This window comes from Crotalus tigris, unplaced genomic scaffold, assembly GCF_016545835.1.
Source record: "Crotalus tigris isolate CLP2741 ecotype Arizona unplaced genomic scaffold, ASM1654583v1 scf7180000024460.1087499, whole genome shotgun sequence".
In the NCBI taxonomy this organism is placed as follows: Eukaryota; Metazoa; Chordata; class Lepidosauria; order Squamata; family Viperidae; genus Crotalus; species Crotalus tigris.
Genome location: NW_024100630.1, coordinates 45,290 through 186,708, shown reverse-complemented (window position 1 = coordinate 186,708; position 141,419 = coordinate 45,290). Strand labels below are relative to the sequence as shown.

The following is a 141,419-nucleotide window of genomic DNA, read 5'->3' as shown; positions in this document are numbered from 1 at the left end:
TGGGAATGATGGGATACAAGGGAACAGGTGGCGCAGGAGGTTCAGCAGGGACCCCTCAGTTCAGGCCCTTGTTCCTTGAACCTTCTCATTTTGCTGCTTTAGACTCTTCTTACTATCCTGCAAATTGGAGATTGTTTGCTTCTTTTTCTCTACCTGTTGTGAGGCCTTTTTAAAATGACACTCCCTTCCCACCGATAATAAGTTTCCCACATCTGTTTGTTAAACTCATTCCTTAAATTTTTATTTTATTTAAAAAAATGACAGTAGGAAATTGTAACATTTTACTCTGTTTTATCATTTACAATTTACACTACCGTAAATTCAAAATAAGATTTACAAAGAGAAAACAAAACTAGTCGAAACATTTTTTTTTTTAAAGTCCATCAGATAAAGACAAAAGACAAAAACACATATACAGGCATTGTTCCTCCCCCCCCCCCAGTTGAAGGGCGTATTACCACAATAACAGATTCCTCCCTGTGAAAAACAGGGCCCCATATTTATTAGATGATTAACAGTTTCTCTTTTAAATAAGTGGTCTTTCTTAACGGAAATCTTCCTTCCTCAGGAAATTGGTTCTCTGCAGATCCTTTTGTCCAGTCACTCCATAAACAACTATATTTAGCCATATTTTTGTAGCATAAAAGCTCAGGGGCTGCCTGGGGAAAACTGGGAGTTCCTTTCCTGGAATGCAAGCCCAACAACCACATCTGATAGGTGGAAAGAAGAGTTTTATTTACAAAGAAGCAAGTTCCAAAATGGGACACCCCTGCTCCACGGTGGACCCTTTATGCAGTTTTGAAAAGCACACATTGCCACGTACCAGTCATGAGCCCACACATCACCATATGCCAATCATTAAGAACAATATCACAAATGCTGTACATCTTCTGTAGTCATAGTAACAGTCAAAGTTCAGCTAAAGCTTACAAGCGATGGAAGACTTTTCCCTGATCAGTAACATTCCTACACAGAAAGCATTCCCAGGCTTGGTACCTGCACTTTGTCCACCACCTTAATGGACAGGCATCCTTCAGCACGAAGGCTGATGGACTTTCATTTAGTGCAGGTCAACCAGTGGATCAAAACCAGATCAACCAATGGGTGACCTCGTCAGCAGATACAAGGTATCTTGCCCCTGTAATCTCTATGTGTTAAACAAGCAATAAATATATTATGAATTAGAGACAGTCTCTCAATATATAAATGAAAATATATTAAACTGGACTGTCCCAGGTCTACCAGTGGATAACCACACCAACAGATGCAATGGCCACATCAACCCCTTTGCGCTAAATAAGTAATAATAAGCTGCCTCCCTTCTCCACTTTTGCAATGTTGAAACAGAGCCTTTGATAGTCCTCTGCCCCCCACACACACACCAGGTGTTGTGCTGCAGAGCGAGAAAATGGAGGAAGTCGGCACCCTGCTTTATATGGGGAGGGCCTTTTCTCTCCTCTCTTTGGCTACATAGAGATAATTTCTCCCTGGAGAGAGGAATTCTTGGGGAGAGATCCTGACTTCTCCCCAGGGTTCCTTAAAATGAAATTCAATGGTGAAAAAAGCAAGGATCTACATTTAGGCAAGAAAAACCAAATGCACAAGTACAGCATAGGTGGCACCATGCTCAATAGTAGTAACTGTGAGAGGGACCTCGGAGTCCTAGTAGACAATCACTTAAATATGAGCCAGCAGTGTGCTGCAGCTGCCAAAAAGGCCAACACAGTGCTAGGCTGCATTAACAGAGGGATAGAATCAAGATCACGTGAAGTATTAATACCACTCTTCAATGCCTTGGTAAGGCCACACTTGGAATACTGCATCCAGTTTTGGTCACCACGATGTAAAAAAGATGTTGAGACTCTAGAAAGAGTACAGAGAAGAGCAACAAAGATGATTAGGGGACTGGAGGCTAAAACATATAAGGAACGGTTGCTAGAATTGGGTATGTCTAGTTTAACGAAGAGAAGGACAAAGGGGGACATGATAGCAGTATTCCAATATCTCAGGGGCTGCCATAAAGAAGAGGGAATCAAGCTATTCTCCAAAGCACCTGAAGGCAGGACAAGAAGCAACGGGTGGAAACTAATCAAGGAGAGAAGCAACCTAGAACTACAGAGAAACTTCCTGACAGTGAGAACAATTAACCAGTGGAACAACCTGCCTCCAGAAGCGGTGAATGCTCCAACACTGGAAGTTTTTAAGAAGAGACTGGACAGCCATTTGTCCGAAATGGTATAGGGTTTCCTGCCTGAGCAGGGGGTTGGACTTGATGACCTCCAAGGTCCCTTCCAACTTTACTACTACTACTACTACTACTACTACTACTACTACTACTACTACTACTACTATTATTATTATTATTATTATCCTCATCAAGGAACTTTTTTTCTGGACAGACCACCCCCCATTTTTCTCTAGCCCCCAATCTCTTTCTCTCCCTCCCTCCAGTCCTCCTTGGAGAGACATCCCTCATTTTCCCAGGGTGCCCAACAGTTTCTTCCATTTTCAGATTCTTCCCTCGGAGCTGGTGGGCCGGAGAGACTGAGCTGGGCTGGATGCTACCTGAAGAGCAGCTGATCAGAGGGTCCAAGGCAGGAGGGGCTGGGCTGCAAAGGAACCCCAGGCAGCCCATCGTCTCTCCATGGCTACCTTGGAAAGACTTAGACTGAGGGTGGATTCTCCCACCCCAAGAGGCCAGATAGTCTTGTCTCCCAGATGTTTTCCAAGCTCGGTGTTTAGTCTCTTAAACAGATTTCAGCAACAGTCAAGCTCACCTCAGGTTATTTTAGGATGGAGCATCGCCTACGATTGAATCTCATCTTCAAGGAAGGGGAGAAGGAAGCATTTCTAGAGAAACATGAGCAGGATAAGTTTCTCTTTCTGATGGTGTTTTTTTTCCTGCATCTCCAGCACCAGCCTGATAAATGGCAAAAAGAGCAGATGGCCAGTTTATTTCTGGGGCAGCATCTCCGGTCTGGGCTGGAGAAGCATTTATGCTAAAGATCTCAAAGGGCCTAGACTACAGGTCAGCAACCTGTGGCTCCTGAGCCGCATGCGGTCTTTGAGTCTTCCCCTGCGGCTCCCAGCTTCCTCTGCCATTTGCAGAGACAGAGACAGAGAGAGGTACTTGTGCTTCTCTCTCTCTCTCTCTCTCTCTGGCTTACTGGGCGGGGCTCCTGCCTTGGCTGTGTCTCTGCAGGAAGCAGGAAACAGAAAACAGGAAGGGCAGGAGAGACCTAGCTAGCCCAGCTATGCTGACTCAGGAATTCTGGGAGTTGAAGTCCATGAGTCATAAAAGAGTAGAGGTTGCCTACCCCTGAGCTTGTTGGAGAACAGCTTGAAGCCAGCTTGCCAGGTGAGCAGAAGATTGGAGAGAGGGAGAGGGGGGAGAAAGAGAGAGAGGGAAGGAGAGAAAGAGAGAAGGGGGAGAGAAACAGAGAGAGAGAAAAGAGAGAGAGGGAGGGAGAGAGGAAAGAGAGAGAGAGAGAGAAAGTAAAAATGGGGGAAGAGGATTGGCAGACCAAGGGCAGAAAGAGAGAGAGGGAGGGAGGGAGGGAGAGGGAGAGACAGACCTTTTTGACATCTAAAATTAAGATAATACTGCATATATCCTTTTTACCTTTATGATACACACACACACACACACACACACACACACACACACACACACACACACACCTATAAGGTAAAAAAGGATATATATGCAGTGTTATCTTCATTTTAGATATCAAAAGGGTTTTGAGGCTCCCAGTGTTTTGTTTTTGGTGGGAAACGGGTCCAAGTGGCTCTTTAAGTGTTTTTGGTTGCCTACCCATGGCCTAGATAGTACAATTACCTGGGTTTTAAACCCAGCATCTTGAAAAAAAAAATCCTTTCCTCTGTTTATTTCAGATGAAGTGTCAAGCTTCAAAGAAACTTTATTCTGCTTCAACCATTGTTGTTTCTTAGCATGCCTATAGACCCAGGGGGGAGGGTGGGTGATTGAAATGCTCATTGCAGGTGTAACAGTCCAGTGTGAGAACCAAGGTCATGAGAGAGCCAGTGGCTGGGAACTGGAGATTTTTCTCATAACTATTGTCTGACATCTAATTGGGGAATGTGTGCACTGTGGGGGGGGGGGGAGACAGATTATATACTTTTAATTTACTGTTCAGGGACCAATTTAGCCAGAGCTGGTTTTCTATTCATCAGTGCTGATAGCGTGTGCTCAATAAAGTTTTGCATTAGAAATTGGACTGTCTCAGCTGGGCTAACTTCATTGGGATCATCAGTCGGAACCTTGACATGAAAGGCAAAATTGTTGGCTGTCAAAAGCTGCTAACCAGTGAGGAAATGAAATGGAAGATTCCTGGAATGTCTTGAGAAAAAAAAATCAAGTTCAAAGTCTTCATGTTCCAATTACAGCTGCTATGAGACATCCCAGTCCTGTACTTTCCACCAGCTGCAGGTCAAAAATGGCTAGCAGGGTTTTTCCTAATAGTGCTAAATATTACTTGTGCTAAATCATCATGAATTACTTTTAAGCAACAAACGAGGAGGATTTTGTCATTTCCTTCTTCCTCATGTCTCGCTTGTTTAGCAGTTGGGGACTAAAATTGTGAGAGTCTATCCCTTGTCAGTTCTGCCATCTTCGGCTCCAAGCCTCTTAGGCATCGTGTCATCAATAGCTGGGGGCTGAGTGGGCAGGGGGAAGGAATTGAGGGACCAAATAGGCAATAAATGTGGATTAGTTTAGCGCTGGGAAATAGGAAGGGGAGAATGACAGTTGAGGAAGACCAGGGATGCTTTGAACCAGTTCATGCCAGTCTTTAAGGACACAAGAAGTTGTAGATGCTTGGGAAAGGAATGTCAATTGCTCCAAACACGGCACCATTCTCAAAACACCTAGACATCCGCTCATTGGCTGGAGATGAACCAGTAAAGTGTCAATGCTGCTAACATCAGACGTTTTTGCTTTGACAACATATGGAGATCCAACCATTTTCCTTCTTATGTTTTACTCTTAGAATTAGAGTTAGAATTAGATGATACTGGAGGGGGGAGGAATGTGCATGCGAGTTTAGTTAGACATACCAATATTGTAACTAATGTGAGAACCAAGGTTTTTGAAATAAGAGATGATAAGAATTGGCGGGTTGGAGAACTGGAGGGAGAGCCTGCATTTCAAACTAATTAGAGAATGTGATTTATGACTGTAAATTAGAGGAGGGAATTGTGCTTTGATACTATGTGCTCAGGAGAGGGGAATTCAGATTTTGGCTTTGGCTATGTAAGTGACGCTGCTATGCTTCTCGAATAAAGATTCCTTAAGGTAAACAATGCCTCGAAGTTCTTTGAAACGTTTCATCTGTCGGAACCATGACATTAAACCAAAATCTGGGCAACAGGTTCCTGTGGGATCCAGGGCAGAATTGTACGGAAATAGTTTGCATGCTTTTGCATGGAAAATTTAGTTCTAGCCTGACTTTACTGCTCCCAACATCTTTTAGTAAAAAAAGCCTATCACTTCATGTATAGTTTAATGAAGAGAAGGATGAGGGTGACATGATAGCAGTGTTCCAATATCTCAGGGGCTGCCACAAGAAAGAGGGAGTCAAGCTATTCTCAAAAGCATCTGAAGACAGGACAAGAAATAACGGATGAAAACTAATCAAAGAGAGAAGCAACCCAGAACTAAGGAGAAATTTCCTGGCAGTTAGAACAATTAATCAGTGGGACAACCTGCCTCCAGAAATTGTGAATGCTCCAAGACATGGAAGTTTTAAAGAAGAGATTGGACAGCAAGGGGTTGGACTAGAAGACTTCCAAGGTCCCTTCCAACTATTCTATTCTATTCTATTCTATTCTATTCTATTCTATTCTATTCTATTCTATTCTATTCTATTCTATTCCATTCTATTCCATTCTCTATTCCATTCCATCCTATTCTACTCTATTCTTCCATTCCATTCAAATCGAGTCGAGGGTCTTTCTTTCCTAAGGGATCAGACTGGGGCAGGTCTGACAATCCCGTCTGATTTTTTTATACTCCAAATCCCGATTCCAATCCAGCCAGATCTAAAGTCAACAAGGAGAGAAGCAACCTAGAACCAAGGAGAAATGTCCTGACTGTTAGATCAATCAGTGGAATAACTGATTGTTGTAAATGCTCCAACACTGGAAGTTTTAAAGAAGAGTTAAATTTAAATTTACCGACAAAGAATAAAAGGGAACTAATTAACCTTCCATCCCATATTTGGGTAGACCAGGCTGTTCTGACAGACCGGTCTCACCAGAAAACACTTTTAAAGACGAGATTGGACAACCATTTGTCTTTAATGGTATACGGTCTCTTGCCTGAGGTTGGACTAGAACAGTGGTTCTCAACCTGTGGGTTGGGACCCCATTTGAGGTCGAACGACCATTTCACGGGGAGACTTCTCGTCGGCTAGCTTTCCCTCTGCCGGCAGACCCTTATGCGGGTCCAAAGTCCCCTGGAGGTGCGACTTCTGTCGAGGAGGCTCTGCTCGGCTGCTGAGGAGCGGTGGCTCCCTCAGCTGTCTGAGCCATCTCTGAGGGCCAAAGGAAAAGAAGATCAGCCAGTAAAATGGCCGATCACCCTGCTGCTTCAAACCGCAAGTCAAAGAACATCTAAGCTGTAAGAACCCCCGTGGTGAATCCGGGTGAGACTTTTCTTTGTTTTGCTCTCTATTCTATTTTGTCTTTGCTACCTGAAAGAGCCTTTTTGGAATTACTTCCCTGGCTTGAAAAGGCAGCTTCTACATTTTTTTGGGGAAGAAAGGCGTTCTATAAAAACAGAACAAAATTTTAAAGACTATATTTACTTTTATATTTTTTGGGGTACAGAAATTTTTTTTTCTGTTCTTTTCCTTTTTCTAAGAACTGTACTAGCATCCTATGCTGGAAGATTATTTCTTTTTCACATTATACTTTAAAAGATAGAAAAAAGGAAATGGGTTTGGAAAATACCTTTTTTAACTTACTGAGGACATCTAGTGGCAAAAATTTAATATTGCAGCCTCTGGTTACTTGGTTTGAAGATAGCTGACCTTCAAAATACTTTTGAAGAGGAAAGATAAGCTGGGGAACTGTGGGGGTGGATATTGCCTAAATTATATTAAATATAGCCTCCACAAAAAAGAAAAAAGAGACTCTTTTTAATTACTATCAAAATGGAGAAACCTCAGTCACATTTAAACTGTACACTTATATTGGAAAAGATCTATGAGGCTACTGCAGAAATATGTGCTACAATGAAAAAGTTTACTACAGAACTAAGATCTAGGGATTTCACTTCAAATGTTCAAATGGACGTCCAGGCTATATCTGACTATGGTATAAATCAAAATATATTAGAAGAGGAATCAACAGAGATAAAAGAGGAAATTTTTCTATCTTACAAACCTCCCGTCAAGGAAGAGAGATACAGACGTCTAATGCAGAGGATGGGATTGCTATTATTTCAAAGGCTACTGCAAGCAACAAAGACAGATCTACTGGCTGAAAGGGAAGCATCCCTATGGACACGTGTTGGCACAGGAAAAAAGCCAGAATTAGACTGAAAAGAGAAATTTAAAATTGTGTAATGGATTTAAAGGCAATGTTTGATTTATGGTTTGTTTTAAGGATTATGATTTAGAGTTAGAAGCAAGAAAAAATATAAATAAATAAATGTGTGTGTGTGTGTGTGTGTGTGTGTGTTTTCTGAGGTTTTCGCGGGTATTTGTATGTAGGTCTTTGGTTATTCGGGTTTTCTCCCGCATCAAATTGGAAGTGTCTTGGCGACGTTTCGATGAAGTCTCATTCGTCATCTTCAGGCTGGTGCTTTCGGCTTCGTGCTTCCAGGAGCAATGTGTGATCGTGGCTGTTTCTTCCTTAATATCTCTTCCCATTCTGATTCAGTCAACCGGGGGAGATGTTTTGTTGGAATGTTAAACTCCTTCTAATTACTCTCACCTAATGAGAAGGAAGGACTCACTGGAGAAGAACCTAATGGTAGGAAAGATTGAGGGCAATAGAAGAAAGGGACGACAGAGAATGAGGTGGCTGGATGGAGTCACTGAAGCAGCAGGTATGAACTTAAGTGGACTCCAGAAGATGGCAGAGGACAGGAAAGCCTAGAGGAATACTGTCCATGGGGTCGCGATGAGTCGGACACGACTTTCGCAACTAACAACAACAAATTACTCTGTTTTAAGAAATTGATTATTAAACCCTTTGCAAGTAATATTTTAGTCCTACTAATTTCAACATAACCAGTGCAGTGATAACAAAGGTTGGGCATATTGTTCACTATAATCAATATCACTGAAAAAAATGGAAAAATAAACATCCACACTGAATCAATAATAATACATTACTTTAGTTCAGGGGTAGGCAACCTTGGATCTTTTATGACTCATGGACTTCAACTCCCAGAATTCTCATGCTGGCTCTGGGAGTTGAAGTCCATAAGTCATAAAAGAGCCAAGGTTGCCTACCCCTACTTTAGTTGAACGGATAACATTTATCATTTGACAACATACATTCTGTGCACTCAGTAGGATACACCCTACATTTTTAAAGGAGACAACGATGGCTTTCTTTTTGTTTTTCAGGGAACAACATGTGTTGCTTTCCTTAGCGTAAGGTAGCCCAAAACAACATCTGAAGGAAGCATTCTGATATAGGCAAACTCTTCTGTTGTACTAAATCTCAGTTTGCTCTGAGGATCGGTGTAGGCTGCCTGTAAGGGAAGCACAAACTGAAATGGATCAGACATGGCACATTTTTTAAAAACAGCAAAAATCAATACTGTATGGCAAACATGAAGTGGCCATTTAGTTTTCCTTCTTTGGTTCTATCCATCCGTGTTTTCCTAATAATAAAAGTTCAAATTTTAAAATCTGTCCTGAAATGGTTTTTCTATTTAACTAAGTTCCACCTGGTAATAATGGTTATTAATACAGTGCTAGGCTGCATTAACAGAGGGATAGAATCAAGATCACATGAAGTATTAATATCACTCTACAATGCCTTGGTAAGGCCACACTTGGAATACTGCATCCAGTTTTGGTCACCACGATGTGAAAAAGATGTTGAGATTCTGGAAAGAGTACAGAGAAGAGCAACAAAGATGATTAGGGGACTGGAGCTAAAACATATAAGGAACGGTTGCTAGAATTGGGTATGTCTAGTTTAACGAAGAGAAGGACGAGGGGGGACATGACAGCAGTATTCCAATATCTCAAGGGCTTCCATAAAGAAGAGGGAGTCAAGCTATTCTCCAAAGCGCCTGAAGACAGGACAAGAAGCAATGGGTGGAAACTAATCAAGGAGAGAAGCAACCTAGAACTAAGGAGAAACTTCCTGACAGTGAGAACAATTAATCAGTGGAACAGCCTGCCTCCAGAAGCAGTAAATGCTCCAACACTGGAAGTTTTTAAGAAGAGACTGGACAGCCATTTGTCCGAAATGCTGTAGGGTTTCCTGCCTGAGCAGGGGGTTGGACTAGATGACCTCCAAGGTCCCTTCCAACTTTATCATTATTATTATTATTATTATTATTATTATTATTATCATCATCATCATCATCATCATCATCATCATCATCATCATCATCATCATTATTATTACCTGAAAAGAGAGCATAGCAATAGGACAGTGATGGCGAACCTTTTAGAGACCGAGTGCCCAAACTGCAACCCAAAACTCACTTATGCATCATTGGGTGCCAGGTGGGTGTGGCCTATTGAGTGGGTGTGGCCCATTGGATAGGCATGACTACGGTGGTAACAGCAGACTGGGCAGGACTAAAATCAATCAATTCCAACTTTGCAAGATCTTTTTTGACTGACTGATTGAACCTTTTTTTTTTGTACATGGCGGCGGAGGCCTAAAGCAAAAAGGTTTTATAAAACCCAGTTCAAGGCCTAGGACTGGGCCGACGGCCCACGTGCCCACAGAGAGGGCTCTGAGTGCCACCTGTGGCACCCGTGCCATAGGTTCGCCACCACTGCAATAGGATAATAGTATAACTATGAGACTTGCCATAGAATCAGTAATATCTGAAGGAATCATGGAGGTCATTTAGTTCAGGGGTCGGCAACCTTTCTGGGGTGGCGGCCCAGTGGAAAAGGGAGGGACAGGCAACTTGAGTGCACACGCGCACGAAGGGGGCTGTGTGCGCATGCTTGCGAAGGCTGTGTGCGCATGCTTGCGAAGGGGGCCATAAGCATGCGCACGAGAGGGGCCATGAGCATGCACGCGAAGGGGGCCGTGAGTATGCACGCTCCGCAAATAGGGCTGCTAACGCAGGCGTGCGGCTCAACTAGCACCGGTGAGGCTCGCAGCTCAGCTAGTGCCAATGCAAGGGCAGGGGGTGAGCCACTGGCCAGCCACTCACGTGTCCCGGTGGCTAAGAGGCCACGGCCCGGTAGTGGGCTGTGGCTCGTAGGTTGGGGACCTCTGCGCTAAATCAGTTGAAAATGAAGCCTGCCATAGAAAATCCTGCCAAATGTTTGGTCTGTAAACATTACGCAGTGCGCGATGAATCACAGCTGCCGGAAAGTTTTTTCGCATACAGGAATCGTATCGCTGCACGCACTTCACATTGGTGGGATTTTCTATGGCAGGCTTCATTTTCAATTGATCTAGTGAACGAGTCAGCCACAACACAGCTTTCTCCTTCCACTCCTCACTGCCTACTGCATCGGCCCGGTGCCATAGGACAGGCGTCACTCTCCCCCCGCCTATTTCTCACACATGCTCAAACAAGAGGTTTATTTCCAAACTGCCCTTGTATGCAGCCTGTGATGCCACAGGAATTTCTGATGCTGCATCCTTCATCTTTATTGAGCTAACAGCACATCATCTATAACAGTAAAAATTATACAATCTCCAATTTTTAAAGCACTGATCAGCTCTGCTGGGTCTCACAAATGTTCTGCATAAATTAATAATACGCCCTTTCAGTCTCTCAACTATGCTATACAGTAGTGACCAAAATTGTGGAAACCTTTTGGGAAAAGTGTACAGTAGAAATGCCACCTTTGGTTAAGTTTCCACCAATTTTTCTTCTAATTTCTTTATAACTGTAGCCTTGTTCACTTAATAATTCTATTTTATATCGCTTTCTGGGTGACCAGTCAACTCTCTGCACTGTTACTTCACTTTTATTACATTTTACAAGCTCACTAAAAGAAAGAACACAAAAAAAAACCCCTCAACCAACTTGATAGCGATCACATAAAACACTGACAAATGTCCTCCTCTCAGCTTCAATGCATGACATCAATAACTGAATCCTACTGTAAACCGATTGGCTCATTGCCAAAAGAAGATGACACCCGATTGGCTCTCTAAACACTCCTGCTCATTGGCTACAACCAGATGAAGGCAAGCTACCTGAGATCAGCCTAAGCAAGTTGTGCTTCCTTTTTCTGGTTATTTGGCTATAACCTTTCATAGAATACAACACAGATAATTGAACAAACTTTGTTGCATTACATTCTTGATTAAATTATATTTCCATTAATATATAATTTTATGCTAGAAGAGATCAACCCCGACTGCTCTTTAGAAGGCCAGATCCTGAAGTTGAAACTCAAGTACTTTGGCCACCTAATGAGAAGGAAGGACTCACTGGAGAAGGGCCTAATGCAGGGAAAGATTGAGGGCAATAGAAGAAGGGGACAACAAAGAATGAGATGGCTGGATGGAGTCACTGAAGAAGTAGGTGTGAACTTAAATGGACTCCAGAAGATGGTAGAGGACAGGAAGACCTGGAGGAACGTTGTCCATGGGGTCGCGATGGGTCGGACACGACTTCGCAATTAATAACATAAAAATAATTTTGTAGTAATACTCCAAAAAAGTGGTGTTATTAGCCATCAAACCTCAAAAATACACTTTTCCCAAAAGATTTCCACAATTTTGGCCACTACTGTGCAATATGAAAGCAATAGACTGAGGTGATGGACAGGGCAGCTGTCTTTCAGAGGGGAGGTCTACTTTTTAAATCTATCATTAAGGAGTTTCCAACAAGTATTGAGAAGTTTCCCAGATAAAAGTGTAAGAAAAACTGTTGAACAATGCTAAACTGCTAAACAGCAGTGGAGGTATTAGAAATTAAATTCTAAAAATACTCACCGGAAGTCCTGAAATATCAGAATATTTTTTGACTGGTTTAAATGAAGGAAGAGCATCAATACTGAAGTCTGGGGAAAAAAGACATTAAAAAGAAATTAACAAACCTGGCTGGCCTCCAATTCTCAGTCCATATACACTGAAATTTTTAATCTAGTGCCATCACTTTTTCCAATCAGCACAAATATACAGATAGTATCCTGGCCAAGCGAGGACGCGTAATTAGATGCTAATGCTAAGTACCTCCTATTGAAATTTGAAAGTATTCATTTAAATTAAACTGTAAAGTACCAGTTAACTCAAATTACAATATGTTCAAATCATGGAATCTGATTCTTCTTAATAAGTCATTTCCATCCAGAGTATGCCTCTTCTGAAGATTACTCAGAATTACAAAAACTTCAACTAAAATACATACCTTATAAAATATAAGGCATCAATAGGCTGATTAATAAAGAGGATTTTAAAAAAAAACTAATACTACACACGCAAAAATGGTTCTTCCAAGAAATTAAAACCGTCCAAATGAGGAACACAAACACAAAAATGAACTTTGGCAAAAGGAACGCAAAGCACTTAGAAAAAGATAAAAAAGTAGTGTATTTCATGGACTGATGGGGGCCACTGCTTCAAAATCAAGTCTTCCATTCAAAAATATCACTGTAGCCAGATGAATATTGGCATTTTCTACTCCCTCTCTAAAATTGCATTATGATAATTGCTACTTTAATTGGTAATTATTATAATCTGAAGCAGATGATTCGGTAGTTTTCATAATCAGGCAGGGCCAATTTATTTCACTAAGAAATATCTATCACAATCTTTTCACAGAAAAGCAACAATTTCAGCAGTTTTGAGAAAGATGTGACGATTGTTTTTTTTGAAATGAGAAGAAAAGCAATTAAAGACCTTATCGGAACTCTTCTCCGGCAAAACGGATGGCAACAATTAAGTATAATCACAGGAATTTATTATGATAATACCCTTCAGGATAAAACGGGAATCTTATTTTTAGATAGGTCAGATTGTGTTGTTATTACAATTGTTAACAGCAGAGTTCCTTTGGTCCTAAACAAACAAAAACCAAACCCGCTAGTCCCTGCGGCCCCATTTGCACTTGCATGTGGGCTCAAATGGGGCCGCTAGTGCCAGGCAGGTGTGCGAGGCCCGTCTGCGCATCCGCGAATGGGGCCACTAGCACCAGATGGGTTGCGCGACCCATTTGTGCATGTGCGAATGGGGCTGCTAGCCGCCACGGGGGAGGCGCGCGGCTGTTTGTGCATGCACACGGCCCCAGCACGTGCCACACATGTGAGCAGGGCCACTAGTGCCGTACAAGTGCATGTGGTCCTGATTGCATATGTCCCTTCCAACATTATTATTCTATTATTATTGTTGTATTATTATTATTATTATTATTATTATTATTATTATTATTATTATTATGGATCATCGCATAGTCGGCCAGATGTTCAGACTGGATTTGGCATTTTTGTCTACGTATCGAGTCCTCCTCAAGGACCTGGGATAGGCAGATGTGGATGTTTGATGGTATTACAGATATCGTCGCAGGATGGAAGCAGTTCCTAGTAAGGTTGCCTTTTGCAATTGACCAATGGCGAATTTGTCAATGCCAATGGTGTTCAAGTGGTGCTCCAGTTGTTTTGGTATTATTATTATTATTATTATTGTTATACTGTAACCACAAAGGTCTCTGCACTTTTCTTCAGATGCATTTGATACCTTCTTTTTTACATTTAAAGCATTTCTAAGTTATTAGATATACTCCTTTAAAAAACAGTTATCTGTGGTACTGATAATTTTTATCTTTTGAAATGATGGCTGTAAGTGTTCTTCCATATTTCAATGTATTGTAATTGTCTTTTTTTTAGGATATGGACATTTATTTGCGAAGGCATAGCACGTACTCCATGTCGCTCTAATTATGTTTCTGTTCGTGCTGAGTAAATATGCCCCTGAATTTCCTTTGCTGAAATCTACTTGGTCAGAAATATATCTCACAACGTGAAAAGAGTTTTGAAGAATTTTATAAATACGTAGGGGGAAAAAAATCTAAAGAGCTTACAGCTTGGATCGTTTAATTGCCACGGCAGTGTTCTTTCTGAAGAAAGGATTTGCTTCAGATTCTTCCATGTTCTATTCTTCTTGCCAGCTGCTGCGCCTCCAGTTCCAGAATGCTGGAATGTTTAAAGAGCATATTTAACAAGGATACAGACACTCTTTAAATAGCTCTTGTTGCAGCACTTATTAAAACAGGTTAATCTAGGAGAGAAGCAACCTGGAATGAAGGAAAAACTTCCTAACAGTCAGGACAATTAACCAGTGGAACAGAAGTTGCCTTCTACATGGGGGGGAGGGGCAAACCCTTCATGTGTAGTATCAAAAGGGAACCGTTTTAGATAGGTCAGATTGTGTTAGGCCACATGGTGCTTCACGCCATTGCTGTTTCTTGCGGTAGGAAGCTGCGTGGCACTTCGGGCCGTTTCTGCTGCTCACGGAAAGAGGCTGCATGGTGGAAACAGCCCAAAGCACCGCACAGCTTCCTACCGCAAGAAACAGCAATGGCATGAAGCACCATGTGGCCTCCTGCCATGAGCTGCAGGAACAGCACCGCACAGCTCACTGCCACAAGCTGTTTCTCTCTGTCCCAGATCAAGAGAGGATTATTTTAAGCTTCTTTCTCTTTGTGTTTCCCCTATTTCTCCGTATTTTTATCAGCTACTTCATTCCTTTTTAATAGCTCTGCTGCATCTTCCCCAAAGGTCATTTTTGCACGATTCCTTTATAATGGTAGTTCATCTACAATTGTCAACAGCCAAGAAAAAAAATGGATTAAAGTCTATGGAGCTTTTGGTTTTTGATCCAGCTTCAATTTAAAGTTCTTCATATTCTAAATTACTTGGATCCAAGAACCCCATGCTCCCACACTAGTGCAGGTATTTGTTTCCAACATAACTCTACTGGGATCTACATTTAAATTCTTGTCCTCTTATATTCTTTTTTTAAATATAGTGTTGTTTTTAAATGTAGTATTGTTAATATTATTTTAATAACATTACTGATTTAAAGCTAGGCTGCATTAACAGAGGGACAGAATCAAGATCACGTGAAGTATTAATACCACTTTACAATGCCTTGTAAGGCCACACTTGGAATACTGCATCCAGTTTTGGTCACCACGATGTAAAAAAGATGTTGAGACTCTAGAAAGAGTACAGAGAAGAGCAACAAAGATGATCAGGGGACTGGAGGCTAAAGCATATAAGGAACGGTTGCTGGAATTGGGGATGTCTAGTTTAATGAAGAGAAGGAGAAGGAGGAGGGGGGACATGAGAACAGCATTCCAATATCTCAGGGGCTGCCACAAAGAAGAGGGAATCAAGCTATTTTCCAAAGCGCCTGAAGACAGGACAAGAAGCAACGGGTGGAAACTAATCAAGGAGAGAAGCAACCTAGAACTAAGGAGAAACTTCCTGACAGAACAATTAACCAGTGGAACAACCTGCCTCTAGAAGCGGTGAATGCTCCAACAATGGAAGTTTTTAAGAAGAGACTGGACAGCCATTTGTCTGAAATGGTATAGGGTTTCCTGCCTGAGCAGGGAGTTGGACTAGATGACCTCCAAGTTTCCTTCCAACTTTATTATTAGTATTATTATTAAATGGAGTTAATGGCCGTACTGTGCATATCAAGTATAAATCAGACAAGAAAGATAAATATTTAAATAAAGAGTAGGAAGAGGAAAGAAAGGTTAGAAAGAAAGCAATAGAAAGCATAGGGAAGGAAGAACAAAAGAGAAATACGGAATTACACAATGTGTCCCACATTCCAAAGTTAAACTGCTATAGATAAAGAAAAGGTTATTTGTCTCAAGAAAATGTAACACATCTGTGGAAAAAAATACATACAATAAAGCTTGGAGCTTTAAAAGGAAAATGCTTGATAGAAGTTTCTATTGGCCCTGTGCTTGTATTGATCGTCATGGCTTTGTTTTCATTCACTATTTCTGCATTGGTACTCTGGAAAAAAAATACATATATCAATCTGAGAGAGGAGGAAATGCAGTTTTATAAAACCCAACCCTTAATCCAAACTTATTTCAGAATTTTATTAAAATTATTGCATTGTTTTGCTCACTGTTAAACCAGTAATCCTAAACCATGTATGTGTAAAAACAGACTGGCTTCATACTATATCTACTAAATCATAAAATGGCTTATTTGGTTTTGGCTTAGGGTGCTGCACAAATCCAGTCAATGTAATTTGTAAAACATGACCCATGACTTCACTATGTGAGCCCAATCAACTGCCCAGGAATCTCTAATTAAACATCGTAACTTAGCACATTGTTCAAAATAAAGTGATTGCAGCATTATGCTGGCATAATTAAATATACTGAAACTACTGCACGGTGGCTTTTGAAAAGGTAGTTAACTGTTAGGGTTAATTTTAATAATGCTCTCTACTTCCCTCTGAAAATCAGAAAATCCTAATAGCAAATGCATGAGACAAACACATACACACACGTGCACACACACACACACACACACAATACTCCAAGATCCATTTTATAAGCATCAAGTTAGTTAGTCACCCATTTTGTCAGAGGTGTTTGAGAAATTGAAAAAAAAAACACATTTAAGACTCTATGTTGAGGACTGGATTCAACTAATATACAAAATGCTCCTTTGTAGAAAACATGTAACCTATAAAATACCAAAAAAATATACCCAGAAATAATATGTAGCATAAGCATACTATCCTTAAGATCAATATGTTAATTGTGCTGTAATCTTGAAGATGCGCCTATATTATTAGCTGCTTTGAAAAAAGGAAATAGACTATGAAAAATTGCCTTTAAAAAAGACCTCCAAGCTCCCTTACTATTATGACTATTACTATTACTACTTACTACTATTATTACTATTTATTATTATTAATATTATTATTGCTGCTGCTGCTGCTGCTGCTGCACACGCAAGGCTTACACCTTAATTTTCCGCAAGGGCGAAGTGCAGCAGACGCCGTTCTCTGTACACAAAAGCGAGCACAACTGAATGCTGCAACATCACTAAATCGATCTACGTTGTGTATCAATACTTCGAGCTACGCTTAAAAAACGTGGCTTACCATCAATCTGGGTTTGTCCGGAACAGGCCTGGTTTCCCTTCAATTTCCTTCCAGGCCGCGGGGGGGGAGAAAGGGGGGAGGGGGAATAACAATAATAATAATAATAATTAAAAACGAGAGGAGCGACGAAAGCCCAACGGAGACGCGTCGCCTTCGATGACGTCACTGAGGCGAAAACTGTCGGGAGGCGGTGTTTGTGAGCGGTAATTCCAAGCAGGGACGCTTCATCTCTCTCTCTCTCTCTCTCTCTCTCTCTCGATTGGTGCATAGGGAAAGGGGGCGGAGCCACCAAGCGTTCTTAGACGGAGTTTTGGCGCTGGGACGTCTCGCTCTCTGGTTATATCCAGAGCGCGAGTGAGGAGGAACCGGAGAACGCTGTTCAAGGTTTTCCTATTTTATACGGAGACCTGGGATTTAAATTTAAATAGCAGGCTTTCAAGTTCCTATGATCAAACCTCAGTTCAGTGTCTTGATATGGTAAGCCCTGTTTAAGGGAAAGGGGCTATTTCAGACGGCCAGTAGCGGTTCAATGGCCAGCAACCTGTGATTTCATATAGCAAATGTTTATTTAGCTAAGCCATTGTAATAATAATGATGATGATGATGATGTAATGATAATATAAAATAATATAATGATAATATAAAATAATATAATGATAGAACAATAATAGCAATTATTGCTATTGCTATTATTCTCATCATCACTATATTGTTATTGTTTTAATAGTAACAATTGTTATTGTTTTAATATAGAGAATAGCAATAAAAATAATAATTGCTATTAAAATAAAAATAATAGCAATTATTGCTGTATTGTATTGTATTATATTATATTATATGATCATATGATCATATCATATATTATTATATTATATTATATTGTATTGTATTATATTATATTATATTATATTATATTATATTATATTATATTATATTATATTATATTATTTATTATTATTTATATTGTTGGAAGGGACCTTGGAGGTCTTCTAGTCTGTACCGTTTCAGACAAATGGCTGTCCAGTCTCTTCTTAAAAACTTCCAGTGTTGGAGCATTCACAACTTTTGGAGGCATTTTGTTCCACTGGATAATTGTTCTAACTATCAGGAAGTTTCTCCTCAGTTCTGGGTTGCTTCTCTCCTTGATTAGTTTCCATCTGTTGCTTCTTGTCCTGCCTTCAGGTGCTTTCCTGACAGTTGGAACAATTAACCAGTGGCACAACTTGCATCTAGAAATTGTGGAAGCTTCAACACTGGAGGTTTTTAAGAGGAGATTGGATAGCCAACTCTGTTATTCTTTCTATTCTATTCTATTCCATTCCATTCCGTTCTAATCCATTCCATTCTACTTATTCCATTCCATCCCATTCTATTCCATTCCATTCCATTCTATTCTGTTCTAATCTATTCCATTCTAATCTATTCCATTCTATTCCATTCCATTCTATTCCGTTCTAATCTATTCCATTCTATTCTATTCCATTCCGTTCCGTTCTAATCTATTCCATTCCATTCTAATCTATTCCATTCCATTCCATTCTACTTATTCCATTCCATCCCATTCTATTCTATTCCATTCCATTCCATTTTATTCCGTTCTAATCTATCCCATTCTTATTCCATTCCATTCCATTCTATTCTATTCCATTCCATTCTATTCTTTTCTTTTCTATTCTATTCCACTCCATTCCATTCCATTGCATTCTATTCCGTTCTAATCTATTCCATTCCATTCTATTCTATTCTATAAGGATTACAAATCAAACAACGACATCTTTAAACGAGGTTCAGCGAAGCGGGAGGGAAGGAAGGCGTTTCTTTCGCGGAAAGGAGCTGGGGAGGGCGGGAGGAGAAAGATTCAACTAAGAACACTGATACCACCCCCTCCCACCCACCCACCCACCCACCCACCGCTTCCTCGCTCCCAGAAACTCACCGCAAAAGCCCCCCCCCCATCAGCCCCGCTGCGAGGGACAGGCGGGGTCCCGGGGTGCAGCGGCATCGCCCCACCTGCCCCTGCAACCGGAGCCGCCCCCCCCCAGGTTGCACCCAGCGACTGAAAGTATCGCCCAGGAGAAGCTTCCCCCCCCCACTCTCCCTCCGTCCCCTCCGAGCTCGCTTCGAAGTTCTCCGTCCGAGCCAAAATTGGCTAGAGAGAAAGAGGAAATCAGCGCGCTTCCTTTGCGCGCCTTCCAGGGCCCTGGAGGAAGAACGCCCGGGGCGAGACCGGGTCCCTCCCCGCCCCCCCCCCGATCCTCTGAGGAGGAGGGGGGAAAAAAAGAGTCCCGGCACCCCCCCCCAGCCTTTCCTTGGGAGGGAGGTAAATTGGGAGGGGGGAGGGAAATCACCCACTTTCTTTGCTTCAGTTTTCAGCCCCGTTGGGTTAATGAAGACGTCTTAATAATTAATTATTAATTATCTTGTATGTCAGTGTTTCCCAAACTTGACAATTTTAAGGCATGTGGACTTCAACTCCCAGAATTCCACAGCCAGCAATGCTGGCTGTGGAATTCTGGGAGTTGAAGTCCACATGCCTTAAAATTGTCAAGTTTGGGAAACACCCAAATTTACAACCCAAATGTTGGAGATGTGGTAATGTGGATGCGACATATTTTCAGGTTTGGTGGAATTGTAAAAAGGTAAAGGCTTTCTGGATTATGATTTGGTGGAACGTTCAAAAGATTTTTAAAAGGAAGATAAAGTTCCCCCCTCAGTTATTCCTATTGGGTATCTTTGTGGATTTAAATGACAAAGAAACTATTTTAATGTTGAATTTATTAACTGCAGCAAGGTTATTAGTAGGCTCCTATTGGAAGAAGGACTCGTTGCCTACTTTAGAAGAATGTATATTTAAAGTTTCTAACTTTGCAGAAATGGCAAAAATTTCTGCTTATTTGAAGGATCATACACAAGAAAGATATATTATTGTATGGAGAAGATGGATAGATTATATTCAGAAAAAATATGGGATTATAAAGTTTCATTTATTTTATGAGTAAATTTTATAGTAACTGTTGTAGAGATTTGTTTATATGACTTAATTTAAGGAGAGTTAAAGGTTAAGTATGATTTTTTTTCTCTTTTTTCTTATTGTTAACTTTCTTAATAATAACCCTGTATTCTGCTCTGGGAAGCGAGGGGGGGAGGGTTGAGGGTGGGTGGGTGGGTGAGTGGGTGAGTAATGATAATATAGATATGGTAAACGCTTGGGCGTTTCCCCTATGCTGCGTTCATGTGTGTGAGAGGGATGAGAGGGGAGGAAGGAGTAGGGAGGAAGTAGGATGGTTAGAGGAGAAGGGGAGGGGAAGAGAGTAGGAGGGGAGGAGAGAAAGAGGAGGGAAGTGGGGAAGGATAGAGAGGGTGGACGCAGCCTGGGGGGAATGGGCAGGCGGTACCAATGGTTAGGAATTTAATTGTATTTTGTATGAATAAATGGAAAATAAAAACCTTTTAATAAAAAAATTAATTATTATTATTAATAATTCGTAATAACTAATCATTGGTAATTAATAGTTAATAATTGGTAGTTAATAATTGGTAATTAGTGATCAATGATCAATAATCATAAAGTTGGAAGGGACCTTGGAGGTCATCTAGTCCAGTGGTTCGTAACCTTTTTGAACGAATCGCCCCCTTGAGCCAATGAGGAAGTTGTCATGGCCCCCCTCCCCCAACATAACCTCTCAATCATAGGAAATAATTCTTCAATTTATGCAAACCCTTTTTTTTTTGTTTTCTTTAAAATTGTCATCAGGACATATCGATGCAAATAATTTATTTCCAGTCTTTTTCCCATATCTCCCATATTCTGGCCAATGGCGTGCCACTGTATGGGTAGAGGCTGCTGCGCAAGGCGCATGAAGATAAGCGACGCGTATTCACATAGGTACAGCGTTCTGTACTGAAGCTAGCTGGAGGAACATTTGAAAACACAATTCAATCCACTAATAGCGAGCAATCTGATGTTTTTGTACGACAGATATACAGCGTTTCACTGTACGAAAAAGTCTCAAAAGTGTCCCCAAAACATCTTGCTCCATCACCCCCATATCGCCCCCTTTTCGTTCCTTCGCCCCCGTCGCCCCTTTTCATTCCATCGCCCCCCTGAAGAATGAAATCACCCCCTGGGGGGCAATATCGCCCAGGTTAAAAACCACTGATCTAGTCCAACCCCCTACTCAGGCAGGAAGCCCTGTACCATTTCAGACAAATGGCTGTCCAGAGGAAGGATTGAAGAAAGAGCGGGAAAGTGAAGGGATCCTGCGTGCTTCCCTCCCGCCAGGCGCGGCCAAAGGCTGCTGGTTCAAGAGGGAGCCGGACTCCTGCTTGATCAAGGATCTCCTGCTTGAGCAGGGGTGTCGGGCTGGACTAGAAGACCTCCAAGGTCCCTTCCAGCTCTATTCTGATTCCTGGCTGGCCACTCTCGCTCGCTGTGGCCAGGCCCCTTGCCTCATTTTCTCCGCCGCCCCGACCGCTGCTTCCCTTCTGGACTGCGCTGGGGACGTTCCGAGTCCAAAGTCAGACAGGAAGGACCGGGATTGGCCCTTTCAGTCCCCCCCTCTCCCCACGTCCCACTCCGCCTTTCGCGTCCCACCTCCTTTCCGGGACAGCAGCCTCCAGTTGTGCACACCGGAGCCTTCTGAAATGGGATAGGTTCTCCTGCTTGAGTCGGGGTGGGGGGGGGCTGGACTAGAAGACCTTCAAGGTCCCTTCTCACGCAAGAACTGAAGAAAGCTTCTCGGATGAGAAGTGAGACGTTTTTTAAGTTAAAAACAAAGCAAAACAAGGAAGTTCTTTTGAACACCCCTTTTTGGGATAAACTGATGACTTGCTTAACCCCACCTTCCAGCTCAGCTTGTTGGTCTCCTACAAAGAGCTTGGGCCAAGGTGGTCCAGAGGTCCCCTCAAAGGATAAGTAGGGGGCTCCTAACTCCTGGAAGAACCACCTCCCCAATTGGGTGCCCCCTCCCACCGTAGCCAAGTTCCACAAAGTTATTAAAGGTAGCTATTCTCAGAAGCTTGTTTCCGGAGATGAACACCTGGGCTGTCTCTCCATCCGTGGTTCTTTCTTTGTTCTTCCTTTGTTTTTCAGGGGTGTCTCTTGGTGGTTTCAGGCTCTGAGGTTGCTGCAGCACCAACAGATGCAAAACCGTGTTGATGTTTAAGTCGTGGGAAAAGAAATAGGGTGATACCAGACAGTACATGAAGCAAATTTGTCTGAAATGGTATAGGGTTTCCTGCCTGAGCAGGGGGTTGGGCTAGATGACCTCCAAGGTACCTTCCAACTTTATTATTGTTGTTGTTGTTGTTATTATTATTATTATTATTATTAATCCAGGGATCCAGATAATTTGCTTCACCCACAATGCTTTTTAATTTCTGGGCTAACCTTCTCTACAATCTTGCCCATAAAGAAAGGTTGGAGGTAGAACAATGATTATCAAGAACAGCCAGGTCAAGTAAACGCTTTTTCAGGATGGGACATATTAACAACTATTTTGAGACTGCAGCAGCATCACCCTTCTCAGAGAAGCTTTCATCGTTTTATTTATCCAACATTGTGTTACCAATTGTATTTAAACATCTGAAGACCGATCTTGATAAAAACTTAAGAGATGTATTTCACATAGGGTAATTTGTTCTCATTTGCAACTAGATAAAGTATCATTCTGGATTTCCCCCCCCCCCTTTTTTTTTTCTTTTTTCCCTTCTATGTCTTGCTGTATAGTTTATATGGGGTGAAAAAGTGAAAGATTGGCCAAAAGCAAAATTTTGTGAAGAGTAGATTTAGACCTAGATCTTCAGTCCTAGTGTAATAAAAAAAAAACCTTTATCTCATATTGATATGTGCCCCTTTTAAAAATTATACTCATAGAAATCTATTCCTTGGATAAAAATGACATTACTCTAGATTACTCTACTCATTTCAATTCAATTATATGTTTATGGGCTCCCTATAATGCAGTGGTTCTCAACCTGTGGGTCGGAACCCCATTTGGGGTCAAACGACCATTTCACGGGGGTCGCCAAACAATGCAGTCTGCCATTTCCCCTCCCCCCTTTTCCTTAGCTGTGCTACTCCCTTTTATTCTATTGGCTTTTGAAAGCCAACAGAATAGACTCTCTTGAATAGAGTCTAATTCTATTGGCTTTCAAAAGCCAATAGGAATTGTCCAGGCTGTCTCTGCCCTGCTGAGCCCGCCAAAAGTCCCATTCTGCAAACAGTGCTGCACCAGTTGAGTAGTCCTCGACTTAAGACCGGTTGAGTAGTCCTCAACTTACGACCGGTTGGGGGGGTCGCGGCATTAAAAAGTTTGAGAACCACTGCTATAATGCAAAGGACATGAGGATGCCCCCCACTTCCACACTCATTCCTGGGAAAATAAATCAACTGAAGAAAGAATTTGTCCTAGATTTTATTGTTCCTATTACCAAACAGCTTTCTTAAGCACAGATGCATTGGAAAGTTTTGATTCTAGAAAAGTGTTTAAAGAAAGTTTAGCATTAAAAAAAAAAGGGCAGGAGAAAGAGTATTTTTTCTAGTAAGGTCAAAGAATTTGAATTTGAAACTTTGTTAATAAAAATGGCGACAGTTTACAAAGGTTATTAGGTGCAAATAGAAATATGTACTATTTCCACAGCAAGGAAGGTAAAGGAATGGTTAAATTGGTTCTGTTCACAGTGAAGAATACATTGGAGTATTTTTTTTTTTAATTTGGATACCACTTTGGGATTTTGCGCTTGTGAGGAAAAAAAGATGAAATTTTGACTTTGGTTTTGTCGATTAGATAGACTTGTCGTTATAGAAATGGCTAGTTATATATTAATGTGTAAAAGCAAAAAGTTGAGGCTGGAGTGTTTTAATCTTGTACTGTGCTAAAAAGAGTCGGAAGTTGACACCTTTCCCCCTCTTTTTTTCCCTTCTCCTTTTCTTTCCCTTAATCTATTTCTATTTTTTCTTTGTATTTTATATATTAAATAAAATTTAATTAAAAAACCCCTCCATATACAGAGAGACAAGACACCTGAAGACTAGGGCAAAGCAAACTCCAGGACAGGCCCACACAAAGGGTCTTCTTTGGCTACTTTAAAGACTTATGGACTTCAACTCCCAGAATTCCTCAGCCAGCATGGAATTCGGGGAGTTGAAGTCCACAACTCTTAAAACTGCCAAGTTTGGAGACCCCCTGTCCTAACGAATCTCTTCCCAGAGGAAGAAAGCGCCAATGCCCTAGCTCAGGGGTAGGCAACCTTGGCTCTTTTATGACTTGTGGACTTCAACTCCCAGAATTCCTGAGCCAGGCTGGCTGAAGAATTCTGGGAGTTGAAGTTCATGAGTCATAAAAGAGCCAAGGTTGCCTACCCTTGCCCTAGCTCACAGGTTGGCAACCTGCGGCTCCGGAGCCGCATGCAGCTCTTTGAGCCTTCCCCTGTGGCTTCCAACCTCCTCTGCCATTTGCAGAGAGAGACAGAGTCAGAGAGAGGCACTTGCACTTCCCTGCTTCTCTCTCTCTCTCTCTCTCTCTCTCTCTCTCTCTCTCTCTCTCTCTGTGTGTGTGTGTGTGTGTGTGTAAAAGAGAGTAGACTCACAATGTTCTCCGACAAGCTGAAAAGCTTTTTGGGCGGGGCTCCTCCCTTTGCTGTGTCTCTGCAGGAAGCAGGAAGGGCAGGAGAGAGCTAGCTAGGCCAGTTATGCTGACTCCGGAATTCTGGGAGTTAAAGTCCTTGAGTCATAAAAGAGCCGAGGTTGCCTACCCCTGAGCTTGTTAGAGAACAGCTTGAAGCCAGCTTGCCAGGTGAGCAGAAGAGAGGGGGGGAGAGAAAGAGAGAGGGGGGGAGAGAAGGAAAGAGAGTGGGGGAAGAGGACTGGCAGACCAAGGGCAGAAAGAGAGGGAGGGAGACAGAGAGACCCATTTGACATCTAAATGAAGATAACACTGCATATATCCTCTTTTAATCTTTATGAAACCCCGCCCACCCCAAAGCCCAGCAAGTGTATTTCTCAACTCGGTCTACCTCACAGGATTGTTGTGGGGAAAAATCAGAAGGAATGCTTTTTACGATCTGGAGCCCCTGGAGGACCGGAGGCATTGCAAGGGGGCAGCTGGGGTGTGTGTGCAACAGACTGTTTGCGGGGGGGGGGGCGCAGGCCCCTAAGAAAAGGCTGTTGCTTTCTTTAACGTTCCCCTCAGAGCATGGAGCTTTGCAGAAAGTCTGGAGTCTGGACCATAAAGGCCTTTGGAAGGGAATCCCCCCTCCCAGGCTCAGAACCGGAACTGGAGGATTCCCGTGGCCTCATCCCCAGGGCCAGCTGGTCTCTGCCTTAGAGCTCCTCACTCTTTGCTGGTTTGCACACCTGCCATTTCTCCTGATTGCTTCCAGGAGAGTGGGGGCGGCAAAACAGGTCTTTCTAGGCACCTGGGAGTCGCGTCCTGCCTGAGGCATCCTGGGAGTTGAAGTCCACATGGCTGAACGTTGCCAAGGTTGAGGCCTGTAGAGGAGACAACCACTGGTTTTTCTTCTGGGGCTGCTGGGTTTTTTGTTTTGTTTTGTTTTGTTTTGTTTTGTGGTTTACTGATCTTCTGGAGGACTTTCGTGGTTTAGGTCTAGGGCTGGTCTTTGTTTGGCCCTAGCCTGGAGAGATTTGGTAATACATCCATCCCACGTTTTCGATTTGGAATGCCCCATTCTTTCTTGGCTGCACCCTGGCGACGCAATGGCTCCTGGGAAACTCCGAGTGCTTTGCAATCCGTAGGATGCCTTGTGGTTCAGAGAGAGAGAGAGAGAGAAAAAAAATGGAGGAAGTCAACACTCCCCTCCATCTGCATGGGGGGAACGTGTTTCTTCTCCCCCTCTGATTTCTTGTCCCCCCCCCCCACTGCACGCTTGACAGGCATGGGGAGAAGTAGTCAAAGAGGAAGGAAGGATTGCAACTCCTCCCTCTGGACAAAGAGCTGCTGGTGCCCCCCCCATTTCTCCCCCAGGGTTCCCCTGTGTCTCCAGCTCATCCTGGCCAAGGAGCCTTTTTTTCCTGCATAGCCCCAGCTGCCCTTTTCCTTCTCCCCCTCCCCTCCAGTCCTTCCTGGAGAGAAATCCCCCATTTCTCCAGGGTGCCCCAATTCCTGCTCTGGGCTCCTTCCCTGTTTCTCTCTCCTGTCTTGGAGCTGATGGGCCAGAGAGGCTGAGCTGAGCCGGATCTTCCCCTGCAGAGCAACCCATCAGAGGAAGCCCAGGATCCCCACATGATCTCCTTGGAAACACTTTGAGGATTAATTCCCCACCTCCAACGATCCGAAGCCCAGAGTATTGTGCCTTAAACAGCAGCAATAATCGGCAACAATCATACTCACCCCTGACGTTTGCGGCGACAACAGTGATTGCGTCTCGTCGTCTGTATCGTGCACGGGAGAAGAAGGAACGCTTTGTGAAGGAGTCGGATCATTGCAGGGTGCCACTTCCTCATAGAGATTATTTCCGTGTTTCTTACACCGGCCTGACAGATGGCAAAAAGAGAAGACAGTTTATTTGGGGGGGGGGAGCAGCTCCTGCTTGAGCTGGAGAAGGACACTTCCGTAGGAACCTGCATTGAACCGCCATCAATTACCTTACAACAATGATGCCAAACCTCTGGCAATCTAGCAGTTGGTATAGGAGAGATGGTGTTTCCCCCCATATTCTGCGCTCAGAAGTTCTTAATTCAACTGCCATAACTTTTGTGATCTAATCTTAAACTAGCCAGATCTAAGAACCAGCAAGTTTTGACTGATCTTGAAAGGCTAAACAGGGTCTGGCTGGGTTAGAGAATCACAAGCCAATCGGAAGAGGAGACCCGTCCTGGAAGAAGGAAGTAGCAAAGCACTTCCAAATCCTGGCTGAGAAAAGGAAGTGCTGAGATGCACATGGTGAAACTCAACTGAGGAGACACGTCCTGCCTCCTTCCACCCTCTTGTGTCTCTTGCTCTGAGGAGGAGCAGAAGCAGCAGCAGGAACTTCTCCCACCAGACCTTCCTCCCTGCTCCTGCCTGTCCCCAGGTGGGAGTGCAAGAAGGGGCAGAGGGCATGGGGCCCCTCCCTCCATGGACCTCCCCCTCCCGTCAGAGCGTCCCTTTGCTAGGAGACATGGCAAATAGATCTCCTCCAGGGACAGGATTATGGAATTTCCAGCACTTCCCAGATCATTTAAGGCAGGGGTCCCCAACCCCCAGTCTGTGGACTGGTACCCGTCTGCAGCATGCCAGCAAATGGGCCGCACAAACAAGCAAAGCTCCATCCTCGGGATGTCGGCAGTATTGGAAACCACACCCCCTCTGGTCCACGGAAAAACCTTTCTCCGTGGCAATGATCCCTGGGGCCCAAAATGTTGGGGACCTCTGATTTCAGGGGCTTTTCCTGGACTCCTGAGCTGCTGATATTTGCTCCTCTGAACAGGTCCATTGAGGCCATAGAGTTTTCCTCCCAGACAAGAGGAATGTACGGGATGTATTGAGATTTGCAGGAAGTGGAAAAATGACTGCGTATCTTCTTCCTTCCTTTCTGACCCCTGTTCAAAAGGCTGTTTGTGGAGGAGGGTCTTGTGGGGGCTCATGGCTGCAACTCTCAGAGAGGCTCTTTCCTATCAACACCAGCTCAGTTAATCCAGAAAGAGACAGGAGGGTGTTTCACTTACGGTTCAGGAAGAAAATTACAAGTCCCAAGACAAGCAAGACTACGGGAACCACAATTCCCACAATAATCTTCCACGCATCTGTTAAAGAAGGAGAAACATGGTTCCTATTAGATTAGACCCACGGTGGCGAACCTATGGCACGCATGCCACAGGTTGCATGCAGAGCCCTCTCTGTGGGCACACGCGCTGTCACCCCAGCCCTAGGCCTTCAGCTGGGTTTTATAAAACCTTTTTGCTTTAGGCCTCCGCTGCTGGGTGCAAAAAAAAAAAAAAGATTCAATCAATCGATCAATTTCAACTTCTCACGGGAAAAAAAAGATCGCGCAAAGTTGGAATTGATTGATTGAATGTTTTAATCCCACACAGTCTGCCATTACCACTGCAGCCACGCCCACCCAATGGGCCACACCCACCCAATGGGCCACACTCACCCGGCACCCAATGATACATAAGTAGGTTTTGTATTGCAGTTTAGGCACATGGTCTGTAAAAGGTTTGCCATCACTGGATTAGACAGTTCCTGGAAGTGGAGATGCTGAGCAATGGAAGCGTTTCCCAACCTGCATTCGCCTCCAGGAAGTGCCCCCACCTGAAGGAAGCCCCTCCCCTCCAAGGCTGCAGGGGGCAGAGCGAATGGCCTTGGAGGGCAGAAGGAAGAGCCACCACCTATCGTCTCCTCTATCACATCATCTATCATCATCTATCATATGTTCATGCCTGTTGCTATTGCATTACCACTTCCAGCTCCTGTGACGGAAAGCGTTTCCTAACATGGGATGTTGCAGAAGAAAATTACCCCACTACCATTTATTTTCAAACATTTGTGTAAAATCTAACTTCTAATGCCAGACCCTCCCAGCCTCTCACCTATTTCCTTCTGTTTAAATGCCAAGATCAGGGGCTCCTGCAGGCCCTTGTGCTCCAGGTGACACCGAAAATGGTCCCTCTCCTTGGGGTCGATCTCGATGCCGAGCCAGAGATAATAGGTCCCATCCGAGTTGGGGGCCACGTTCCTAGGGAGGGTCTTGTGTTCCCAGATCTCCCCATCCCTCGTCCAGTTGGCCTGGATCTCCTTGGGGTAGAAGCCAAAGGCCTGGCAGATGAGGATCTCCAGGCTGACATCAACCACCTTGCGAGTCACCTCCCCCACTGGGGGCTCTGCAAAAGCAACAACACCAGATTTTCAAGGATTTCAAGAGTATCTAGCAAGGTGATTTAAACAGCAAGACTTCATTTGATCATCCTCTCCCACCGCTCCCTCTCCTTGCCTCAACCTGTGCGAGCCCCTAAAATGGGGAATTGGAGTTCCTTAGATTAAGCTTTGAAAGGGATACATCGAATTTGGGGTAATGTTCTTACACTGGCCGATTTGGCGGATTGATTCAATTTTAAGCTCCCAAATTGAATTTATTTCCATCCGAACAAATTTGAACAAACAACAGACTGACCATTTCCTTCTGACCAAACACAAGACATTCATTTTCTTCTGCTTTGCAAGGCTTCCCCAGGAAAATAGAATGAGACCTTCGGCATGAATTTCTTGCTCAGTTTCCTTTTTTTTTTTTAAAAAAAAAGTACTTACTTTGTGGGGCACTGAAGATTATTTTCCTTCTGTATTGGGATGGGCCAGGGGTAGGCAACCTTGGCTCTTTTATGACACATGGACTCCCAGAATTCCTGAGGCAGCCATGCTGAGGGGAAAGGGAGAGGTTTCCAAATTGAGCCATGCTGGCTCAGGAATTCTGGGAGTTGAAGTCCACAAGTCATAAAGCGGCCTAGGCCTAGGCCAGAGGAGGCAACCTTGGCTCTTTTATGGCTCGTAGACTTCAACTCCCAGAATTCCTGAGCCAGCCATGCTGAGGGGAAAGGGAGAGGTTTCCAAGCTGAGCCATGCTGGCTCAGGAATTCTGGGAGTTGAAGTCCACAAGTCATAAAGCCGGCCTAGGCCAGAGATAGGTAACCTTGGCTCTTTTATGACTCGTGGACTTCAACTCCCAGAATTCCTGAGCCAGCATGGCTCAGCTTGGAAACCTCTCCCTTTCCCCTCAGCATGGCTGGCTCAGGAATTCTGGGAGTTGAAGTCCACGAGTCATAAAAGAGCCACGGTTGACAACCCCTGGGATGGGGGATTCTTCCTGACCTTTTTCTGTCAATATTTTAAAAGGTGGCTTGGCTGCTTAGGAGAGAAACAATATGGGGAGGGGGGAGCACACAGAAATATGCTCAACGGAGACCCCCTTTGCCACTCACCGATCCTCTGCAGAGTCTTGTTCCTGTAGGACAGGTATCTCTGCAGCCACTCAATGCAGGTCTCCTCCAGGAAGAATTTGTTTCTCTCAGACCATCCTGGGTCATCCTCCCACTTCCGCTTGAGCTTCCTGGCCTGGGGCTGAGCTGGCACCCATCTAAGGGTCTCCTTGTCGAAGCTGATGAAGTCCATCCCGTCGTAGCCATAGCGGAAAAACCCTCCTTTGCTCCCGTCGTCCATGAGCTCGCAGCCCAAAACCACCTGCCAGGTGTGAAGCCCTGAAGGAGAGGAGAGAGGGCGGGTGTGAATGAAAAGGGTCCAGGATTCCTCTCCCTAGACACCCTGAGAGTCTTCCTCCCTTCCCACCTGAGGAGAGAAATCAGATTTCTCCTTCCCTTCTTTATCACACAAGGAGAAACATCTTTTACTTCAATTAACCCTGTTTGGCTGGAATCAGGCCATGAAGAATTTCTAGGTGAGGGAGAATTCTAGGCCTGTGTGTGTGTGTGTGTGTGTGTGTGTGTGTGTGTGTGTGTGTGTGTTGTCTTTCCTTTGCAGGAAAGAAAATCTCACAATTACGTCCCCTGCAACCATCGGAGGCCAAGGATGGCACTGCCTCTGCTCACCTCCAGCACGGTGATCCCATTTTGATAACTTCGGATCGGTTCTGAACACCCACTCAGGGGACAGAAAGGCCTTCTTGTCCATCTCCTCCATCCAGAGCACCAGAGGCTCCATCTTCCTGGTGAGGTTGTCATAGCGAGCGATCGGCTGGTCATCCAAGTAGCTCCTAATGGAGAACTTGGGCAGCCCCTGGCTGGGCTCTGGCAGATGCAGGTAGAAGTAGCTCAGGGAGTGTGAGGGAGAGCCTGGAGAGAGAGGAGGGAGAAGAGAAGAATTGGGGGGAGGTCTGCTTTGCAGCTTCAGTTTCTCCACATTTGGTGATTCAGCAAACTCCACAACAATTGATCCACCTCTTTCTGCCCTGCGTTTGAAGGTCCATGCCTTTAAACCCGAAGAGGGAAACTCCAGCATCCCTTAGAATAGAATAGAGCTGGAAGGGACCTTGGAGGTCTTCTAGTCCAACCCTCTGCTCAAGCAGAAGAACCTATTCCATTTCGGACAAATGGCTGTCCAGTCTCGTCTTAAAAATGTCCAGTGTTGGAGCATTCACCGCTTCTGGAGGCAGGTTGTTCCACTGGTTAATTGTTCTAACTGTCAGGAAGTTTCTCCTTAATTCTAACTTGCTTCTCTCCTTGATTAGCTTCCATCCCTTGTCCTGCCTTCAGGTGCTTTAGAGAATAGCTTGATTCCCTCTTTTGGGGAGCAGCCCCTGAGATATTGGAATGCTGCTCTCATGTCCCCCCTCCTCCTTCTCCTTCTCTTCATTAAACTAGACATACTCAGTTCCAGCAACCGTTCCTTATATGTTTTAGCCTCCAGTCCCCTCATCATCTTTGTTGCTCTTCTCTGTACTCTTTCTAGAGTTTCAACATCTTTTTTACATCGTGGTGACCAAAACTGGATGCAGTATTCCAAGTGTGGCCTTACCAAGGCATTGTAAAGTGGTATTAATACTTTGCGTGATCTCGATTCTATCCCTCTGTTAATGCAGCCTAGCACTGTGTTGGCCTTTTGGGCAGGTGCAGCACACTGCTGGCTCATATTTAGGTGATTGTCCATTAGGACTCCGAGGTCCCTCTCACAGTTACTATTATTGAGCAAGGTACCCCCTATACTATATCTGTGCATTTGGTTTTTCTTGCCTAAATGTTGAACCTTGCTTCTTGCACCACTGAATTTCATTTTGTTAGATAGCGCCCAATGTTCAAGTGTGTCAAAATCCTCTGTATCTTAAGCCTATCTTCTGGAGCGTTGGCTATTCCTGCCACCTTGGTGTCATCTATAAATAGGAGCCAGGTAGCCCCTATACCAGGGGTAGGCAACCTTGGCTCTTTTATGACTCGTGGACTTCAGCTCCCAGAATTCCTGAGCTGCCTGGCTCAGCTTGGAAACCTCTCCCTTTCCCCTCAGCATGGCTGGCTCAGGAATTCTGGGAGTTGAAGTCCACGAGTCATAAAAGAGCCAAGGTTGCCTACCCCTGCCCTATACTGTTCCTGTGCGTGTCGTTTTTCTTGCCTAAATGTAGAAACTTATTTTTTTTTTTCACCACTGAATTTCATTCAGTGGCTGACCCTGGAAAACAGCTGGAAAGTCCACATTGGCCCTTCTCTGGGTTTCTGGCTTCCCAGTCAGCTGCTTGTGTGTGTAACCCTGATCGCAACCTCCTTGCTAATTCTGGAGTCAACGGAACCCAATTCACATGGACATTAACAAATGACTTTGAGAATTGGGTCTTCCTCAGAAAAGGGGGATCACCCTCTGAGTTTTTCAGGTGATCGACCGCATAGTTTGCTGACTGGGGTGAAGCAGTTATTGACACACAGCAGCCCCCCCTCCCCCAAACAACTGGATGGCCACATCTGGGTAAGATGCTCTTGTTGCTCCCCTGGGCCCCAGGGGTTCCTAGCCTGCTGTTTGGCAACACCCTCCCCCCCCCCCGTTGTCCACTTTGGGGAGTGTCAGGTAGACCCGAGTTTCGTGGAAGTTAACAATTGAGTTAAAGACATGATTGCTCTCCAGGGTGGAAATCTTTCCAAGCATGGATAAGGTTTTGTTTTTTTTTTAATTGCAATTTTTTTTTATTTTCAATTAAAATTATGATGTTAAAGTTTGAAGAGAGTTAAGGGTTAGTATGATTTTGGTTATTGTATAATTAGTAAATTTAAGTAGGTTATGTTTAATATGTTTGTATAACCCTGTACTTGGCTCTGGGAAGTCGGGGAGGGGGTTGGGGGGAGGGGAGTGGGGGGGAGGATGAGTTGGAGATTAAATAGCTCAGATAAGTAGGAACGGTTTTTATTGTATATAATATTTTTTTATATATATATAAATTTTTATTCATAATACAATTAAAACAACAATGGACAAACATGACATTCCAGAGTGAATTTTCCTATCAGTTCCTATCATAGTACAAAAGTTTAATACATTGTTCTTAACCTCTATATAAGCCTCATCTTCTATACAATACAATTATATGTACAGTTATGTATATTTTTTAATTCTACCATTAGCTTGAAGTCCGAGCAGTTCTTAATTCATACCAACGTATATAATATTGATGTTTCCATTTGCAGAGAGGAATTGCTCGGGCATTTCCAGGGGACAGCATCCGAAGTGGGAGATAGTAGGAAGGGTAGACGCAAGTAGGAAGGTGGAGGAGAAGGTGGAGGAGAGGAGGAGAGTAAGGAATAAGAGGGAGGAAGAGGGAAGTGAGAGAAGAGGGCAGAGGGTGGATGCGGTTTGGGGGGAGATGGGTGAGCAATTCCGAAAGCTGTGTGTATAAATTTATTTTATGCGTGGATAAGGTTTGCTGATCAGGGTGGAGATGGCTGGCTGGCGGGAGCTGGAGGCTAAGGACCTTGGCCCATTGCCCAGGCAGGAGTGGCGAAGGACAGGGAGAAGGACAGAAATTTCCCTTTTCACTTTCTCTAAATTCCTGGAGTCAAGGGTTTTTTTGGGGGGGGGGGAAATGGATGGGGCAGTCCCCACACCCTCCCTGCCCGTTTCCTCCCCCCTCCCCGAAGAAAATCCTTCAAGAAACTCACCGCAAAAGCCGCGCGGCGTAAAGGACCCCAGCACCGCTCCCAAGAGCAAGAGGGGCGCCCGGGGCAGCAGCATCGCCCTCCAACCACGCGCCCCCGGGCGCTTCCAACCTGACGTCCGCTAAGAACAAGTAGCTTCGGGGCTGCCCCTAGTTCGAGTCCCGTCCTGGTCCTCAAACAAAGCCCAACTCTGTCTCCGCGAAGGGGAGAGAAAAGAGCGCGGCTCCCTTGCAGTCTTCCGGGGCAGCCTGGAGGGAGGGAGGGAGGGAGGGGTCCCAGGCAGACGCTGCCCACAACCGGCAGGTTAACCTTCAAACGACCTGGTTACCCCGGTTGTGTGAACGCAGCCACCTCCTCGCCCATTCTCCTCGGGAGGCTCTCCAAGCGATCCTCCCCCTTCGCCCCAAAGGGTTTTAGGCAGGAGGTGGCGGTCGATGATCTGAAGGGGAGGGCCGCGTGTTTGGGCAGCCTCAGGCTGGGGACCCCGCTCCCTTCCGCCGGGAGCCCCGGCAGACGCGTCAAGGAGACGCGCTCTTTTCCTTGCGGGCTTTTCTCTCTCTCTCTCTCTCTCTCTCTCTCTCCCTCCCTCTCTCCCCCCTCCCTCTCCCTCCTTCTCTCCCTCTCTCCCCCCCTCTCCCTCCTTCTCTCTCTCTCTCCCTCCCTCTCTCCCCCCTCCCTCTCCCTCCTTCTCTCTCTCTCTCTCTCTCTCTCTCTCTCTCACACACACACACACACACACACACCCGCAGCCCCCCGCGCGAAGATCAGAAGGCTGCGCTCAGGTGCAAGGAGGGGCGGGGGCAAAGCGAGCCTTTGGGCCTTCGCTCCGCCAATGAAAGCGCCGCTCTCCACCCTCGGCCCACCCCTTCGACCCCTTGCCACGCCCCCTCCGAGCTCCTCTGTGATCCTCCGCCCGTCCGAGGTCTGCGGAAACTGCGCTGCACAATAAACTTTTATTGCCGTTTGTTTTGCATGTAATAAAAAAGAACAGGTGCAGTAGGGTAACCAGAGCTGTGTGTGTGTGTGTGTGTTTGTGTGTGCGTGCGCGTGTGCAGATTCCAATATCTCAGGGATTGCCACAAAGAAGATGACCTCCAAGGTCCCTTCCAACTTTATTATTAGTATTATTGGTATTAGTATTATTAGTACTAAGAGGGAGTCAAACTATTCTCCAAAGCACCAGAAGGCAGGACAAGAAGCAACGGATGGAAACTAATCTAGGAGAGAAGCAACCTAGAACTAAGGAGAAACTTCCTGACAGTTAGAACAATTAAACAGTGGAACAACCTGCCTCCAGAAGCTGTGAATGCTCCAACACTGGAAGTTTTTAAGAAGAGACTAGACAGCCACTTATCTGAAATGGTGTAGGGCAGGGGTAGGCAACCTTGGCTCTTTTATGACTCGTGGACTTCAACTCCCAGAATTCCTGAGCCAGCCAGTCCACGAGTCATAAAAGAGCCAAGGTTGCCTACCCCTGGTATAGGGTTTCCTGCCTGAGCAGGAGGTTGGACTAGATGACCTCCAAGGTTCCTTCCAATTCTCTTACTCTATTGTATTCTGTTCTGTTCTGCTCTGGTCTGGTCTACTCTAGAACAGACATGTGAAACACGAGGCCCGGGGGTAGATGCGGCCAAGAAGTGGTTTCATGTGGCCCACAAAGCCATCCTGGAAACAGTGAGGGAACAGCCCCCCACTGCCTTGGCCCTGGCTGCATTTCTTGCCTGTTTTTCTCCCTCCCTCATCTCAAACATTTTCCTACCACTCTGTACTTAGGAAGGAAGGAAAGAAGGAGAGGAAGGTCTGAGGGAAGTCCTGCCTTAGTCCTGCCCTGCTGCCCTTTCACCATCCCCCTTGCCCCCTCCTCCTGGCCTATCCTGGGGGTCTCCCATTCTATTGCTAAGGAAGCTTTGGATACAAAGCCGGGTCTCCTCCCATGGAGAGGGAATGGGCCTCCCTCTGACTTTGCCCTCGTACCCATCATGAGCAACCTGGCTAAGGAGAGCAAGCACAGCAGCAGCAGCCTTGAGGAGCAGGTAAGTGCAGCTGGGCGCCCCCTTGGGGAAGTGGGGCTGGGCTTGGTGCCGCTGGTGCTCGAGGGCCAGGCTGGGCATTTGACCTCTACTGCCCAGGGCTCCGGGCAGCCGGCACCACCATCCAGCCCCCCCACATGACCTGAGAGGAACGGTGAGGCTCCTCCAGTGGACCATGCCTTGGCCCTTGCCCTGGTCCCACCCCCTTCTGCCAGAGACCCTCAGATCTGTCCCACTCCTGCCCAGCCCTCCACAGGCCTCCTTGATGCAAACAATGTAGAGCTGGCCACGCCCACTCAATAGGCCACACCCACTCCACGCCCACCCAGTAGACCGCACCCACCCTGGCCACACACCGCCAGGGCAACCGCAATGCTGATGCGGCCCTCAATGAAATTGAGTTTGACACCCCTGCTCTAGAGGGCCGGGGAAAGCTCCACTTCTGGGCCTTTGCCCCCTCCCCTCGCTTTCCCCTCTGACAAGCCAGCCAGAGTCCCTTGGAGCAGGCATGTCAAACCCGCGATGTCATGTGATGTCACACGACGTATCAGAGCTTTTTCGCCATTGCCGGCAATGGGGTGGGCATGGCTCCAGTATGATGAAACCGGCCCGCAGGCCAGCAGTTTGACACCCCTGCCTTGGAAGGATGGCCCTGACGACGTTTCGACCCAGGCTCTCTAACTCCCAGCTGCTGTTTCGGCATAGTCTTCCAGGGGAGGTCTCACTCAACCAAGGGGCAGGTGGTATGTAGCAGCCAAATCTGGGCAAAAGGATCATTGGCCAGGATTTCAACCAGCCCCTCTCCCCCAGGAGGACTTCTGTGGCCCTCGATGCAGAGGTCTAAGCCCCTTCCCCAATTAGCCTACAGTCTCCCTGAAAATTTCATTCTTCTGTTATTTTTGCCTTTGTTGAAAACCTTTGTACAGCTGCCCCACCCTACAAACAACATTCTGGGAAGTTTATACAGAACACACAAGAGTATATAGGCCTAAAGGAAACATAATAAAAGCATAAAAGGGAATAAAAAAGAGATGACACCTGTTTCCTTTAGACCACAGTCTACCCAGTGCTTGGGAGACCAGGCAGGTCATGTGTGCCCTCTGGAAGATTAAAAAGGGGAGGGGGCTGCTGGATGTCCACATTGTTTATTAAATAGTTACAATTGTAAAATTGGAAATTAATAAAATATTTCCAAAAGAAATAATCTGTCAATAAAGATTATAAAATATATTAAGGCTGTGCAAGGTCAATCACATCAATATATTACAGGCTGTGCAAGATAATCACCTCAATAGATGCAAAATATACTTGCCCTCGGTGTCATTTTGTGATAAGTAAGAAGCAATACATCAATACATGAATGAAAATGCTTCATCATTATAGACCAATAGATGCAAATCTTGGTCCAAATAAAAAGCAATACATGAACAAAAATGGTTCATGAATATAAATACACACATAGATACAAAATGTACTCGCTGTCTTATATCTTCTATATAAGAAGCAATACATCAATACATATAATAAAATACATTGCACGGGTCTGACCCACTGCGTCACTGTGTCATATTGGAATTCAACATAATATGTACACAAGCAATAGAACAAAATCAAACTAGTTTCTTAGATTTTAAAAGAGCTGATTTCAACAAACTTAAAGAGAGCTTGGGAAAGATTTCACGGACGAAAATCTTCAAGGGGAAAATAAGAACCTTGGGAAACTCTGAACAATGTGATTATAAAAGCCCAGTCCAACATAACACCACTGAAAAAAGAGAGATTAGAAATAAGAAATTAAAGAAGCCCATATGGTTGCATAAAGAATTCTCTGATAAGCTGAAAGACAAAAACAAGGAAACTATTGGAGGATTGGAAAAGAGTTGAAGTGGTTCCCATTGTCAAAAAAGGGGAAAAAAACAGATCATGCCAAAAGAATCTTATTTCGTTCTTTGACAAAGCCACTAAATTAGTTGACCAGAGAAATGCTGTGGACATAGTATACTTAGACTTCAACAAGGCATTTGACAAAGTAGACCACAACCTACTTCTTGGTAAGCTAGAAAAATGTGGGATAGACAGATGTTGAGACTTTAGGAAAAGTACAGAGAAGAGCAACTAAGATGATTAAAGGCTTAGAGACTAAAACATATGAAGAACAGTTGCAATATTTGGGTTTGGCTAGTCTAGAGAAAAGAAGGAGTGGGGGGGGGGAGGGAACACGATAGCAGTATTCCAGTATTTGACAGGCTGCCACAAAGAGGAGAGGGTCAATTTATTTTCCAAAGCACCTGAAGGCAGGACAAGAATCAATGCATGGAAAATAATCAAGGAGAAAAGCAACCTAGAACTAAGGAAAAACTTCCTGACGGTGAGAACAATTAATCCACAGAACGGCTTGCCTTCAGAAATTGTGGGTGCTTCATCACTGGAGGCTCTTTAGAAGAGACTGGATGCCATTTGTTTGAAAAGGTAAAGCTTACAAGATATGGGAGACCTTGACCCTCATCAATAACATTCTTACACTTAAAAGCATTCCTGAGCTACTTGTTACCGGCATCTTGTCCTTCAGTATTGCTATCTCTATACGCTAAATAATAAACAATAACTATATCAATATATGAATTAAGATCATAAATTAAAATACATTGAGCTCAGCAGATTTTCGGTCCTGCGCATAGCACAGCAGTTGAGGGATTCGGGACTCCGTGCCCTCCAGCTGAGTTTCTTCCTGTTAGGGGACCCTAAAAGGACCAGAAGCTGCCCCGGAGAGGTGGCAATCAAGGAAGGAAGTCCCGGGGACCTCAGAGAGATGGCGGTCCACCCGATCAGTCCAGGAGAAGCTTCCAGAAACCAACAGGAGAAAGGCTAGCCTAACTTCACAGTCTAGCCCAAGCTGCAAGCAACCGAAGTCAAACAGTGTGCTTGAATCTGGATAAGAAAATCGATTTTCTCTATCCTACCTATCAATTTTCCTGAAGGGGAGAAAAAAATTCCCAAGGAAAAAAAACTCCAAAAATGAGAGGGGTTGCCCCACCCTTTTGCTAACAGAAGCTGCAAATTGAACCAGGAGGTCTAAAATTTGAAAAATGAACCAGTGCTGACACCTACTAGTGGATGAGGATTATGACAGCTATGGTAGAAAGCCACCTGAAGAGACTAGAAGCATTTGAAATGTGGATTTACAGGCGGCTATTACGTATAAGCTGGATTGACAAGATCAGAAATGAGATGATAAGCTGCCTGGGCAAGCCAAGGGAAATCATCAAAACAATTAAAAAACGGAAATTAGAATATTTCGGACATGTGATGCGACACCCAGAAAAATATGACATATTCCATTTAATCCTCCAGGGAAAAATTGATGGCAAACGAGATCCAGGCAGAAGAAGAACATCATGGCTTCAAAATCTTAGGGACTGGTTTGGACAAAACTCAGCAGCACTTTTTCATGCAGTTGCTGATAAAAACATGATCGCCAACATGATCGCCAACGTCCAATAACGGATATGGCACAAGAAGAAGAAGAATGGCTTGCATATAGAACTTGGAAAATCTGGGAAAAAATTAATCTCTACTTGTGACCTTCAAAGCTTTAACAACAGAGAACAGCTGTGACAAAAAAAGAAAATAATCTGGGCTGTAGATAAAGTTACAACTTTAGGGAACAAAAAAAGTTCTTTTTTGAACTCTCTGGATTACAAGTATATAGTCAACTTAGATATCAAAGCTATTTCCAGAGGGAAAAAAAATCTGGATTCTTGGTCATCATGGAAAATCAGAGATTTATAGAAAGAACCTATCAAGAAAAAATAAATACTTTTCAAGAGGAGACATATGATACGTTGCAACTAATTCAAATAACAATGACTTCGAACCACAAAGAAATCCAAAATAACTTTGAAAATATAAACCAACTCATCTTCAATTCAATTTTATATCCAAAAAAATCCCAGGAAAATATAACAGAGAAGGAACAGATAAAACAGACAACTGAGCATAAATTTGAGGATAGAGATTTAAAGATGGAACTCTACAAAACAAAGAAGTATGATTTAATCCAAGTGGGGAAAAAAATTACAAGAAATACTGGACTTGGAAAAGACAACCTATATTTCAACACTACAAAATAAACTTGAGGATAAGAAAAAAAGACTGGATAAAACAGACTGCAGGGATGCCAGGGAAAACACTAGAACTGGAGAGATAAAAAATAACAAGAGAAGCAGAGAGAAAAAGAGAAAAGATTCTCAATAAAAAATGAGTGGGCAAATGCCTCTAATAAAGATACTGTACTTAACTTGCTTTTTACATCTACAGTAACGTCTATAAGAATAAGGGTGTCCATCCCAAAATCTTCAGAGAAAAGCAAAGTAAGTCCGGTTGCCTCCTGGAAAAGCACTTGTGGGACAACCAGAACCTGGATGACTGAGAATCCCCCTGGACGTTCAGGGTCACCCACCTTCCAAACGGACCTAAAAGTTGGACTTGGAAAAAGCATCCACGAGGCCATAGAAAAGACGTCAGGGGGAGAAGGAATTAGGATGAGACCCAATCGCTAATAAATAAAATATAATCACAAAACTCTTCAGCGTCCTAAATGTAAACTAATAACAAGAATAATTCTGCACTCATCAACAACAGAAATATTCCACCTTCCGAGAGTCCAAGATACTGGAAGAGAGAGCCTCCCCATCCTCCTACAGTTTATCTGACCGTCCTCACTGCCTCCCCTGCTACTGGTTTGAGGGTGGACTGGAGAGACAGCTCCAACTGCCCGGATCATGTTTGCCATCTTTTCGGCATCCGTTGCTTCCATTCTCCGCTGGGCAAGTTTGAAACAAGGCCTCCAGGAGCCCTCTGGGGCCTCCCTCCTCCGTAGGATGTCTGGTGCTGCAGAGCAAGAAAATGGTGGACGTCAGCACCCTGGTCTGTATGGAGAGGCCTTTTGCCTCCTCTCCTTGACTCCCTCTTCCCCCCACAGCAACCCACAGGAAGCACGGGGGGGGGGAGAAGCCAAACGGGAGAAAGGCTTGCAATTCTCATCCACAGAGACCGCCCCTCTCTGGAGAAGGTAATTCTCGGGGGGGGGGAGTGTTCCTCACTTCTCCCCTTAGAGTTCCTTTCCCGTTATTCTTCCAGTTCATCCTCATCAAGCATTTTTTTTCCCCTGGATGTCCCCTCCTGTGTTTCTCCAGCCCCCAATCTCTTTCCCTCCCTCCCCGCCCGTCCTCCTTGGAGAGACATCCCCCGTTTTCCCAGGGTTCCCAATAGTTTCTTCCATTTTTCACATTCCGCCCTCAGAGCTGGTGGGTTGGAGAGGCTGAGCTGGCCTGGATGTTTCCTGGAGAGCAGCTGATCAGAGGGTTCCAGGCAGGAAGGGCTGAGCCCCATAGGAACCCCGGGTAGCCCATCGTCTCTCCAGGGCTACCTTGGAAAGACCTTTCCTCACCCAAGCAAGGCAGATAGTCTTGTCTCCCAGATATTTTCCAAGCCTGGGATTTAGTCTCTTAAATGGACATCAGGTGACCGAGGCTGGAGCATCAGCTGTGATTGAATCTCATCTTCTGTGCCATAAATCGGGGGAGAAGGAGCCATTTCTGGAGAAACATGATCAGGGGAAGTTGTCGCTGTTGGATGGAAAAGTTTCCAGCCTGAGAGAAGGCAAAAAGGAGAGAGAGCTAGTTTATTTCCTGCCTGGGATAGAGAAGGACTCAGGCTGAAGACCTCCAGGAAGCTCAGATGGTAATAACTATACCAGTGGTTCTCAACCTTTTTAATGCCGCGACCCCCAAACGGTCATAAGTCGAGGACTACTCAACCGGTCGTAAGTCAAGGACTACTCAACTGGTGCAGCACTGTTTGCAGAAGGGGACTTTTGGCGGGCTCAGCAGGGCAGAGACAGCCTGGACAATTCCTATTGGCTTTTGAAAGCCAATAGAATTTGACTCTATTCAAGAGAGTCTATTCTATTGGCTTTCAAAAGCCAATAGAATAAAAGGGAGTAGCACAGCTAAGGAAAAGGGGGAAAAAATGGCGGACTGCATTGTTTGGAGACCCCCATGAAATGGTCGTTCGACCCCAAATGGGGTCCCGACCCACAGGTTGAGAACCACTGAACTACACAGACACAAGAAGCAAGAGAGAGATAGAGAGAGGGAGGGAGAGGGAAAGAGAGAGGGAAAGAGAGTAAGAGTGAGTGAGAGTGAGAGAGAGAGGGAGAGGGAGGGAGGGAGAGAGAGAGGGAGGGAAGGAGAGGGAGAGAGGGAAAAAGAGGGAAAGAGTGAGAGTGAGAGAGTGAGAGAGAGAGAGAGAGAGAGAGAGAGAGAGAGAGAGAGAGAGAGAGAATGTTTCTCAAGAGGCTGAGTTAAAATCCAGCCAGTTATACCACCTGGGCTTCCCTACACACACACACACACACACACATCAATCCAGATATCCCTTCCTCTGTCCCCTTCCCAATTTCCCACATCCAGCCTCCTCCTCATCTCTCTTGTTCCGAGTGGCAACGGACCAAACAGGGGCTTCTTCCACCCCCTGGACCTTTGACCCCAGGTGTGATTCCAAGCAGGGACAGAGGACATGGCTCCCTCCCTCCACGGGCCCCACCTTCTCTCAAGAGCTTCCCTGAAGGTCCCTCTTGCCAAATGAAGTGATCCACACGGAGCTTCTTCAGGGCCGGGATGATGGATTTTCTAGTGCTTCCCAGATCATTTAAGCCAGGGACTTTTCTTGGACACCTGAGCCCTGAGTCTTGCCACTGTGCCCACTGAGGCGAAAGAAACTTCTTCCCAGACAAAAGGAAGGCGGAACATTTTGGGATTGGCAGGACATGGAAAGATGGCTGCATGTCTTCTTCCTTCCTTCCTGATCCATGTTCAAAATGCTGTTTGTGGGGGGCGGGGGCTCGTGTGGGTCACGGCTCAAACTCTCCAGGAGGCACTTGTGCTTAGGATGGGAGGGGGGGCCTCAGTGGATGTGTTTCACTTACCTCTCAAGAGGAGAATCCCAAGTCCCAAGATCAGGGCGGCCCCAATTCCCACTAGAATCTTCCACTGTCTTCTGGCTAAAGAAGGAGAAACGTGGTTTTGATTAGACCAGTGGTTCTCAACCTTTTTAATGCCGTGACCCCCCAACCGGTCATAAGTTGAGGACTACTCAACCGGTCGTAAGTCAAGGACTACTCAACTGGTGCAGCACCGTTTGCAGAATGAGACTTTTGGCGGGCTCAGCAGGGCAGAGACAGCCTGGGCAATTCCTATTGGCTTTTGAAAGCCAATAGAATTAGACTCTACTCAAGAGAGTCTATTCTATTGGCTTTCAAAAGCCAATAGAATAAAAGGGAGTAGCACAGCTAAGGAAAAGGGGGAAAAAATGGCGGACTGTGTTGTTTGGCAACCCCCGTGAAATGGTCGTTCGACCCCAAATGGGGTCCCGACCCACAGGTTGAGAACCACTGGATTAGACAGAGGCGGAGTTCCCGGAAGATGCTGAACAATGGAAGCCTTTCCCAACCTTCACTGGCTTCCAGGAAGTCCCCCCAGCTGAAGGAAGCCCCTCCCCTCCAAGGCTGCAGAGGGAGGAGCCAATGGCCTCGAAGGACACAACCAATTATGCATCATGTCACACCATCTCCTATATTATGTCTCATTTCTTCATACTTTTGCTGTAAAGTCACTACTTCTAACTCCCCTGATAGGAATCACTTCTCTTGTATCACTTAATGTAGGACTATATTCCCTGCTCTCCACCTGAAAACATGGTGCAGAAGAAAATTACTGCCCTTCCACATACTATTTCAAACATTGGTGAAAAATCTACTTCTCCATGTCACAATCCCATGAGCCTCTCACCTATTTCCTCCTCCAAAGCCAAGACCAGGGGCTCCTGAAAGCCCTGGTGCTCCAGGCGACACCGAAAACGGTCCCTCTCCTTCGGGTTGATCTCAATGCTGAGCCAGACATAATAGGTCCCATCCGAGTTGGGGGCCACGTTCCTAGGGAGGGTCTCGTACTGGCAGACCTCCCCGTCCCTGGTCCAGGTGGCCTGGATCTGCTTGGGGTAGAAGCCAAAGGCCTGGCAGATGAGGACCTCCAGGCGGTCATCCACCTTCTTGCGGGTCACCTTCCCCACTGGGGGCTCTGCAGAAACAGCAACAACACAATTCCCAGGATTTTGAGAGTTTCTGGTAAGGTGATTTACATAGCAAGACCTCCTTGGGCCATCCTCTCCCTCCGCTCCCTCTCCTTGCCTCAACCTGTGGGAGCCCCTAAAGTGGGGCATTGGGGTTCTTTAGATTAAGCTTTGAAAGGGATGCTTTGAATTTGGGGTAATGTTCTCACATTGGCCAAAGTATTCCCCAATTTGTTGGATTGATTCAATTTTAAGCCCCCAAATCGAATTTGTTCAAGTTGTTCAGATGGAAATCAGGAACAGGCTGATCATTTCCTCCCTTCAGCATGAATTTCTAGCTCAGGTTTTTTTAAGTACTTATTTTGGAGGGCACTGAAGATTATTTTTCTTCTGTAACGTGATATCGGATACTTCCTGACCTTTTCCCGTCAATATTTTAAAAGGTGCCTTGGCTGTTTAGGGGAGAAACAATACGGGGAAACGGAAACATGCTGAACAGAGACCCCCTTTGCCACTCACCGATCCTCTGCAGAGACTCAGTCCTGTAGGACAGGTATCTCTGCAGCCACTCAATGCAGGGCTCCTCCAGGAAGTCTTTATTGCTCTGGGACCATCCTGGGTCATCCTCCCACTTTTCCTTGAGCTTCTGGGCCTTGGGCTGAGCTGGCACCCAAGTGAGGGTCTCCTTGTCGAAGCTGATGAAGTCCATCCCGTCGTAGCCATAGCGGAAAAACCCTCCTTGGCTCCTGTCTTCCATGATTTCACAGCCCAAAACCACCTGCCAGGTGTGAAGCCCTGAAGGAGAGGCAGAGGGGGTGGGTGTGAATGAAAAGGGTCAAGGATTCCTCTCCCTAGACAGCCCGAGAGTCTTCCCCCCTTCCCACCTGGGGAGAGAAATCAGATTTCTCCTTCCCCTCTTTATCACACAAGGAGAAACATCTTTTACTTCAATTAACCCTGTTTGGCTGTTTGTCAGGCCATGAAGAATTTCTAGGTGAGGAAGAAAAACAGGTGTGTGTGTATTTCTGTGTGTGTGTTTTTGCAGGAAAGAAAATCTCAAGTCCCCTGCAACCATTGGAGGCCAAAGGTGGCCCTGCCCCTGCTCACCTCCAGCAGGGTGGTCCAGTTTTGTTAACTTCTCCAGGTCAGCCCTGAAGACCCACTCAGGGGACAGAAAGTTCTCCTTGTCCCCCTCCTCCATCCAGGGCACCAGAGGCTCCATCTTCCTGGTGAGGCTGTCAAAGCGAGCAGTGGATTGGTCATCCAAGTAGCTCCTAATGAAGAACTGGGACCGCCCCTGGTTGGGCTCTGGCAGATGCAGGTAGAAGTATCTCAGGGAGTGTGAGGGAGAGCCTGGAGAGGGAGGAGGGAGAGAAGAAGAATTGGGGGGGGGGTCTTCACTGCAACTTCATCCCCTCCAACATCTTATTGTCACACAGCCCCTCCCAACAAGGGGGTCACCCCATCTGGCTAAGATACTCCTGCACCTCCTCTGGGCCCTCCAGGTTCCCAGGCTGCTGTTTGTAGGCCCGACCTGCATGGCGACCCCAGACCATCCTTGGGAAGAGCCAGGGCGGCCCTGTTTGCATGGAAGTTGACAAGCAAGTCGAAGACCTTGAAAGCTCCCCATAGATCAGTGTTTCCCAAACTTGACAATTTTAAGGCATGAGGACTTCAACTCCCAGAATTCCACAGCCAGCAACGCTGGCTGTGGAATTCTGGGAGTTGAAGTCCACATGCCTTAAAATTGTCAAGTTCGGGAAACACTGCCATAGATAGGAGAAACCTTTCCAAGCAAGGACAAAGGCTGGAGCAGGAAGTGTGGAAGTTAAGCACGAAGCTAAAAAATAAGGCCGCGCGGAGGGCTGAACTCTTGAAACGACTTTCACTTTCACTCTCTGTTCCCTACAACGGGAGCTGATTACAGATCCGTCACTGAAGATTTGAAACGAGGCTGGCTGAGGCGCGAGAGAAGGAAGGTTTTTTTTTTTTCCTTCTGGGAAAAAGAGTTTGGGATTGGGGGGGGGGGGGATGAGGGAGAGAAAGACCCGGCCCAGGACAGGCGCCCCCTCCCCGTCGCACACTCACCGCACAAAGCCCCGAGCACGAGGGACCCCAACGCAACTCCCAGGAGCAAGAGGGGCGCCCGGGGCAGCGGCATCGGCCTCCAAGCAGGCGCCCCCCCCCCGTCCGCTCGGGAAAAAGTCGCCAAGGCGTCGTACACGGTCCGGATCCCGTCCTCACGCCGGAAGCTGAAGCCAGAAGCCTGGAGCCTGAAGTGAAAACAGAAACTCCCTTTTGTCCCCGCCCCTTTCCTCCCTCCCTCCCCTCCCTTCTCTTCCTCGCTCCCTTCCCTCCCCTTTCCTCCCTCCCTTTTCCTCCCTTTCTCCTTTCCTCCCCTCCCTGCCCCCCTTTCCTCCCTCCCTCCTTCCCTTCCGTCCCCTTCCCCCTTTCCTCCCTCCCTCCCTCCTCTTCCCCTTTCCTCCCTTCCTCCTTCCCTCCCCTCCCCTTCCCTTTCCTCCCTCCCTCCTTCCCTTCACTCCCCTTCCCCCTTTCCTCCCTCCCTCCCTCCCGTCCCCACCCCTTCCTCCCCTTCCCTTCCCTCCCCTTTCCTCCCTTCCTCCTTCCCTTCCCTCCCCTTCCCCCCTTTCCTCCCTCCCTCCCTCCTCTCCTGCTCCCCTTTCTCCCTTCCTCCTTCCCCTCCCCTCCCCCTTCCCTTCCTCCCTCGCCTCCTTCCCTTCACTTCCCTTCCCCCTTTCCTCCCTCCCTCCCTCCCGTCCCCACCCCTTCCCCCTTCCCTTCCCTCCCCTTTCCTCCTTTCCTCCGTCCCTTCCCTCCCCTTCCCCCCTTTCCTCCCTCCCTCCCTCCCGTCCCCACCCCTTCCTCCTTCCCTTCCCTCCCCTTTCCTCCCTTCTTCCTTCCCTTCCCTCCCCACTCCTTCCCTTCCCTCCCCTTCCCCCTTTCCTCCCTCCCTCCCTCCTTCTCTTCCCCTTTCCTCCCTTCCTCCTTCCCTCCCCTCCCCTTCCCTTTCCTCCCTTCCTCCTTCCCTTCCCTCCCCTTCCCCCCTTTCCTCCCTTCTTCCTTCCCTTCCCTCCCCTTCCCTCCCCTTCCCCCTTTCCTCCCTCCCCCCTCCTTCTCTTCCCCTTTCCTCCCTTCCTTCTTCCCTCCCCTCCCCTTCCCTTTCCCCCCTTCCTCCTTCCCTTCACTCCCTTTCCCCCCTTTCCTCCCTCCCTCCCTCCCGTCCCCACCCCTTCCTCCCCTCCCCTTCCCTCCCCTTTCCTCCCTTCTTCCTTCCCTTCCCTCCCCACCCCTTCCTCCTTCCCTTCCCTCCCCTTCCCCCCTTTCCTCCCTCCCTCCCTCCCGTCCCCACCCCTTCCTCCTTCCCTTCCCTCCCCTTTCCTCCCTTCTTCCTTCCCTTCCCTCCCCACTCCTTCCTCCTTCCCTTCCCTCCCCTTCCCCCTTTCCTCCCTCCCCCCCTCCTTCTCTTCCCCTTTCCTCCCTTCCTTCTTCCCTCCCCTCCCCTTCCCTTTCCTCCCCATTCCTCCTTCTTCCTCCCTCCCGCTTCCCCCCTTTCCTCCCTTCTTCCTCCCTTAGCCATCCCCACCCCTTTCCTCCTTCCCTTCCCTCCCCTTCACCCTTCCTCCCTCCCCCCCCTCCTTCTCTCCCCTTCCTCCCTTCTTCTTCCCTCCTCCTCCCCTTTTCCCTTCCCCCTTCCTCCTTCCCTTCCACTCCCTTTCCCCCCTTTCCTCCCTCCCGCCCTCCTGTCCCACCCCTTCCTCCCCTTCCCTTCCCTCCCCTTTCCTCCCTTCCTCCTTCCCTTCCCTCTCCTTCCCCCCTTTCCTCCCTCCCTCCCTTCTTCTCTTCCCTTCCCCTTTCCTCCCTTCCTCCTTCCCTTCCCTCCCCACTCCTTCCTCCTTCCCCTCCCCTTTCCTCCCTCCCTCCCTCCTTCTCTTCCCCTTTCCTCCCTTCCTCCTTCCCTTCCCTCCCCACTCCTTCCTCCTTCCCCTCCCCTTTCCTCCCTCCCTCCTTCCCTTCCCTTCCCCTTTCCTCCTTCCCTCCCCTCTCCTTCCCCTTCCCTTTCCTCCCTTCCTACTTCCCACCCCTCCCCTTCCCATCCCTCCCCTCCCTTTCCCCCTTCCCCATCCCCTTCCCCTCTTAGAGTCTTCTGTTCTTTCCTTTTCCTGTTTGGGACATTTATAAAGAGCCCGATGTTGGGAAAGATGGAAGGGCAAAGGAGAAGGGGAGGGATGAGATGGTTAGTTTCATTGATGCCATTCAAGTCATTGCACAACATGAATTTGGGAGAGAATGGAGGACGGGGGGAGGGAGCTGGCATGCTGTGGTCAGGTTTTATGGACTGAACAACATCCCAGCAGGGGAGGGAAAATGGATCTTAACCGCCCTCTTTCTTTCAATTGGCCTTTTTTGTGATCAGGGGCGATGGGATGGAGTATGGAGTATGGAATATGGAGTATAGAACAATTATTGGCCAAGTGTGAGTGGACACACAAGGAATTTGTCTTTGGGGCTAAAGCTCTCAGTGAACATCCAAACAAGAAAGTAGGATACCAATAGGAGAAGGTAATAGGAAAGATCTCATGAAGATCTTTCATGGAGGGGGGAAGGGTGTTTTCTTTTCTCTACACTTAAATAGGAGCCAACCGTGTGCTGCAGCTGCCAAAAAGGCCAACACAGTGCTAGGCTGCATTAACAGAGGGGTAGAATCAAGATCACATGAAGTGTTAATACCACTTTACAATGCCTTGGTAAGGCCACACTTGGAATACTGCATCCAGTTTTCATCACCACGATGTAAAGAAGATGTTGAGACTCTAGAAAGAGTACAGAGAAGAGCAAGAAAGATGATTAGGGGACTGGAAGCTAAAACATATAAGGAACGGTTGCTGGAATTGGGTATGTCTAATTTAATGAAGAGAAGAACAAGGGGGGACATGATAGCAATGTTCCAGTATCTCAGGGGCTGCCCCAAAGGAGAGGGAGTCAAGCTATTTTCCAAAGCACCTGAAGGCAGGACAAGAAGCAACGGATGGAAACTAACTAAAGAGAGAAGAACCTAGAACTAAGAAGAAATTTCCTGACAGTTAGAACAATTAACCAGTGGAACAACCTGCCTCCAGAAGCGGTGAATGCTCCAACACTGGAAGTTTTTAAGAAGAGACTGGACAGCCATTTGTCCAAAATGGTGTAGGGTTTCCTGCCTGAGCAGGGGGTTGGACTAGATGACCTCCAAGGTCCCTTCCAACTTTACTACTACTACTACTACTAATTATTATCCTCATCAAGGAACTTTTTTTCTGGAACCCCCCCCATTTTTCTCTAGCCCCCAATCTCGTGGGCGAATGCCGAGCCTCCACTTCTACCCCAGATCTTCCAAACTATGTGACGGGCAAGTAGAGACATGGTGGACCAGCCATGCTCTTCCCCCAGGGAATGCATCCAGGTGGAAGTGGGCAACGGGGGGGGGGGGAGCTGGGACAGAAGAGATGGGACTACTCAGTCCATCTCTCCTTCCTCAGGTGCTCAATCACGTTCTGACAACCATTTGCTTGAAACTATATAGGGTTTCCTGCTTGAGCAGGGGGTTGGGCTAGACCTCCAAGGTCTTTTCCAACTCTGTGATCCTATTCTGTTCTGTCCTTTGGCAGAAGCCAGGCTGGCAAAAAGGCCTGCACAGTCAGGTGCTGAGAAAGGTCGCTGTGTCCCCTCCAGGATCACCAAGGTGTCCTCCTTGACCTGAGGGCCAGAACCACCAAGGCAACATCAAAGTGGGCAGAGGTTGGTGACGCTTTGAAGCTGCCTTCGACTCCGGTGGTTTGCAGGCCCGGGTGCCAATTCCTCAGGTGCTGCCAGGACCCGGACAGTCTGGGCAACCCAGAGTGAACTCCCCCTCAGCCCAGGAATCACATTTCCCACCTCAGCCTAACACACAGGATTTTTGTGGGGAAAAATAAGAATAAATGCTTTCTACAACCGGAGACATTGCAGAGTGCTTGGGGGGGAAGGGGGCGCAGACCCCTAAGAAAAGGCTGCTGCTTTCTTTGATGCCCCCCTCAGAGCATGGAGCCTTGGGGAAAGTCAGGGGGCTGGGCCGGAAAGGGCTTTGGAAGGGAATCCCCCCTTCCCTGGCTCAGAACCAGGACTGGAGGACTCCTCCGCGGCCTTCATCCCCGGGGCTAGCTGGCCCCTGCCTGAGAGGTCCTCTCTTTCCACACTTGCTGGTTTGCAGAGCTGCCATTTCCCCTGGCTGTTTCCAGGAAAAGGTGGGGAGAGAATAAGTCAGTGGTGGTGAACCTATGGCACGTGTGCCAGAGGCGGCACTCAGACCCTCTCTGTGGGCACGCGTGCCGCTACCCCAGCCCCACCTCTCCCCGCAGCCACCTCCTCACCAGCAGCCCCCCTGGAGGAGAGTTGCCCCCAGGCTCAGCATGCGCGGAGTAGCACAGTCAAGAACATGGCAGTTAGGCAGCAGGGACAAGACTCCACCCTCATGCCCCTTCACCTGCAGATGCTGCTGAAGGGCACGGGTAGAGTGCGTGGCTGCCATGCGCTGCAGGGCTGCCTGAGGGATCTGCTGTAGTGGAGGTGGTGGGTGGCCCTGCGGGCCGGCGGGGTATGAGTGGAGCGGAGGGTGGCAGGGCATTTTTGGGGCGCTTGGCCTCTAAAAGGTTTGCCATCACTGGAATAGGTCTTTCTAGGCACCTGGGAGTCTCATCCTGGGGCATTCTGGGAGTTGACGTCCACACGACTGAATGTTGCCAAGGTTGAGAAGCAGGGCTCTAGGCCAGAGGTCCCCAACCGTTTGGGCACCAGGGACCGGTTCCGTGGAGAGAGGTTTTCCTGTGGATTGGAGGGGTCGTGGTTTCATGTGCTGCCTGCATCTTGCGGATGGGGCTTTGCTTGTTTGTTGCTGGCATCACGCTGCCCGGTACTGGTCCACAGACTGGAGCTTGGGGACCCCTGCTCTAGGCAGTCTCCCAGGGCAGCCCCAGGCACAATCAGCAGATTAAGCTTTGAGTGGATTTTCAAGCCCAAATCCTGTTTTCAAATTCCTTTTTTTCCAAGTCTCACGCTTGAATGATAAGCAACAATCCAGCGTGACATAAATAAATACATAATATTCAAAGGAAAGAAAAAAGAAACGGAATGTGCTTTAAAAAAAAAAGGCAAAATACAACAATGAAGACTATAATATCATTTTAGAAGTAAATATTTACAACTCTATACATAGTATCTGGTGGAATTATTACTCAAGTACATATACTGTATATTTCTAACACATTTATACAACTCTCAGTTTTTAGCCCTGTAGGAGGGCAATTCGGAAATAAACCTCCGTTTGGTTATCAGTGACAGACCGATACAGAACTTTTATTATACATATTAGAAAACTACATGACATTCCTTTTCGACATCATCGCCATTGAAATTGAGGCCTTTGTCATAACGTCTTACAAAGTTTGAAATTCCTTAGGAATCGTCACTTGGTGCCAAATCTGGGCTATGGGGGTGCTCAAAAACATCCCAACCGAACTGCTTCAAGGGTTCTTGGCTGTGTCTAGCGGTGTGCGGGTGAGCGTTGTGCGATAATGGCACACCGGAGGTCAGCAGGCCCCGATGCTTGTTATGGATGGCTCGTCTGAGTTTTCGTAATGTTTCACAGTAGACTTCTGAATTGATGGTCCAATCGCTCTCCATGAACCCAAGAACTTTTGAGGCTGTTCCGTTGGGATGTTTTTGATCACTGCCCCCCCATAGCCCAGATTTAACGCCAAGCGACAACTTCCTAAGGAATTTCAAACCTGTAAGACGTTATGACAAGGGCCTCATTTTGAATGGCGATGATGTTGAAAAGTCATGTCATGTTGTACGTTTCTAATATGTCTAAACAAAAGTTCTGTATCTGCGAGTGTCTGTCACTGATAACCAAATGGAGGTTTATTTCCGAATTGCCCTCGTATTTTGTAAAAATGAGTTCACATTTCATTATGTTTGTCCATACAAGTCAACCTGTGCAGGCAATCTGCTCATAGGTGGTCAGTCCAATCAGGCCCCCAATCCATCTTCTGTGCTTCTTGGATGAGAAGCTAAACATTTTCAAGCAAAAAAACAAACCAAGAAAGTCCAGTTGCCTTTTAAAAAAACCTTTTGGGACCACCTTGACCTGGATGATTGGGAATCTCCACAGACATCCTGGGTCAACATGCTCCTCAGGCCCTCAATGGGCTCTGGATGTCCTCCTTGTGGAAGGATGCTATGGGGAGGGAAAAGGGACATTGGCCAGGGTGGGACTTTCCTAACCTCTTGGAAGAAGTCCCTCATCTGGTGCCAGTGGTGGGATTCAAATAAGTGAACAACCAGTTCTCTGCATGGATGCCACTTCCAGAAGTCCATTCTGGGCCTGGGGAACAAAAAATTAGCTACCGGTTCTGCCAAAGTGGTGCGAACTGGCTGAATCCCACTACTGTCTGGTGCCCCTTTCCATTGCAGTTAACTTCTAGAAAGTTGCTAACCACGGCTCTTCTCAGAAGTTCTGGAGAGGAACACCTGCGCCGTCTCTCCGTCCGTTGCCCTTTCATCTCTATTTAGGAGCCTCTCTTGGCAGTTTCAGGCTTTGAGGTTGGTGCAGCACCAACAGATGTGAAATTGTGCCGGTGTGTAAGTCAGGGGGAAAGAATTACAATGACCCAGAGAGTGTATGAAGCAAAGGACATGAAGACGCCCCTCCGCCAGGTTTGGGAATGACAAAGCTAAAGAGAGCCATCCTTAATGGCTGAACTGAACTAGCTGTTGCCTCCCCAACCAACAGAACAGAACAGGTTGGGGTGACTGCCAAGGAAAATCACGGGGCAGTGGATGTGTTCCTTGTCTCAAAAGGAGGGGATTGGCAGATAATAATAATAATAGTAGTAAAGTTGGAAGGGATCTCGGAGGTCATCTAGTCCAACCCCCTGCTCAGACAGGAAACCCTACACCATTTCGGACAAGTGGCTGTCCAGTCTCTTCTTAAAAACTTCCAGTGTTGGAGCATTTACTGCTTCTGGAGGCAGGCTGTTCCACTGATTAATTGTTCTCACTGTCAGGAAGTTTCTCCTTAGTTCTAGTTTGCTTCTCTCCTTGATTAGTTTCCACCCATTGCTTCTTGTCCTGCCTTCAGGTGCTTTGGAGAATAGCTTAATTCCCTCTTCTTTATGGCAGCCCCTGAGATATTGGAACACTGCTATCATGTCCCCCCTTGTCCTTCTCTTCGTTAAACTAGACATACCCAATTCTAGCAACCGTTTCTTATATGTTTTAGCCTCCAGTCCCCTAATCATCTTTGTTGCTCTTCTCTGTACTCTTTCTAGAGTCTCAACATCTTTTTTACATCGTGGTGACCAAAACTGGATGCAGTATTCCAAGTGTGGCCTTACCCAGGCATTGAAGAGTGGTATTAATACTTCACGTGATCTTGATTCTATCCCTCTGTTAATGCAGCCTAGCACTGTGTTGGCCTTTTTGGCAGCTGCAGCACACTGCTGGCTCATATTTAAGTGATTGTCTACTAGGACTCCGAGGTCCCTCTCACAGCTACTACTATTGAGCATGGTGCCACCTATGCTTTACTTGTGCATTTGGTTTTTCTTGCCTAAATGTAGAACCTTGCTTTTTTCACCATTGAATTTCATTTTGTTAGTTAGTGCCCAGTGTTCAAGTCTGTCCAGATCCTTCTGTATCTGAAGCCTGTCTTCTGGAGTGTTGGCTATTCCTGCCAGCTTGGTGTCATCTGCAAATTTGATGAGTTCCCCATCTATCCCTTCATCCAAATCGTTGATGAAGATGTTGAAGAGTACTGAGCCCAGAACAGAGCCCTGGGGCACCCCACTACACACTTCCCTCCATATAGATGCAGTTCCATTGAGGACCACTCGCTGAGTACGGCCGGTCAGCCAGCTACGGATCCATCTGGTGGTGGTTCTGTCTACCCCACATTTTTCATGCAATATTAGAATTCAACATTATAGAAGCACAAGCAATAGAACACAGTCAAACTAGAGTCTTGGACTTCAAGAGAGCTAATTTCAATAAACTTAGAGAGGGCTTGGGAAGGATTCCATGGATGAGAATCCTCAAGGGGAAAACAAGTCAAGAAGCTTGGGAAATTTTGAAAAATGAGATAATAAAAGCACAGTCTAGCACAATACCAACAAAGAGGAAAAACAACAGCTCTCAAAAGAAACCAGCATGGCTACATAAAGAACTCTCTGACAAATTGACAAATTCTCCCCTCCTGCTGTGGGATCCTTGGTGTTCTCTGACTTGGTAGTTTTCTTGCAGATGTTTCAGTATCAAACTAGGTAACATCATCCGTGCTAGAAGAGAGAGGAACTTGCTCTCATTTTTATGTACTAGTGGTTTGCCCTGTCAGTGTTGGAGGGGGTGTTCTTGGAGGTCCCTGGATTGTTTACTGTTAGCTTGTCTGTACTGGTAATTGCTCGATTGGGAGGTTGTTTACCGGATTGTTGGTCTTGTGTTATTCTTGATGTTAATTTTTGCTCATATAGGTGTTGATTGCTAATTAAGAGACATTTTGATATTCTTGTTTCTTTTGGGGGTTTTGGACTGTAGATGTTGTTTATCTCTGTGTGCCTGTCGATGGCCACTTTGTCTAAGTGGCAGGCCTCCAGGAATTCTCTGGCAATTTTTGGATTTGGCTTGATCTAAGGATGCTCACAGATTCCCAGTGGAAGGTATGGTTGTGTCTATCCACTTAGTGTGAAATGAAGGGGTTTTCATCATGTCTTCTGACTGCTAGTTGGTGTTCATGGATGCATTTTGCTGGTTCCTTCCTGTTTATCCTACATAGTGCTGTAATAGTCCAGTGTGTGTTGTAGATAACTCCGTTTTTTTCTTCTGGAGCTGCTGGATGTTTTGGTTTTGGACAGCTTTTGATGGTTTAGAATTAGGGCTGGTCTTCGCCTGGAGTTGTCCCTCCCATTCACTTTTATATTTTTGAGGCAACTTTACTTCTCGCCTGCGCAATGACGACACAATGATTTCTGGATCACTTTGTGTCCTTTGCAATCCACAGGATGGCTTCTGCTTCAGGGAGAGAGAAAAAATGAAGGAAGTCAACACCTCCTTTTGCATGGTGTGTATGTGTTTCTTTTCTCCTCCCCTCAGCTCTCTCCTCCCCCCACTGGAAGCTCAGCAGGCATGAGGAGAAGCAGTCAAAGAGGAAGGAAGGACCCACCCCACTTTGCATCTTAAGAAGACAGAACTCTTGGAATAATTCTTCCAACAGGCATCCTTTATTAAGAGAAAATGGTTGCAGGTGTTCTAGACAGGATTTGGGGTCCAAGCTCTCCCATTCAAGGTTTTAAGGGGTTCCCCAGTAGCCCCACCCAATCACCCCCTTCTTCCAGCGATAGTCTCAGGCATTACGCTCCCACCCCCTTTTCCTTACTGCCGGCTGGATGGAGACTTCAGAGAGAACTACATGAAAGATAATAGCCTCATTCTTATGGTTAGTCCTTTTGGCGATATCCACATTCAGTCTCTTTGAAGTGTACTGAAGGAAGTGAGGGCCATAAAGCCCCTTTGTTCACCCCCTTCCCTTCACCGTATGGCAGAATCCAGGGAAGGCAGAAATGGAGTTTTCTATAGTTGATAACTAGAGATGAAATATAATTGGATTCTGACAAACGCATTCAGTCTTAGCTCCACAAGGCCGTCTAGAAACAGCGAGGAACCAGCCCCTGCCATGTCGGCCTCTCCCCCTGGGTGCATGCTGGGGAGGTGTCACCCTTTGTGAGGAATGAAGAAATGCACCATGCCTTGGTGCTTGCCCCGGTCCCACCCGCTTCTGCCAGAGACCCTCAGATCTGTCCCACTCCTGCCCAGGCCCCCATAGGCACCCTTGACGCAAAGGATGTAGAGCTGGCCATGCCCACCCAGTAGGCCACACGCATTCCATCCACTCCCACCCAGTAGGCCACACCCACCCTGGCTGCACCCACCTGTCCCCCCCCCCGAGCACAACCACAATGCTGATGCGGCCCTCAATGAAATTCAGTTGGACACCCCAGATGTAGCACAACGGGGTAACTGTGGCCATTGAATCTATTGGTGTGATTAGCCACTGGTTGACCTGGGACAGTCCAGTTTAATATATTTTAATTTATATATTGAGAGACCATCTCTAGTTAATATATCAAGATATTTATTGCTTATTTAATACATAGAGACTACAGTGGCAAGATACCTTGTATCTACTGATGAGGTCATCCATTGGTTGATTTGGGTTAGATCCACTGGTTGATCTGCTTTGGATCCACTGGTTGATCTGCAATAAATGAAAGTCAGACCATCGGCCTTCCTGCCCAAGCATGCCTGTCCATTAAGGTGACGGAGGAGATGCTGATACCTAAGTGGCTGAGGGATGCTTTCGGTGTAGGGATGCTATTGATCAGGATAAGGTTCCCCCATACCTTATAAGCTCTAGCTGAACTTTAGCTGTTACTATGACTACTGAAGACGTACAGTATTAATGATATTGTTCTTAATGATTGGCGTATGTGTGTGTTCATGACTGGTTCATGGCAAAGTATGTTTCTCCAACTTGTATTAAAAGTGGGGTCCACTGTGGAGCAGGGACGTCCCATTTTGGAATTTGCTTCTTTAGGAATAAAAGTTTTACACCTTTCCGCCTACCAAGTCTGGTTGTTGGGCTTGCACACCAGGGAAAGAAAGTCCCAGTTTTCCCAAGGTATCCCTGGAGCTTTTATGGTACAAAAATATGGCCAAAGATCTTTAAAAACAATTGTTTTTTTTTATTGAAAAGTTTTATAAAAATTACAGCATACACTCCAAAGCCCACCCACCCTAAACCCCCCCTCTCCCTCCCCCACTTCCCAGAACTGAGTACAGGGTTACAAATATAATAATCAAACTCTAACTAACATTAACCAACTATTTAAATAACCAAGTCCATAATGCGCTTTAACTCCCCTTTAACATAGGTATAAACAAATTAAAAATAAATATAATAATATAAACAAGGCGATATTATTAAACAATACAATATCCAAATTGTTAAACAATACTAATACTAAAAATAATAATAAAACTAATAAAAATTCTACTATAATAAACTATTAATAATAATAATACTCTAAAATTTACTCATAAAGTAGATGGAACTTTTTAGTCCCATATTTATTCTGAATATAATCTATCTATCTTCTCCAGACCGAAATGTATCTTTCTTGTGAATGATCCTTCAAGTAAGCAGAAATTTTCGCCATTTCTGCTAAATTTGACACTTTAAGTGTCCATTCTTTTATAATAGGCAAACAATCCTTCTTCCAATATTGCCCTACCAGTAACCTTGCAGCTGTTATCAAATTCAACATCAAGTTAATTTCTTTAGCATCACAATTTACAATAACACCCAATAAAAATAATTGTGGATTAAACTTTATCTTTCGCCTAAAAAATCTTTTGAATGTTCCACCAAATCTTAATAAAAACAATTGTTTAAGGAGCAATTGGAGAAAAGGATGTGCAGAGCACCAGTTTCCTGAGGAAGGAAGATTTCCGTTAAGAAAGACCACTTATTTAAAAGAGAAAATGTTAAAGAATCATCTAACAAACATCTAGACGTGTTTTGCACAGAGAGGAAACTGTTATGCTGTAATACACCTGTCAGTACTCAACTAGAGGGGACAATGCATATATTTGTGGCTTTGTTTTTGGTCTGTTTTTAATGCAGTTTTCTAAAAAAAATGCTTTGACTAGTTTTGTTCTCTTCCAAAATCTTTTAATAATAATAATAAATAATAATAATAATAATAATAAAGTTGGATGGGATCTTGGAGGTCATCTTGTCTAACCCCTTACTCAGGCAGGTAACCCTATACCATTTCGGACAAATGGCTGTCCAGTCTCTTCTTGAAAACTTCCAGTGTTGGAGCATTCACCACTTCTGGAGGCAGGTGGTTCCACTGGCTAATTGTTCTAACTGCCAGGAAGTTTCTCCTTAGTTCTAGGTTGCTTCTCTCTTTGGTTAGTTTCCACTTTTGAAGTTACTATTCTAATTTTGGGAAGGGGGGTGTCATTTCAAAGAGGCCCCCCCACAATAGCTGGAGAAGAAGAATGAAGTCATCTCCAACTGGCAGGAGAGCAGTGAGTGTCTCAGGCAGCAAAACGAGAAGTCCAAGGAACAAGGGGCTGAACTGAGGGTCCCTGCTGAACCCCCGTCCCCCGTCCCCCCTCCCACCATTCCCCAAGCCACTCCCTGCTATCCCAGGGAACTCCTAGACCCCTCAGAGGTCGTGGCCCCCTCCCATATCCTCCCCCCCCCATGTCAAGAAGAAAAAGAGCGTCCCGTAAGACAAGCTGCTCCTGCAGAGATTTCACAACTCTGGAAACTGCATCCCTTTTTTTGATGGTGGAGGGGGGGAAAGCTGACTGGAGGGGGGCGGGAAGCTGACGGGGGGGGGGCGGGAAGCTGACTGGAGAGGGGCTTAGTCTTTGCCCGGACAGGAATGGGCGTGGGGAGAGGAGAAGGAGGCGGGGCAGAGCTCTGAACGTTCTCCGCTCACTTTCACTTTCGCTCTTTGTTCCGAAATGCAAACGAGAAACTTAAAAGGAAGTTCGGGCGAAGCGCGAGGGGGAAGGAAGCCATTTTAATTGCCAACCAGGCTTTTTTTGGGGGGGGAGGCAGCCCCAGGAGGCAGCGCCCCCCCCACCTTCTCCCCCATTTACAAGCTTCCCCGAGCCTCCCCGGAGGGTCCCCGAGCCCGCGATGGGAAGGGCTGGCCCTGAAGGCATCGGCAGCGATCCAAAGCCCCAAAGCGCCAGGTTGAGGTTCCGTTTGGGATTCATTGCCCGCCGAGGGGAACTGCCGGACGAAAGAGCGTCGGAAGCCAGCCAAGCCGGGAGAAAAGAAGCGGGACGGCCTGGCAGAAGAGAAAAGAAAGGATTTTATTTTATTTAAAATTACCTGGATGTAAAGAACGGCCGATTCCAGACCGCCCTTATTCACCCAAGCAATCCAGCGCCTTTCTTCGGGAGTTCGAGGCAACTCCCATCATCCCCAGGCCGCAGGGGAGGATGGGGATTGTAGCCTCAGCCCCCCATCCCCCACCCCAAGGGCGGGTCTCCCTCTTGAGTAACCAGGGGCTTTGAGCTGACCCGCCTCCTCCATATAAGGCCGTTCCCAGGACGCCCGGCCCACTAACTAAGGGGTGGGACTAGAAGACCTCCGAGGCCCTTTTCAACCTTATTACAGTATATACTTACCGTGTGTTCCTCCGCGCTCTCGGGGCTGGGCTGGTTTTTGCCCCGAACCTCCTTTCGCTCCGGCTCTTTCCCTTTCCTGGCTCTCCAGGGGGTCTCCTTTCCTTCTCCCCAAAGGGAGCTTCGACACCCCTCCCCCCGCGGATGACCTCCGCGCCACTTTCCCTTTCCAGCGCTCAGCCCCTCCGGCGCCCTTCACAGACTTCCTCCTTCGCCGCCAGCTGATCGGGGCTGCCCATCTAGCGTCTGGATCCGGATGGGACTCCTGACGGCTCGGATGGAGCTTTTGTCCGCGGCGGCCCTCCTGTTGCTGGGGGCAGGATGTGCAGGTAAGTGGCCGGAGGGGGGAGGGCTAAGAAAATCTGAGACGGGCAGCCTGTTTTTCCTGTGGCAGGTCGTTCCGGAGGCTTTGCCCGGTTGGGGAGGGCAATCCTATCAGTCTGTTTTAATCTTGGTGTAGACTTTTGGCCTGATTTCATACTGCCTGCGGCAAAACTGAAAGTTACCAGAGGACATCTAGTCTCTCCTCTAAAGGAGAACATTTGTAGTTCAGGGTCGAAATGAGGGGTCCTGGGTGATGCTCTCTGAGCTTGCTTCTTTTCTTTGATTTTAAAGTTTTATTAATTTTTATCAAAACAAAAGATCCAAAGGAAAATGAAAAGTAACGTAAAACCCGGGGAAGGAGAAAGGGAAAATGTGGGCTGGGAAGGGAAAAAGAGAAAAAGGCACGGACTTCCAGCTCTCTTTGGCATAATAGATGATAACATTACAACTTCAACTTTTTATTTTCATGCAAGAGTACAGACGTATCAAATACAAGGCCTGCGGCCGGATCCAGCCTGTCATGTGGTTGCCTCTGGCCACGGAGATGCTCTGGAAACAGCAAAGGACCGGCCGCGGCACCTCGGCCCGGCGCAGGCTGACCGGTGCTGATCTGCAACCTGGTGCCAGCCACCAAAGCCAGAATGCGCTCAGCCTTAGAACCACGGGGCAGCCCTGGGCTGGCTAAGGAATTCTGGGAGTTGAAATCCACAAGCCTTAAAGTTGCCAAGTTTGAAGACCATTGCACTTGAACATAAACTGAGAGTACATTCCACTCCTTACTAGCATTGATGATGTTACCTAGTTTGGGTGATGTAACCTCTTCAAGAAGAGAACCAAAGTTAGAGAGCACCAAGGACCCCTCAGTGCCTCCTGTTTTGGGGCCAGGATGTCTTCCTTGATAAAACTCTGTACACCTCCATAATTTTAAAGTCGTGAGGCTTTGTCTATGAAGAGGGCTGGTTCCAAATTAAAAAAAAAAAGTTTGTTTTTTTAAAGTGTGCCTTTGGAGACCCCTCTCCCAAATCTCCTCCCTCCCCTCCCCCAATCTGCTCTTTTCAGGCTCCTCTTCCCATTCATTGGGCATTTTCTACACGCTGTTCATGGGCTCCAGCCAAGATGGGGTCCAGTACATTATGGTGGCGTATGTGGACGATCAGCTGGCTGCACGCTTTGACCCCCCCACCAGAAGAATGCTTCCCCAAGTGCCCTGGCTTCGTAATCTGAGTGAGGAAGACTCCCATCTCTGGGAATCCCTATCTTGGTTAGTGAACGCCACGGAGCGGGGGTTCAAGCATGAACTCACCATCCTGTACAACTATCACAACTCCAGCAAAGGTAAGGCACAGTAGGGTGCGGGGGGCTTTGAACCATGGATTTGGGACTGTTCTGCCCAGACAGAACTCGTGGCTCTGAATCCAATCTAAACAGTCAGATAACTCGATAGAAATGATTACAACAAACATTTATTGTCCAGGGATTCTAAGCAGAGACTTACTGTGCTGTAGATACATCTGGTTTTCCATATTTGTTCATTCCTATAGGTAATTTAATATTGAATTTTCCCCTCTTCTTCTGCTGAGAGTCACATGTTGGCAAAACACATGTGGCTGGATGAACAAAGGCTTCCATCTGGCTTGTGTCCAGGAAGTCTCCCAATGACCCTTTTGACTCCTCCCACTGACCCATCAACATACCCAGCATTTAACCCAATAACTGCCAGATATTCTAACATACTAACACATGCTCCTAGTTAGAGTTACGTAGGTCTATGCTAAGTCCAGAACAGGGGCCTCCCCAGGGACTCTTCCTCTCCAGGAGGAGTCTGGATGGGTAGGAAATAGTAGGAAAGAAAATGTGGCCGTGCACATCTGAGTCAAAATAAAATGTCCCTATTCTGCACATGAATGGGGAAGGCTGAATGAAGGGCTGCCACTTGCGCGGCGAAAGTCAAATGGCCAAAATACAGATTGTCCTCGGCTTATGACCACCGTTGAGCTCCAGATTAGTGAGAAATTTGTCACGGGAGTTTTGCCCCATTTTACGACTTTTCTCGCCACTGCTGTTAAGTGAATCACTGCAGTTGCTCAGTTTGTCATCCGGTTGTTGAGTGAATCCAGCTTCCCCGTGGACTTGGCTTGTCAGAAGATCGCAAAAGGGGATCCCATGACCCCAGGACACTGCGACCGTCATAAAGTAGTTGCCAAGCATCCGAATGCAAATCAGGCGACCGTGGGGATGCTGCAACGGTCGTAAGTCTGAAAAATGGCCGTAAGTCACTTTTTTCCAGTGCCGTTGTAACTTCAAACGGCCACTAACTGAACTGTTGTAAGTCAAGGACTGCATGTGAAGGACAACAATGAGCTATCGTTGTTTTTAAAAAAAGATCAATAAATCTACAGGTCAGCTTTCTGAAATAAAGGACTGTCCTTTATTATACGGCAGAGGTCTCCAACCTTTCTGGGCTTGTGGCCCAGAGGGAAGGAGAGCAGCTTCCAAATTGGTGCGTGTGCACGCACACAAACGGGGCCACGCACACTGGTGTGGCACTAGTGGCCGTATTTGTGCCTGTGGCATGCTCTGGCACCATGCGCATGTGCGAACGGCCGTTTGCTGGACTAGTGTGTAACCATCTGGCCAGACTGTATGTCTAACTTAGGAACTAAGAAGTGTGCTGTTAGAGCAAGTAGCATTTTAAGGGGTTAAATGCTGTCTCCTTAAGAGGTGGCTTCTGGGAAATGTAGTTTAGTTGTTGCATGGTTATATATATATATGTTCTAATTGGTCAGTTCTATGTCTTAACTAACCATTGGGAGGGACTTCTGTGTTTACGACAGGATTTCCTGGCTAAGTGTATGTATGAAAAGCTTTGTGTAGTACAGCTACATGGTTCCTTTGCTCCATACGAAAATGGGGTGAATCTACCTTTAATTTTTTTACACCACAAGAACGGACAGGTTATGATACGTGCCTCAGAAGAACTCTTGTTAACTGTAAGTTATTGTTTAGGGATTCCTGAAGAATAAATAATCTGAATATTAATCCGTCTTTGGAGTTAATCTGTCTGTGACAAACAGGAATAAAGCAAATCTCTTGTTTGGATCAGAACAGGCTGTGTACCCTACAGCGGCTAGCAGCCCTGTTCACGCATGCGCAAATGGTCCACAGGTGCTAGTGCGAGTGGGGGGCGAATACGCATGGCCTGCTGACCAAGGACCCACAGCTTAGGACCGGGCCACGGCCCATAGGTTGGGGACCCCTGTTATACGGTACAGGTGGTTACTCTGCCTATATCCCAACGTTTATCCTGATTTGAGCAGGGTGTCAAGCCCTCCCGGGCTCGACACACAAAAAAAGGGGGGAGAGCCTGGTGACAGAGGAGGAAACCCAGCATAAGATCTAAGCAGCTCACCGTTTTAGAAGAAGCCTCAGGGGTGGTTGAGGTTTCTCTAATTGCTGCCGGGTGCTGGTTGGGAGACGAGCGGGCAGGGTTGTAGGTTGTTAGGCGGAGGTGTGATGGGTTTGTGGCTGGGGATTAATTGGGGAAGGGTGGGGTAGTAATTACAAGAGGGTAGTAATTACAGGAGTGTATTTAAACAGAGCTGGGAGGCAGTTGCTCCCAGCGCAAACTTTGTAAAGCATAGAACCTGATTGCTAAGGTCTGTGTGAACGTCATCGCTTTACCTCAAGTAAACTGGAGTTTGTTGGACGAAGGTGTTCCTGTGTTTTCCTTTTTCCTGCAAGTGTCCGGTAGGAAAGCTGACACGGGGTTCCACAGTTGGCAGAACCTGATTCGCTGCGAGCTGAGCGACAAAGGCCACAAGGGGGGCGTTTATCAGTATGGCTATGATGGGAAGGACTTCATCAGCCTGGACCAGAAGACCCTCACCTGGATCGCATCGGATGTTCACGCTCAGGTGACCAAGAGGAGATGGGAAGGTGAGCGTTTGATCGCTCAGAGCAGGAATCACTGTTTGGAGAACAAATGCATAGAGCTGCTCCAGAAGTGCCTGACGTACGGAAAGGAATCCCTGCTGAGGAAAGGTGAGGAAGGAAGGAGGGAGCCAAGTTGGTGTTGATGATGTGTCAGGTCAGCGTTCAATCTGTGGGGCTACACAAGTGCAGTCTTAAAACATGCTGGGGTTGTGTTCTCTACAGAGGCCCCGGTGGCGAAAGTAACTCGCAGGATCCAGGACAAGGGCCAGGAGACCCTCGTCTGCCGAGTCTACGGCTTTTATCCCAAAGAAGCGAACGTCACCTGGAGGAAGGATGGAGAAGTCAGGGAGAATGGCACCTTCTGGAGTGGTGTTCTTCCAAACTCAGACGGGACCTACCATACCTGTCTGGGCATCAAGGTTAACCCTAGAGAGAGGGACCATTATCGCTGCTATGTGGTACACGCTGGACTAACAGAGCCTCTGATCGTGGCCTGGGAGGAACCTGGTGAGAGAACCGGGCAGGGGGGGAAACCAGCTGAACATGAGCAAAGTTGTCCCTAGGGTGTCTGTGGTCATACAACCTAATAAATGTAGTGAGGGGTTTCCTCGTTTAGCAGGTTCACCTATGCTGAGGACCTTAAATTGGCCAAGGGTTGAATTTGCTTAACACGTCAAGCTCCGAGAGGCCCTTACTTAAGTTCAGGTCCAGTGTGTTCGGCCAGCCAGGCCTTTCATGCAAACCTGAGCTGGTGGGTTAATTAAGGCATCTGAAAGAGGAGGAAGTTTAAAGCAGGGGTCCCCAACCTACGGGCTACAAACTGCTCCCGGTCCATGGCCTGTTGGGAACCGGGCTGTGCAAGCTGTAGCCGAGCACATGAAGCCTCATTTGCTCATGCACTGCAGCTAGGTTGAGTGTGCAAAACCATCCCCCCCTCCTCATTGCCTCTGCCATTACTGTTGCTGGTCCATGGAGCAAGAAAGATTGGGGACAGCTGGTTTAAAGTTTGGCATGTAAAGGTTGACTCCTGTGGGATGCCACAAGGAAGAAGATGTTTGTGGGGGAGGGAAGGCTTATAGTATGGAAAGTCAGCTGTATTTTTATAGCCTATCAAAATCCTAGAGCCAGAAGTGTCCCTTGAGGTCATCCAGTCCACCCTGTGCTCGGTGCAGGCATCTGACTTAAACCATCCCAGAAAGATGGCTCTTTAGCTCCTCCTTGGACAAATCCGTCCTCTCCCTGGATCAGAGGTTCTGCCCCTACTATTAAGGATTTTTTTAGTTAACTCAGTCTTGGCTGCCCTTTCACCATGGCTGGGGAATGCAAGGGAAGAGAAATCCCAGAGCTTCTCCAGTCATTTTGACCTTTCTCCAAAACAGTTGACGGGCTCGTGGCCAGAGTCGGGGTTGCGGTTGGAGGCATTGTGGTCCTCATTGCTGCCGCAGTGATTTGCTACATCGGTAAGTAACTCTTGGGTGGGCACCGGAGGCATCATTCACAAAACATGTGGGAGGTGCTGCCATACCCCTAAACCTGGCCTTTCCCATCTATCAAAGGCCGGGGGTGGGGGAGGAATTAAGGGACTCTTCAGCGGGAACCTCTAACTTCTTGATTCTGTCTTGCAGCCATATTTGTTGGAGGCGCAGGCGGAGAAATCGCGGGTGAGTGATCCTGAAATGTAATTTTGGTACAGGCTGCCTTTTGGGGTAGAAAGGGGAGTGGTCCAGTTTAGCCCAAATGAAGCTTGTAGCAGACTTATGAATTCTGGGCAATGGGAAATATGGGATCTTGCTACATAGAAGAAAGTTTGCCATGTGTCAGTTTATTTATTGATTTATTAGTTAGAATTTCTTAACTGCCCAGTAGCCAAATCTCTCTGGCAGTTCACAATAACAGAAACGCACACACAAAGAGAGAAAAACAGGGAGAGAAAGAGAAACAGAAAAGAGAGAGAGTGAGAGAGAAACGAGAAAGAAAGAGAGAGAAACAGGGAGAGGGGGAGAGAAAGAGAAAAACAACACAGAGAGAAAAACAGATACACAGAGAGAGAAAAAAACACAGAGAAACACACACAGAGAGAAACGGGGAGACACACACAGAAGTTGAGCTGAAACATATAGCAAAGTCAGGCTCCATTGATCAACCATGTGATGTGTCGCAACATATCACGACTTTTTTTCCATTGCCGGCAATGGGGTGGGCGTGGTTTCGGCATGACACCAGCCCAGGTGCTGGCAGTTTGACACCCCTGCTCTAGAGATAAGACAAGTGATAATAAATAAAACTAATTGTCAGGCTGTATATAACAATCCCCCTGAAACTTTCCATAAAGCCTCATTTGGGGAAAGCAATACTGGAGCAGGCTGACATCATGGGAGATGGGGTCAAGGTGAGCAAAAGGACAGTCCTGACAGATTTATTTTATTTTTATTTTATTATTTTATTTTATATTTTATTTTATTTTTTATTTTTGCTGGAGATCACCCTTAGTGATCCGAGTTATTTTCGTAAGCAATGACAAGGGCCATCAGTTTGGCTTTCTTGCTGTATCCTAGAAAAACTACTAAGAAAGCCTGGCTGCATTTGAACACATTTTGGAAAAAACCCTGTTTTAAATCAATGGTTCTCAACCTGTGGTTTGCGGATTCCTGGGGGGAGGTCCACAGTGTCGTCACAGGAGGTCCACGAAGGCTTGAAGAAATGTTATGATTTAAATTTTGAGTTCGTGGCCATGGTCTATGGCCACAAAAGGTACACAAAGGGGGTACGTGGTGAAGAAAAGGCCGAGAACCCCTGTTTTAGAGGATAGTGATGGTTGTGACTGATGGCAAAAGCAAACTGCCTTGAAGGGGAATACATGTGGGAGATGCCTAGGACTTTGTGTTGCTTATGATCCCTTCGATACATTGCCTGGCTAAAGGAGACTCTCCGCTTTGTCCTGAATCTTCATTTTGCTTATTTCTCTGTTACAGCCGCCAGACAGTATTTTGAAATGTGTCCCATGGTAAGTAGGGGATACAGGGCTGTAGGATCACATATCTTTTATCAGAGGGAACAAAATCTAATCTCTGGCACTGGAACAAAATGTTTTATTTCGGTATGTGTGTATGTATGTATGTATGAAATGTATTTAGCTGCCCATCTCAATGAAAGTGGTGCACAACAATCATGTTTTAGTGTTCTCCTACCTGTGTTGGAACGTAGTCTGGACTTCACAGAGGGAGGGGTTGCAATCCACCATGTCACCCCATCCAAGCGAGATTGCCTTCTGGGGATCCCTTGTCAGCCTGAATACAGGGTGTTGTACTGCTCTTCAGGACTTGCACTGGGAAAAACAAGGAAGTGGGTTCCATGGCTGAAGCAAGGTTGGAATTCGGGTCTTGTCTCTCCAGGACCTTTAGCATTACCTGCAATGACACCTGTGAAAAGTCTTAAGAGAAGGGAAGAAAAAAATGCTGCCTGGGGAAGGGTCAGATAAATGAGGCCTTAGCCACAGCTGCATAACGGGCAGGCTGAGAAGCTGAAAAGGGCCATAGCTTCTTAGGTTGTGGAAGACACCGCAGGAAATTTTTTACTTTCAGACTCGCAAGATTCTGTTAATGTAGCCTTACAATAATGTGGAATTAGTTTTATCTGATCGTGTTTCCTGTCTTGACTACCTGGGGGAAGCAATGTGGCCTTGGGAAGGGTCAGATAAGAGAGGGATTAGCCCGCAGCTGCATAACAGGAAGGGTGAGAAGCTCAGAAGGGATTTCCAGCCCTTCTGCTTCTCACGCTGTAAAAATGGCAGGAGATTTTTACTTTCAGACTTGCAAAACTCTTGTAATGTAGCCTTCCAATAATGTGGAATTAGCTTATCCGGTCATGATTCCTATCTAGTATACCGGGGAAATATGACTCTTGGGGACAACGCCTGAAGAAGCTCTTGGTTCGGCCTCATTCTGCTGTTTTCTGTTCCATTGTTAGGATAATTTTTATGATATGGTATTAGAATACTTTATTTGGGCATTTGTACTTTTATTAACGTATAGTCAAGGCCATTGTTTTCCCAGTTGCAATGTATGAATGTGAAAGTTGGACCATAAGAAAGGCTGAGCGCCAAAGAATTGAGGCCTTTGAACTATGGTGCTGGAGAAGACTCCTGCGAGTCCCTTGGACTGCAAGGCGTTCAAATCGGTCAGTCCTAGAAGAGATCAACCCTGACTGCTCTTTAGAAGGCCAGATCCTGAAGTTGAAACTCAAATACTTTGGCCACCTAATGAGAAGGAAGGACTCACTGGAAAAGGGCCTAATGATGGGAAAGATTGAGGGCAATAGAAGAAGGGGACGACAGAGAATGAGATGGCTGGATGGAGTCACTGAAGCAGGAGGTGTGAACTTAAATGGACTCCAGAAGATGGTAGAGGACAGGAAGACCTGGAGGAACGTTGTCCATGGGGTCGTGAGGGTCGGACACACGCAATTAACAACAACAACTTTTATTAAGTCTCAGAAACGATGTCTCCTGGTTCACTTTAAGATTTGTAAACCTTCTCAGTGTCCACAAACCTTCAAAAGTAGCTTACCCAGGAAACTGAGTTAAGGTACATCTTCTAAGGGTAGATAAGATATCCATTAGGATTCTTCTTAGATAATTATTCTCAGAAAACCTAAAGGCCCTGGCAAGGAAGGAAGTTCCTTACATCAGGAGTCTCCAACCTTGGCAACTTTAGGATTTGTGGAATTCAACTCCCAGAATTCCTCACCCAGAATTCTGGGAGTTGAAGTCCACAAGTCATAAATTTGTCAAAGTTGGGGGCCCCTGCCTTACATGGAATGATGTGAGGAAGGAAACGAGTGACTGAGTAAGGGGGGTGATCTTCTATAGGAGGGGCTGATTATAATGTAGATAACCTCTGCTGCAGGGGGGGCCTTTGCGGGGACCCCCACCCACCCTGCCTGGTGTTTTTTATCAACCTGGGTGAGGGCACACTGGGTAAGGTACAAATTCTCCAACAGTTTTGGATGGCTGAGTCCCAAAATAGTCATGCATTGGGCTATTTGCCCAAAGGGTAGTGTCTTTCTGGTGACTTGACCTGGAGGGATGTAAAGGCAATTTGGGTCTTGAGCCAAACAGTTGCATGAATTAAATCAGTCAGTCAGTCAATCAATCAATCAGAATAGAGCTGGAAGGGACCTTGGAGGTCTTCCAGTCCAACCCCCTGCCATTTGAAATGAAATGTCATCTCATTTCATGGTTTGTGAATACCCATGAAATTCTTTTGTGCTTTGTTGACTGTATTGTGAGTGATACTCTTTTCTGTTAAATTTGCCTATTGATCAAAGCTGTGTGTCAAACTGGATTCAGCCGCCCTCAGATCTCTGCCAGCTCTCATGGGTGACGACCAGAAAACCCTGAATTGCAAGGAGGACCAGTGAGATCCGCATTCTGCAATAGGGCTATGAAAGGTTGCATGACTGAACCATAACCAAGAAGTAGTGAGTGCGGGAGAGAAGGAGTATGTTTTCCTCTGACCTGAGATTCCCCCCCCCCCGGTTTTGATTATTGGAATATGTAGGGAAGCTAAGGGTCATCCATGTTGTTGCTATTGAACTGAATGAAAGAAATGTTTGCTGGGGGAATGGCTTGTGTGTACGTCTTGTTGGTGTAGTGTGGTGTTTAGTGTTGGGGAAAGTGTGTAAACTGACAGACTGCAAGGTTTTTCCTTTCACTCATTTTGGAAACTACTTTGCTAACTCGGATGTTTGGCTGAAAGGGGAGGGAAATGTATCCCATCAGGAACAAGTGGTTAGCTGACTGTTGCCTTTCTGAAAAGAGCAGCCATTTGTTCTGGGTGGTTGGCTTCAGTCGTTCTGCTGTTGTCTTCTCCTGCTTGCCTACCTTCCTCCTAAGCTCAAGACCCCCGTGGCCTCTGCAACGTTTTCTTGTTTTTTGCCTAATAGACACAAGACCCGGACCAGAGGCAGTGGAAGAAAAAGATGGAGGACGTTCAAAGAATTCCAGTGGAAGCTGGGCCATTAGCATCTTTATTGGATTCTTACTGACTACACCTTAAACTTTACTAAGTCCTATGGCTTGTTTGCAAGCCAAGATTTCATCGAGTTTCTATTTTTACACGTGTGCTATGAAATTACAGTTGTTCTTTGGTATCATCATTAAAATGTTCCGGGAGATGTGATGAGTCCCAAAAACAATGAATACCAAACAAAATTTTCCCATAAGGAATATTGTAGTGAGTCACAAGGTACTTAACACAGAAAAGTTTGTGTGTGTTGAGTATCAAACAAACAAAGAGAACTGGGACAAAATGTTCAGGTCAAAGTGTGTTGAGTACCAAATTCAATGAGTTTCAAAGCAGTTGAGTACCAAGTTACTGGTGTATCTTTAAGAGTGTCACGACTGCTTATAGATAGGGTCTGGAGTACATAACACCAGACACATCACCAGAAGACAAAATCATAAAACTGTATCTCATTTACTTTGGTCATGTCATGCTGGTGAATTCATTGGAGAAAGCAGTTATGTTTGGAAGAGTTAGCAGTAAAAGGAAACCAGGTTGCCAAAGAACACGGTGGCTGGACAGTGTCAAAGCTGACACCAGCCAGAGCATAGAACAACTCAAAGAATTAATGCAAGATCAGAAGATGTGGAAAGACCTGGCCCATAGAATCGCCAAGAGTCGGACGCGGCTGAATGGATAACATCTTCATAGACTGGTTTCCAGTGACTGCACTTGTGTTGCATGGACTAATTGGCTAGATTGTTATCCCAGTGGGTCATAGTTTGCTACTTGTTACAGGAGCTTTCCCCTCCCACTGACTGTCTCATTGATTGTTGGTCACCAAAGAATAGAAGTAAAAAATGAAAAACAAAAACTCTATGCCATATTTGCATTTTTGAATATTTACACTGATCTTTAATGTATTTTTGAATGTTTGCATGTACATGGGGCACTGAAAAAAGAACACACTGAACTGTAATTTTGATTGACTGATAAATTGACTTTTGAATTAAAACATTGATGAAAGATTATTTGAAGGGGGGAGGCAACATGGATATCACATACTTATCAAAAAATGACATGATGCCACATTCAATATTTCTCCTGAAGGACTTAGCCTGGAAAATCAAGGGCCACAAGAAGCAATACTTTAAGGCAAGATAAATACTTTCCAGGAGGAAATATATGTAATGTTAGGATAAATACAAATGACAATAGACTCAAAGCAGGATGAAATTCAAAACAACTTTGATGATTTAAATAAGCATATTTCCAATCTAAATCTACAATTAAAAAACACCCAGGAAATAACAACAAAGGAACAAACAAATCAGACAGAATACAAATTAGAAGAGTATGATCAAATTGATAAAATAACAAAGGAAAAGAATTACAATTTGACACACAGGAAAAAATCTACAATGTTCTGATACAACAAGAAAAATGGAACGGACTATAGAATTATCAGGAGAACCATCAAAGTTTGGGAGACAGAAAGTATTCCCAACAACATTTGTAAAAATACAGGAACTGCTGGGTAAGCGGATTACATCAACTTGGAAAATTACCCAGCAAAAGAAGAAGATCAGACATAAATATGAAAGATTTGACTCGCCCTACCAGATGGACGTGAATAAACATTTGTTTGAATATGACTAAAAGAACAGAGAATTTTGAACATAAAGGGCCCTTATAACGAAGGATAAGAATCTTAAGTAATGTACTATGTTCTATAATATATGAAATGTTAAAATAGCAGGTTGATGTAACTTTTATTAATATGTGAAATATCAACTGATTAAAAAGGATGTTATATCTAGATACTATAAGATAGATAAAAATTGTAGTATTTTTATAATGCATAACTTAAAATATTGGGATGATGTATGTAAATGGGAAAATTTGGACAGTTAGATGATGCTTGCGTGGGGCGAGTGTCTGCAGCCCATTTGCGCAGGCACAAAGAAGGCTGCTAGCCCAGGTGGGTTGTGCGGCCTGTTTGTGCATGCTAAAAAAGCTAATACAATCCTGGGTTGTATAAACAGGCATAGAATCAAGATCATGTAAAGTATTAGTGCTGCTTTATAAAACCCTAATAAGACCACACCTGGAATACTGCAGCCAATTTTGTTCACCGTATCACAAAAAAGATATTGAGAGTTTGGAAAAAATTCAGAGAAGAGCAACTAAGATGATCAAAGGCCTGGAGACTAAAATATACGAAGAACGGCTGCGGGATTTGGGTTTGGGTAGTCTAAAGAAAAGAAGAAATAGGGGAGACATGATAGCAGTATTCCAGCATCTGAGAGGCTGCCACAAAGAAGATGGAGTCACGTTATTCACCAAAGCACCAGAGGGAAGGACAGAAAAACTGGTTGGAAATTGATCAAAGAGAGGAGCAATCTAGAATTAAGGAGAAACTTCCTGACAGGACAATTAACCAGTGGAACAGCTTGCCTCCAGAAATCGTAGGCGCTCCATCACTGGAGATTCTTAAGAAGAGGCTACACAGTCACTTATCTGAGGTGGTATAGATTATCCTGCTTGAGCAGGGGGCTGGACTAGAAGACCTCCAAGGTCCCTTCCAGCTGTATTTTATATATATTTTATATATATAACATAAAAATGATTTTCACTAGGGCACAGGTTCTTTTTCACTTTGTCAGATATATATATATATATATATATAGAGAGAGAGAGAGAGAGATGACACACTCCGGCTCCTGGAGTGTGTCATCGGCACCAGCTGATCGAATTGAGTCCCAAGCACACTCCCCACACCAGCACCTATCCTCTTTCCATTGCTAATTTGCATTCTGTCATACGTTACTCTGTTAGCTGTAACACGCTCCAGGAGTCGGAAACAGGCATTAAACAACTGTATATAAGACTTCCCCCGGCGTTTGACTTTTAACCCTGACGATGTCAAATGTATTTGACGAAAGTTTGGTGGATTAAATTCTATTTTTGGATAAATATTCTCTTGGTGATCATTATTTTGACAATATGTATGTATGTATGTATGTATGTATGTATGTGTATGTGTATGTATGTGTGTGTGTGTGTGTGTGTGTGTGTGTGTATGTATATATGTAGGTCTTTGGTTGTTCGGGTTTTCTCCCGCGTAAAATTGGAAGTGTCTTGGCGACATTTCGACGAAGTCCCATTCGTCATCTTCAGCTGGTGTTTTCAGCTTCGTGCTTCGGCTTCGTGCTGCTCGAAGCACAAAGCTGAAAACACCAGCCTGAAGATGACGAATGGGACTTCGTCGAAACGTCGCCAAGACACTTCCAATTTTACGCGGGAGAAAACCCGAACAACCAAAGACCTACATACAAACACCCGCGAAAACCTCAGAAAACATATATATATATATATATATATGTTTGTTTTCTGAGGTTTTCGTGGGTGTTTGTATGTAAGTCTTTGGTTATTCGGGTTTTCTCCCGCGTAAAATTGGAAGTGTCTTGGCGACGTTTCGATGAAGTCTCATTCGTCATCTTCAGGCTGGTGAAGATGACGAATGAGACTTCGTCGAAACATCGCCAAGACACTTCCAATTTTACGGGGGAGAAAACCCGAATAACCAAAGACCTACATATATGTATGTATGTATGTATGTAATAACATATATAATGTTGCATTCACTACCAAACCCTCACTCTCCTCTCCCGTACATATAAAATGTTTAAAATACAAATGAAGACAAATATACAAATATACATGTCCCAGTATACACCGAGACTAGATATCTATTCTTCAGACTCGTACTGGAGCCCATTTTTAGAGAATTTCTCTCTACAGGATTATGTGCTATTCTACGCAAGGTATTTATGGGGTGCCTGGTTGTGTGTGATTTTTTTATTGGTTGGTTGGGGTGTTGATGGCAGGCTATTAAGTTGTTGGCTGTTGTTTTCTTGTGCCACCAAGTCCTCAGCTCCTAAATATCTGATCAGCTGGTAATCACATTCCTGTTGAGTGACAAAGGGGCCCATTTCCCTGGCCGTCTTTGTACTGTTGAAAGTACTACTATAAGAAAACTTTCACAAAAGGAATTGACCCTGAGTGGTGACAGAGAGAAGAGTCAGGCAAAAAGAATAAATACATACTATGTTAGTAAAACAAACTGTTTATAAGCAAAAAGTTGTGGGTTTTTCAGGGCCATATAAAGAGGTGCCCAATGCGAGGTTGTTTATCATGTTTTAACACAACAATGGAAGAACATTTATTTTTTCTGTCATAGAGAAATCTTGATAGACTATTTGGAACAATTTAAGGTCTGCCTGATATAACAAGGATAAGATATCATAGGGCCGTGGTGGCGAGCCTATGTCACGTGTGCCACAGGTGGCACGCAGAGCTCTCTCTGTGGGCATGCACGCCATTGCCCCAATCCTAGGCCTTCAGCTGGGTTTTATAAAACCTTCTTGCTTTAGGCCTCCGCCGCCATGTACAAAAAAAAAGGTTCAATCAATCAATCAATTTCAACTTCTCGCAGAAAAAAAAAAGATCTCGCAAAGTTGGAATTGATTGATTGAACTTTTTAGTCCACCCAGTCTGCCGTTACCACTGAAGCCACGCCCACCCAATGGGCCATGCCCACCCAGCACCCAACGATACATAAGTAGGTTTTGGGTTGCAGTTTCGGCACTCGGTCTCTAAAAGGTTCGCCATCACTGCCATAGGGGATATCTGTTAGGGGAGTAAACAGGTGGTCAAGGTGACCACACAGAGAGCCATGTCCACTTCCTCAAGAGTCACCAGCTCAAGTTCATCCAGATCACACCAACAGACAGTGCCACAGGCACCTTGGCCCGTCCTATTCAGTCATAGTCAAGGTCGCATTAAGTGTCTGAGCAACTTTATTAACCAAAGAGGCGGAGTGATCTTCACACTCACCCATCAGATGTTCCGAGGGATCCTTCCTAACCAGAAGGGACCAGGTCTCCCTAAGTAGACCTACTGGATGGCTATCGGCATATGCAACTAAGTGGGAATGGGAAGAAAATGAACTTTCTCTGCAGAGTGAATGCAAAGCGGGGTGTCCTTGTGTCTTTTGCTTCAAGCACTCGGTGCTTTGGGCCCCCTTCTTTCCTTTTCCCAGCGGCTCTTGGTGGTTCAGCAACCCCAGATGGTGAAACCACCAAGTGAGGCTCCTGAACAGCAACAAAAGGTGCACCAGACGGAGAGAAACTGCAGATGTTCACCTCCAGAGCTTCCAAGAATAGCAACTGTACGTTTGAACAACTTCTTGGAAAATGTCTGGGGGGGACCAGATCTTGGGGGGACTTTGTCAGAGGGTTGGGGAAAACCACCACTTCTGGTATATTCATCAGGGATATGATTTAGTTCATACCTGAGTGGCCTAGTGTTTTTCCCTACTTTCTTCCATTTAAGCCTAAATTTTGCAACGAGAAGCTGATGATCTGAGCCACAGTCAGCTCCTGGTGTTGTTTTTACTAACTGTATAGAGTAGTGATAGCGAACCTTTTAGAGACCGAGTGCCCAAACTGCAACCCAAAACCCACTTATGTATGGTCGGATGCCGGGTGGGTGTGGTCAATTGAGTGGGTGTGGCCCATTGGCTGGGCATGGCCCATTGGCTAGGCGTGGCCCATTGGCTGGGCATGGCTGCGCTGGTAATGGCAGACTGGGTGAGATTAAAAGTTCAATCAATCAATTCCAACTTTGCAAGATCTCCCCCCCCCCCGTGAGAAATTGATTGATTGATTGAACCCTTTTTTTTTTTTTTTGCACACGGCAGTGGAGGCCTAAAGTGAAAAGGTTTTATAAAACCCAGTTGAAGGCTTGGGGCTGGGGTGACAGTGCGTGTGCCCACAGAGAACGAAATAAGATTTTTTTGGCATGATCTGTTTTTTCCCTTTTTTTGATAGTTGCAAGTCTTAGTTCATTCTAAGCCTCAGCTTTCCTGGATTCATGTTCACAGATTCTGGCTATATGCTGGTATTCTGCCTTAATTATGCTTGCTCTTTCCTTTTTATTCTTATTGTTTTTGTCTTTCAGCTTATCAGAGAATTCTTTATGCAACCATATGGCCTTCTTCTTTAATTTCTTATTTCTAATTTCTCTTTTTTTCAGTGGTGTTATGTTGACCTGGGCTTTTATAATCACATTTTTCAGAGTTTCCCAAGGTTCTTATTTTTCCCTTTAAGATTTTCATCCATGGAATCTTTCCCAAGCTCTTAAGTTTGTTGAAATCAGCTCTTTTAAAATCTAGTTTGATTTTGTTCTATTGCTTGTGTACATATTATGTTGAATTTCAATATACACAGTGGGTCTGACCTGTGCAATGTATTTTATTATATGTACTGATGTATTGCTTCTTACTTAGAACAAGATGGCCCTGAGGGTGAGTATGTCTTGTATCTATGTGTATGTATATATTGATGAATCGTTTTTGTTCATGTATTTATGTATTGCTTTTTATTTAGACCAAGATGGTCCTGAGTATATTTTGCATCTCTTGGTCTGTATGTATAATAATGAAGCGTTTTCATCCATGTATTTATGTATTGCTTCTTATTTAGAACAAAATGACCCTGAGGGTGAGTATATTTTGCATCTATTCATGTGATTATCTTGCACAGCCTGTAATCTATTGATATGATTGACCTTGCATAGCCAGTAACATATTTTATTATATGTATTGACAGACTGTTTTTTGGGGGGAGGAATATTTTATTAATTTCTAGTTTTACACTTGTAAATACTTAATAAACAATGAGGTGTGAGAGTTCCTTTGTCATTCAGTGATACATACTAACTTTCACTCAAAATACCAATACTACACCATCCAATATTTCTCTGGTTCTCTTTTCTTCCAATAATAATCATTTTTCCACCAGGTACTGATGGGTTAACAGCAATTTATTATAAGATGCTATCTGAAGAAATGATAGAACCATTAAAGGAACTTTTTAATGATATCTTATCCGGAGCAGAGTTACCTCTATCTTGGAGAACGGCCTTCATATCATTGATTCCAAAGGAAGACCAGGATTTGTCCCAACCTAGAAATTACAGGCCTATATCTCTTTCAAATACAGATTACAAGATTTTTGCAAAGATATTGGCAAATAGATTAATGCAGGTTTTGAAACAATTGATTCATACTGACCAATCTGGATTTATAATGGGAAGATATATGAAAAATAATGTAAGACAAATTGTTAATTTAATAGAGTGTTTGGATAAGAGCAACTAAATCCCTGCTGCTTTAATATTTATAGATGCTGAGAAAGCTTTTGATCAATTAGATTGGAAATCTTTATTGAAAGTCGTAGAGGAAATGAATTTTGGAGATAATTTTTTGTATGCTCTCAAGGCCATATACCAGCAACAATCGGCACAATTGGGATTAACAGACGTATTTAAAATAGGAAAAGGTACAAAACAGGGTTGTCCTTTATCCGCCTTGTTGTTTGTATTAACAATGGAGATTTTACTTATTAAAATTTGAGATTCATCTAGATTAAAAGGAATAAAAATAAGTAAGATTGATTACAGGCTGAGAGCTTTTGCTGATGATTTGGTTGTGACGTTATCCCATCCAACAGATTCGGTCAAAGATTTGGTTGAAATTTTAGCACAGTATGGACAGGTCTCTGGTTTTAAGGTGAATAAGAATAAAACTAAAATATTATTGAAAAATATGTCTATGAAGGGAAAAGATTTTATAGCTGAAGCAACAGGTTATGAAGTAGTTAATAAGGTTAAGTATTTAGGAGTATATATTACAACATCTAATGGGAAATTGTATAAGAACAATTATGAATGCTTATGGGTTAAAGTACAAAAAGACTTAAATGATTGGCAAAAACTGCAACTATCGTTACTGGGGAGAATTTCAGTAGTAAAGATGAATGTTCTACCAAAGTTTCTTTTTTTGTTTCAGATGATACCTATTTTAAAGAAGGATGCTAATTTGGATGAGTGGCAGAAGGGTATCAATAAATTTATTTGGGGTGGGAAGAAATCAAGGGTAAAGTTTAAGATTTTACAAGATGCTTGAGAAAGAGGTGGATTTAAAGCACCTAATTTGAAATTATTAGTAAGTGACTGGCTTAATTTAACAAATAAAAATATTCTTGTTCTTGAAGGGTGGGATTTATTATATGGTTGGCATGCATACTTAATTTTTGATAAGAAAGTAGTTTGGGTCTTTAAGTCACACATTTTAAGAAATGCTCTACTTCGAGTTTGGAAGAAATATTATTATAAGTTAAATTATAAAATACCTATTTGGGGGATTCCTGGAGAAGCAATTCAGGGGGTTTCTAAGAGGATGAATTTTGATAATATTTTGTACAAAGAGTTACTTATTTGATCGGGTACTGATTGGCAACTAAAGTCTTCAGATGTGTTAAGGCAAGAAAATATTTTACAATCGTGGTTTCAATATTTGCAAATAGTGCAGAGGTGGACTTTAGATAAGAAAGTGGGAATTACTTTAGTAGATGAACATTTGGTAATTCAGATTAAGGATCAGAAATATGCCCATATCAAAAGAATTTACAATGAGTTAATAAAACTGGACTCGGAAACAGAGTTAGTAAAAGATTGTATGATTAAATGGGCCCAGAATATTCAGGAACCGATTTCATTGGATTTATGGGAGGTAATTTGGCTTAGAAATGTTAAATTTACACAGGCTCAAAACTTGAGGGAAAATTTTTATAAAATGTTTTATAGATGGCATCTGGATTCTAAAAAGTTGTCTTGTATGTACCCGAACCTGCAACCTAAATGTTGGAGATGTGGTTGCTTGGATGCAACCTATTTTCATGTTTGGTGGACTTGTAAAAATATTAAAGCCTTCTGGATTATGATTTGGTGGAACATTCAAAAGGTTTTTAAAAGGAAGATTAAGTTTACTCCCCAGTTGTTTCTTTTGGGTATTTTTGTGGATTTTGATGCTAAAGAAACTATCTTAATGTTGAATTTAATAATAGCAGCAAGATTATTGGTGGGTCAATATTGGAAGAAGGATTCTCTGCCTTCTTTAGAAGAATGGGTACCGTATATGCCGCTGTATTAGGCGACCTGGCGTATAAGACGACCCCCGTCTTTATAGCCAGGCCGCATTCCTAGAACGTCGTCTTATACGCCAGAAACTACCAGTATTTCCGGCGTATAAGACGACTCGGCGTATAAGACGACCCCCGTCTTTGGTGCCGATTTCAGCGCTCGCGGAAGTCGTCTTATACGCCGGCAGTTACGGTATTTAAGGTTTCTAATTTAGCAGAAATGGCTAAAATTTCTGCTTATTTAAAGGACCATTCACAAGAGAGATATTTTAATGTATGGAGAAGATGGATAGAATATGTTCAGAAGAAGTATGGAACTATAAAGTTTCACTTATTTTATGAGTAATGAATTTGTTTATAAACTTATGATGTTAAAGTTTGAAGAGAGTTAAGGGTTAGTATGATTTTGGTTATTGTATAATTAGTAAACTTAAATAGATTATGTTTAATATGTTTGTACAACCCTGTACTTGGCTCTGGAAGTCGGGGGGGAGGGGGGTGGGGGGAAGATGGGTTCAAGTTTAAGTAGCTCAGATAAGTAGAAATAGTTTTATTGTATATAATATTGATGTTTTAATCTGGAGAGAGGAATTGCTCGGGCATTTCCCCTGAACCGCATCTGGAGCGAGAAGATAGGAAGAAGGGGAGAAGCAAGTAGGAAGGGTGAGGAGGAGGAGGAGAAGGGGAGAGTGAGGAAGAGAAAGAAGAGGGAAAGAGAGAAGTAGGTTAGAGGGTGGATGCGGTTTGGGGGGAAATGGGTGAGCAATACCGAAGGTTGTGTGTATCAATTTGCTTTATTCTTTATCTGAAGTATTTTTATGAATGTAATGTATTGTAAAACTGAAAATAAATTTTTTTTTTACAAAAAAAATATCATTTTTCCACACTAGGCAAATACAATTCTTACTACTATTAATACCCATGCCATTAAATATAAACATCTTCATCCCATTTTCCTAATATTATACATAATATCAATTTATAATATCTTCTCTTAGCCAAAACATATCTCAGATGTATTTGCAATCAAAGTTCCCTTATTCAATATGTATCCTGTTTTTTTTTCTTCTTGTTCTATTTTAATTTCCCTTCAATATTCAAAATAATGTTATCGATTATCATTTTTCTCATAGTTAATTACATTTGGGTAACTAAAAGTTTCCTTCATACCGACCCACTTAGTATTTTCATATTTCCCATCTTATAAAAAATTATGTTGTCCTCGTTACAAATCACATCCTTCTAGTTTGTAGTGGTCTTTTTATCTCTATCAATTGTCTATTTTTTTATTCATATTCAAATCCCTTAGATAGTATCATACCTCATCCAATTAGTCAGGACCTCTATTTTCTTCAGTCTTACTCTAGCTTTCTTCCTTTGCCAAATAACTTTCCAAGTCAGTATATTTAGATCACCAAGTGTTTCTTCCTCTGTTTCTCTATGTATTATTTGGAATTTAAAAAAAGACAATTTAATTAAAGTAAAAACACTTAATTCCTTTATATTCAGACAGACTATTTTTATTCATAAAACATAGAACACAGAATAACAGAGTTGGAAGGGACCTTGGAGGTTATCTAGTCCATCCCCTTGCTCAGGCAGGAAATCCTACACCATTTCGGACAAATGGCTGTCCAGTCTCTTCTTAAAAACTTCCAGGGTTGGAGCATTCACCGCTTCTGGAGGCAGGTTGTTCCACTGGTTAACTGTTCTGTCAGGAAGTTTCTCTTTAGTTCTAGGTTGCTTCTCTCCTTGATTAGTTTCCATCCATTGTTTCTTGTCCTGCCCTCAGGGGCTTTGGAAAAGAGGTTGATCCCGTCTTCTTTGCGACAGCCCCTCAAATACTGGGACACTGGCTTGGGTTTCCATCCTGCTTCACCCCTTGGGTTTAGCCCCTCATGGAAAGCCACCCCTTACCCACCACACCCTCTTCCCCCGCTCCCTGCAGACAATGATCAGGTGACAGGATTCATTGGTTCAGCCAGGAGATTGGCTGCTTTCTTTCTCTCTGGCAGATATTCTCCAGGACCCCCAAGAAGGATGTTCTCCATGGTGCTGCCCTGAGATTTTGCCACCATCCAGGAATAGATCTCTCTGCCCCTCCCCCCCAGCAATCCCTGTATTTGGAGGTTGAAAGAGCCCCAAGAAATGTAAAGGTCCTAGTATCAGGAACCATAATTTTTTTGTCTTTAGTTAATTTACTTTCCCAGGAATGGGGAGGGGTTGGGGGTGCCATCTTCATGTCCTTTGCTTCATGCGCTGTCTGGGGCACTGTACTTCTTTGCTCCTTGACTTACACACCTGCGCAATTTCACATCTGTTGCTGCTGCACCAACCTCAGAGCCTGAAACCGCCAAGGGAGGCTCTTAAAGAGAAATGAGAGGGCAACAGATGGAGAGAGACGGCACAGGTGTTCCTCACCAAAGCTGAGAACAGCCATGGTTAGCAGCTTCATGGAGGTTAACTAGAGTGGGGAGGGGCACAAGAGGAGGGGCTTCTTCCAGGGGGTTAGGAAAGTCCCACCCTGGGCCTCTCTCCTCCCCATAGCATCCTTCCATAAGCAGGACATCCAGAGTTTATTGAGGGTTCCTGTAGACCAGGTTGATCCAGGATAAGATAAGATGAAGCTCCGCTTCATTTGGAACACGGAGCTGTGCTGTGAAGGGCTTTGGAAGGCAATCACACACACACACACACACACACACACACACACACACACACTCAAAACCACACTTGGAGGACTTTTCCTTCCCTCTGCCTTAAGATCTCCCCCCTTCTGGGCTTGCTGGTTTGTACACCTGCCATTCCCCCCCCCCCCAATGCTTCCAGGAAGGTAGGGGGACAAGCCTTTTTGGGCACCTGATACCTCTAGAGCAGTGTTTCCCAAACTTGACAATGTTAAGGCATGAGGACTTCAACTCCCAGAATTCCACAGCCAGCAACGCTGGCTGTGGAATTCTGGGAGTTGAAGTCCACATGCCTTAACATTGTCAAGTTTGGGAAACACTGCTCTAGACAGTCTCCAGGGGCAGCCCCAGGAACAACCCTGCCTGGCAGTCTAAGCTTCTGGGGATTTTCCAGCCCAAGAACCTTTTTTCCAGCTTCTCTTTCTCAAAAGTCTCACCTCTGCACAATAAGCCACAATTATTGGTGGGATGGTTTACCTTTTTTGTTGTGCACAGCACTTAAAGGATTACATCCACACCAATATTCTTTGACTCTCACTCTCTCCCGCTCCCTGAGTGTTTGGTCACAGTATCTATTAGATAGATACTGCATTATAGAGAGGATCTGCAATGCAAGGAGAAGCAGCTAAACCTCGTGGGGGGCTAAGCCCCCCTCCCCTCCCCCCAAGACCTTAAGGGGATTTGCCCCAGGTGAGCCCCTCCCCTCCCCCCAAGACCTTAAGGGGATTTGCCCCAGGTGAGCCTTTCCTAGAGATTGTGGCTTTGCGACCATAAATCTCCCAAAGAGGAAAAGGAAAGAACAGAAGACTCCAAGAGGGGAAGCAGAAGGGGACAGGAGGGATGGAAAGGAGGAAGGGAGGAAAGGGGAAGAGGAAGGGGAGGGGAAGAGGAAGAGGAAGAGAGGAAAGGGAAAGGGGAAGGGGAGAAGGAAGGGGTAGGGAAGGAGGAAGGGAGGAAAGGGAAGGGGAGGGAAGGAGAAGGAAGGGAGAAAGGGGAAGGGAAGGAGGAGGGGAGGGAAGGAGGGAGGGAGGAAAGGGAAATGGAGGGAAGGGAAGCGGAAGGGAACGAGGAAGGGAGGAAAGGGAAGGGGGAAAAGGGAAGGGAAGGAGAAGGGAGGGAGGAAAGGGGAGGGGAGGAGGAGGGAAGGGAAGGGGGGAGGAAAGGAAAGGGGAAGGGAAAGGGAAGGGGAAGAGGAAGGGAGGAAAGGGGAAGGGGAGAAGGAAGGGGTAGGGAAGGAAGGGAAGGAGGAAAGGGAAGGGGAGGAAAGGAGAAGGAAGGGAGAAAGGGGAAGGGAAGGAGGAGGGGAGGGGAGGGGAGGGAAGGAGGGAGGGAAGAAAAGGAAGGAGGGAAGGGAAGCGGAAGGGAACGAGGAAGGGAGGAAAGGGAAGGAGAAGGGAGGGAGGAAAGGGGGGAAAGGGAAGGGAAGGAGGAAGGGAGGAAAGGGAAGGGGAGGGGAGGAGGAGGGGAGGGAAGGGAAGGAGGAAGGGGGGAAAGGGAAGGGGGAAAGGGAAGGGAAGGAGAAGGGAGGGAGGGAGGAAAGGGGAGGGGAGAAGGAGGGGAGGGAAGGAGGGAGGAAAGGAAAGGGGAAGGGGAAGGGGAGGGGAAGAGGAAGGGAGGGAAGGAGAAGGGAGGGAGGAAAGGGGAGGGAGGGGAGAGGAGGAGGGAAGGGGAGGGAAGGGAAGAAGGGAGGAAAGGGGAAGGGAAGGGAAAGGGAAAGGGAGGAAAGGGAAGAGGAAGAGGAAGGGAAGGAGGAAGGGAGGGAAGGGAAGGGAAGGGAAGGAGGAAGGGGGGAAAGGGAAGGGGGAAAGGGAAGGGAAGGAGAAGGGAGGGAGGGAGGAAAGGGGAGGGGAGAAGGAGGGGAGGGAAGGAGGGAGGAAAGGAAAGGGGAAGGGGAAGGGGAGGGGAAGAGGAAGGGAGGGAAGGAGAAGGGAGGGAGGAAAGGGGAGGGAGGGGAGAGGAGGAGGGAAGGGGAGGGAAGGGAAGAAGGGAGGAAAGGGGAAGGGAAGGGAAAGGGAAAGGGAGGAAAGGGAAGAGGAAGAGGAAGGGAAGGAGGAAGGGAGGGAAGGGAAGGGGGAAAAGGGAAGGAAAGGGGAGGGGAAGGGAGGGAGGAAACGGAAGCCAAGGGAGAGTCCCCTGGAGCTCTTGCCGAAAGTCTTATCCAACAAACGAACACGGGATTCTCCTATTTCTAATCACAAAATGCCCGTTCACGGAACACGCGTCCCCAGCTCGTCTGCCTGCTAACCTTGGCTGCTGGTCATCCTCTAGTCCAGAGCGGATCGCCGCGCATGGAGGGGCCGCCTCCGGCTAGGACCCCCCCCCTTCCTGGGGGTGGAGAAAGAGAGAGAAAGAGAGCGGCGGAGTTTCGCGGACACGCAGACTTTGCACCGGGGGGGGGGGGGAGGAGAATCTCGGGTGTTTCTCCTCCTCCTCCTCCGGGATCTGACTCGTGAAGCAAGGGACAAGCCCAGCCTACCTCACAGAGTTCTTGTGGGCACCAATGGGGAGAAATGCTTTGGTGATCTTTGGAAAAAAAGGGGCGGGGACAAAAGGTGCCAGGCGTGAGTGAGGCCATCAGGACGGGACCCGGACCGGCGCGGCGCCTGAGCGGCTTTTTCCCCGAGCGGACGGGGGGGGGCGCCTGGTTGGAGGCCGATGCCGCTGCCCCGGGCGCCCCTCTTGCTCCTGGGAGTTGCGTTGGGGTCCTTCGTGCTCGGGGCTTTGTGCGGTGAGTGTGCGACGGGGAGGAGGCGCCTGTCCTGGGCCGGGTCTTTCTCTCCCCCATTCCCCCCCCCCTCAATCCCAAACTCTTTTTCCCAGAAGGGAAAAAAACGTCTTCCATCTCTCGCGCTTCAGCCAGCCTCGTTTCCAACCTTTAGTAACTGATTTGTAAACGGCTCCCGTTGTGGAGAATAGGGAATAAAAGTGAAGAGAGAAATTTCAGACTTTAGTAAGGTGACCAACTTTTTTACAGCAAAAAGGAGGACACGAATAAATTTAAGAAAAAAATATCGTAAATAAAAGAAACATTGTATTTATTGCAACAATAATACAGAATACACTATATGCATAACAAAAAACATTTGTAACAATAACATTTTATATTGTAATTATGCTTACATGCCTATTAATTATTTAAATGAGTACTTTTTCCATTGAATGAATATTTTTTGTCAATGTATCATCTTCTAACAATATATTGGAAATATCTGAACAAGAAATATCCTTCATATTGAATTTTACGGCAAGCGCTGCAGCTAGATTATCAATATTCAATCTCGATTGCTCACTTGTCCAAAAATCTACATGGCTGGACTGCACGGGGGTGGGCGGCGGAGGCAGGTGTTGTGAGCCAGGCGCTCCAGGATGGCCATGTAGATGCGCAGGGTGAGGTGGTGGCAGTGCAGGTCAGCACTGCGTAGACCACCAGCTGGCGCAGCCCATGGAAGGTCAACTGGCCGCTGCGCCCCCACCCACAGCCGCCCCGCCAACACTGCTACCCTGCCGTGGAGAGCCGGCCCTACGGCTCGCAAAGCACCAGCCGCGCCAGCTCCGGCCCTGCAGCTGCCCCCCAGCACCATCGCCCCCCCTGCACATCCCCGTAGAGCAGCGGTTCTCAACCTATGGGTCGCGACCCCATTTGGAGTCAAACGACCATTTTAGGGGGGTCGCGAAACAACGCGATCTGCCATTTTCCCCCTCGGGGGCGTGGCCGCGCATGTGCGCCGCACATGGGGGCGTGCCACACATGGGGGTGGTGCCATGCATGCGCGCTGCACATGGGGCAGTGCCATGCATGCGCGCTGCACATAGGGCGGTGCCGCACATGCGCGCTGCACATAGGGGCGGTGCCGCGCATGCGTGGCGTGCATAGGGGTGGCGTCGCACATGGGGGCGGTGCCACGCATGCGCACCGCGCATGGGGCGGTGCCACACATGCGCACCGTGCATGTGGGCAGTGCCGCGCATGCGCGCAGTGCATGGGGGCAGTGCCGCACATGCACGCCGCGCATGGGGGTGCCGCCGTGCATGTGCGTCGCCCCCGCGCATGCGCGGCGCAGCCATGTGACGGGGTCGCCGTCACAAGAAGATTGAGAACCGCTGCCGTAGAGCCAGCCCCACAGCTTGCAAAGCACCAGCCGCGCCGGCTCTGGACCTGCAGCCGCCCCCTAGCTGCTGCAGATTAGTCGTCAAAAAGAGGACATTTAGGAGGACATTTTCGAGAGAGGACAGAACTCACAAAAGGAGGACTGTCCTCCCAAAAGGAGGACGGTATATGGAAAAGGAGGACATTTAGGAGGACACTTTTCAAGGGAGGACAGAACCCAAAAAAATCACCTAACTTTAGCCCTCCATGAGCTCTTCCTTCCTTTCTGCTCCTGACTGGGCAATGGGCCAGGTCCTGCCATCCACTCCACTCTGATCAGCAACCTTTGTCCTTGCTTGGAAAGGCTTCCTCTCTGGGGAACGTTCAGGTCTTTGACTTCTTGTCAACTTCCATGCAAACAGGGCCTCCCTGGTTCTTCCCAAGTGTGGTCTGGGGTCGCTATGGAGGTCGGGCCTACAGTCTGGGAACCTGGAGGGCCCAGAGGGGGTGCAGGAATATCTAAGCCAGATGGGGAGACCCACTTGTTGGGAGGGCTGCTGTGTGACAATAAGATGTTGGAGGGGATGAAATTGCAGTGAAACCCCCCCCCCCAATTCTTCTCCTCTCCCTCCTCCCTCTCCAGGCTCTCCCTCACACTCCCTGAGATACTTCTACCTGCATCTGCCAGAGCCCAGCCAGGGGCTGCCTCAGTTCTCCATTAGGAGCTACCTGGATGACCAGCCCATCGCTCACTATAACAGCCACACCAGGAAGATGGAGCCTCTGGTGCCCTGGATGGAGGAGGGGGACAAGGAGAACTTTCTGGCCCCTGAGAGGGTCTTCAGGGCTGACCTGGAGAAGTTATCAAAACTGGACCACCGTGCTGGAGGTGAGCAGGGGCAGGGCCACCTTTGGCCTCCAATGGTTGCAGAGGACTTGAGATTTTCTTTCCTGCAAAGGAAACACACACAGAGAGACACAAACACACACCTGGTTTTCTCCCTCACCTAGAAATTCTTTTTTTTTTTAACAAATATTTTATTAAGTTTTATCAGGGTAAAAGAGGAATAAGTTCAAGAAAGTTATAACAAAGGAAAACATACAGAAAGGTTACACCAAAGAAAGGGCTAAGTACAATAGTGGAGTTATTCCCCACAATACATCATCACTTCAGCAAGTAGACCCATCCAGGTATACATATTAAATCTTAATAATTAATCTAATGTTAAACAGCTTACAATAACTAATTTTATCTATAATCATATAAATCACAAGTTAGTCAATACCTCTCATTCGTTTTACTAAATAACAATGCTTAATATAATATTGCTAACATATTACTAATTAGTTGTAGTAACTTTAAAATATTACTATATTACTTATTAGTTATAATTTACTTATTATTAATATCACAAATAAGAAAAGGAAGAAAAATTCCTAGGAATAAACATGAAATATAAGTACAAATTATCAATTATCCCTTTGAGTTTCATAACGTTTTCTCATTCTATCACGTTGCTAACCCTTGGTAAAATTTTTCCCATGTTTTAAAGTAAATTGTATCTTCTTTCTCTTTCATTTCTAAAGTTAATCTATCCATTTCTGCCCATTCAAGTTTTTTTGTCATTATAATCTAATCAGATGGTAGGTTTTCATTTTTCCAAAATTGAGCAAATACTATTCTCGCAGCTGTTAACACATGTAATATTAGATACTCATTCTCTTTTACATAATTCAGACCTAATATTCCTAGCAAACACAATTCTGATTTAAATTCTACCTGTATTTTAATCATCTTTTCTATCCACGTATGAATCTTAAACCAAAATTTCTTAGCATTAGGTCATATCCACCAGAGATGGTAATAAGTGCCTGGTTTTTGTTTACATTTTCAACACATATTTGATACATTTTAAAACATTTTCTCTAAGCTAACTGGTGTCATATGCCATCTATAAAACATTTTATATAAGTTTTCCTTATATGCAGCTGCTTTAGTAAATTTAATATTTTTGCCAATCTTCTAAGTCTATAGAGTGACCAAAGTTCCTTGCCCAACACTATCATTGTTTCTTTCACTTGTTGTTCTTCCATCTTCCAATTTAACAAAAATTTATAAAGTTTCTTAATCAAATTTTCATCTGTTTTCAAGAGTATTTTATCTAATGGTGTCTGTTCTTTGTAGAATCCCATTAATTTTGCATCTTTTTCGTATCTTGTTTGAATTTGCAGATATGACCACCATGTTAAATCGATACCATGTTCTCGAAAAGCTTGTCTAATAAGTTTTCCTTCTTTATCTAAAATGTCTTTATACACAACAAGTTTATCATAATTAAATTCGGATACGCAAATGCTTCCATTGTTAAAAGCCACACAGGTATTTTCATATAGATTTTATTTTTAATTCTCTCCCACTCTGAGAGTAATATGTTCCTTATAGCATGAGTTTGAAAGTATTTATGTACTTTATTTTTCTCATACCATAAGAAAGCATGCCAACCCAGTTGCAAATCATGTCCCTCTAAATAAAGAAGTTGTTTATTTCTCAGTGTAATCAGTGTAATCCATTCTTTAAGCCAAAGCAAAATAGCAGCTTGATAGGGAGCCCAAAGCTCCCTCTGTCTTTTGATTCTTGTAACAGTTTAATTTTAATTCTTGCTTTTTTTCCTTGCCATATAAATCTTGTTATTGTTGCATTTAAATCATCCAAAAATTTCTGGCTTAATTTGACAGGAACCGTCTGAAATAAAAATAGTAGTTTAGGTAAAATATTCATCTTAACAGTCGTTATCCTTCCTAACAGTGATAGTTGAAAGTTTTTCCACTTTTCCAAATCTAGTTTTATTTGTTTCAATAGTCTTTCATAGTTGTCTTCTTTTACTGCGGTATATTTTGATGTTAAGTAAATACCTATTTTTTTATATTTTTTTAGCTATCTGGAGATTTGTTTTTTTAACAAGTTGAACTTTCTGTTTTTCTGTTAGATTTCTTGTAAGTACTTTAGTCTTTTCCCTATTTATTTTCAGCCGAGCCACTTCTCCAAATTCCTCTATTTTCTGCAACAGTTTAGTGGCTGTTTAGACCAAATCATCTGCAAAAGCCTGTAGTTTATATTTCTGATCTTTTATCTCCAGCCCTTTAATCTCCACATCTTGTCTAATATTCCTGGACAATAAGAGAATAAATAGCAAGGGAAACAGTGGGCATCCCTGTCTTGTACCTTTTTTTAATATTGAAGTTATCTGTATAGTCTCCGTTTAGTCTCTCTTTGCAGACTGTTTATTGTAAATTGCTTCGATTGCATTTATAAAATTTTCACCAAAGTCCATCACTCGCAGCTGTTGAAACAAAAATTGCCAATTAAGATTATCAAAAGCTTTTTGCGCATCCAAAAATATAAGTGCCATTTGTTTCCCCAGATGCTTTTCATAATATTCCAGCACATTTAAAATAATCCATAAATTATTCTTTATCTGTCTTTTAGGAAAAAAACCATTTTGGTCTGAATGGATAAATTCATTCAAAAATTTCTTCATTCTTTCCACTATTATTGCTGTAAATATTTTATAGTCTACATTTAATAGTGATATTGGCCTGTAATTTTTAATTTCTTTGAGATCAGTATCGTCTTTGAGTATAAGGGAAATATTAGCTTCTGTCCAGGAATTTGGTATTTTCATCACCGAAAAGGTTTCATTACAAAGATCTTTCAGTATCGGGCTTATTATGTCTTATAAGGCTACATAGAATTCCACTGGGAGACCATCAGGTCCTGGAGTTTTATCTTTTTTTCCCCCTTTTTATTGCCTCTGTAATTTCCATCATTGTTATTTTCTCGTGCAGCATATGTTGCATGTTCTCTGATATCTTTGGGAGGTTCGCTTTTCTTAAATACTCCTGTATTGCCTCCTTAGAAACCACCTCCGCCTTGTAAAGTGTCTCATAATAAGCTTTAGCAATTTTTTCCAGTGCATCGTTATGACAGTGTATTTCACCTTTTGAATCTTGTAGTTTACTTACAATATCATTTTTTTCTCTTTCTTTTTTCAGTCTATATGCAAGCCATCTTCCTGGTTTATTGGCATTTTCAAAGAAATTCTGTTTTGAATGTTTTATCTGTTGTGCCCTTGTCTCCATCTCCAATAAATTTAATTTATGTTTTATTAATTCCATTTGTGTCTTCAGCTTCTTCTTTTGTGGATCATTTTGTAACTCAAATTCTAAATTTCTAAATTGTTCTTTCAACTTAAGCTGTGTTTGTCTCTTTTCTTTATTCTTTTTAGCAAGGTAAGTTATAGCCAAATCTCTAAAATAAACTTTTGCAGTGTCCCAAACATTTTGAACAGAGGTTTCTTCTTTCTTATTTAAAAGAGATTTCCATTTCTTTCGTTGCAAATTCTTTTTCTTTCAGTATAGATTTATTCAATGACCATCTTAGTTTTTTCCTAGCTCCTTTCAGAGTCACTTTAATTGGATTATGATCAGCCCAAATATTAGGTTCAATTTCCACCTCTTGTATCATAGTCTTTAAATCATATGAAGTCCCTATCATATCAATTCTTGATCAGGATTTATGCCTATTTGAATAAAATGTATATTGTGCTTTCTCTGGATTCATTTCTCTCCATATGTCTTGTATACACGATTCATCTTTCATCTTTAAAAAAGACTTAGGTAAAGTATTTCCCCCTTTTTTCCTTTGTTTGTGGCTTTTATAATCCCATATTGTGTTGACTATTACATTAAAATCACTGAGTATGCAAAGATTTTTGTAATTTAATTCCACTAGTTTATCATATAATTGCTGAAAAAACTGATCCTGCTTCTTGTTGGGAGCATATATCGCAACCATCAAAATTTGTTTTTGATCCCATGTAATTTCCACCATTAATATTCTCTCTTCTTCATCAACATAAATTTGTTTTGGGTTCATCTTTTCTTTTATATAAAATGCTATTCCTCTTTTCTTTTGCTGTGCTATCTTTGGTTGTTCTAAAATTCTGGAGTGTTGTCTTTTAATATGTGTCTCCTGAAGACAAATTATGTCCATTTTCAATTTTTGTAATCTGTTAAGTATTTTACACCTTTTTGATGGGGAGTTAAGACCATTTATATTTATTGAAAAAAAATCCAATCTCTTTCATAATTTCAATTGTATCTAGACCTCAGTCTTCTGGGGGAGCTTATCTGTCTCAGGTCTTTCAGTCTTACATCTTCCTCTGATTGCATCTGTTTTGATTCCCCCTCCTCCAATTGTTTTGGTACTCCTGCACCCATCGTCTCTTCTGGTTTCTTGGGTTCAAAGTCGCCTTTTTCTAAAAAGGCTCTGTGATTGTTAAAAAATTCCTCTGCTTGGAATGGAGTATCTATTCTGTATCTTTTCAAGTCCCAGAAGATTAATAATCCTTCTGGGACCAGCCATCTAAAATTCACTCCCTTATTAAAGAGTTTCCTCATTAAAAATTGATATTCTCTTCACGCTTCTCTTATCCTTGTGGGAATCTGTTTAAGAACTACAAGTTATTTATCTTTATATTTCAGTGGCTGATCTCTTATTGCTCTCAAGGTCTCATCACGTGTAAATCTTTTGAGAAATCTTACATGGACCTCCCTAGGAACTCTGTTTCTTCTTACATAGCTTGAATTGATTCTGAAAACCTGATCTAGTTCTCTTTTCATTTGATCCATTTCCATTGCAAGCAATTCTGCTAATAATTCACTCATCAATTCCAACAAGTTCTCATCTTTCTCTTCTACAATATTTTGAAATCTTAAAAAGTGTGATGCATTATCCATCTCCATCACTGCCATGCTGCCTCCAGTCCCACGTTAGTTTGTGCCAATCTCTGATTTTCCTGTTGCAACACTTCAATTTTCTGATCGACCACCACTGACTTATCTTCTATTTTTTGCATTCTTTGTTGAGTATCTGCCATCACCTGTTGAAAGGTTTCCATTTTTTTGATCCATTTTAAGATCATTTTTCAAATCTCCATAATTTTTTTCCAAATCTTTTTTCATTTCCATTTTCAGATCATCAATATTTTTGGTTTGAGCTAAAATTGCTTGGAGTATTGCTTGGGTGTCTTTCTGTTGAGATTCTTGTTGTAGAAAAGTAGTGATTGATTTCTGAGGAGCTGGACTCACCGAGGTTGAAGCGGGGGCCGAAGCCCTTCCTCGCCCCTTTAGCTAAATTTGAAGCACTCATCTTCTGATTGTTGTACTTATTTATAATTCACCAAGGAGCCTGGTGGCTAATTATAATCCACCAGGTAGCCCGATGGCCAATTATAATCCAATGCCCTCCTATTACCAGGAGACAAGCGTAGTTTAAGCAAAAAATTAGAACAAATCCTTTAGGGGAATAAAAAAAAATCCTGCATAACCATCCAAAAAAGGAGCAGGAATAAAAAAAAATTGGAAAAAGTGAACAACCAAAAAAAAAAAAATCTCAAAAAAGAAATAGTAAGAGATTTATCTCTAAAAGGCAAGATAAAAAAATCTAACCCTCAAGAAAAGAAAAAAGAGGAGACTTCAAATAAACAGCCAAAAAATAAAATAAAATAAAATAAAAATAAAAGTTGTCAAGAGAAGAGGAATAATATCCAAGTTATAGTCCAATTAAACTTTATCTGTAGCCAGAATAGAAAAAAAGCCAAAAGAAAAAAATTCCCTTCTTCTTTTGTATTTTCCCTTGCTATGGGGAATGAACAGCTAACTAAGAAGTCAGATAAAGAGCTGAACAATCTCTCTCAGTAACTTTTAAAGAGAGATAAAAATGTCTGGGCATGCAGCCAAATGTCTGGGCATTGAGCCAAGTTCCATAGCTGAATACACAAAGTTAGCCACAGAGAACAAAGAGAAGAGGGGGAAAAAGTGCTACAATATAACCACCAGGGGAACTCTGATTCTTTCCCAGGCATTTTTTTAAAAGTATTCAGAGTGAAAACAGTTTTAAAGTTTTTAAAAAAGGAAAAATAATTAGGATGGCTTTCCAAATAAATTATCCTTTATTTTTTAGATTTCTGCAACCAAAGACAAACTTTAAAATAGTCCCAATTAAATTTCTTCCTTAGCAATGGAGTCGCTTAGAACGCTGCCTGTGCGGGAGGGAGGAGAGGCAAAAACCCTCCTCCTTCCTCCTCCAAGCTTCCAGCTTTCCATTAAAGATAGGCTATTTCCACCCAAAAATCCACTTTCCACCAAGAACAGAAAATAGTCTCACCAGACCAGCTGCTTGCTGTCAAAATCAGCTGTTTTCTGTTCCCACGATCAGCTGTTGGTAGCGGCTCACATAAATGTGATCTGCCTTTCTCTTGCTGGTTCCAGGGCAGCCACCCCTCCAGGGTGGCTTTTAGCCCAAATGGGCTCGCCAGCAAAGGAATTTCGGACCCGGGGAACAGATGATCACTCCCCAGAGTCTATATCCAGTGATGACACCGGAAACACTCCCTCACCTAGAAATTCTTCATGGTCTGACGTCAGCCAAACAGGGTTAATTGAAGTAAAAGATCTTTCTCCTTGTGTGATAAAGAGGGGAAGGAGAAATCTGATTTCTCTCCCCAGGTGGGAAGGGGGGAAGACTCTAAGGGTGTCTAGGGAGAAGAATCCTGGACCCTTTTCATTCCCACCCACCCCCTCTGCCTCTCCTTCAGGGCTTCACACCTGGCAGGTGATGTTGGGCTGCGAGCTCATGGAAGATAGGGGCAAAGGAGGGTTTTTCCGCTACAGCTATGACAGGATGGACTTCATCAGCTTCGACAAGGAGGCCCTCACTTGGGTGCCGGCTCAGCCCCAGGCCAGGAAGCTCAAGCGGAAGTGGGAGGATGACCCAGGATGGTCTGAGAGAAACAAATTCTTCCTGGAGGAGACCTGCATTGAGTGGCTGCAGAGATACCTGTCCTGCAAGAATAAGACTCTGCAGAGGATCGGTGAGTGGCAAAGGGGGGTCTCCATTGAGCATGTTTCTGTGTGCTCCCCCCTCCCCATATTGTTTCTCTCCTAAACAGCCAAGGCACCTTTTAAAATATTGACAGAAAAAGGTCATGAAGAATCTCCCATCACATTACAGAAGGAAAATAATCTTCAGTGCCCCGCCCCAAAAAATAAGTACTTTAGAAAAAAGGAAAGTGAGCAAGAAATTCATGCTGAAGGTCTCATTCTATTTCTTCTAAAGCAGAAGAAACAAATGTTTAATCAGAAGGAAATGATCGGTGTATTGTTTATTTCCATCCGAACAAATTTGAACAAATTCAATTTGGGGTCTTAAAATTCAATCAATCCAACAAATTGGGGAATACGTTGGCCAATGTGAGAACGTTACCCCAAATTCTTTGTATCCCTTTCAAAGCTTAATCTAACAAACCCCAATGCCCCATTTTAGGGGCTCCCACAGGTTGAGGCAAGGAGATGGCCCAAGGAGGTCTTGCTATTTAAATCACCTTGCCAGAAACTCTCAAAATCCTTATTTACAAATCCAAACAAGATATGAGAAAGATCTAAAGACAATGGGATTCTACAAAGAACAGATAGAATGACCAAATACTCTTGAAAACAGATGAAAATTTGATTAAGAAATTTTATAGATTTCTGCTAAATTGGACGATGGAAGAAAAACAAGTAAAAGACACAATGATAGTTTGGGCAAAAAAAATTTGGATATTCTATAGACTTAGAAGTTTGGCAAAAGTTATGGGATGGAAATATAAAGCAGCTTCATATAAAGAAAACGTATATAAAATGTTTTATAGTTGGCACATGACAGCAGTAAGGCTAGCAAAAATGTTTAAAAATGTTTCAAATAATTGTTAGAAATGTAAACAAAAGCCAGGTACCTATTACCATATCTGGTGCATATGTCCTAGTGCAAATAAATTTTGGTCTAAGATTCATATTTGGCTGGAAAATATGACTAAAATACAGATAGAATTTAAGCCAGAATTGTTTCTGTTAGGAATACTATGATCTAACTATGGGAAAGACAATGAGTATTTAATATTACGTATATTGACAATTGAGAGAATAGCATTTGCCCAATACTGGAAAAATGAAAATGTACCGCCTGAAGAGATCATAATTAGGAAAATTCTAGAATGTGCAGAAATGGACAGACTAATCCTAGAGATTAAAGAGAAAGAAGACTCAGTTTATTTTAAAACATGGGAAAACTTTTACCAATGGTTAGCAAAACGAATTAGCAAGAAATGATTGTGAAATTTGTTAAGATGATTTATATTTATTGATTAATCGACATGCTTTATAATTATTGCTATTTTTGTTGACTACAGCTACTTATTATTATATTAAGTATCCTCATTGAATATTTGTATCCGGACAATAGTTTGTTCATTAAAGCTTGGAATGTTATTGGGGGCAACCCCATGTTGTACCCACCCCCATCCCAACCCTATCCCTGAACCCCACTCTGAATCCCACTACCCATATCGGTCCTGTTCTTCCCCTACCTTTATAAAACTTAATAAAATATTGTCAAAATTCAAAATCCTGGGAATTGTGTTGTTGCTGTTTCTGCAGAGCCCCCAGTGGGGAAGGTGACTCGCAAGGAGATGGATAACCACCGGGAGGTCCTCATCTGCCAGGCCTTTGGCTTCTACCCCAGGGAGATCCAGGCCACCTGGACCAGGGATGGACAGGTCTGTGACTATGAGACCCTCCCTAGGAACGTGGCCCCCAACTCAGACGGCACCTATTATGTCTGCCTCAGCATTGAGATCGACCCGAAGGAGAGGGACCGTTTTCGGTGTCGCCTGGAGCACCAGGGCTTGCAGGAGCCCCTGATCTTGGCCTGGAAGGAGGAAACAGGTGAGAGGCTCATGGGATTGTGACATGGAGAAGTAGATTTTTCACCAACGTTTGAAACAGTGGGGGGAGGAGGGCAGTAAATATAGTCCTACATTTAGCAATACAGGAGAAGTGATTCCTATCAGGGGAGTTGCAAGTAGTCACTTTAGAGCAGCGGTTCTCAACGTTTGTGTGACGGCGACCCCCGCCACACAAACATTATGCGCATGCGCGGCACGGCGCGCATGGGGGCGGGCCCCCGCGCGCAGTGCGCATGCGCGGCACCACCCCCCGCGCGGCACGCATGGGGGCGGGCCCCCCGCACGCGGCGTGCGCACGCGCGGCGCCGCGCGCACGCGGCGTGCGCACGCGCGGCGCCGCCCCCGGAGGTGCGGCGCCGCCCCATGCGCGGTGCACATGCGTGGCACCGCCCCCCGGAGGCGCGCCGCCCCATGCGCGGCGCGCATGCGTGGCGCCGTCCCCCGGAGGCGCACCACCGCCCCCACGCGCGGCGCGCGTGCGCGGCACCGCCCCCCGGAGGCGCAGCGCGCCCCCGGAGGCGACAAAATGGCGGATCGCCGCGTTTGGCGACCGCACAAAAGAGGTCGATCGACCCCAAATGGGGTCGCGACCCATAGGTTGAGAACCGCTGCTTTAGAGCAAAAGTATGATGAAACAACACACGATAATATAGCAGATGATGAGATATGATGCATAATTGATTGTGCCCTTCCAGGCCATTGGCTCTTCCCTCTGCAGCCTTGGAGGGGAGGGGCTTCCTTCAGGTGGGAGCACTTCCTGGAGGCCAATGCAGATTGGGAAAGGCTTCCATTGTTCAGCATCTCCACTTCAGGGAACTCAACATCTGTCTAATTGAAACCATGTTTCTCCTTCTTTAACCACAGGGTGGCAGACGTTTGTGGGAATTGTGGTAGTCTTGTTGGTCTTAATCTTGGGACTTGGAATTTTCTTCCTGAGTAAGTGAAACACCCCCCTGTCTCTTTCTGGGTTGACTGAGCTGGTATGGATGGGAGAGAGCCTCCCTGAGAATTGCAGACAGGACCCTCACAAGACCCTCCCTCACAAACAGCATTTTGAACATGGATTAGGAAGGAAGAAGAAGATATGTAGCCATTTTTCCATTTCCTGCAAATCTCAATACATCCCCCACATTCTTGTGTGGGAGGAAAACTCTATGGCCTCGATGGACTTGCTTCAGAGGAGCAAATATCAGCAGCTCAGGAGTCCAGGAAAAGTCCCTGAAATGATCTGGGAAGTGCTGGAAATTCCATAATCCTGTCCCTGAAGGAGATCTATTTGCCATGTCTCCTGGCAAAGGGAAGCTCCGATGGGAGGTCCGTGGAGGGAGGGGCCCCATGCCCTCTGCCCCTGCTTGCAATCCCACCTGGGGACAGGCAAGAGCAGGGAGGAAGGTCCAGCGGGGGAAGCTCCCGCTGCTTCTTCTGCTCCTATTCAGAGCAAGAGACACAAGAGGGTGGAAGGAGGCAGGACGTGTCTCCTCAGTTGAGTTTCACCATGTGCATCTCAGCACTTCCTTGTCATTTTTTCAGCCAGGATTTGGAAGTGCTTTGCCACTTCCTTCTTCCAGAACTGGTCTCCTCCTCCGATTGGCTTGCGATTCTCTAACCCAGCCAAACCAAGATCAGCCCAAAGTTGCTGGTTCTTAGATCTGGCTAGCTTAAGATTAGGTCACAAAAGTTGAATCAAGAACCTCTGAGCCCAGAGTATATGGGGAAACACCATCGTGCCCACAAAAAGATTCCAAGAGGTTTAGCATCATTGATGGCGCTCCAGTGCAGGTCCCTGTGGAGGTCTTCAGAATAAATCCTACTCCACCTGAGGCAGGAGTTGCTGCCCCCCCCCCCAAATAAACAAATGGTCTTCTCTTTTTGCCATCCGTCAGGTCGGTGGAAGAGACGCAGAAATGATCTCTATAAGGAAGTGACAACCTGCCATAATCTGATTCCTTCACAAAGCGTTCCTTCTTTCCCCATGCACCCTACAGAAGATGAGACGCAATCAGTGTTGTCACCTGCAAACATCAGGGGTGAGTGTGATTGTTGCCAATTATTGCTGTTATTTAAGGCACAATACCTGAGAATCAAGACCAGAAGGATTGTTGGAGGTGGGGAATTAATCCTCAAAGTGTTTCCAAGGTGGTTGTGTGGGGATCCTCGGCTTCCTCTGATGGGATGCTCTGCAGGGGATGATCCGGCTCAGCTCAGCCTCTCTGGCCCATCAGTTCCGAGGCAGGAGAGAGAAATGGGGAAGGAGCCCAGAGCAGGAATTGGGGCACGCTGGAGAAATGGGGGATTTCTCTCCAGGAAGGACTGGAGGGGAGGGGGAGAAGGAAAAGGGCAGCTGGGGCTATCCAGGAAAAAAAGGCTCCTTGGCCAGGATGAGCTGGAGACACAAGGGAACCCTGGGGGAGAAGTGGGGGGGGCACCAGCAGCTCTTTGTGCAGTGGGGACATTACAATCCTTCCTTCCTCTTTGACTGCTTCTCCCCATGCCTGCTGAGCTTCCAGTGGGTGCAGGAGAGAGCCGAGGGGAGGAGAGAAGAAACACGCCCCCCCCCATGCAAAAGGAAGTGTTGACTTCCTTCCTTTTTTCTCTCTCCCTGAAGCAGAAGCCATCCTGTGGACTGCAAAGGACACAAATTGATCCAGAAATCACTGTGTCATCATTGCGCAGACAAGAAGTAAAGCCGCTCCAGAATCAAAAAATGGAGTTATCTACTGTAGCAGCACTACAGAGGAGAAACAGGAAGAAAACGCATCCATGAACACCAACTAGTAGTCAGAAGACATGATGAAAACTTCTTCATTTCACAATACCTGGATAGACTCAACCATACCTTCAACTGGGAAACTGTGAGCATCCTTAGATCAAGCCAAATCCCAAAAATGCCAGGGAATTCCTGGAGGCCTGCCGCTCGGACAAAGTGGCCATCAACAGGCACATTGAGATAAACACCTACAATCCGAAAACCCAAAAGGAAATAATACCAAAAGGTCTCTTCAGCAGCAATCAATACCTATATGAGCAAAAATTAACATCCGGAATAACACAAGACCAACAATCCAGTAAACAACCTCCCAATCGAGGAATTACCAATACAAACAAGCTAACAGGAACCAGTCCCTGCTGTGTCGGCCACGCCCCCTGGGTGCATGCTGGGGAGGTGTCACCCTTTGTGAGGAATGAAGAAATGCACCATGCCTTGGCGCTTGCCCCGGTCCCACCCCCTTCTGCCAGAGACCCTCAGATCTGTCCCACTCCTGTGCCCAGGCCCCCACAGGCACCCTTGATGCAAACGATGTAGAGCTGGCCATGCCCACCCAGTAGGCCACACGCATTCCATCCACTCCCACCCAGTAGGCCACACCCACCCTGGCTGACCCACATGCCCCCCCCGGAGCATGCTGATGCGGCCCTCAATGAAATTGAGTTGGACACCCCAGATGTAGCACAACGGGGTAACTGTGGCCATTGAATCTATTGGTGTGATTAGCCACTGGTTGACTTGGGACAGTCCAGTTTAATATATTTTAATTTATATATTGAGAGACCATCTCTAGTTAATATATCAAGATATTTATTGCTTATTTAACACATAGAGACTACAGTGGCAAGACACCTTGTATCTACTGATGAGGTCATCCATTGGTTGATCTGGGTTAGATCCACTGGTTGATCTGCTTTGGATCCACTGGTTGATCTGCAATAAATGAAAGTCAGACCATTGGCCTTCCTGCCCAAGCATGCCTGTCCATTAAGGTGGCGGAGCAGATGCTGGTACCCAAGTGGCTGAGGGATGCTTTTGGTGTAGGGATGCTATTGATCAGGACAAGGTCCCCCCATACTCTAGCTGAACTTTAGCTGTTACTATGACTACTGAAGACGTACAGTATTAATGATATTGTTCTTAATGATTGGCATATGTGTGTGTTCATGACTGGTTCATGGCAATGTATGTTTCTCCAACTTGTATTAAAAGGGGGGTCCACTGTGGAGCAGAGACGTCCCATTTTTGAATTTGCTTCCTTAGGAATAAAAGTCTTACACTTTTCCACCTATCAGGTGTGGTTGTTGGGCTTGCACACCAAGGAAAGAAAGTCCCAGTTTTCCCCAGGTATCCTTGGAGCTTTTATGGTACAAAAATATGGCCAAAGATTTTTAAAAACAATTGTTTATGGAGCGATTGGAGAAAAGGATGTGCAGAGCACCAGTTTCCTGAAGAAGGAAGATTTCTGTTAACAAAACTGTGTATTAAAAACAGACAAAAAACAAAGCCACCAGCCATAACAGTTTTTTCATTCTGCAAAACAGGCCCACGTCTTTTAAATAAGTGGGCCTGTTTTGCAGAATGAAAAAACTGTTATGGCTGGTGGCTTTGTTTTTTGTCTGTTTTTAATGCACAGTTTTCTAAAAAAAATGCTTTGATTAGTTTTGTTCTCTTCCAAAATCTTTTTTATTATAATAATAATAATAATTATAATAATAATTATTATTATTATAGTAATAAAAAAGTTGAAAAGGACATTTGAGGTCATCTAGTCCAACCCCCTGCTCAGGCAGGAAACCCTACACCATTTCGGACAAATGGCTGTCCAGTCTCTTCTTAAAAACTTCCAGTGTTGGAACATTTACTGCTTCTGGAGGCAGGTTGTTCCACTGGCTAATTATTCTAACTGTCAGGAAGTTTCTCCTTAGTTCTGGGTTGCTTCTCTCTTTGGTTAGTTTCCACTTTGGAAGTTACTATTCTAATTTTGGGAAGGGGGGTGTCATTTCAAAGAGGCCCCCCCACAATAGCTGGAGAAGAAGAATGAAGTCATCTCCAACTGGCAGGAGAGCAGTGAGTGTCTCAGGCAGCAAAACGAGAAGTCCAAGGAACAAGGGGCTGAACTGAGGGTCCCTGCTGAACCCCCGTCCCCCGTCCCCCCTCCCACCATTCCCCAAGCCACTCCCTGCTATCCCAGGGAACTCCTAGACCCCTCAGAGGTCGTGGCCCCCTCCCATATCCTCCCCCCCCCATGTCAAGAAGAAAAAGAGCGTCCCGTAAGACAAGCTGCTCCTGCAGAGATTTCACAACTCTGGAAACTGCATCCCTTTTTTTGATGGTGGAGGGGGGGGAAGCTGACTGGAGGGGGGCGGGAAGCTGACGGGGGGGGCGGGAAGCTGACTGGAGAGGGGCTTAGTCTTTGCCCGGACAGGAATGGGCGTGGGGAGAGGAGAAGGAGGCGGGGCAGAGCTCTGAACGTTCTCCGCTCACTTTCACTTTCACTTTCGCTCTTTGTTCCGAAATGCAAACGAGAAACTTAAAAGGAAGTCCGGGCGAAGCGCGAGGGGGAAGGAAGCCATTTTAATTGCCAACCAGGCTTTTTTGGGGGGGGGGAGGCAGCCCCAGGAGGCAGCGCCCCCCCCACCTTCTCCCCCATTTACAAGCCTCCCCGAGCCTCCCCGGAGGGCCCCCGAGCCCGCGATGGGAAGGGCTGGCCCTGAAGGCATCGGCAGCGATCCAAAGCCCCAAAGCGCCAGGTTGAGGTTCCGTTTGGGATTCATTGCCCGCCGAGGGTAACTGCCGGACGAAAGAGTGTCGGAAGCCAGCCAAGCCGGGAGAAAAGAAGCGGGACGGCCTGGCAGAAGAGAAAAGAAAGGATTTTATTTTATTTAAAATTACCTGGATGTAAAGAACGGCCGATTCCAGACCGCCCTTATTCACCCAAGCAATCCAGCGCCTTTCTTCGGGAGTTCGAGGCAACTCCCATCATCCCCAGGCCGCAGGGGAGGATGGGGATTGTAGCCTCAGCCCCCCATCCCCCACCCCAAGGGCGGGTCTCCCTCTTGAGTAACCAGGGGCTTTGAGCTGACCCGCCTCCTCCATATAAGGCCGTTCCCACGACGCCCGGCCCACCAACTAAGGGGTGGGACTAGAAGACCTCTGAGGCCCTTTTCAACCTTATTACAGTATATACTTACCGTGTGTTCCTCTGCGCTCTCGGGGCTGGGCAGGTTTTTGCCCCGAACCTCCTTTCGCTCCGGCTCCTTCCCTTTCCTGGGTCTCCAGGGGGTCTCCTTTCCTTCTCCCCAAAGGGAGCTTCGACACCCCTCCCCCCCCCGCGGATGACCTCCGCGCCACTTTCCCTTTCCAGCGCTCAGCCCCCCCCCCGCCCTTCACAGACTTCCTCCTTCGGCGCCAGCTGATCGGGGCTGCCCATCTAGTGTCTGGATCCGGATGGGACTCTCGACGGCCCGGATGGAACTTTTGTCCGCGGCGGCCCTCCTGTTGCTGGGGGCAGGATGTGCAGGTAAGTGGCCGGAGGGGCGGGGCTAAGGAAACCTGAGACGGGCAGCCTGTTTTTCCTGTGGCAGCGAGTTCCGGAGGCTTTGCCGGGTTGGGGAGGGCAATATACATAGCCCGCTTTAATCTTGCTGTAGACTTTTGGCCTGATTTTATACTGCCTGTGGCAAAACTGAAAGTTACCAGAGGACATCTAGACCAGCGGTTCTCAACCTGTGGGTCGCGACCCCATTTGGGGTTGAACGACCATTTTACGGGGTTCGCCAAACAATGCGATCCGCCATTTTTTTCCTCAAGGACCCCTCAGTGCCTCCTGTTTTGGGGCCAGGATGTCTTCCTTGATAGACCTCCGTACACCTCCATAATTTTAAAGTCGTGAGGCTTTGTCTATGAAGAGGGCTGATTCCAAATTAAAAAAAAAAAGTTTGTTTTTTTAAAGTGTGCCTTTGGAGACCCCTCTCCCAAATCTCCTCCCTCCCCTCCCCCAATCTGCTCTTTTCAGGCTCCTCTTCCCATTCATTGGGCATTTTCTACACTCTGTTCATGGGCTCCAGCAGGATGGGGTCCAGTACATTATGGTGGAGTATGTGGACGATCAGCTGGCTGCACGCTTTGACCCCTCCAGCAGAAGAATGCTTCCCCAAGTGCCCTGGCTTCGTAATCTGAGTGAGGAAGACTCCTGTCTCTGGGAATCCCTATCTTGGTTAGTGAATGCCACGGAGCGGGGGTTCAAGCATGAACTCACCATCCTGTACAACTATCACAACTCCAGCAAAGGTAAGGCACAGTGGGGTGCGGGGGGCTTTGAACCATGGATTTGGGGTTGTTCTGCCCAGACAGAACTCGTGGCTCTGAATCCAATCTAAACAGTCCGATAACTCGATAGAAATGATTAAAACAAACATTTATTGTCCAGGGATTCTAAGCAGAGACTTACTGTGCTGTAGATACATCTGGTTTTCCATATTTGTTCATTCCTATAGGTAATTTAATATTGAATTTTCCCCTCTTCTTCTGCTAAGAGTCACATGTTGGCAGGATGAAGAAAGGCTTCCATCTGGCTTGTGCCCAGGAAGTCTCCCAATGACCCTTTTGACTCCTCCCATTGACCCATCAACATACCCAGCATTTAACCCAATAACTGCCAGATATTCTAACATACTAACACATGCTCCCTAGTTAGAGTTACGTAGGTCTATGCTAAGTCCAGAACAGGGGCCTTCCCAGGTGACCCTTCCTCTCCAGGAGGAGTCTGGATGGGTAGGAGATAGTAGCAAAGAAAATGTGGCCGTGCACATCTGAGTCAAAATAAAATGTCCCTCTTCTGCACATGAATGGGGAAGGCTGAATGAAGGGCTGCCACTTGCGCGGCGAAAGTCAAATGGCCAAAATACAGATTGTCCTCAGCTTATGACCACCGTTGAGCTCCAGATTAGTGAGAAATTTGTCACGGGAGTTTTGCCCCATTTTACGACTTTTCTCGCCACTGCTGTTAAGTGAATCACTGCAGTTGCTCAGTTTGTCATCCGGTTGTTGAGTGAATCCAGCTTCCCCGTGGACTTGGCTTGTCGGAAGATCGCAAAAGGGGATCCCATGACCCCAGGACACTGCGACCGTCATAAAGTAGTTGCCAAGCATCCAAATGCTAATCAGGCGACCGTGGGGATGCTGCAACGGTCGTAAGTCTGAAAAATGGCCATAAGTCACTTTTTTCCAGTGCTGTTGTAACTTCAAACGGCCACTAACTGAACTGTTGTAAGTCAAGGACTGCATGTGAAGGACAACAATGAGCTATCGTTGTTGTTTTTAAAAAAAGATCAATAAATCTACAGGTCAGCTTTCTGAAATAAAGGACTGTCCTTTATTATACGGCAGAGGTCTCCAACCTTTCTGGGCTTGTGGCCCGGAGGGAAGGAGAGCAGCTTCCAAATTGGTGCGTGTGCACGTACACAAACGGGGCCACACACACTGGTGCAGCACTAGTGGCCCTATTTGTGCCTGCAGCATGCTCTGGCACCATGCGCATGTGCGAACGGCCGTTTGCTGGACTAGTGTGTAACCATCTGGCCAGACTGTATGTCTAACTTAGGAACTAAGAAGTGTGCTGTTAGAGCAAGTAGCATTTTAAGGGGTTAAATGCTGTCTCCTTAAGAGGTGGCTTCTGGGAAATGTAGTTTAGTTGTTGCATGGTTATATATATGTGTTCTAATTGGTCAGTTCTATGTCTTAACTAACCATTGGGAGGGACTTCTGTGTTTATGACAGGATTTCCTGGCTAAGTGTATGTATGAAAAGCTTTGTGTAGTACAGCCACATGGTTCCTTTGCTCCATACGAAAATGGGGTGAATCTACCTTTAATTTTTTTACACCACAAGAACAGACAGGTTATGATACGTGCCTCAAAAGAACTCTTGTTAACTGTAAGTTATTGTTTAGGCATTCCTGAAGAATAAATAATCTGAATATTAATCCGTCTTTGGAGTTAATCTGTCTGTGACAAACAGGAATAAAGCAAATCTCTTGTTTGGATCAGAACAGGCTGTGTACCCTACAGCGGCTAGCAGCCCTGTTCACGCATGCGCAAATGGTCCACAGGTGCTAGTGCAAGTGGGGGGGAATGCGCATGGCCTGCTGACCAAGGACCCACAGCTTAGGACCGGGCCACGGCCCATAGGTTGGGGACCCCTGTTATACAGTACATGTGGTTACTCTGCCTATATCCCAACGTTTATCCTGATTTGAGCAGGGTGTCAAACCCTCCCGGGCTCGACACACAAAAAAAGGGGGGAGAGCCTGGTGACAGAGGAGGAAACCCAGCATAAGATCTAAGCAGCTCACCGTTTTAGAAGTAAGAGTGAGCCGCAGATCCTCCGGTGGCTGTTCGGAACGCTGGAGCAGCAAAGGGACGATTCTGGACACCATAAGACGCCGCGCCTGCGCAGAAGAAGGACAAACCGCCGAACAGCTGACAAGCGTCAAGCTGGTGCACAGCTGATGGGTGGTAGCCGACAATTATGATTAACAGTGAAGGGCATCTCAGGGAAGCCTCAGGGGTGGTTGAGGTTTCTCTAATTGCTGCCGGGTGCTGGTTGGGAGACGAGCGGGCAGGGTTGTAGGTTGTTAGGCAGAGGTGTGATGGGTTTGTGGCTGGGGATTAATTGGTGAAGGGTGGGGTAGTAATTACAAGAGGGTAGTAATTACAGGAGTGTATTTAAACAGGGCTGGGAGGCAGTTGCTCCCAGCGCAAACTTTGTAAAGCATAGAACGTGATTGCTAAGGTCTGTGTGAACGTCATCGCTTTACCTCAAGTAAACTGGAGTTTGTTGGACGAAGGTGTTCCTGTGTTTTCCTTTTTCCTGCAAGTGTCCAGTAGGAAAGCTGACACAGGGTTCCACAGTTGGCAGAACCTGATTCGCTGCGAGCTGAGCAACAAAGGCCACAAGGGGGGCGTTTATCAGTATGGCTATGATGGGAAGGACTTCATCAGCCTGGACCAGAAGACCCTCACCTGGATCGCATCGGATGTTCACGCTCAGGTGACCAAGAGGAGATGGGAAGGTGAGCGTTTGATCGCTCAGAGCAGGAATCACTGTTTGGAGAACAAATGCATAGAGCTGCTCCAGAAGTGCCTGACGTACGGAAAGGAATCCCTGCTGAGGAAAGGTGAGGAAGGAAGGAGGGAGCCAAGTTGGTGTTGATGATGTGTCAGGTCAGCATTCAATCTGTGGGGCTACACAAGTGCAGTCTTAAAACATGCTGGGGTTGTGTTCTCTACAGAGGCCCCGGTGGCGAAAATAACTCGCAGGATCCAGGACAAGGGCCAGGAGACCCTCGTCTGCCGAGTCTACGGCTTTTATCCCAAAGAAGCGAACGTCACCTGGAGGAAGGACGGAGAAGTCAGGGAGAATGGCACCTTCTGGAGTGGTGTTCTTCCAAACTCAGACGGGACCTACCATACCTGTCTGGGCATCAAGGTTAACCCAAGAGAGAGGGACCATTATCGCTGCTATGTGGTACACGCTGGACTAACAGAGCCTCTGATCGTGGCCTGGGAGGAACCTGGTGAGAGAACCGGGCAGGGGGGGGAAACCAGCTGAACATGAGTGAAGTTGTCCCTAGGGTGTCTGTGGTCATACAACCTAATAAATGTAGTGAGGGGTTTCCTCGTTTAGCAGGTTCACCTATGCTGAGGACCTTAAATTGGCCAAGGGTTGAATTCGCTCAACACGTCAAGCTCCGAGAGGCCCTTACTTAAGTTCAGATGAACCCTTGACCAGGTCTGGTGTGTTCGGCCAGCCAGGCCTTTCATGCAAATCTGAGCTGGTGGGTTAATTAAGGCATCTAAAAGAGGAGGAAGTTTAAAGCAGGGGTCTTCAACCCATGGGCTACAAACTGCTCCCGGTCCATGGCCTGTTGGGAACCGGGCCGCGCAAGCTGCAGCTGAGCACATGAAGCCTCATATGCTCATGCACTGCAGCTAGGTTGCGTGTGCGAAACCATCCCCCCCTCCTCATTGCCGCTGCCATTGCTGTTGCTGGTCCATGGTTGGGAACCACTGGTTTAAAGTTTGGCATGTAAAGGTTGACTCCTGTGGGATGCCACAAGGAAGAAGATGTTTGTGGGGGAGGAAAAGCTTATGGTATGGAATGTCAGCTGTATTTTTATAGCCTATCAAAATCCTAGAGCCAGAAGTGTCCCTTGAGGTCATCCAGTCCACCCCGTGCTCGGTGCAGGCATTTGACTTAAACCATCCCAGAAAGATGGCTCTTTAGCTCCTCCTTGGACAAATCCGTCCTCTCCCTGGATCAGAGGTTCTGCCCCTACTATTAAGGATTTTTTTAGTTAACTCAGTCTTGACTGCCCTCTCACCATGGCTGGGGAATGCAAGGGAAGAGAAATCCCGGAGCTTCTCCAGTCATTTTGACCTTTCTCCAAAACAGTCGATGGGCTCGTGGCCGGAGTCGGGGTTGTGGTTGAAGACCTCACTGTGGTCCTCATTGCTGCCACACTGACTTGCTACATCGGTAAGCAACTCTTGGGTGGGCACCGGAGGCATCATTCACAAAACATGTGGGAGGTGCTGCCATACCCCTAAACCTGGCCTTTCCCATCTATCAAAGGCCGGGGGGGGGGAGGAATTAAGGGACTCTTCAGCGGGAACCTCTAATTTCTTGATTCTGTCTTGCAGCCATATTTGTTGGAGGTGCAGGCGGAGAAATCGCGGGTGAGTGATCCTGAAATGTAATTCTGGTACAGGCTGCTTTTTGGGGTAGAAAGGGGAATGGTCCAGTTTAGCCCAAATGAAGCTTGTAGCAGACTTATGAATTCTGGGCAATGGGAAATATGGGATCTTGCTACATAGAAGAAAGTTTGCCATGTGTCAGTTTATTTATTGATTTATTAGTTAGAATTTCTTAACAACCCAGTAGCCAAATCTCTCTGGCAGTTCACAATAACAGAGACACACACACAAAGAGAAAAAACAGGGAGAGAGAGAAAAACAAGGAGAGAAAGAGAAACAGAGAAAAGAGAGAGAGTGAGAGAGAAACAGAAAAAAGGAGAGAGAGAGAAAGAGGGAGGGGGAGAGAAAGAGAAAAAAACAGAGAAAAGAGATACACAGAGAAAAAACACAGAAATGGAGAGAGAGAGAAACAGGGAGAGAAAGAAAAACACACACAGAGAGAGAAACAAAAGAGAGAAGGAGAGAGAAACAGAAAAAAAGAGACGGAGAGGGGAGAGAAAGAAAAAAACAGAGAAAAACATACAGAGAGAAACGGGAGGAAGAGAGAAAAAACAGGGAGACAGCGAGAGAGAGAGAGAGAGAGAGACAGACAGACAGACAGACAGACAGACAGAAGTTGAGCTAAAACATATAGGCTATAGCAAAGTCAGGCTCCATTGATCAACCACATGACGTGTCAAAACATATCAGGACCTGGCAGTTTGACATCCCTGCTCTAGAGATAGACAAGTGATAATAAATAAAACTAATTGTCAGGCTGTATGTAACAATCCCCCTGAAACCTTCCATAAAACCTCATTTGGGGAAATGGAAGGGAAGCAACACTGGAGCAGGCTGACTTCATGGGAGATGGGGTCAAGGTGAGCAAAAGGACAGTTCTGGCAGATTTATTTTATTTTTATTTTATTTTATTATTTTATTTTTATTTTATTTTATATTTTATCATTTTATTTTATTTTTTAATTTTTAATTTTATTATTTTATTTTATTATATTTTATTTATTTTGTTTTAATTTATATTTTATTTTATTATTTTATTTATGCTGGAGATCACCCCTGTCCGAGGCAGTTTCATAAGCAATGACAGGGGCCATCAGTTTGGCTTTCCTGCTGTATCCTAGAAAAAAAACTACTGAAGAAGCCTGGCTGCATTTGAGCGCATTTTTATTTTTTAAAAAATGCCCATCAAGTTCTTGCAGAACACATTTTGAAAAAACCCTATATCTAGATCAGTGGTTCTCAACCTGGGGGGAGATCAACAATGTCGTCACAGGAGGTCCACGAAGGCTTGAAGAAATGTTATGATTTAAATTTTGAGTTAAGCCTTGGGGGTTCGTGGCCATGGTCTATGGCCACAAAAGGTACACAAAGGGGGTACGTGGTGAAGAAAAGGCCGAGAACCCCTGTTCTAGGTGATGGTTGTGATTGATGGCAAAAGCAAACTGCCTTGAAGGGGAATACATGTGGGAGATGCCTAGGACTTTGTGTTGCTTATGATCCCTTCGATATATTGCCTGGCTAAAGGAGACTCTCCGCTTTGTCCTGAATCTTCATTTTGCTTATTTCTCTGTTACAGCCGCCAGACAGTATTTTGAAATGCATCCCATGGTAAGTATGGGGTACAGGGCTGTAGCAGTACAGACAAGCTAACAGTGAACAATCCAGGGACCTCCAAGAACACCCCCTCCGAACACTGACAGGGCAAACCACTAGTACATAAAAATGAGAGCAAGTTCCTCTCCCTTCTAGCATGGATGATGTTACCTAGTTTGGTACTGAAACATCTGGAAGAAAACATACCAAGTCAGAGAACACCAAGGATCCCACAGCAGGAGGGGAGAAGCATCTGCCAATCCCCTCCTTTTCAGGCAAGGAACACATCCACTGCCACATTATTATTATTATTATTATTATTATTATTATTATTATTATTATTATTATTATTATTATTATTATTATTATTATTATTATTATATTACTACTACTACTATATTAAGTTTTACAAAAAAACCTGGGCAACAAAGTCTGCAATTTTCAGAGGATAATATCTCTTGAACCTTATACCTCGTATTTAGAATTTAACAACCAGTCAAGAGTGAATAGATTCTCTGTGTCTTTACCTCAGCCAAAAGACTGATATATACAACATTGGAAAAATAAATGTCCTCTTTCCCTCCTGATTGTATTTGCCACCTATGAGCAGATTGCTTTTACGCGTAGACATGTATGGGCAAATATAATGAATGTACGAGACTTATTTTTACAAAATGACAGTGATATGTATGTTCTATGAATGTACTGTAGATATACTTGAATAATAATTCCACTGCATAATTATATATAAAATTGTAAATGTTTACCGCAAAATGACATACTCTTTTTTTCATTGTTGTATTTTGCCTGCTGAAAAAAAAGAACATTCTCTTTTTCTCTCTCCTTTGACTACGTATGTATTCATTTGTGTCATGCTGGAATCTCGTTTATCATTCAGGTGTGAGACTTGAAAAAGAGGAATTGGAAAGCAGGATTTGCACTTGAAAGCTTAAACCTTGGCAACTTTAAGCCGTGTGGACTTCAACTCCCAGAATGCCTCAGGCAGGATGAGACTCCCAGGTGCCTAGAAAGACCTGTTCTCTCCCCCCCCCCCACCTGTTCTGAAAGCAGTCAGGAGAAATGGCAGCTGTGCAAACCAACAAGTGTGGAAGGAGAGGACCTTGTATATTTGCCTCCCTTCCTTCTCACCTTTAGTGATAGCTTGCATTTTATTGCCATTTTGACGTGATTCTATACATCTCCACATAATATTTATGGTTTCATTTTAATGCTGTGAGCCGCCCAGAGTGATCTTGTGGCGAGGTGGGCGGCAAACAAATTTAATAAAGAAATAAATTAGTCGTACAATCTTTAACATATTCTTTTAACACGCACTCTTCAATCATTTGAATTCTTGTAATTCGCCCGGAGTGGCCCTACTACGGCAAGATAGGCGACAAATAAATTTAAGAAATAAATACATTTATTGATTTGTTAAATTGATCTGTCATCTATTTCGTGACAAATTTATTTATTTATTTATTTATTAAATTTATCGGCTGCCTATAAAAAGAGTGTGTTAAAAGAATATGTTAAAGATTGTATGACTGAGGAGGCCCCCCCCCCAAAAAATGGACATACTGTTAAGTTTTGACTTGGGGATTTGATGATATGTTTTGATTGTAGAAATATTGTGCATTATTGGCGTTTAATAGATTTACATTTTATTTTAGGTTTTCAGGTATTTGTTTAAAATACAGGATGTTTTATTATATATATTTGACTATAGAAATAGTATTTTTAGGTGTATTTTGGGTGTTGATGTTATGAAGCATTTATGGGCAATACATTTTATTTAGACTAAGAGACCATGACATTATATATTGTTACCATTTGATTGTTTGGTATGTCTGTATCTTTTATATTTTAGTTTTGTATCTTTTGTTAAAATGAAAATACCACAAAGGTACAAGAGTCTTATAATTGTATCCCTCTCAAAGAGAGTTGTAAGTATTTTTTTTTCCTGTTCTTTTTCATGATTTTTTATTTTTAAAAATGTCCCTGTTGTTTTCATGCCCCATTTTTCCCTTTTTGATACATTTTTTTCATGTTAACTGTTTTTTTTTATTTTTTGAAACTTAATAAAATATTTTTTAAAAAATAAAATAAAATTCATGTATCGTAAATTTAAAAGCTATTTGAAGAATAGCTGTAGAAATACTATTTGAGGGAAGGGTGAGGATCCTTGTGCCAATGAAGCAAGCAATCAGCTAAACAAATTCCTGAGGAAGTGCTACTGTTGGTTACTGTTACACACATCCTAAAAAGATCAGTCAAGTATGGAACTAATTGGTGTTCACTGGGGAAGCCAGCAGGAAATCACAAGTCACAGTCATGACATCATGCTTAACAGTTGGCAGGGGGTGGTACAAAACGTCAATTTGGATGTGATGGAATTAGACTAGTGCCCCCAACCTTTTGGGCACCAGGAACTGGATCCATGGAAAGAGATTTTGGACTGGAGGCAGTGGTGGGATTCAGCCGGTTCTCACCAGTTTGGCAGAACCAATAGCTAATTTTTTCTTGCCCAGACCCAGAATGGACTTCCAGAAGTGGCATCCACACAGAACCGGTTGTTCACATATTTGAATCCCACCACTGACTGGAGGGGGTGTGGTTTCACATGCTGCCTGCATCCTATCGATGGGGCTTCATTTGTTTGCATGATCCAGTTTTTGGCATGCCATGGCCCAGTGCCGGTCCACAGAAAGGGGGGTCGGGGACCCCTGAATTAGACCATATAAATAAACCACACACAGAATAACCCAAAGCACACAGAGAAGTTCCCTGAGGATGGGCTTTAGCACAAGTCCGAAAGCATGGAAGATAAAAATCTCTGGTCCCGGTGACTGGCCCAGATTGGATCCTGCAATATTATTCTTGGGTATGTGTAATTCACCTTCATTCCTGATGGAATTAGGCTAGGATCTGATATCTCCAGGTGAAAATAGCCCAGGGAGTGCCAGGAGGAGCTTGGAAATGGAAGAGGGGAAAGAGCAGAATGGGTGGTGATGGTGGTGTCTGCAGCTCCAGCTCCTCCCTCACTGCTGTTGGGAAAAGCAATTCTCCAATTATTTTGGAGGATTTCCAGTCGTGAGGCTCACCCTGGAGAGTGGCCAAAGAAGTCCACAGTAACCCTTGGAAGAACTTGGGCATCTGGTGAGCGAGTCCTTGGGTGCCCCTCGGGGTTTCATGCAGCTGCTTGTGGGCCTGAACTCCAGTTTGATCCCACATGGCCACTTGCCTGGAGGATCAGCAGAACAAGAGCTTCTTGGAACTTCACACCTGAGTGTGGAAACATCACGGTTCCTGGAAGGGGCGACACACACTTGGAAGAAGCCATCCTCCCTCACATTCCTGGCCAGGAGATGTTTCTGAGGGAGGAGGGGGGAGGGAGGGGACTGTAGGGAGGCTCAGTCTCTACCAGGAATGTGGGGAAGGAGGTGTGGAGAGCAGAGCTCTGAACACTCTCCTTTCACTTTCACTTTCTGCTCAGCATTACAAAGGGGACTTGGTTACTTATTAAACACCCTCTGCTTTCACTTTCACTCCCCCCCCTCAGAAATACAAAGGAGAATTGGTAACATATTAAACAGCAGAACTCTTTAAAGGAGGCTGGGTGAAGCAGGAGGGAAGGTAGCCCCAAAGAAGGAATTTGGGAGAGGGGAGAGTCAGCCCAAGACTTACTTACTTACTTACTTACTTTCTTTCTTTTTCTTTCTTTCTTTCTTTCTTTCTTTCTTTCTTTCTTTCTTTCTCTTTCTTTCTTTCTTTCCTTTTCTTTATCTTTCTTTCTTTCTTTCTTCCTTCCTTCCTTCTCTCCCTTTGTCTTTCTCTCTTCCTCTTTCTTTCTTTCCCTCCCTTTCTTTTCTTTCTTCTTTCTTTTCTCTTTCTTCTTCTTTCTTTCCCTCCCTCTTTTTCTTTCTTTCTTTTTCTCTCCCTCACTCCCTCTTCTTCTTTCTTTTCTTTCTTTCACTCTTTCTTCCTTTCTTTTTCATTCTTTCCTTCCCTCTTTCTTTTTCTTTCCCTTCCTCCTTCCCTCCCTCCCTCTTTCTTTCCCTTTCTTTCTTTCTTTCTTTCTTCCTTCCTTCCTTCCTTCCTTCCTTTTTCTTTCCTTCTTTCTTGCTCTGTTTCTTTCTCTTTCCCTCTCTCTCTCTTTCTCTTTCTTTCCCTGTCTTTCTTTCTTTCTTTTTCTTTCTTTCTTTCTCACTCTCTCCCCCTTTCTTTTCTTTCTTTCCCTTTTTCTTTCTTTCTTCCTCTTTCTTTTTTTCTTTCTTTCCCTCCCTCCTTCCCTCCCTCCCTCTTTCTTTCCCTTCCTTCCTTCCTTCCTTCCTTCCTTCCTTCCTTCCTTCTTTCTTTCCTTCCTTCCTTGGAGTTGAAGTACACGAGTCATAAAAGAGCCAAGGTTGCCTACCCCTGGACTAGCCAAAACCAAGTCCCGCAGCTGTTCTTCACATGTTTTAGTCTCCAGGCCTTGAATGATTTTAGTTGCTCTTCAGCGAACGTCTCCAAAGAAAAACAAGAAAGTCCAGTTGCCTGGTGAAAAAGCACCTTTGGAGTCCGGACACTCTCCTTTCACCTTCACTCCTCGCTCAGAAAAGAAACGGGAATTGGTTACTCGAAATGTCAACGGCCCAATGAAGCAGGAGGGATGGAGCTGCAGGAAGGAGGACTTTGGGGGGGGGTAGGGAAATGGGGGAGAGTCAGCCTGAGATAGCACTGCTTCTTCTTCCCCCTTCCCTCCTTTCTCTCCAACCTCCAGTGGCAAAACTCACCGAAGAGCCCCCGAGTGACGTTTGGAAGGGCTGGCGCTTCGCGCTGAGGATCAGCAACGGTTCCAGGCGCCAAACGCCAAGAAGTTTGGTTTCGTTTTGGGTCTTGCCTGGATGCGTTTACGCTTCTCACCCCCGAGGGTAAACTGGCGGAACAGCAGCGTCAGAAGCCGGCAAAGGTGAAGACAAGGAGCGGGAAAGTTTGGCAGGTGAGAAAGGGAAGGGTTTTTTTTTTTTAAAAAAAAAAATCGATTTAAAGAACTCCAGACACTTTTATTTATCCAGCTAGGGGTAGGCAACCTTGGCTCTTTTATGACTCGTGGACTTCAACTCCCAGAATTCCTGAGCCAGCATAGCTGGCTCAGGAATTCTGGGAGTTGAAGTCCACGAGTCATAAAAGACAGGAATTCTGGGAGTTGAAGTCCATGAGGCATAAAAGAGCCAAGGTTGCCTACTCCTGCCCCAAGCAACCGGGCGCCTTCCGCGGGTGCTCGAGACAACGCCCATCATCCCCAAGCCACAGAGGGAATGGGGATTGTAGTCCCCCGCAGGAAACTAGGTTGGAATCAGATCACCCACCCGTGAAGGGGGTAGGCGGGTCTCTCTGTCTTGGGGAAGCGGGGCCACTGAGCTGACCCGCTCCTCAACCAACAAGAGCAGTTCCCACGATGCCTCGCCCACCAGCTAAGGGGCCGATTCCTCCTGCTTGGGCAGGGGTGGGGGTGGGGTGGGGTTGGACTAGGTGACCTATAAGGTCCCTTCCAACTCTGGGATTCTATTTTTTTGCCCCGGAGTTTCCTTTCGCTCCGGCTCCTTTCCTTTCCTTTCCTCACCCTTCCTTCTCCCCAAACTTTCACTTTCCAGCGTTCGGTTCCTCCGGCGCCTTTTGCAAACTTTCTCCTTCGGCCGCCGCCTCGTCCCGCTCCTTCGTCGCCAGCTGAGCGGGGCTGGATCCAGATGGGGCTCCCGGTGGTCCGCTGGGGGCTCCTGTCCGCGGCGGCCGTCCTCTTGCTGCGGGGAAGATGCGCAGGTGAGTGACCGAAGGAGGCGGGCCTCAAACCGGGCGGGGCAGCCCTGTTTTCCCCGTGGCAACGAGTTCCAGAGGCTTTCGCCCTTTTAGGGAGCCAGGTTAGAGCCCACCCTATCCACCTGAAATAAAGGCCTATTGTTAATCGTTCCATCCTGTTGCTGTGAGAGGATACGCAGGTGAGTGGCCAGAGGGGCCGGGGCTATGGAGATCTCAGGCAGGCAGTCTGGTTTTCCTGTGGCAGCGAGTTCCAGAGGCTTTGCCCGGTGAGGTGGCTAGATTCAACCCCACCTGGTCTGTCTGAAATAAGTACACTTTTGTTAAACTCTTTGTAGGCGTTTAGCATGGTTTTATACCTCTGAGGTAGAATTGAAGGGGTACTAGAGAGCACCTAGTCTATCCCCCTTTTGGACTATCACTGCATGATGTCTTTCCTGATATACCTACCCTAGATTTTAGAGCAGGGAATATCCAACCTTGGCAACTTTAAGACTTGTGGACTTCAAGCCCCAGAATTCCTTAGACAGCTATGCTGGGTGAAGAATTCTGGGAGTTGAAGTCCACAAGTCTTAAACTTAACGAGTAGGGGGACCCCTGTTTTAGAGTACAAGTGAGCCCGAAATTGGTGTTGTTAAGTGAGACATTTATTAAGTGAGTTTTGCCCCATTTTACGACTTTTGCCGCTGCCTTTGCGAAGCCAGTCACCGTCGTTCAGTTAATAACACTACTGCTAAGCTCGTCAGAAAGTCGTAAAAAGGACACAAATATGAGTTGATTGCCAATTTTGATCTCCTGACCGTGGGGAAGCTGTGACAGTTGTGTGAAAAATGGTCATAAGTCCCTTTTTTCAGGGCCGTTATAACTTCGGTCATTAAATGAACTGTTGTAAGTTGAGGACCAGCTGAACTGAGGCTTCCTCTAAAAGGGGGGACTGGTTTCAAATAAAAAAGGGGGAGATAAAAAGTGTGTCTTTGGGCTCCCCTCTCCCAAATTTCCTCTTCCCCCCTCCCTGCTCTTTTCAGGCTCCTCCTCCCATTCGTTGCGCATTTTCTACACCCTGGTCATGGGCTCCAGCCAGGATGTGCCCCATTACATTGTGGTGGCATATGTGGATGACCAGCTGGCTGCACGTTTTGATGCCCCCACAAGAAGAATGTTGCCTCAAATGGCCTGGCTTCATAAAATGGAGGACGAGGAGGGCTCCCATTTCTGGGATCTGTCATCACGGAGAGTGAGCACCACCAAGAGGAGGTTCAAAACTGACCTTGCCATCTTGCACAGCCACCACAACTCCAGCAGAGGTAAGATAAGATAAGATAAGATAAGATAAGATAGGATAGGATAGGAGAGGATGAGAGGAGAGGAGAGGAGAGGAAGATAAGATGAGAGGAGAGGAGAGGATAAGATAAGAAGATAAGTTAAGATAAGAAAAGATAAGATAAGATAAGATAGGGTAGGATAGGAGGAGAGGAGAGGAGAGGATAAGAAGATAAGATAGGATTGGATAGGATGAGAGGAGAGGAGAGGAGAAGAGAGGAGAAGAGAAGAGAGGAGAGGAAGATAAGATAAGAGGAGAGGAGAGGAGAGGATAAGATAAGAAGATAAGATAAGATAGGAGAGGAGAGGAGAGGATAAGAAGATAGGATAGGATAGGATAGGATAGGATAGGATAGGATAGGATAGGATAGGATAGGATAGGATAGGATGAGAGGAGAGGAGAGAAGAGGAGAGGAAGATGAGATAAGATAAGATGAGAGGAGAGGAGAGGATAAGATAAGAAGATAAGTTAAGATAAGAAAAGATAAGATAGGATAGGATAGGAGGAGAGGAGAGGAGAGGATAAGAAGATAAGATAAGATAGGATTGGATAGGATGAGAGGAGAGGAGAAGAGAGGAGAAGAGAAGAGAGGAGAGGAAGATAAGATAAGAGGAGAGGAGAGGATAAGATAAGAAGATAAGATAAGATAGGAGAGGAGAGGATAAGAAGATAAGATAGGATAGGATAGGATAGGATAGGATAGGATAGGATAGGATTGGGCAGTGGGGGCGAACCTATGGCACGTGTGCCAGAGGCGGCACTCGGATTTCTCTCTGTGGGCACACGTGCCGTTGCCCCAGCCTCGCCTCCCCCTACGATTCCCTCCTCACCAACAGCCCCCCTGGAGGAGAGTCACCCCCAAGCGTGACCCACCCAGAGCAGCACAGCCAAGGACATGGCAGCCAGGCAGCGTAGACAAGACTGCCCTCATGCCTCATCCCGCACAGTTGATGCTGTGGGGCGCGGGCAGAGGGTGTGGCCGCCATGGCGCTGCTGGGCTGCCTGGGCAATCTGCGGTGGGCCCTGGAGCGGGTGAGTGGCCCTGTGGGCAGGTGGGGTGGGGGATTGGGGGGCAGGGCAGGGCGTGGAGCATCGGTGGGGCCAGTTTTTGGGCACTCGGTCTCTAAAAGGTTCGCCATCACTGGTATATAGCACGTGTATATGTGTGGTAGGTATGTGTATGGGTAGACATATTCTTTCTTTTGAGAGCAGGCAACAGAATTTCATTTTTTTTATTGAAAATTTTTATAAGTTTTTACAAAAAAACAGAAAAAAATATAACAATACAAAAACAGAAAACAACATATACAAAAAACTAAACATAACATCCCCTTCCCCATCCCCCCCCAAAACACCCCCCCTTCCCCCCCCCTGAGCTTCCCAGAGCAGAATGTAGGCTTAATTTAAAAAGAATTTAAAAAATTATATATAAAAAAGAAAAAAAAATAAGACTGAAATATATGTATATAAAAATAAGAATTATGAAAAAGCAATATGATATTTTTTTAAATCCAATTTAAATTGTATAAATTCTATCCATTTATCTCTCCTCTCTCCTCTTATTTTATATCTTATGTCTTATATCGTATATGTTATATCAGGGGTCTTCAAACTTGGCCCTTTTATGACTTGTGGACTTCAACTCCCAGAATTCCTCAGCCAGGCATGCTGGCTGAGGAATTCTGGGCGTTGAAGTCCACAAGTCATAAAAGAGCCAGGTTTGAAGACCCGTCTTATATCTTATATCTTCTTATATCTTATATCTCATCTTATCGCATCTTACCTTATCTTACCTTATCTTATCATCTTATCTTGCCTCACTTCACCCTATACAATGTCTGAAGGCAAAGCTGTTCCACTGGTTAATTGTCCTCACTGTTAGGAAGTTTCTCCTTAATTCTAGGTTGCTTCTCTCCTTGATTGGTTCCCACCTGTTGCCTCTTGAATTGCACTCTGGTGCTTTGGAAAATAAACTGACCCCCTCCTCTTTGCGACAGCCCCTCAAATATTGGAATACTGCTATCATGCCCCTCCCCCAGCCCTTCTTTTCTCTAGACTAGCCAAACCCAAATCATATGTTCATATGTTCATATTAGTAAAGTTGGAAGGGACCTTGGAGGTCATCTAGTCCAACCCCCTGCTCGGGCAGGAAACCCTACACCATTTCGGACAAGTGGCTGTCCAGTCTCTTCTTAAAAACTTCCAGTGTTGGAGCATTTACTGCTTCTGGAGGCAAGCTGTTCCACTGATTAATTGTTCTCACTGTCAGGAAGTTTCTCCTTAGTTCTAGGTTGCTTCTCTTCTTGATTAGTTTCCACCCATTGCTTCTTGTCCTGCCTTCAGGTGCTTTGGAAAATAGCTTAATTCCCTCTTCTTTATGGCAGCCCCTGAGATATTGGAATACTGCTATCATGTCCCCCCTTGTCCTTCTCTTCATTAAACTAGACATACCCAATTCTAGCAACCGTTCCTTATATGTTTTAGCCTCCAGTCCCCTAATCATCTTTGTTGCTCTTCTCTGTACTCTTTCTAGAGTCTCAACATCTTTTTTACATCGTGGTGACCAAAACTGGATGCAGTATTCCAAGTGTGGCCTTACCAAGGCATTGAAGAGTGGTATTAATACTTCACGTGATCTTGATTCTATCCCTCTGTTAATGCAGCCTAGCACTGTGTTGGCCTTTTTGGCAGCTGCAGCACACTGCTGGCTCATATTTAGGTGATTGTCTACTAGGACTCCGAGGTCCCTCTCACAGTTACTACTATTGAGCATGGTGCCACCTATGCTGTACTTGTGCATTTGGTTTTTCTTGCCTAAATGTAGAACCTTGCTTTTTTCACCATTGAATTTCATTTTGTTAGTTAGTGCCCAGTGTTCAAGTCTGTCCAGATCCTTCTGTATCTTAAGCCTGTCTTCTGGAGTGTTGGCTATTCCTGCCAGCTTGGTGTCATCTGCAAATTTGATGAGTTCCCCATCTATCCCTTCATCCAAATCGTTGATGAAGATGTTGAAGAGTACTGGGCCCAGAACAGAGCCCTGGGGCACCCCACTACACACTTCCCTCCATATAGATGCAGTTCCATTGAGGACCACTCGCTGAGTACGGCCGGTCAGCCAGCTACGGATCCATCTGGTGGTGGTTCTGTCTACCCCACATTTTTCTATCTTGTCAAGTAGTAGGTTGTGATCTACTTTATCAAATGCCTTACTGAAGTCCAAGTAAATTATGTCCACAGCATTCCTCTGATCCACTAATTTTGTCACTTGGTCAAAGAATGCAATAAGATTTGTCTGGCATGATCTATTTTTGACAAACCCATGTTGGCTTTTAGTAATGACTTTGTTTGCCTCTAGGTGTTCGTTGATTCGTTGTTTGATTATCTTTTCCAGGATCTTCCCAGGTATTGAGGTCAGGCTGATAGGTCTGTAATTTCCTGGATCCATTTTTTTTCCTTTTTTGAGGATGGGAACTACATCAGCTCTTTTCCAGTCCTCTGGTAGTTCCCCTGTGTTCCAGGATCTTTGAAAAATATAGTTCAGTGGCTCCGATATCACATCTGCCAGTTCCTTGAGAACTCTGGGGTGTAATCCATCTGGTCCTGGCGATTTGAACTCATCTAGGCTGGACAGGTGCTCCCTAACGATTTTCTTGCCTATCTTAACTTGTGTTTCTGTTTTGTTTTTTATGGCACTATTTTTGATAGGTTGGTCTGTTTTTTCCCTTTGTGTAAAGACAGATGCAAAAAATGAGTTAAATAGTTCTGCTTTCTCCCTGTTGCTTGTCACCTTCTTGCCACTTCCACCCACTAATGGACCAATCATTTCCTTCACTTTTTTCTTGTTTTTTACATGTTGAAAGAAGCTTTTTTTGTTATTTTTGACTTTGGTCGCAAGCCTTAGTTCATTTTGAGCCTTGGCTTTCTTCACTTCATCTTTGCAGGCTCGGGCTATTTGCTGATATTCTGACTTAGTTATGTTCCCCTCTTTCCACTTTCTATACTTGTCCTTTTTATCTTTCAATTTGTCAGAGAGTTCTTTATGCAGCCATGCTGGTTTCTTTTGGGAGCTGTTGTTTTTCCTCTTTGTTGGTATTGTGCTAGACTGTGCTTTTATTATCTCATTTTTCAAAATTTCCCAAGCTTCTTGAGTTGTTTTCCCCTTGAGGATTCTCATCCATGGAATCCTTCCCAAGCCCTCTCTAAGTTTATTGAAATTAGCTCTCTTGAAGTCCAAGACTCTAGTTTGACTGTGTTCTATTGCTTGTGCTTCTATAATGTTCAACTGTTCTTCATATGTTTCAGTCTCCAGGCCCTTAATCATCTTAGTTGCTCTTCTTTGCACTTTTTCCAAAGTCTCAACCTCTTTTTTTTGTAATGACCAAAACTGGATGCAGGAATTCACAGCTGGCAGCGTGTGATCGGCTGCGATCTGAGCAAAGATGGCCACAAGAGCGGAATTTACCAGTATGGCTACGATGGGGAAGACTTCATCAGCCTGGATCAGAAGACCCTCACCTGGACCGCGGTCGACATCCGCGCTCAGGTGACCAAGAGAAGGTGGGAAGCTGAACCTTTCATCGCCCAGAGCAGGAATAACTTTTTGGAGCAGGAATGTATCGAGCTGCTTCAGAAGTGCATGGTGTATGGAAAGGAATCTCTGCTGAGGATAGGTGAGAAAGAAAGGAGGGAGCCAAGGGTCGGTGATGTCGCAGGAGAGCACCAGATCTGTGGTGCAATGTCTCCGTACTATACCTGTGCAGTCTTAAAATATGCCGGTGTTGTGTTCTCTACAGAGCCCCCAGTGGTGAAAGTAACTCGCAGGACCCAGTACAATGGCCTGGAGACACTCGTCTGCAGAGTGTACGGCTTTTATCCCAAAGAGATGGATGCCACCTGGAGGAAGGATGGGGAAGTCTGGGAGCAGGACACCTTCCGGGGTGGTGTTCTTCCAAACTCATATGGGACCTACCATGCCTGGCTGAGCATTGAGGTTGACCCAAAGGAGAGGGACCGCTATTGGTGCTATGTGGATCATGTCGGGTTTCCGGAACCTCTGATTGTGGCCTGGGAGGAACCTGGTGAGAGAAGGGGGAGGGCACCAATGGAATATGAGCAAAGTTGTTCCTAGAGTGTCTGTGGTCATACAACCTAATGAAAGCGCTGATGGTTCACCCAATGCGTTGACTCTAAATTGGTCAAAGGTTGGATTCGCTCAACATGCCAGGCCCTAAGAGATCTAACCTAAGTTCAGGCGAACCCTTGAAATAGTCCAGTGTATTCAGCAAGTCAGACCTACTCAGATGGGACCTGCCATGCCTGGCTGAGCATCAAGGTTGACTCAAAGGAGAGGGACCGCTATCAGTGCTATATGGACCATTCCGGGCTTCCAGAACCTCTGATCCTGGTCTGGGAGGAGCCTGGTGAGAGAAGAGGGGGATGTCACCAGTTGAATCAGAATCAGAATAGAGCTGGAAGAGACCTTGGAGGTCTGCTAGTCCAGCACCCTGCTCAAGCAGGACATACTATACCAGTGGTGGCGAACCTATGGCACGCATGCAGGAGGTGGCATGCAGAGCCCTCTCTCTGGGCATGCGTGCCATTGCCCCAGCCCCACCTCCCTCTGTGGCCCCCTCTTCACCAGCACCCCTCTGGAGGAGAGTCACCCCTGGATGTGGCCCGCATGGAGCAGCGCAGCCAAGGACATGGCAGCCGGGAAGCAGGGACAAGACTCTGCCCTTGCGCCCCATCACACGCAGATGATGCTGTGGGGCATGGGTGGAGGGCATGACCACCATGATGCTGCAGGGCCACCTGGGCGATCTGCTGCAGTGGGCTGTGGAGGTGGTAAATGGCCCTGCAGGTGGGTGGGGTGGATGCAGAGTGGGGGTAGAGTGGGAGTGGGGCGGTTTTTGGGCACTCGGTGTCTAAAGGTTTCACCATTACTGTCCTATACCATTTCAGACAAGTGTCTGACTAGTCTCTTCTTAAAAACCTCCAGTGATGAAGCACCCACAACGTCTGAAGGCAAGGTGTGCCACTGGTTAATTGTCCTCACTGGTAGGAAGTTTCTCCTTAGTTCCAGGCTGCTTCTCTCTTTGATCAGTTTCCATCTATTGTTTCTTGTCTTGCCTTCAGGTGCTTTGGAAAATAAGTTCTATGCCCTCTCTCCCCTCCACGTGGGTCCACAAAGCCAGAAAGGTTGGAGACTGCTGTTGTAGAGCACCATGCCTTAGTTAACTCAGTCTTGGTGCCCTCTCTCTGAGACCGGGAAACTCTAGGGAAGAAAAATCCCAGGTCACCTTTAGTCATTTTACCCTTTTTTCTAACAGTCTTTGTGCCCAACATGGGGCTCGTGGCCGGAGTTGTGGGGGTCGTGGTGGCTACAGTCTTCATTGCTGCTGGAATGATTGTCTATATCAGTAAGTATCTCTTGGGTGGGCACAGGGTGTGTCATTCACAAAAAATGTGGGAGGGGCTCTCAACCTCCACACCGCCAAACCTGTATTTCCCACAATTTCCTGATCAGGCTCACTCTGAACATGGCCTCCAAACCTACTGAAGAGGAGGCCTGGTCTACATAACATCTTGAGATAGTGTTTCTCAACCAGGTCAGCTAGAAGATGTGTGGACTTCAATTCGTGCTGGCTGGGGAACTCTGGGAATTGAAGTCCACACATCTTCAAATTGACAAGGTTGAGGAACATTGCTCTAAGCCAGAATACTGAGCTTGGTTTGTTTTTAAGCACGTTGCCTGAATGTCAACCTCCACCCCTAATAACCATATAAAGTCCAGGATTTCTTTCATTTCCGAAAATCTAGCTGGTGTATTGAATACGTGGCGTGGTACAGGCAAAGGAAAACTAACTCTAAAATCCAAAGACATCTAACCAAAGCATATAAACAATGACATTCCCAGCCAAACCTCCCAGATGTCCACGTAGTTCATGTAAATACCTTCTCTGTCATGGTTCTGACAGATGAAACTCTTCAAAGAACTTTGAGGCATTGTTTACCTTAAAGAATCTTTATTCAAGTGCCATAGCTTCGGCACATACATAGTTGAAGCCAAAATCTGGATTCCCCTCCCCTGAGCACATAGTACCAAACACAATTCCCTCCTCTAATTAACAGTCATAAACCACATTCTCCAATTAGTTTGAAATGCAGGCTTTCCCTCCTTTATTCCAACCCGCCATTTCTTATCATCTCTTATTTCAAAAGCCCTGAGTTCACACATTATTACAATATTATTATGTCTAACTAACTCCCATCATATTCCTCCTCTCTCACCCCCCAGTGTCATCTAATTCTAAGAGTAAAGCATAAGAAAGAAAAAGGCTGCATCTCCATATGTTGTCAAAGGAAGAACATCCAATGTTAGCAGCGTTGACATCCTCGTTGTTTGGAGAACCATCTGCTATCTTCTTCACAGCAGTTAGAATGTCCTTGAAAAGCTTCCATACATCTTTTCATCGACAAATGTCTGCAGAACTGGAGAGGCTTCATTTCTCTAACTAACCCATTTGAAGCCTCGTCTGTCTCCCCCCACTTACTCTAATGACAAGATGAAAACAATAAGGCATGTAGCTGCCAGGTTTTCATTCTTGACACTGAACTTGTTAGTTTTGGTACACAACCTGGGAGTTCCATAGCTAACTCATCTTCACAGGCTTCAAAAAAAAAAAAAAAGCAGAGCTGGGCTTATTTAGTGTTGGGATGGGAGGCCACCAAGAAATTCAGAGGTAAGCTGAAATTGGGAAGTCCAAGAACTAATCAACATTGATCCTGCATAGCTTGTTCAATCCTGCCGAGGTCAACTGGGGACATGCTCACACCCTGCATTTGTTGACCATTCCCTTCTTCCAAGAGGGTTTTCCGACTTCCACAGTCCAGCCCATAGCTTTCTGAGGCTGCTGGAGGAAACACAGAGGCTCTGAATCTCTACCAAAGGCCGATGGGGAAAATGAAGGATCTCTAAGTGGGAACATTGTCACTGACTTCTTGATTCTGTTTTGCAGAAAAATATGGCAGAAACACTTGCAGAACGGCATCAGGTGAGTGACCTTGTAACATAATTTTGGTACAAGTTGCCTTTGGGATGGAAGGGGTATTCTAAACCATATAGCTCTATGTAACCTCATATAGCTCTATGTAACCCTAACTAGAGAGCATATATCAGTATGTTAGAATATCTGGCAGTTATTGGGTTAAATGCTGATTTGTTAATGGGTCAGTGGGAGGAGTTTCTAAAGGGCATTGGGAGACTTCCTGAACACAAGCCAAATTGGAATGTCTTTGTCTGAAAGAAGCATGGGCCATCAGATGTCACCCCGATGAGCCTGCGCCGTTATAAAGATGGTATAGAAGAGAGCATCATCGTTTTACCTATAGGAATGGACAAAAGATGTATTTTCCAGAAGTAACAACACAGCATGAATGCAAGTAATCTTTCTGATTAAAAATATATTTTTTGTTATGAAACCATTTCCATTATCTATCTGACTTGATTTAAAAGAAGGCATTTTTAACTCAAAGTCAGAATAAGGGGGAACCATCCTGATTAGCCCAAATGAAGCAGTGGCAGATTTACACCTTCCCTGCCAATGAGAAATATAGGATCTTGCTACATTAGGCAGTCCTCAGCCTACAATCATTCATTTAGCGACCGTTTGAATTTACAACAGCACTGAAAAAAGTGACTTATGACCATTTTCACACTTGCAGTATCCCCATGGTCACATGATCACAATTTGGATGCAGTGTCCCGGGGTCATGTGATCCCCTTTTGTGACCTACTGACAAGCAAAATCAATGGGGAAGCCAGATTTACTTAACAACTGTGTGACTAACTTAACAACTGCATTGATTGGCTCAACAACTGTGGCAAGAGAGGTCGTAAAATAGGGTGAAAGCCCTTGAACAATTACCTGTAGAAATAAGTGTGTATGTATCCATATTTTTACTCATTTATTCATTAGAATTTTCTAAACTGCCCAGCAGTCAAATCTCTCTGGGCAAAATTCACAATCAAAAATTGGGCGAAACATATACAAGCTGTAGCAAAAGTCAGGCCCCGTCGGCGAACCACAATATGTTTTACTAATTTTTTTTCCCCCAGCCCTGATCCAGAGACAAAACTCTAGAGATAGAAAAGTGGCAATGAATAAAACTTAATTCTTGGGGGTGCATAATAACCCCCCTGAAACTTTTGCATAAGAGTTTATTTGAGGAAAAGAGAGGAAAGTGATGCTGGAGCAGGGTAACTTGTGGTGGGGCCAACATAAGCAAAACGATAAGCATGGTCAGTTTTTTGCAGAAGAACACACACACACACACACACACACACACCATCCAAGGTATTTCCATAGACAACAATAGGGGGCCATCATCTTTGCCTTCCTGCTATATTTTAGAAAAATTACTACTGAGGCCTGACAGTATTTGACTGCATTGTTGTTGTTGTTTTTAACAATGTCCATCACATTCATGCAGAACAGATTTTGCAAAACCCTATTCTAGAGCAGGGCTCTCAAAACCTGGCAACTTTAAGTCTTCTGGACTTCAACTCCCAGAATTCCCCAGCCAGCATGAAGAGTTGAAGTCCATAAGTCGTAAAGTTGCCAAATTTGGAAATCTCTATTCTAGGTCAGAGGTCCCCAACCTTTTAGGTACCAGGGGCCAGTTCCGTGGAGAGAGGTTTTTCGGTGACCAGAGGGGGCGTGGTATAATAATAATAATAATAATAATAATAATAATAATAATAATAATAATAATAATAATAATACCACTTGAACACCATTGGCATTGACAAATTCGCTATTAGTCAATTGCAAAAGGCGGCCTTATTAGGAACTGCTTCCATCCTGCGACGATACCTGTAATACCATCAAACATCCACATCTGCCTATCCCAGGTCCTGGGTAGGACTCGATAGGTAGACAAAATGCCAAATCCAGTCTGAACATCTGGCTGACTGTGCGATAATCCATAATAATAATAATACGTCGCAGATACACAGTGATGGAAAACAAAGAATAATGATCTTTACTACAGATCAGTCCAACAAGAAGAGGATATCTAAAAAACGAATGCACCAGTTCTGGAAAGAACAACATCCAGAATCAGAAATAACAGAACAGAGACTAGCAGATCAACGCCGATTTATAACACGAAATAAAATATTCACAGAAACAGATTTGGACGAACTGCAAAGGTTTACCCAGGGCAAAGAAATCAAAGCCTTACCAGAATAATTCAGAATGTAAAGGCAAACCAGGGGGATTTGCAGTGAAGGAATCTAGCAGAGATATACAACTGTTCTCATTTGGAAACCAGGCACCTCTACCTCAGGAAGAACAAAACCCTCTAACTAAAGAAATAAAAGAATTGAAACAAAGAATAACTGAGCATCTAGAACAGCACAAAAACAACAGAATAAGGCTACCTGCATTGAAGCTTGTTCCAAAGAAACAGCTAGCACAAGCATTAAAAGATGCAAATACTGCAATATCAAGTATAAGCACCAATTCACTGCAAGAAACAAACCAACTAATGTACAGCACAGCTGCAGTTATAACTGAATACCTGGGATGCAAAATCAACAAAGAAGAAAAACAAACAAACAGTGCACCAGAAAAATGGAAGGTTAGACTAGAAAATAAGATCAGCAAGTTAAGATCACATGCAAGCAAGCTAGAACAGATGAAAGAAAAGAAGCTGAAGAACAAGAAGACCAAAGAATACCTAATCAAGAAATACCACTTAGAAACAAGGAAGATCAAGGAAGCACTGGAAATAATAAAGCAACAAATAACAGCTATAGCCAGGAAAATCAGTAGATATGAAGCTCGAATTGCAAACTATAGGCAGAACCTCCAATTTCAATCCAATCAGAAACGTTTCTACCAATCCATCAATGGAGAAACTGCAAGGAATCAGTCAGTACCTGACAAGGAAGAAACAGTGCAGTTCTGAAAGCAGATATGGGATAACCCAAAGAAATACAACAAGGATGTGGCTTGGTTAAAAGAGGTGGATGCAAATAAAACAGAAGTTGAAATGAAAGAACTAGTAATAACAACAAAAATGGTAGAAAAAAGAGCAAGGGAAATCAAAAATTGGTCAGCACCAGGTGAAGATGAACTGCATGGGTTTTGGTTGAAACATCTAACTGTTATACACCCACTCATTGCCAAGCAGTTCAACAATATACTACAAGGAGGAGAAATTGAAAAGTGGCTAACAACTGGGAAAACCTACCTAATAATGAAAAATCCAGCAAAAGGGGCAACACCAGGTAACTACAGGCCAATTACCTGCTTACCAACAACTTTCAAATTACTAACTGGTGTGGTAGCTGATGCAGTACAACAGCATCTAGTTGAAAACAATCTCTTTCCACCTGAGCAGAAAGGAAACCGCCCCAATAGCAGAGGAACAAAAGATCAACTCCTAATAGACAAAATGATCTTGGAAAACTGCAAGAGAAGGAAGACCAACCTGAATGTGGCATGGATTGACTACAAAAAGGCATTTGACTCTCTGCCACATGATTGGATAATCAAGTGCCTAGAAATAACAGGAGTCAGTAGAAACATCAGAAAATTTGTGCAAAGATCGATGGCACAATGGAAGACACAGTTGCAGATCAATAGTGAGAAGCTGGGAGAGGTTAATATCAAGAGAGGAATATTTCAAGGAGATTCATTATCACCATTACTATTTGTTATTGCACTGTTTCCTCTGTCAACAATACTGAATACCTCAGGACATGGCTATCAACATCAATAAACATCTGCTTAGAGCTATCCCATCCTCCTTTACATGGAGATCTGAACGGTATGAAAACATCATCTGAAATGAATCGCTGCTCACACTGTCCGTATATATGTAGCCAAATTATTGTAATGGAGTTTGGCTTTGACAAATGTGCCACACTTACTATCAAACAAGGAAAAATAGTGAAAACTGAAGGAATCAAGATGCCCCGCAAAAATAACATTAAGAGTCTGGATGAGGAAGAGTACTACAAATACTTGGGTATCCTTCAAGCTGACAACATCAAGCACAATGAAGTCAAGAAAAAGATTAGAGGTGAATACATCAAGAGAGTGAAGAAAATCTTAAAGTCCAAACTCAATGGAGGAAATACCATAAAGGCAATCAACACCTGTGCAATTCCAGTCATTAGGTACACAGCTGGAATAGTGGACTGGACTCAAGCAGAACTAAAAGCAATGGATAGGAAGACCAGAAAAATAATGACAATGAATCATGCCCTTCCTCCACGCAGTGACATTGACAGACTTTATCTACCAAGGCAAATAGGTGGGCGTGGAATGCTACAAGTACATCAGATGGTTGAAGAAGAAAAAATGGCTTTGGAAGAATATCTGAAGAACAATGATGAAGATGCACTGAAATTAATATATCAGGAAGGTTTACTAACTACTGGAGAGACCAAAGTGGCCTACAAGAAAGACCAAATGAAGAACAGAATAGAGGCATTGGAAGACAAAGCACTACATGGCCAATACATGAAAAAAATAGCTGGGAAAGCAGATAATAATAAAACCTGGCAATGGCTAAGAGCAGGAAAATTGAAGAAAGAGACCGAGGGACTAATTCTGGCTGCACAAGACCAAGCCTTAAGGACAAATGCATACAAAGTCAAAATTGAGAAGACAGCAACAGACAGTAAGTGCCGCCTATGCAAAGAAGCTGAAGAAACAGTGGACCACTTGGTAAGCTGTTGCAAGAAGATTGCACAGACTGATTACAAGCAGCGGCATGACAAAGTAGCAACAATGGTGCATTGGAAGATCTGCAAAAAATATCATTTGCCTGTAAGCAAAAACTGGTGGGATCATAAATAGAGAAAGTCATAGAAAATGATAAAATTAAACTGCTCTGGGACTTCAGAATTCAAACAGACAAGCACCTGCAACATAACACCCCAGACTTAACAATTGTCGATAAGAAAGACAAAAAAGTCTGGATAGTGGACGTGGCAGTGCCTGGAGACAGCAGAATAGAGAGAAAGAACTGGAGAAGATAACAAAATACAAAGACCTACAAATAGAAATAGAAAGACTGTGGCAAAAGCAAGCAAGGGTAGTACCAATAGTCATAGGCTCCTTGGGTGCAATCCCAAAACAACTGGAGCACCACTTGAACACCATTGGCATTGACAAATTCGCTATTAGTCAATTGCAAAAGGCGGCCTTATTAGGAACTGCTTCCATCCTGCGACGATATCTGTAATACCATCAAACATCCACATCTGCCTATCCCAGGTCCTGGGTAAGGACTCGATAGGTAGACAAAATGCCAAATCCAGTCTGAACATCTGGCTGACTGTGCGATGATCGATAATAATATGGACAAATGGCTGTCCAGTCTTTTCTTAAAAACTTCCAGTGTTGGAGCATTCACCGCTTCTGGAGGCAGGTTGTTCCACTGGTTAATTGTTCTAACTGTCAGGAAGTTTCTCCTTAGTTCTAGGTTGCTTCTCTCCTTGATTAGTTCCCATCTGTTGCTTCTTGTCCTGCCTTCAGGTGCTTTGGAGAACAGCTTGACTCCTTCTTCTTTGTGGCAGCCCTGAGATATTGGAAGACTGCTATCATGTCCCCCCTTGTCCTTCTCTTCATTAAACTAGACACACCCAATTCCAGCAACCGTTCCTTATATGTTTCAGCTCCAGTCCCCTAATCATCTTTGTTGCTCTTCTCTGGACTCTTTCTAGAGTCTCAGCATCTTTTTGTGTGCTGCTTGCATCCCATGGATGGGGCTTTCCTTGTTTGTGTGGACTGTTTGCTGGCATGCCGTGGCCCGGTACTGGTCCACAGACCGGGGGGTTGGGGACCCCTGTTCTAGGGTATATGACAGTTAATGGGAGATGACAGATAGCAAGAGGAAATTATGTGTTGTTTTTTTTAAAGTGTACACATGGGAGATATCTGAGTTTTGCATTTCTTGTGTGCGATCCCTTAGATATATTGTCTGGCTAAAGGGGACACTCCACTTCAGTGGTGGGCCTTATCCGGGATAACAATGAAGATCCTTTTTTAAATTTTTTTTATTTTAGACCAACAAAACAAAGCACAACAAAACATTACACACATACACACGTAATATATCCTTTTTTGCTGACAGCAATTTGTAACAGTACTCTTCTATTCTTTACATTTCCCCCCCTCATTCTTCTTTGAAATATTTGTCCTTATTGCCCCATTGTTTCTTATTTACGTTTTCCTTCTTTCATATTCTACTACTTACTAGGAATCCAACATTATTCATTGTAGTAACTCTCGTATTTTTTATAGGACTCGACCGGAATTCCATCCAGGCCTGGTGATCATACAAATATTCTCATAGTCCAAATCCACTAGCTTCTTATATACCTTATTTTTTTAAAAAAAGATTCACATTAGTTATTATTTAGTGCATATACTGTTTTTACTCTAATACTATTAACAATGAAGATACTTATAGGGAAGAGATGAAGGCTCTGGTGGACTGGTGCAATAAAAGTAACCTGGTTCTAAATGCTAATAAAACAAAAGAGATCATTGTAGATTTTAGAAAGAGATGGCATAGCTATACTCCACTTTGTATCAAGGCTGCAGATGTGGAGGTGGTCAACAGTATTAAGTATCTGAGGGTGCAGATAACTAACACTCCAACTTGGTCTCTCCACACGTCATCCTTAGCAAAGTGTGCAAACCAGTGTCTGCATTTCCTGTGTTGGATGAGGAGAGCACACCTTTCTCCTTCTGTCCTGGCCACGTTTTACAGAGGCGCGATTGAGAGCGTTTTAACAAACTGCATCACTGTTTGGTTTGGTGGTAGCAGAGTCTCAGATAGAAGGTCCATACAGAGAGTGGTGAGGACAGCTGAGAAGATTATAGGAAGCTCATTTTTCATGATTCAGGATACTGCTTATAAGAGCTATGTGCTTAGAGCTCGAGGCATTGTTAGAGACCCCACACATCCACTTCACGGTCTGTTTCTGTTGCTCCCCTCTGGGAGGAGGTTTAGAAGTATTTCTAGTAGGACTACCAGATCCTGTAACAAGCTTTGTTCCCTATGGCATCCGTCTGGTAAATTTGCAAGATTCGTTTTTCTTGTCATGTATATGTATACATCTGAACTAGACTGTGTTGTTTCTCTGGGCCATATATGTATGTGTGTATGTAGGTATAGGCATAATTTATTTTATTTATTTTTGGTCATGTTTACACAGTGTATATTGGAGGCGATTACCCTCTGAGAGCTATATGCAATGAAATCTCATTTTAATGGATGCTTTAATGTATAATAACAATAACGTTATTATTCTATTCTATTCACCCTGAGTCTTGATTTTTCTCCTCTTTGTTACAGCCAGCATATAGGATTTTGAAAGTCCTCCAGTGGTAAGTAGTTCGTACAAGACTGTAAGATCACGTCTCTTTCATCAGAGGGAAAAAAATTAAAATCCTCAGTTCTGCGACAAAACGTTCTGTTCATTCATTCATCAAGTTTATGCAGCCATCCATCTCATCGAAAGCAACTCTGGGTGGCATATTCCCCATCCCATTAACAATGAGATTGCCTTATCGGGACCCCCCTTGTCAGCCTGAATTCAGCGTGTTGTACTGCTCTTCAGGATTTGCAAAGTGGAATACAAGGAAGTGGATTCCATGGCTGAAGCAAGATTGGAATTCGGGTCTTCTCTCTCCTAGTCCAGCACCTTTAACATTATCTGTAATGGTTCTTGTGAAAAACCTTGAGTGAAAGGGAAGAGGAAATGTGCTGAAAAAAGGGTCAGATAAGAGAGGCCTTAGCCCACAGCTGCATAATGCGCAGGATAAGAAGCTTAGGCTGTGAAGGAGACTGCAGGAGATTTGCACCTTCAGACTTGCAAGGTTTTGTTAATGTAGCTTTTCAATGATGTGGAATTAGCTCATCTAGTCATGTCTCCTGTCTGATCTACTTGGGAAATTGGACATTTACCCTGACTGGGTAATTGGACATTTACCTGCCTATCAGTGGTGATATCTGTCGAAGCTCTTGGATCAACCTCATTCTGCCATTTTCTTGTTCCATTATACATCCCCATTAGCCCAAAGATGCTTTTTCACAGGGCAACTGAACTTTCTTGTTTTTCTTTGAAGACATTTCGCTTCTCATTCAAGAAGCTTCTTCAGCTCTGACTGGATGGTGGGGAATGGAAGGATTTATACTCGTTGCAGACAGCTGTCTTCTTAAGATGCAAAGTGGGGTGGGTCCTTACATTAGACAGGACTTGCAAAATTAATCCACCTGGAAGGGAGACACTTGCCGGGGGATTTTGCAAAAAATTTACCATGTCAGACAATGGAGAACTCCCTGGAAAGAGAGCCACTGACCCAGTTGGAACCTTGCCAGATGTTGGGATCTGAGAGGTCAGATTCCTCGGGAGAAGAAGTGGTGGAGACACAGGACCACAAGCCTCGCTGGTCGATGAACGTTGGAAAGAAAAGTGAGTGGAGAAAGGAATCAAGAAAGGTGACCCTGAGACGGGGGGCCAAGCAACCAGAATGGAAGCAGGAGATGGAGAAATCCCTGCATGCAAGTGAAGAGGGAGGAAGCTGGGCACCGTACTCAGACTGGATCCTAGAGAAAGCTATTGACCTGATGAAGAGAACTCTCAGTTCCCTAGGAGAGGAGAATACTAAGCCCTACGGCCGCCCCAGTTCCTGGAGCCACAAAGGGAGAGACACCGAGTGGGACGTGGAACCTGCAACCCCAGGGACATCTACTGATCCAGGAGCCCCCACCCCCTACCGGACCATAGATGGCAATCTGGACGGAAGACACTACCACCCACAACGGAGGCACCGATCCATTCCAAGACGTCCACCGTTGGAGGTGAAATTCAAAGGGGAGCCAACACGCTTGGGATTTTTCCTAACCCAAGTCCTCAGCTACATGGAGGAATATGGGCAGGACATTCCCAGCAACAAAGCCCGCATCCGGATCGTGCAATCTGCCCTGGATGGACCAGCTGCGGATTGGGTAGTGAACTTGCATGACTCCAATGCCCCAGAACTCAGTAACTTCAACCGTTTCATTTCCTCTTTGAGAAGACGATTTGAAGACCCCCTGGCTGATCGCAAAGCCCGTGAAAGAATAACAACGATGAGGCAGGGCAAACGCCCAGTGGCTGAGTATACACAAGAATTCCGGGCCCTTGCCAGCAAACTGAATTGGCCAGAAGACATCCTCCTTGGCCATTTCAAAGACGGACTAAACTATGATCTATCTGATGCTTGCCTGCCCCGAGGGGACCCACATCGACTTGAGGAATGGTACGTCTTGGCAGAGGAAGCAGAGATCGACATATTGAAGAGGCACCGCCAAGGAAAACAATGGAGCCGCCCCCCGCCTGAGCTGACACACCAACCGGTGAAATCATCGGATACAGCCAAGAAGCAAATGGGGTGTTTCAAGTGCGGAAGAGAAGGGCATCGAGCTGTAGAATGCCGCTCAAAGGCCCCCCAGCACAACCCAGACAGATCCCCAATCAACAAACCCAGAGGGTATTCAGCTAAGCCAAAAGAAACAGCCATGAAAATGAGGGAAATTGCAGAAAACCCCACCTCTGCTCACCAAGGGGAAAGAACTCCAGCCTACACCACAGGGACGGTGGATGCCTCAGATGACAGCTCGGAGGGCGAACCCCTGGTAAGTGGATGCATCACACCCATCTTCAAAACAGTGACTATATTAATCCCCCCATGCCCGAAGCTGTGAAGGTGAAAGCTTTAATAGACTCTGGCTGCACCCGCTGCCTCATTAGCCCAACACTAGTGGGGACTCTGGGCATCCCATTCAGGAGACTGGAACAACCAATCTCATTTGGCCAGCTAATGGATCCATAAGCATGGGGGGGTTCGGCTACCCTACCACTTCTGTCAATAATCTCTCCCTGGGCAACCATGAAGAGGACTTAACGTTTGTGGTGACCCCAGGTATGGAATGCCCAATGATTCTAGGAATGGAATGGTTGAAAAAATGGAACCCCTGGGTAAATTGGAGGACGACAGAAATCAAATTCCCGAAGGGAGACCCTATGGACTTAAAACCCCAAGGGAGGCTACCAGAATCAAGAATAGAAAAAGCATCCATAGGAGAGGAAAAAGGATTAACAGAAATACCAGAGGAATATAGGGATCTTGCTGAAGTCTTCAGTGAGGAGAGGGCGAATGAGCTTCCCCCCCACCGACCCACAGACTGTACCATTGAATTCAAGCCTGGGGCAAAACTCCCGAAGCCCAGATTATACTCCATGAGCCCAAAGGAGAGGAGGAAATGGAAAGATTTATAAAAAAAAACCTGGAGAGAGGTTTCATTGAGCCAGCCAAGCCTAAAGTGGCTGCCCCGGTCCTTTTTAGAGAGAAGAAGGATGGCTCTTTACGCTTATGCGTGGATTATAGGGCCCTGAATACAATCAGTGAAAGCAACCTATACCTGCTGCCCCTCATGAAAGACATGCTGTCACACCTATCGAAAGGGAAATTTTTTTCTAAACTAGACCTAAGGGAAGCTTACTATCGCGTAAGAATTAAGGAAGGGGACGAATGGAAGACTGCATTTAACTGCCCCATGGGGTGCTATCAATTCAAAGTCTTGCCATTTGGACTACAAGGGGGCCCTGCAGTCTTTATGCAATTAATCAATGAGGTTCTAAGGGAGCACCTGTTTAAGGGGGTCCTTGTTTACTTGGACGACATTCTTATCTTTACTGAAACAAAAGAGGAACACGTCAACCTTGTCAGAGCGGTTTTAAAGAAGCTGCGAGCCGCCCACCTATATGCCAAACTCTCAAAATGCGAATTCCACCAGGAAAGGATAGACTACCTAGGCTATCGCATATCCCACAGGGCATTGAAATGGACCCAGAGAAGGTCAAAGCAGTATTAGATTGGGCACCACCCCGCACAAGAAAAGCAACTACAAAGTTTCCTGGGTTTTGCAAACTTTTACCATCAATTCATCCCCTCATTTGCCCAGATAGCCTTGCCCCTCACTAACTTACTAAAAACGAAGGGAGCATCCTCAGTAAAACCTAGCCAGCCACTAACATGGACAATGGAGTGCCAAGCAGCGTTTGAGAGACTACAGAGACTTTTTTCTGCCGAACCAGTACTAAGGCACCCAGACATGGACAAGCCCTTCGTAATACAGGCAGATGCAAGTGATGTGGCAGTGGGGGCTGTTCTATTACAAGAAAATGATGATGGAGTATTGCAACCCTGTGCATATACATCCAAGAAACTCACGGAAACAGAACAGCGCTGGCCCGTATGGGAGAAGGAGGCTTATGGGATACGTTGGGCATTATTCACGTGGCGACAGTTCCTGGAAGGCAACAAAATCCCCTTCCAGGTGTGGACTGATCACAAAAATTTAGAAGCCCTGAAAACTTCCAGGAAACTCAATCCCAAACAAGCCCGCTGGTCCCAGCATTTTCACCAGTTCCAATTTAAGCTCAAACATTTACCAGGAAGAAATATAACAGCGCACGAACCACAGACTCTAGACCAATAATGGCAGAGTCACAACTGGCAGCAACAGTAACCACAAGAACCCAAGCCAAAATAAAACCACAACTGGACAGCCAAACTGGAATTGAATTCAGAAAAAGTTTGGAAACAGATGAATGGTTCCAGAAAAACAAAAATGTGTGCACAATGAGAGACGGGTTGCCTTGGGTAGGGGAAAAGTTATATATACCAACAACCCAAAGAATCACGTTCATGCAGCTTTGCCATGACACAAAATCAGCAGGACATTTTGGATTTGTAAAAACTTTACACTTAATTAAACGGCAATTTTGGTGGCCATCAATAAAAAAGGACATAGAAAGTTATGTTGCCAGCTGCCCAACCTGTGCATCAGCAAAGAGGTTGCAAGGGAAATCGCCAGGGCTATTACAACCAGTGGCAAGTCCCTCAGCCCCCTGGAGGGAAATAGCCATGGATTTTATAGTGGAATTGCCAGAAAGCAATGGGAATACTGTTATCTGGACAGTCACGGACTTGTTTTCCAAACAGGTGCACTTTATCCCTTGCCAAAAGAGTCCCACTGCAAAGGCCTTAGCAAGACTTTTCATCCAGCACATTTACAGATTGCACGGGGCACAAAATGTGCCTGGAACAAAAAGAGCTTGTCAGAATCCAACTATATTTCATCTTTAATTATCAAATATAGAAACTCCCAATTCTGCCTTCTCTGGATTCTGCCATAAGAGGGAGAGAAGGGGGAGAACAAAGGGGCTTTATGGCCCTCACTTCCTTCAGTATACTGCTAAGGAGCTGAATGCTGAATGTGTGTTTATTGTAACCTCAAAGCGTTAGCACCAAGAACATCACCATAACAAAGAAGGGTATTTGCCTTTCATGTAGTTATCTGAAGTCTCCATCCAGACGGAAGAAAGCATCAAAGGGGTGGAATTGTGATGCCTGAAACTATCACTGGAAGGGGGGTTGATTGGGTGGGACTACTGGGGAACCCCTTAAAACCTTGAATGGGAGAGCTTGGACCCCAAGTCCTGTCTAGCATGCCTGCAACCATTTTCTCTTAATAAAGGATTCCTGTTGGAAGAATTATTCCAAGAGTTCTGTCTTCTTAAGATGCAAAGTGGGGTGGGTCCTTACACAGCTGGTCATTTGCCTTCCTTTAGAGCAGTGGTTCTCAACCTTTTTAATGCCGCGACCCCCAACCGGTCATAAGTCGAGGACTACTCAACCGGTCGTAAGTTGAGGACTACTCAACTGGTGCAGCACCATTTGCAGAATGGGACTTTTGGCGGGCTCAGCAGGGCAGAGGCAGCCTGGACAATTCCTATTGGCTTTTGAAAGCCAATAGAATTAGACTCTATTCAAGAGAGTCTATTCTATTGGCTTTCAAAAGCCTATAAAACAAAAGGGAGTAGCACAGCTAAGGAAAAGGGGGAAAAATGGCGGACTGTGTTGTTTGGAGACCCCCGTGAAATGGTCATTTGACCCCAAATGGGGTCTCGACCCACAGGTTGAGAACCACTGCTTTAGAGAGTCATTGAGGCCACCTGGAGGTTTATCTGTGTCTTCAGGGTCACCTGAGTGGTGCAAATGGGTGTTGAGACTTCTTGGAACTATTGAAAGACTGGAGATAGATGACATTGTATCCCTCCCCCTCTGTTGAGAGAGGGCTGTTCAGTTTTGACATAGATGGCCTCTTTGACCCCTCTTTCAAGCCAGTGGTCCTCTCTGTCCAGCAGAGGGGGAGGGATACAACATCATCTACCTTCAGTCTACAACACAGTCCTTTTAACAGTTCCAAGAAAATTCCACATTCATCTGCCCTACTCAGGTGACCCTGATGACACTGATAAACCTCCAAGTGGCCTCAATGACTCTCTAAAATAATGCAAATGACCAGCTGTCTTCCATTCCCCACCATCCATTTAGAGCTGAAGAAGCTTCTTGGGATGAGAAGCAAAACATCTTCAAAGAAAAACAAGAAAGTCCAGTTGCCTCTTTGGGATAACTATGTTCTGGGATGACTGAGAATCTCCACAGACATCTCCTTTAGCGTCTTCATCATCTGAGTGGACTGCCTGCCTCTTCCTCTCCTTTGTTGAACATTTTTTCTTTGCAGCTGAAGAGTTGTGTATCAAACTGCAAAGAGAAAATCTTTCAGGTTCAGGAAGCTGAACAGCTTTTAAGCCTGGCTTAACTCTCTGCAGAATGGCCTTTGTTCAGCAGACTGCCTTGCGTTGTGAGGATGCTAGTATCAATCTTTTGAGAGCTGGAGGTATAAAGGGCTTATAGGTTCCTGCCAGCTACCTTCTACCCATCCAGGAAATGTCAACATCCAAGCTTGAGAATCCAAATAAAACTGCAGGTTCATTCTATTTCCGAAAATCTTACTGTTTATTGAATGCAGAGCATGGTAATGTCAAAGCAAAACTAACTCTAAGGTTCCCAGACCACCAGTTCATAGAATTAAATAATAATTTCTCTGGCCTAAACTTCGAACCCCTCATGTAGTACATGTAAACAATTTCACGATGTTATGGGAACCGTCTGCTTCTTCTCCACACTTGCTACAGTGTCCTTGGAAAAATTTCAGGCTCTCACGGTCTTCAGTGAAATCGTAGAGGTTTCATTTCTCCATCTAACCCTGGGGTGGGCAACCTTGGCTCTTTTATGACTCATGGACTTCAACTCCCAGAATTCCTGAGCCAGCCATGCTGAGGGGAAAGGGAGAGGTTTCCAAGCTGAGCCATGCTGGCTCAGGAATTCTGGGAGTTGAAGTCCACGAGTCATAAAAGAGCCGAGGTTGCCTACCCCTGATCTAATCCATTCTACAGCAACACCTCCCTCCCCTTTACTCTAATGGCAAGTTGAAATGAAAAGGCACGTTTCATTCTTGACAGGAAGCTCTAATAAGGCAGGCTTCCTTTACATTATCTCTCTACCAAGACAGGGTCCCACCTGAGATCAAATCAGCACCAACCATTGCATTTTGAGGAAGTTATATGATGGTAGGTCCCCTCCTGTGATGGAGCATGACATTCCACAAGTGTAGGGGAAGATTATTGTTATGATTTAGGTCAGTGGTTCTCAACCTTTTTAATGCCACAACCCCCAACCGGTCGTAAGTCAAGGACTACCCAACCGGTCGTAAGTCGAGGACTACCCAACTGGTCGTAAGTTGAGGACTTTCCCTACCCGGGAGCGCCGCACATGTGAGGTGCCGCCCTCTCCGCCGGCTGAGGCGTAGCTGGCAAGGGGCAGCGACAGCGCAGAGTGACCACCGGCTGGGCCACCAGCTGGCCCAGCCCAAGGGAGGTAAGGTACCCGCCGGGCCCCACGCATGCCAGCAACCCTCCCTGTGCCTCCCACCTCCCACCCCTGGCCCTCTTTTACTTACATTTTTAGTAGTTGCTCAGCAGGGAGGGGTGGAAACTTCCAGACAGCTTGCCTTCGCTGCAGACAACTTGCAGCACCGTTTGCAGACTGGGGTTTTTGGTGGGCTCAGCAGGGCAGAGACAGCCTGGACAATTCCTATTGGCTTTTGAAAGCCAATAGAATTAGACTCTATTCAAGAGAGTCTATTCTATTGACTTTCAAAAGCCAATAGAATAAAAGAGAGTAGCACAGCTAAGGAAAAGGGGAAAAAAATGGCGGACTGCGTTGTTTGGCGACCCCCTTGAAATGATCGTTCGACCCCAAATGGGGTCGCGACCCACAGGTTGAGAACTGCTGATTTAGGTGGATTGCATCGTGTTATTGTTATTTATTGTTTATATTCTTTCTGGTTTTTTTAACAGAATTGACATATCGCTTAGAATCAGCTGTACTTAAAGCAGCCTATAAGCCTAGGTAAAAGATAAATAAAAAGACCGAATTGACTGAACAATCTCTGGGAAAACTAGTCAAATCACTGCAACTGAGCCATGTGCAGATCTGTATATTGGGGAAAGAAAACAACCACTTCATAAATGCATGGCACAGCATAGGAGAACATATCCATCTGGACAAGATTCGGCAGTCCATCTGCATTTTAAAAAACAAAGGCCACTCTTTTGAAGAAAGCAAAGTCCACATTTTGGATAGAGAGGACCACTGGTTTGAAAGAGGGGTCAAAGAGGCCATCTATGTCAAAGCTGAACAGCCCTCTCTCAATAGAGGGAGAGGGATACGACATCATCTATCTCCAGTCTACAACACAGTCCTTTCAGCAGTTCCAAGAAGGCTCCACACTCATTTGCACCACTCAGGTGGCCCTAAGGACACAGCCAAAACTCCAAGTGGCCTCAACGACTCTCTAAAAGAAGGCAAATGACCAGCTGTCTGCAAGGAATATAAATCCTTCCATTCCCCCACCATCCAGTCAGAGTTGAAGAAACTTCTTGGATGAGAAGTGAAATGTCTTCCAAGGAAAAACAAGAAAGTCCAATTGCCTCGTGAAAAAGCATCTTTGGGCTAAAGGGGATGTATAATGGAACAAGAAAATGGCAGAATGAGGTTGATCGAAGAGCTTCTACAAGTGAAGTGAAACGTTTTCAAAGAAAAGTCCAGCTGTCTCCTGAAAAAGAACCTTTGGGACAACCATGACCTGGATGACTGAGAATCTCCATAGACGTTTAGGTTACTAAACTATTTTTTGTCCCATGATGATTGCATGTCTAAGTCTCTGCCATTTTTCTCGGCAGGATTTCAGAAGTGGTTTGCTGTTGCCACCTTCCTAGGCCTGAAAGAGAAGGACTGACCCATTATTTCATTTTTAAAATGAATAATAAGGGTGGGAGAGGAATGCCCCCACTCTATGCAGAATGCAGTTTTGATTCCTGAATTAAGCCAATCATCAGAGTTTAGCACTCTCTTGAAACATTAACTAGGTTGGGGCTAACATGCTGCATTCAGATAGGTTCGTTCAGCTTCTGTAATAAGTTGATCAACCATCCTCCTTTAGGGAGGGCAGTCCTCCTTTTTTAAGTTCTGTCCTCCCTCAAAAAGTGTCCTCCTACATGTCCTCCTTTTTGATATTTGAAGACTAATCTGCAGGGCTTTTTTTTCCTCATAGAACGCTCAGAATGGCGTTCCGGCACCTTTTTTGATGGTTTTTTTTCAACTTTTGCATGAGCTGTGCTACTCCCCCTATTGGCTTTCGAAAGCCAATAGGAATTGCTGCTGAGTGCACCAAAACACCCAGCCGGCAAACTTTGCACACGTAAGTTGTCTGCAGCAAAGGCGAATTGGCAGGAACTTTGCACCCCTCCCTGCTACCCAGCTATACCATCTCCTAGTTCAGTGTTTCTCAACCTTGAGAATTTTAAGGCATGTGGACTTCAACTTCCAGAATTCTACAGCCAGCATTGCTGGCTGTGGAATTCTGGGAGTTGAAGTCCACATGCCTTAAAATTCTCAAGGTTGAGAAACACTGTCCTAGTTAGTCCCAAAGATACCTGGAGGAGACTGGAGCGGTGATGCCACGGTAACTTTCTCTTGATCTTCGGCCCTGCTAGGGCAATAATGGCTGCGGGCGCAAGAGGCAGGGGCAGCGGGGCTGCTGCGGGCGGAGGGATGTGAGGGGTGGTGGCGGCCGGTTGCCCCCCTGTGCTGTGCGAGCCGCAGGGCCTGCTCTACATGGGGCTGTGCAGGGTGGGCGGTGGTGCTGGCAGGACAGCTGCAGGTAGGGTGTATCGATGGTGGGCTTCCCCCCCGGGGCCGGAGCTGGCACAGCTGGTGCTTTGGGAGCCGCAGGGCCTGCTCTACAGTGCTGGCGGGGCGGCTGCAGGTGGGGGCGCGGCATGTAAGCATAATTACAATATAAAATTTTTTATTATACATTTATGATATTATAGTGTATTCTGTATTATTGTTGCAATGAATAAAATGTTTCTTTTATTTACGATATTTTTTCTTCAATTTATTTGTGTCCTTCTTTTCATTGTAAAAAAGTTGGTCACCTTATAATCTGTGTACAGAACTGAATTCACACAGTACACTGAATTGTGGACTGGTTTAACACACACACACACACACACACACACAAATCCCAAATTTAACAGGCAAATGAATGAGGGTACTAGAATTTTCATTGAACTGGTTAAACGTGTCACAGAAGGTCAGAGCCAGGGGGATTTAGAGGTCACCTACTCCACACCTCTCCTTGATATTCATACAAACATCTCCACTGTGTTTGGTTATGCCTTCATCCAGGTCTTTGTGCCCCCTAATAAATTGGGATTGGAGTTCCCAACCAGGATTCTAGGATTAGGAAAATTGAGGTTTATCTATTATTTATATTTCTGTACTTGATTGTTTTAAATTAAGTAATTCTTTTTTTTAACAGTATTATTCTTTAAAGGTTGTAAGCTTGTGAAAAGTTGTTCATAAACCTAATCAAATATCCGTCC

General features: G+C 45.1%; 6 protein-coding genes across 6 annotated transcripts; 3 read left to right on the top strand and 3 right to left on the bottom strand.

Moving 5' to 3' along the window:
• Positions 1-8,190: 8,190 nt before the first annotated feature.
• On the bottom strand, positions 8,191-17,434 carry INO80C (INO80 complex subunit C). The gene is made up of 5 exons (XM_039332269.1): positions 17,281-17,434; positions 16,059-16,169; positions 14,216-14,327; positions 12,133-12,200; positions 8,191-8,728 (listed from the first exon to the last, which is right to left on the bottom strand). The coding sequence occupies exons 1-5, from the start codon at positions 17,281-17,283 to the stop codon at positions 8,597-8,599; spliced, it is 426 nt and encodes a 141-aa protein (XP_039188203.1). The 5' UTR covers positions 17,284-17,434; the 3' UTR covers positions 8,191-8,596.
• An 8,381-nt stretch (positions 17,435-25,815) lies between these two features.
• LOC120303093 (zinc-alpha-2-glycoprotein-like) lies at positions 25,816-34,439 on the bottom strand. The gene is made up of 7 exons (XM_039332262.1): positions 33,866-34,439; positions 30,821-31,063; positions 30,197-30,472; positions 28,814-29,104; positions 27,947-28,024; positions 26,631-26,773; positions 25,816-26,040 (listed from the first exon to the last, which is right to left on the bottom strand). Exons 1-7 carry the CDS (start codon positions 33,936-33,938, stop codon positions 25,852-25,854), a joined length of 1,293 nt encoding a protein of 430 aa, XP_039188196.1. The 5' UTR covers positions 33,939-34,439; the 3' UTR covers positions 25,816-25,851.
• A 5,414-nt stretch (positions 34,440-39,853) lies between these two features.
• Positions 39,854-46,319, bottom strand: LOC120303095 (zinc-alpha-2-glycoprotein-like). Its single transcript, XM_039332264.1, has 7 exons — positions 46,111-46,319; positions 45,130-45,375; positions 44,542-44,817; positions 43,743-44,030; positions 42,881-42,955; positions 41,342-41,543; positions 39,854-40,782 (listed from the first exon to the last, which is right to left on the bottom strand). The coding sequence occupies exons 1-6, from the start codon at positions 46,181-46,183 to the stop codon at positions 41,392-41,394; spliced, it is 1,110 nt and encodes a 369-aa protein (XP_039188198.1). The 5' UTR covers positions 46,184-46,319; the 3' UTR covers positions 39,854-40,782; positions 41,342-41,391.
• Positions 46,320-58,975: 12,656 nt separating this feature from the next.
• LOC120303090 (patr class I histocompatibility antigen, B-1 alpha chain-like) lies at positions 58,976-109,924 on the top strand. Its single transcript, XM_039332256.1, has 11 exons — positions 58,976-59,651; positions 60,706-60,981; positions 63,388-63,687; positions 63,802-64,086; positions 64,959-65,039; positions 65,205-65,240; positions 105,309-105,593; positions 106,472-106,555; positions 106,720-106,755; positions 108,350-108,381; positions 109,265-109,924. Exons 1-11 carry the CDS (start codon positions 59,579-59,581, stop codon positions 109,268-109,270), a joined length of 1,494 nt encoding a protein of 497 aa, XP_039188190.1. The 5' UTR covers positions 58,976-59,578; the 3' UTR covers positions 109,271-109,924.
• Positions 83,913-98,461, top strand: LOC120303094 (zinc-alpha-2-glycoprotein-like). Its single transcript, XM_039332263.1, has 7 exons — positions 83,913-84,043; positions 86,046-86,291; positions 93,061-93,336; positions 94,940-95,227; positions 96,112-96,183; positions 97,131-97,274; positions 97,856-98,461. The coding sequence occupies exons 1-7, from the start codon at positions 83,971-83,973 to the stop codon at positions 97,888-97,890; spliced, it is 1,134 nt and encodes a 377-aa protein (XP_039188197.1). The 5' UTR covers positions 83,913-83,970; the 3' UTR covers positions 97,891-98,461.
• Positions 109,925-113,249: 3,325 nt separating the features above from the next.
• Positions 113,250-139,143, top strand: LOC120303097 (major histocompatibility complex class I-related gene protein-like). The gene is made up of 9 exons (XM_039332266.1): positions 113,250-113,347; positions 114,003-114,168; positions 115,188-115,466; positions 119,878-120,153; positions 120,277-120,561; positions 121,813-121,902; positions 123,502-123,537; positions 130,868-130,899; positions 138,828-139,143. The coding sequence occupies exons 2-8, from the start codon at positions 114,096-114,098 to the stop codon at positions 130,876-130,878; spliced, it is 1,050 nt and encodes a 349-aa protein (XP_039188200.1). The 5' UTR covers positions 113,250-113,347; positions 114,003-114,095; the 3' UTR covers positions 130,879-130,899; positions 138,828-139,143.
• The last annotated feature ends 2,276 nt before the right edge of the window (positions 139,144-141,419 follow it).

Coding starts and splice junctions, on each gene's coding strand:
- INO80C (XM_039332269.1), bottom strand. Junction 12,201..14,215: donor GCAATTAAACGATCCAAGCT/GTAAGCTCTTTA, acceptor TTTTTTCCCCAG/ACTTCAGTATTGATGCTCTT. Junction 8,729..12,132: donor CTGATATTTCAGGACTTCCG/GTGAGTATTTTT, acceptor CTTCCCTTACAG/GCAGCCTACACCGATCCTCA.
- LOC120303090 (XM_039332256.1), top strand. CDS start 59,579: ATGGGACTCCTGACGGCTCGGATGGAGCTTTTGTCCGCGGCGGCCCTC. Junction 60,982..63,387: donor CTATCACAACTCCAGCAAAG/GTAAGGCACAGT, acceptor TTTTCCTGCAAG/TGTCCGGTAGGAAAGCTGAC. Junction 105,594..106,471: donor CGTGGCCTGGGAGGAACCTG/GTGAGAGAACCG, acceptor TCTCCAAAACAG/TCGATGGGCTCGTGGCCGGA.
- LOC120303093 (XM_039332262.1), bottom strand. CDS start 33,938: ATGCTGCTGCCCCGGGCGCCCCTCTTGCTCTTGGGAGCGGTGCTGGGG. Junction 31,064..33,865: donor TACGCCGCGCGGCTTTTGCG/GTGAGTTTCTTG, acceptor CTCTCTCTCCAG/GCTCTCCCTCACACTCCCTG. Junction 28,025..28,813: donor ATTTAAACAGAAGGAAATAG/GTGAGAGGCTGG, acceptor CTTCTTTAACAG/ATGCGTGGAAGATTATTGTG.
- LOC120303097 (XM_039332266.1), top strand. CDS start 114,096: ATGGGGCTCCCGGTGGTCCGCTGGGGGCTCCTGTCCGCGGCGGCCGTC. Junction 114,169..115,187: donor GCTGCGGGGAAGATGCGCAG/GTGAGTGACCGA, acceptor TGCTCTTTTCAG/GCTCCTCCTCCCATTCGTTG. Junction 121,903..123,501: donor TGGAATGATTGTCTATATCA/GTAAGTATCTCT, acceptor TCTGTTTTGCAG/AAAAATATGGCAGAAACACT.
- LOC120303095 (XM_039332264.1), bottom strand. CDS start 46,183: ATGCCGCTGCCCCGGGCGCCCCTCTTGCTCCTGGGAGTTGCGTTGGGG. Junction 44,818..45,129: donor ACTGGACCACCCTGCTGGAG/GTGAGCAGGGGC, acceptor CCTCTCCTTCAG/GGCTTCACACCTGGCAGGTG. Junction 42,956..43,742: donor GGCTTTGGAGGAGGAAATAG/GTGAGAGGCTCA, acceptor CTCCTTCTTTAG/CCAGAAGACAGTGGAAGATT.
- LOC120303094 (XM_039332263.1), top strand. CDS start 83,971: ATGCCGCTGCCCCGGGCGCCCCTCTTGCTCCTGGGAGTTGCGTTGGGG. Junction 95,228..96,111: donor GGCCTGGAAGGAGGAAACAG/GTGAGAGGCTCA, acceptor CTTTAACCACAG/GGTGGCAGACGTTTGTGGGA. Junction 97,275..97,855: donor GTCACCTGCAAACATCAGGG/GTGAGTGTGATT, acceptor TCCCTGAAGCAG/AAGCCATCCTGTGGACTGCA.